Raw genomic sequence first — 144179 nt, 5'->3', positions numbered from 1 at the left:
TGACTGGAAGATCGTAAGTTCAAATCCAGACCAAGTCTTCCAATCTTATTTCTCCCTTTCAGAAACTGCACTTTTGCATGTAAATTTTGTTTTTTGCTGACATGGGTCCTGATCAGAAGTCATAAAACAGGTCTCTAAAAATGTCTGGAAATCCACAAAGAGGCTGTTACTCTTTCAGTTTCCAGCCATGTCTCTAAGCTCATTTATTTGATTATCCATTTGCTTCCACCCTTCTCGCTCATCTTCCCTCCAGCTCATACTGCCAATTAATTTCTCTGCAATTCATTTCAATCATTCATGCCTTGTGTCCAATCTTTATTCATCAGTTGTACCACATCCTGTTTGTATCTCATATGCTTTTGTCACCCTCAGATCATCCTACTGTTTATTGTAATAGCAATGTGGGCATGAATAAAAGATTCAAATGTGTGTTTATATTGATGAACACAAGTGCCAGACAGAGTTGAGTAATAATATTACTTATTGATGAGAGCAGTTGCACCAACTGCTCTGAAGGGTTTGTGCGTCTCCTACCTCATTGCCGTACATCATGAGGTGGTGGGTGGCAATAAGGGCTTTGAAGACCACCACCCAGCTGGAGTTGGCAGTGCGTTCAAAAAGCGTGTCCGCCAGCTGGGGAATGTTCACGTTCATCTCATTGGTGCAGTGGATCAGATCTGGTTCATAAAAAGACAAAAACAGTCAAACAGCAGCAAAGAACAAATAAAACAGAGCATACTCATTTCAATACTAGTTATATCCAGAAGTTAAAAAGAACAAGTTGACAGTGTATTGTGGTTAAATAACTATTGCAAGAGCTTCTCGAGGAGCTTTTCCTTAATGTTTTGACCATATCCTTTTTTTTACATTTTCTTCAAGACAAGTGAGCTTTTCAAAGGTGCTTGGTTTGGATTTACAGGTCAATTACACAGTATGTGTCGTTAGTAATACACTGCCTTACTGTTTTAATCCTTTATCTATCTCTATCTTGACCTCAAAATAATTTTATTAAAATTACCAATACATGACAATAGGACTTCCTAGAATCCTTGAATTTCATTAGGGAAAAAAATTGCCAGTGTAAAGCTTTGTTCACACCAGTCGTTAGAAGCGCTTTTCAGAACGTGCTAAATTCTTGAAGGAGTTCTTGTTCTTGAATGAGCACACTGAACAAGCAGACAGGGGCTTATTCCTGTTTTTAAAATGTTTACTATCACCAACAGTTGGTAGAGGCATGGTGCAAAATGTCAAAATGGCACATATCTCATGAATCTTCCTCCAATCTTTTTCTTTCACAGCTCTATTACAATACATAAAAGACTTTGTGTCATAATTCCAGCCGGGCACAAAAGCAATTATGTCTACTCCATGATCAATTTTTAAATGGTTAACACTTCTGTGTCAGGTGTCAAAGTTACACCTGGTTTAACTTTCAACACATGTTCAATGGCCACACGTTTTGTTCATAGGGCCTGAGCATCGTCATAGAAACCTTTGTAGCTACACGTGAACACAATAGATTTGAACGCGGAAGCCGGAAGCGCGGATTTACACACGTTTACATAATGTTCATTAAGAGTGGTCACTTGAACGCACATTGCGTTCCGGGTTAAACAGCAGGACGCGTGGCGCGCCTCTCTGCGAATACAACTATCTTCAAATTACTTAAAAAGTTGATTTTCTCCAAAAAAGAGAGCTGACCATGCCCCCGAATAAAACCCAGGAATACGAAGACCTCAAAAAGTCTCTTGACATTATTCAAGAAACACTGAAAGTTTTATGAAGCAAGTGTCCGCTAAGCTAACGCCACTTTGGGAAATGATGGAAGAGTTCCGAAGATTTCGGGCTCAAAACGAGCAACGAGAAAACCGGGTCGAGATTCTGGAGAAAAGACTTGACGATGTGGAACAGCAAGTAAGGATGAATAATGTCATTCTCACTGGAGTACCAATCAAGCCTCGAGCAAAGCTAACAGCAGGAGCTAGCACTGCTAATGCTAGCGCCAGCGTAGCTAGCAGTGCTAATACGGAGATCGGTGGAGAGTCTCTGGTACACCAAATGGAAACATTTCTCACATCTAAAGGGATTTCCCTGGATCTCAATACCATCGAGACCTGCCCCCTGCTCCCCAGGAGGAAGGAGACAGATATACTAGCGATCCTCATCAGGTTTGTGAATCACAAACACAAGCTAGTTTTGATGACCCAAAGGAAACACCTGAAAGGTTCGGCTGCTTATCTGAGCGACCATCTGACCAGAAGGAATGCTGAAATCTCAAAACATGCATGGCTTCTCAGGAAGCGTAAGCAGATTGAGAACACTTGGGTATAAAGGCTGCAGGATTTACGTCAAACCGATCGGTCCACTGGACCGGGCCAAGGTTCTGGTTGTGAACACCATGAAGGACTTTGAGAAGTGTTTGATCACGGTCTTCTGAAACAACATGGAGTAATAAACCAAAGAGCCAAATAATTTCAAGAAATATGACACGTGGATTCATCACTTTCTCCATCGTCTGACGTCACCTGAATAACAGCAGAGCTCTGACCTGCAGACAACTTGACCTCAACTTTCACCGCAGCTGATACCAGCTGAAGAAGGATATGGACCTGAATCTAATGTCTGCAGACATAACATCGAAGAGAACTATTAACTGTTTTGAACCCAGAAGATCAGCTGTCATTCAGCAGAAGAAGAAATACCAACCTTGGACAATCGACAGATTATGGACCCTTTTTATTACATTATTATAAAAAAATAAATTAAAAAAAATATAAAAAAAAGTAAAACAAATGATTAATCACTTATTGAATATTGTTAAATTGATTGACTTTTAATGATATTACTTCACTTGCTCCAAAAATTGATAAATTGATTTAAAAATCTTTCCTAACGTAGCATAATTTTGCACATGTTTTTAACATTTGATACTTGATGAAATTTTGCTATGAAAATTCCTGAAACAGTGTTGTGTTTACTTTACTGATATAGTATTATGTTTTATTCATATAAATGACTTTTATAAGTAATATAATCTGCATATATATCTGCATTTGCCATGTTTATTTCTAAAATAGTTATTTTTGGCGTAATACTTAAGTAATTCATCTTTGGCATGTGCTTTATCGATACCTTATGATTCTTAATTCTGTCCGATAAAAGCTAAGAACCGGATATTGATAAATCATGTAATAAAATGGTTACAGTATAACGGGGTGGGATTATATAAGTTCGCTTCCTTCCACTCCCTTTCAAGCAATATTTATTAATATGTCTAATTATCCTAAGTTTGATTAGTTACTGTATGAATGTATACCTGATGATTATATTGCTTTTGTGTATTATTTCTACTTAATTGCTTGAAATAAACCATTTCAAATCAAATCAAATCAATTGCTGATGGCAGTATGAAGATAACTTAAGAGTCACACATTGCATATTGTGCTGCATGTTTTATATTATATTTTGAAAAAAGTGGGCCCTCGTCCAGTCAGGACGCACAACACAATGTTCTGTGATCTGCAAGCTCCAAGGCTGCAAAAGGTCAATTGCTTTATAGCAAGGTACCACTTTATATGTTATAGTACATTGCAAAAATTCCATAAAAAGGAAATGAGAAACTGAAGTTTTTACATCACATATGTCTATACAGCTTGATTACGCTGTCGGTGAACAGAACCAGTCTATGCTCTGTGTGTCAAGTGAGTAGACATTTAGAAATCTGATTTTCCCCCACAGCATGGTGTACATATGTGAAATTAGTCAACCTACATAAAATAAGTATCTAATGTAAGTCAAACACTTCCGGTTCTGGGTTACAGCACGGACGCGTGTGGCTCATGGCGGCTATACAACTATTTTCAAGTTACTTAAAAGTTGATTTTCTCCAAAAAATAGAGAGCTGACCATGACCCCTAAGAAAAACCAAGCAACAGCCTTAAAGAATGTAAAGAATGCCTTAAAAGAATGTTTGACGAAATCCAAGCTACGTTGCATCCTTTCATGGAGCGAGTGAACGACATCCAGGCTAAGCTAACTCCTCTCTTGGAACTAGTGGAAGCGAGGATGAATAATGTCATTCTCACTGGATTACCGATCAAACCTCAGGCAAGGCTAAATGGAGCTGGAGTTAGCATTGCTAATGCTAATAGCGCTAGCTATATGCAGAATCCTGTAATAAAAATGGTTACAGTAGAACAGGGGTTGGATTATATAAATTTGCGTCCTTCCACTCCCTTTCGAGCAATTTTTAATTTTATGCTTAACTATCCCAAGTTTGATAAGTCCTTGTATGAATGTCTACCTGATGAAATAAACCATTTTAAATCAAATCAAAAATCAAACAATTACTGTACTGACAGGACGTCCCATTTCACTGAACAAATAATGACTAAAGAGACTATTCAAAGTAATGCACTTAAGATTTTTTGCAACAAATCATTTTTGATTATTTTCTATGCAAAAATCTACACCCGTGTTAAAAAGTATGTATGGTATTTGTATGATTTGTATTAATGCCTTATTTTAATGAAATAACTTATTTTAGACATTTGTACAGATCACACATGTAGACAGAAAATCTATGTAGTATCATTAGGCTTCCAAATTACCTAATGCATAAAAAACAATCCTTAATCTCAAAGGTCTTGGCCTCAAGTCACTCTTCACTGTTCTCCACATTAATGGGGATCGATATAAATCAACATGTGTCCAGGTCCCCTGGTTTTATTGAAAGAGTGTCTCCCTTCGCTGCATTCACTGCATGTAGTGAGCCTCTCGAGCACAAACATCAATACAGACACACCGCTAAACAGGTGAAGTGCAACAAATCTTTTTAATTACTCAACCAACATTTTCCATTCCTTCATCTTTACTTTCATCATCACCACTCACTGTTCATGCTTTGTTCATCAGCATAAAAAGGTCATGTGCTGCTGGTTCTCACATCTGGTAACCAAAGAGAGTAGCTTCTCGTTAGACTAACAGAAGAGTGGCATTACCCGATAAAACTGAATGAGCATGTTACACTGGTTATCAAAATAGAGTTGCACAATAATTTTTAAAAACACCTGTAATCAGTCACACAACAACCAGATTATTTTCAAAGCATTTGCTCAACATGGAAAGTTTATTTGTCATAATTTGAAGTAATATGCAATTCTCAATCAGCCATAGAGAGAAAAAACAAATAAATACAATAACAGATTATTTCTGTTTTGATTATTTTTTGACCCTGAAGGAAATTTTATTTTGAAAGAGCTCGCCACATCAGACCACACAAAGCCAAACAATAAAACATATTTAGAAAGTTTCTTTGGGGAGAAAAGAGCCAGTGTGTAAACGGAAGCAGAGACTTCGACTCCACAGAAAAATAAAGCTGCTGTTTACAGAGAAAACCATGAGCCAAAACGATGGCTATTGATAAACATGGTGCAACATAGTAAAATGGGACATTTTTCCTATGAAATGTAGTGATGTAAGGAATCATCTGAAAAGGTAACAATTACTGAGATTAAAAAAGGTCTGAATATTGATATTTGTTTCCTGTCTTTTTATCATTGTTGATAATTATTGTGAGAAATCATTAAAGTGATGAATATTTTCAAATTTATGAGATAATTAATCATTATAAAATAAATATCTTAAGGCAAACTGACCAAATTGTTATTTCAGGAGAGCCTATCAAACTGGTAGACCTTCATATGACTCAGTACCCATGAAGTAGCTCTCAGAGTTAAAAAGGTTGGTGACCCCGGGTCTAGATTTTATCCAATTAAATTGCCATATTTATTTAACATGGAGTCTGCTACCAAGGCTAAGGAACCAAACCGTTTCTATTGACCCTCAATTTTGCTCTTTGGCTGAAGAAAAATGTATTTTTAACAATTTAAAAATAAATCATACAATTTTTTTAACATTAATTTCTATCTATTCAAAATTTGTGGATTTCTGGCTTAGGATTTCCTGAAACTGTAAAATAAACTGTAAAGTTTATCTGCTGACATTAAATCAACAAGCCGGTGTTTGATCTGTGAATCCTCTGCAGCAAAATATTTTTGATTTTCTTTGAGATCTGCCATTTAAAATTTTTAAAAAAGATTTAAAGCACATCATCTTATGATGAACAACAATGTTTTGGAATAGATTACCAGGAGTAATAAGAATGATGCCTCACCAAAGTAGACTTAATGTATTTAGCAGAAGAAAATGGCATATTTAACTTTTAGTGTCAATTTTTTTATTGAGTAAATTTGCTTCAGCAGATGATCCTGTGTTGCAAAGGGTTTCTTATTTATAAGAACTTGAAAAAAATAAAATTCTCATGAACCAATGCAATTTTCTCTTTATATTGCAGCATTTTATCTATGACAAAAACTATAGTTTGGATACAAATCTTAATTGTCTGAGTCGGAGCTCAGACGTTTTTTTCTCCAGTGGACCTTTTAAACACGCTGGTCGGTACACTAACATGAAAATATAAAAAACTTTTTTTATGTGTGGCTTTGCTGCTCCTTCTGGGTTTTACTCAGATAGAAACGGGCCAGAATGGTTGAAGACTGAAGAATCCTGATTGTACAGAACCCAGTCCAAAGTCCATGTCTGCTTCAAGACACCGTCAATGCGAGACAGACAAAGTTGATTGGATAGAATCTAGACCAATCAGCAGGCTGTTTGATGGCAGATATGTCACACTAAACTGAAACTTATGAATGCAAAATCAAACATTGGGGAAAAGCTAGATGAGACAACGCACCTGAAAACATTTGTGTTGTGTTTTTTGAAAACTTTTGTTTGCAATCCTTCCGGAATGACAGCAAACGCCGAGTTCATTTCCTTCACGTGTCTTTGTGTGAGATGGAATCTAGCCACAGGGGTTGCAAGCCAGTTACTTCTGTGCCGGTCCCAAGCCCGGATAAATAGAGAGGGTTGCGTCAGGAAGGGCATCCGGCGTAAAAATTGCCAAAATAACCATGCGAATCATCCACAACACTTTAGACATACCGGATCGGTCGAGGCCCGGGTTAACAACGACCGCCACCGATGCTGTTAACCTACAGGGTGTCGGTGGAAATTTGACTACTGTTGGTCGAAGAAAGAGGGGAGGCAGAAGGGTCCGTGGCCAGAGAGAGAAGGGAAAAGGCAGGAACATAGGTTTGAGAATAGGGACTCTTAACGTTGGCACAATGACAGGGAAAGGCAGAGAGCTGGCAGACATGATGGAGAGAAGGAAGGTAGATGTACTGTGTGTGCAGGAGACAAGGTGGAAGGGCAGCAAGGCACGTAGTATTGGAGGAGGATACAAACTGTTCTATCATGGTGTTGATAGGAAGAGAAACGGGGTAGGAGTGATTCTGAAGGGGGAGTTTGTAAACAGTGTTCTAGAGGTGAAAAGAGTCTCAGACAGGATGATGAGCCTAAAGTTAGAAATTGAAGGGGTGATGGTGAATGTAGTCAGTGGGTATGCGCCACAGGTTGGCTGTGAGTTAGAAGTGAAGGAGAGATTCTGGAGTGAGTTGGATGAGGTCATAGAGAGTTTTCCCAGAGGAGAGAGAGTTGTTATTGGAGCAGACTTTAATGGGCATGTTGGTGAGGGCAACAGAGGTGATGAGGAGGTGATGGGGAGGTTTGGTGTGAAGGAAAGGAATCTGGAGGGACAGATGGTGGTGGACTTTGCAAAGAGGATGGAAATGGCTGTAGTCAACACTTACTTCCAGAAGAGAGAGGAACATAGAGTGACATACAGAAGTGGAGGTAGGAGTACTCAGGTGGACTACATCCTATGTAGACGAGGTCATTTGAGAGAGGTTAATGACTGCAAAGTGGTGGTAGGAGAGAGTGTAGCCAGACAGCACCGCATGGTGGTGTGTAAGATGACTCTGGAGGTCAGGAAGAAGAAGAGAGGGAAAACAGAAAAGAAGACCAAGTGGTGGAAGCTACAGAATGAAGAAACTTGTGAGGAATTTAGGCAGAAGTTGAGGCAGGTCCTGGGTGGTCAGGATGAGCTTCCAGATGACTGGGAAACTACAGCAGAGATTATCAGGGAAACAGGTAGGAAGGTGCTAGGTGTGTCATCTGGAAAGAGGAAAGACGGTAAAGAGACTTGGTGGTGGAATGAGGAAGTACAGGAATGCGTCCAGAGGAAGAGGTTGGCTAAAAGGAAGTGGGATGTAGAAAGGACTGAGGAAGGTAGACAGGAGTACAAGGAAGCGCAGCGTAGAGTGAAGAGAGAGGTGGCAAAGGCCAAACAGAAGGCTTACGATGAGCTATATGACAGGTTAGACACAAAGGAAGGAGAGAAGGACTTGTACAGGCTAGCCAGACAGAGAGACAGAGATGGGAAGGACGTGCAACAGATAAGGGTGATTAAGGACAGAGATGGAAAGGTGCTAACAACCCAGGAGAGTGTACAGAAAAGATGGAAGGAGTATTTTGAGGAGCTGATGAACGTGGAAAATGACAGGGAAAGAAGGGAGGAAGATGTGGTTGTTGTGGAGCAGGAAGTAGCAGAGATTGGAAAGGAGGAGGTTAGGAAGGCTCTGAAAAGGATGAAGAGCGGAAAGGCCGTTGGTCCTGATGACGTACCTGTGGAGGTATGGAAGTGCCTAGGAGAGACAGCAGTGGAATTTCTAACAAGGTTGTTCAATAGGATTTTAGAGAGTGAGAAGATGCCTGAGGAATGGAGGAGAAGCGTTCTGGTTCCAATCTTTAAGAACAAGGGTGACACGCAGAACTGCAGCAACTATAGAGGAATAAAGTTGATGAGCCACACAATGAAGCTGTGGGAAAGAGTAGTGGAAGCCAGGCTTAGGAAGAAGGTGGAGATCTGTGAGCAGCAGTATGGTTTCATGCCCCGTAAGAGCACCACTGATGCCATTTTTGCTTTGAGAATGTTGATGGAAAAGTACAGAGAAGGTCAGAAGGAGCTGCATTGTGTGTTCGTAGATTTAGAGAAGGCGTATGACAGGGTGCCGAGGGAGGAGCTGTGGTACTGTATGAGGTCGTCTGGAGTGGCAGAGAAGTATGTCAGAGTAGTTCAGGACATGTATGAGAGAAGTATGACGGTGGTGAGATGTGCTGTAGGTCAGACAGAGGAGTTCAAGGTGGAGGTGGGACTACACCAAGGATCAGCTTTGAGTCCTTTTTTGTTTGCTATGCTGATGGACAGGCTGACAGACGAGGTAAGACAGGAATCTCCCTGGACAATGATGTTTGCGGATGACATTGTAATTTGCAGTGAGAGTAGAGAGCAGGTGGAGGAACAGCTAGAGAGGTGGAGGTTTGCTCTGGAAAGAAGAGGCATGAAGGTCAGTCGTAGTAAGACAGAATACATGTGTCTGAACGAGAGGGATCAAGGTAGAAGCGTTAGGTTACAGGGGGCTGAGGTGAAGAAGGTGCAGGAGTTTAAGTACTTGGGGTCAACAGTTCAGTGTGATGGGGATTGTGGAAAAGAGGTGAAGAGGCGAGTGCAGGCAGGTTGGAGCGGGTGGAGGAAAGTGTCAGGAGTGTTGTGTGACAGAAGAGTGTCAGCAAGACTCAAAGGAAAGGTGTACAAGACAGTGGTGAGACCAGCTCTGCTCTATGGGTTAGAGACGGTAGCAGTGAGACAGAGACAAGAGGCTGAGATGGAGGTAGCGGAGATGAAGATGTTGAGGTTCTCCTTAGGAGTGACCAGGTTAGACAGGATAAGGAACGAGTACATCAGAGGGACGGCTCATGTTGCCCGTGTTAGCGACAAAGTCAGAGAAGCCAGACTGAGATGGTTTGGACATGTTCAGAGGAGGGATAGTGGATATATTGGTAGAAGGATGTTGGAGATGGAGCTGCCTGGCAGGAGGGCAAGAGGACGGCCAAAGAGGAGATACATGGATGTCTTAACAGAGGACATGAAGTTGGCTAATGTTAGGGTAGAAGATGTCCATGATAGAGTGAGGTGGAAAAGGATGATTCGCTGTGGCGACCCCTGATGGGAAAAGCCGAAAGAGAAAGAAGAGGAGTCTTTGTGTGAGATGGGTCGTTCAAATCGGTCTTCTAACTCGGGCTACCTCGCCTTATTTACACGTAAACTCAGCTGCGTCTTCTTGATGATGTGTCGATGTGAGTTCGTTTTCCAGCTTCCTCCACTTACGAAATATAGATTCATTAATCTTGAATTCTCTGGCTGCTGTTCTATTCCTACGTTCCTCAATGTAGCTGATTTGGGGTTTAAACTGGGCTTCATAAGCGTGTCGCTTTGCATGCAGCATTTTCAGGGTTTCCAATACGATGTTGTTCTGCATAATGCACATACTTGCACTTTGTACTATTAAGGGGTGTGTCGTCTTTCTCGTCCACACTTCCCTCCTTACCTTTCTCACGCTGTCTTCTCCTACGTCCTCTTTACAAAAGTCACACAACACATTGGGCGCACCGTGCTCCGGACATTTTGGAGAAAATTTAAGACTTAATTGCGCCTTATGGTTGTGAAAAAAATGGTATTAGACGTTTTTGTAAACTATGTAGAACCTTTGTGTTAGATGAAATTAGATTAACCCAATTCCGAGTCCAGAACAAAATCCTTCTCTAGCCTCTTCGTTAAGAAAAAATTGTCCTCCGATAAACACTTAATTCATTATACAAAACAACCCTTTGACTAACTTCTTTGTCAACTCCCTGACATAATTTTAGAATAAAAACAGTAAAACAATATTCTGCAACATGCGTAAAACCCAACTACTTGAAAAAACTGTAGTTATTTGCAAAATTATAAAGTGGATTTCTTTTTTTTTTTAATGTTTACATTAATGTTAAATATGTATGTATTGCCAAAAAATGAGTAAATGACTATTTAGATCCAAGAGAAATCCAAGATGTTAAGCATAACCTAATGTTTCTGCAGGCAGATTTTCAAAGACATTTCCTTTGCATTCTCTGGGGGTTCCTTGTATGAATCCCGAGCACTTATCTGTTAACCTCCCATCTTCAAAATAGCCTTGCTGCCTTAAACAATAAATTAACTGTGTGGGAGCCCACATACCCTCACATCCACACATGTGGAAGGAACTGGCTCTCAGTGAATGTGATCTTATTCTCGACAGTGACCCTCTCTGTTCTAATCTGATCTGAGGTCTATTGTTACTAGTCCACTGCTGACCCCTTGAGCTGAAACAACCGAGTGGAGTGTTGCTGGTACCAAGAGACCAGTGCGGGAGCTGCAAGAGTCACTCTTTGTATCTGATAATAAAACTGCATGTTTGCCTGCCTCTGTTTGGGGTAAAAAAAAAAAAAAAGGAAAGAAATGTACCAATATTCTGTGCTGCTGCTTCTGTTTGGGGTAAAAAAAAAGAAAGAAATGTACCAATATTCTGTGCTGGTATGGTCAATTCTCTATGGTTGTTTTGTTGGTAAGCATGAACAGCTGAACGAGGGGGGTTCGCAGTTCAAGTATGAGTCAACTTGGTGGAGGAAAAAAAGGTGATAAATCAAGTCAGAGGAAGAAAGATGTAAGAAACTAAGAGGACAAACTAGGTTTCTATTTTGTGTCATTATCAAATATACTAGCAATCATTCATCACAAATTGATGGGTTGTTTTTGGGGTCCAAAATATGCAAATACTATTTTTCGAATACATTTCTAAATACCCAATGCAAATGACAGCATAATTTTCAAACCACTAAACATTAGAGTAAATATCAAATGTTATTGAACAAACAATAACATATTATTAGAGTATTTCTTCAAAAATAAAAACCTTAAAATTCACTGTTCCATGTTATGCACAACAGAGTTCCACAACATTTGATGGATTCCAAAAATCTGAAAATGGTCATTTGTTGAATTTACTGCATTAGGAGGTCGTATTTAATGAAAATCAAATCAATCAAATCAAAAGTTATTCTAATCAAAAACATTAATAGGTCAAGTGACATTTTAATATCGGACCGTTATTTTGTACAAGCTTCACAATTCTTGCATCCGTTGAACTTGTAAGTTTGTTGAAATTGGTGGATCTCAGCTCGTGCTGCAGGAAGGTAGGGGGGAAGAACACGTCCGACGGTAATAAAGAAAGTTCCTCTTAAAGAACTGAGACTGTTTGTGGCTTAACCCACTCGGAAAGGCTCTGAGGGTTTCGAATGGGGAAGTGAACCCCGAAGGAAGATCAGCCTTCGGCCCTGGAGAAGATCTCCCCTGCGTCCTGCGTCTTCCGACCACAGTCGGAAAACAAAGCAGGAAAGGTTCAACGTTTGTATAATGGCTGTAATGCCCCCCCCCCAGGGTGGCGCACCCCACAGTTTGAGAACATACAACGTGAATGATACTTTATTTAATTTATTTATACTTTATAAAGGAACATTCACTTTGTAGATGTCTTCCCTGCGAGGATTCTTTCTCAAATTTTTCCCAGACGACAGGGCTCAATATGACTGGCTGAGAGATCCATTTAAAGCAGGGGTCGGGAACCTATGGCTCGCGAGCCATATATGACTCTTTTGATGGTCACATGTGGCTCGCAGACAAATCTTTAATTATACTTTTTTTTTCATTAGACCAGTCCTTCTCGGGCGCAATGCGATGCCAGAGGCGCGCAGTAGTAGCGGTGCTTGGAGAGAAAATCTGCGCCAGCATTGTCACTTTACTATTATCTATTATTTCACAGAGTTTGTACCAGCCGGAAACCTGTGAATTGCCGTGCCCAAAACTGCACGCTCCCGTCTCTGAGAAAGAGCGCGCAGTTGCGGGGACGGGATGTGTGAGGAAGAAACCAGAGGGTGGGGGTGAGGGGTCCAGCAGCAGGTGAAACGCGCAGGGATTGTAATAACATAAAACCCGCTGCCCGTCACTCACTGCAGCGTGTGAGTGTGTGTTTGGCTCCACGTCTGCATGTGATCAGTCTTTGTCACATCTACAGAACATTCAGACCCACGATCACGTTTGAAGTCTCAACGCCTGCATGAAGCAGAAACTCACCACGTATCAACCAGACTAGACCATCAGCAAAACTACCACGAGAAATACTCATCATTTATTAGCAAAAGCATAACAATGTTATTAAAAAGAATCCACAGACTTATTGTACTTTAAAAGTGTTGAATTTACATCAAATGCACACATTCATTTGTATATTTAGTTTTAAACATATTGTCGCGGACTGAGTTGGATGACTGTTGGGCCGCGTTAAAAGTTCTGGAGTTCATGAACGCATCAAGCAGAGATCTGATTGGCTCTCAGTTCTGTCGCTCAGCCTGTTGTTAGGTAGTTTGGACCAATGGGGTTCAGCTGTGGGCCGAATAAGGGAAATGGGAGGGCTGACGCGGCAGGAGCGAATATAAAGTTGGGAGAAGTGCTCTCGTCTCTGCGGGAGAGATTGAGGAGTTGCTGAATTAATTGTACGGCGTTTGTTGCGGTCTGCAGTAACCAGAATAAAGAACCTTAAATGAGGTTAAGTCTCCATGCCTCAGTGTGGGAAAGAGACACTACATTATTGTATGGCTCTTTCGAAATTACATTTAAAAATATGTGGCGTTTATGGCTGTCTTGGCCAAAAAGGTTCCCGACCCCTGATTTAAAGCAACAGCACCTTTTGATTTGAGCTCTGTTGTGGAGGATTGGTTCATTGAAATCATGTCAGATGCTACCCTGAGATGAGGTTTACAGCACAGACACTCCATGACTTCTGCTGGGTGTGGAGAGGGAGCATCCTCTTATGGGGCAGAATGCTGGGGGCATTCTGCTTCCATTCTACATCCTATCTTTGTGAGATCTGCTTTTCTGCTGTTGCAGTTCTTTGAAAAACAAAGAACAGAGGTAGGCTCAATAATGAGCATGACTTGAGAGTTGCAGTAACAAACCTGCAACCTTGTTTTGTACAGATGTGTCGCACAAAGCTGGCACATTGCAGCCATTAACTCAATTTTTGTTTCTTTTTGATCATAGGTTCAACCACTTAAGAGTATCCTACACCTTGATGTTCGTGGGACTCCAGACACACCAGCAGTTTCAAACATGTGCTTGCTGCTTTGTAATGGTATTTTGTGATGCTCTCTTAATCCGATACATTTGTCTAGCAGGAACATTCCTCATTCTGGCTTTATCTGCACAAACCCATGAGTGCTCTGAATCGGCTACAAATCTCTTAATAGTACGATGATCACGCTTATGTTTTCGTGAAAAATCCAAGGTTTTGTCCAAGGCATTTAGCCATTTCTCGCTTTCAGTAGCAGACAACCTTTTTTTTCCTCATGTTGCTTGAAATTGTTGGTCTTCTTAATAACGTGGAACGTCCCTCTTTAGTAGTTTTTCCTTTAATTGAACTCACCTGCCAAACTAACTATCATGTCTAAGATTGATGTCAGTAATCCAAAGAACCAAAGACACAATATCATCCATGAGTTTACTTAAAAGCATTAAAAAAAAATATCTTTTTGACACTTAAATACAATTTGCATAGTATTTTGGAACACATTGTATATTTTCTACTTTTTTTAGATAACTGATCTGCATTTGCCATGTTTATTTCCAAAATAGTTATTTTTTTATATAATAATTTAGTAATTCCTCTTTGTCATGTGCTTTTTTGATACCCAAGGATTCTTAATTATGTCTGATAAAAGTTATGAACCGGATAATGATAAATTATGTAATAAAATGGTTACGGTAGAACAGGGGTGGGATTATGTAAATTCGCTTCCTTCCACTCCTTTTCAAGCAATATTTTATGTCTTATTATCCAAAGTGTGACATGTCTTTGTATGAATGTATGACTGCTGATTGTTTTGTTTTTGTGCAGTATTTTTACTTGATTGCTTGAAATAAACCATTTCAAATCAAATCAAAAATCAAAAACAAAAGAGATAAATTATTTTAACAAGTATAGGTTGAAATGTTGGTAAATTGGCCAACTGTACATTTGAGCTGCAATGATAGACATCAGATATCTTTGCTATACACTCCAGATGAAATTTAGAATTAACTAACTGGTTAAGTAAATATTCTGAATATAGTATTTGTTTGTTGCAGTTACACTGACATTTGCATTTACAGGTTTGACAATATTCAGAATAATGGCCTCTGGACAGTGACTTCATAACACGGCGCATTGATTTCCATCAACAACTCTAATCCCAGCCAGGACTTTTGACAGCATCATTGTCCTCAACAAACAAACATGTTTTTAGTTATTTTGGAGCAATAAAGCAGAAAACTGGCGTGCATGTAAACGGTGTAATTGCCTCCATGTCATCTGGCTTCCTCCCAAAGTCCCAAAGTGGACTTGTGTGACATGTGATTATGACGAATTTAATCACAAATCTGTTTCTGTCTGCCCCGTTATCTTTTTTTTTTTTTAAACTTCCTTCAATTCCTCTTTACTGAATCTCCTCAAGTTGGTCCTCACTCCCAATACTAATTGATGCAGTGGTGTTCTAAACCAGTGTTTTTCAACCTTTTTTGAGCCACGGCACACTTTAACCTTGACAAAAATCCCGCGGCACACCAGCATCCAAAAAAAAAAAAAGAAACAGAAATTCATGGTCTGTATTGATCGACAGCCCCCCCCCGCAATCTCACAAGCATTTTTGTGATAATTGTGGCCGGAAAAGCAGGAAGTTGCGGCTGTTTTTTCTAAGAGATGAAATGAAAGTAAAATTTGAAAATTTAGAAACTGTTTGTTTGTTGTGGTTTCAAGGCGTTTCTCAAGGACAACTACTTGTGCGCTGGGACACTGGCCCTTTAAGCCAATGCATCATGGGAGATGTAGTGTGAAAACTGCCGAAAAACTTGCAGAAAGACTCGCGTCTCTGAGCTTCATTGTATTGTCCACTTGTTCCACGGTCTGACAACGGACTCTGTGGAAAGCTACACCGCTAAAGAAGAGCTTTAGCTGGTATTTTTGTTAGAACTGAGCGACTTTATCAGCAGAATTAAGAACAAGGAAGTGAAGACTTTAACCACTTCTGATTGGTCAGACTGATGACATGTGATTAAGCCTTCAAGAATGATTGGTGGAGACAGTTAAAGGGGCGGGACTTTTCCGCAAACTGTCATAGCTGCAGGTAAATTGCGGTAACATCATTCTTATCAAAATGTATTTAATAGAATTAAATAAACCCAAAGAAAAAGTAATTTTAAGATCTTTTATATTCCTAACTACTCAGTGTTTTATCAGGGCCAGTTTGGATGAACAAAGAGCTGATTTCCTGGAGATGGGAAATGTTTTTAGATCAGTTAATGATTAATGAGGGCAATTTCCCACGGCACACTTGACCATCTCCCACGGCACACTACTGTGCCGCGGCACACTGATTGAAAAACACTGTTCTAAACGTTTGGTCTTTTTGAGTACCGTATTTTCCGGACTATAACCGGGGACTTTAGTCACCAACTTTCGACCCTGCAGCTTATTCAATGATACGGCTAATTTATGCTTTTATTTAACGGCCGCCAGGAGCGCTCCGGCAGCCTCAGAGGGGAAACCGCCTGCATAATTCTGTGTCCAGCAACAAGTGCGATTGCTTTGACACACACTTAAACAGACAAACAGCATGGACCTAGCTTTAGCTCTTAGACACTTCAGTCATGGTGCAATAAAAGAAACACCCATGCTCAGCTGTATCCCAAAATCCTTTGGTGCCACTAGACCCAACGTGCACGTGACCGCCACTACAATATGACACAGCTTTCAAGTTAAAAGCAATCGTTAAAAACAGTGTGAAAAAATCCACCATCACCAACGGGTTTGGAGAAGCCGGTCTGCTGCGTGCCAGAAGTTTCTTTCACTGTTGTGGAAGGAAACTTCTGGCGCACGCGCGCGCAGCGTAGAGCGTGCATAGGCGCATGCCGCGCAATCTTATAAGTTACTGCTGCACTCTTGTACTGGTATGTTTTTTTAACCAGCCCTGTGTCACAGGCGGAAGGAGGGGAGAGCTGCTCTCGCGTTCCGCTGCAACTCCCTGCTCCCTCTTAAACACGCACGCGGTTTCAGCACATATACATCCTCTAATCTAAAACACAGTGTAGCGAACCGGGGGTTATCCCCGCCTTAAACCCCTAAGACTCATGGGAAGTAGGGAATCTGAGTGTGAATTTCCACACCATAAGTCAGGGAGCTGTGAGCTGAAGTGAGGTCCATGCTGTTTGGCAGATGTGGGTGTGTTCAAATAAATAGACTAAACTACTACTTACTCCTCCCTCTCTGAGACTACTGTGGTCTCAGTGACATGCCAATTGAATTGGCACAACATGCGGCTTGTACACAAGTGTGGCTAGTGTATGTAAATAGTGGTTAATCCTCATTAAATTGGGTGGGTGCGGCATGTAATCCGGTGCGCTCTATAACCTGGCAATTATGGCATTTCCTTAAACTTTTTTGAAATTGAAGTATGTCGTGGGTCCCTCCGGGAAATAAAGCTGAGGAGCCAAGGTGAGTGTTCTTTAATTTAATCAAGAACTTTTAACACTTAAATTGCTCCACGCAGGGCACATCAGGTCATGACACCTCAGTGGAAGAGAACAATCATTTCATTTTTGCATTTCTGACTATTTCTCCTTTTAAATTTCTATCAAACTGTCGCAAAAACACAGTTTGAATTAATGGGACCTTAAAAACGGCCCAGGAGGGTCCACATTTCAAAGTGTCCTGGAGCAATGACACTAAACCCCACATTGACAGTTGAGAGTTTCAAAGCAGAAAAAAAAATGCTGGCTGAAAATCACAATTTGTTACAAAATGTAAAAACGAGAATCCCATTGAGGTATTTAAAAAATGTAACTTTTGGATTGTGTTTGAGTGGAGATTTGAACATTAAATATCACGGTTATGTGGGAAGATTCTTTTGGAGCCTTAGACAAACTTGACAAAAATAGCTGTCTGGCATGTGGCCGTGAATATTTGAAGTGTTGGAGATGTCATGAGACTCCTCAGAGATGCTTCTTTTTTTGAACAAGTCACTTGATGGGAGTGCTCCACAATGACAGAATTCCACCTGCCTGAAAGTTTTCTAAGTTTATTTAAATGAAAAAGTTCATTTTGAGACTTTTTTGCATGACAATGTCAAAAGGCTAGCTTGCCTTCCCTTTTGCTATTAGAGAATGGTGTCACGGATTTAAGTTCATTTGGAATTCGTGTCAATGGGTCAGCTGTGGAGCAGAGGTAGGGCAGTCGACCTCTGATTAACCCTTGTGCTATCTTAGATGACTCCACCCTTGCATTGACCTGTTATTCCTTAATTGACTGAGTTATGTTGACTGAGTTATGTTGCTTAGTTCTTATGTTCACATTTGTATTCTTTTTTTAAGCTATCAAAATAATAAACAACCCATGCACTAAACAATAATACAGTTGACTGTATCATAACAATGAGTGGTGTATTGAATAAATGCCGTATTTCTTCTAGATGAAAAAGAAAAACATTAATTCATACACTATAAATGACAAGTTACTTCTTCAAACAAAATAAGATTTTGTGTTAAAACATTTTAATGAGCTGCTTATATTAGGGGTTTAATGAAGGCACATCATTTTGACCGGGAGGACACAGGGTGTAAAAAGATTATGATGACAACAGGAGAGTTAACCCTTGTGCTATCTTAAATAACCCCACCCTTACATTGACATGTTCTCCCTACAATGACAAAGGTGGATAAAGGTGGAAAGATTTCATGTAATCCATGGACACCAGTTAGGTTCACAAATCATTGAAGAAAAAAAGGTTCAGAGCACTGTCTATTGGGTTTAAATGACCCAACTCCCAATGCTAAAGTGCCTAGGATAACAAAAGGGTTACGATGTTGAAGGTTTGCCTGCCTTGCCTGCCCATATGTCAAAGTGTCCTTAACCAATGACACTAAACCCCACATTGCCTCTGGTGGTTATAGGTAGGTACCAGTTTTCAGCAGGGGAGCCGCCATCAGTGTGTGAATTTGTGTGTGCATTGGTTAATGGGACTGTAACTGTAAAGTGCTTTAGACGTTCAAGGAAGGTAGAAAAGCGCAATAAAAGTATACACCAAGTCATTAGTGAAAGTAAACAATAGCAACACTGTAAGAAATATAAAAATATAAACACCACCACAAAAAAGTCTGCCTTTGGTGTAAATATGTGGCTCTTTAACAACACAGCTCTTCGATGTAGCAGGGAGAGGAGGGGCAAGGTGTGAGCAGCAGCGAAAGAGGAGGAGGTGTGCAGTTTACACCAGGGGTGGGCAAACTACGGCCCGCGGGGTGGATCCGGCCCGCCTCCATGTTTGTTCCAGCCCACTGAAAAATATTACAGACCCCTGTTATTTTTTTTATCTGGCCATCCGATCAAGACCTGCATAGAACGTGACATATTCTTCCACTATTCTGCAGTCTGTGCTCCAACCTGAAACCCTCTAAAATCCCTGTCAAACAGAACAGAAGACAGTCTTCCCTTTCTACGCCGCAGTTCATCTTTCCCGGTTTAGCTCATTCTTTTAGAGCGACTATGCTGTTTTTTTAAACAGCGCACCCTGTTCTGTGTCCTGATTGGCTGGAGACCCTGTCAATCCATCTCCTCCGGCGTGTCTCCTGTACAGAAACGCGGAGCTCTTCAGATCTACAGAAATCTGTGATCACGATCAGATCTTTGTTTTCATTCTAAGATCCTGGACCTAATTTCTATGAAGGTTTGAGAATAAACGTGGGAACTCTGCTGCTGAAAAGGCAATTCTGATATCTGCTTAGCTGCAGCAGAAGACATGGAAATTTGCTTTTTTTCATTATTACTGAATGAGAAAGAGACGTGCTGGACACGGCTGCTCAGTTTGAGCGCAAACTGTGAAACGTTTGAGGAGCTGCAGCCCTCAAAGTCTAAGCAGGAAAATGATGGGTAGGATCCACCATTTCTTGGTTTTCTTTTTAATGTACCTAGAGCTGTGACGGTGTGGGATTTTTGATCACTTTGGTGATGAAGCAGCAGGAGTCGCCGTGTCGCAGTTAAAAAATGTTACTTTGTAACAAACACTCATTTATTTTAAATAATCTTTGTTATCAAGATTTTTTGGGTTCTTTAAATCAGTGTGTATCAACCTTTTTTGTATGGAGTCCTATACTGTTCATAATTAAACTGTCCCTATGCAATCTCACATGCATTTTTGTGATAATTGCCGGAAAAAGCTGGAAGTTGCAGCTGTTTTTTCTAAAAGTTCTAATAAAAGTTTTTTTTCCATAGTAATTTTCAACTAAATTATTTGAAATTTTATCCTGGTAGTTGTTTTTCCTTTCAGTTTATGAACATGCAATTTTATGTAACCTCACAAAAACCAAATAAATTCTTTCTGAAGTGATTTTTTTTATATATATTCATTTCAATGTTAGTGCAAAGGCAACTATAATTTTTTGAAGAATTGTATGATCAAAATATGTTTGATAAATTTTACATAAAAAGACTAACATTGTATTTATGTTTTCTGTAGCTAAACCAAAAGTGAAAATGTTGAAGTTTAATTAGTTTTTCTTTTGTCTTTATCAGAGATGAAGTTTTTGAAAACTTTAACAAAAATGTTTTATTTCTTTTTAGATGATTACATTGTTTGAATTTAGTTTAATTGTGTCTGTTGGCCACTTCACCTTAATCCTGTTTCTTCAATGTTGTTATTACGTCTTAAATTTAACATGAAATAATCCAGAAGTTATTAGAAAAGTGTTTCAGTTAGAAAGATGACTTGGACCAAACTCTGGGATGTTTGGCTGTTAATAAACACAAACCTTGAAGGAGAACTAAACTGTTGACCTCTGATTTCATCAGGAGAATTTAAAAATTGTTTGATGTGTGTTCGTTGTGTTCCAAGACGTTTAACAGGGAAGACTCATTGTACACTGAGACGCTGTCACTTTAACGATATGCATCATGGGAGATGTAGTGCCAAAACGGCCGCAGAGGGCAGACACTCGCTTCTCTGAGCATCATTGTTTTGCTCACTTGTTCCACAGTCTGACACCAGATCCCGCAGAAAGCTACATCGCTGTCATTTTTGTTGGAACTGAGCGACTTTACGAGCTAAATTGAAACAAGTGAAGACTTTAACCACTTCTGATGGTCAGACTGATGACATATGATTAAGCCTCCAAGATTGATTGGTGGAGACAGTTAAAGGGGCAGGACAGAGCTAAAGCTGTGGCTAAATTGTGTTACCGTCATTCTTATCAAACTGTCTTTAATAGAATCAAATAAACACAAAGAAAATGTATTTTACGATCTTTCATATTCCTAAGTACTCTGTGTTTTATCAGGGCCTCTTTGGATGAACACAGAGCTGATATCCTGGAGATGGTAAATGTTTTTAGATCATGAAAATGGGTAATTTCCCACGGCACACCTGACCATCTCCCACAGAAAAAACCCTGCTTTAAATCATTTTTTTTACAGAATCAAATAATTATCCGAAACAGAAGAAGCACACCTCTTGTCGATCTTTTTCTAAACATAAATGTATATTTTTTTATATCCCAGGTTTCTTTTCCTCTCTTTATTCCCAGGTGCGTATCGGCATCAATCCAATAATCCAAACAAAATGCTCACAAAAATAAACTGCTATAAAAAAAATATACATTTGGATACCAAAGAAAGAAAAAATAAAGTTTCGATCTCACCAGCTGGTCGCTTCGTTTACTTTGTTTAGAATAAACCCACTCCCGGGAGCGTGCACGTCACTCCTTTTGGTCACTTTGAAAAAATCTCCGGCTTCCTGTTCCCCAGTCACTCAACTGGATGCCAAAACAAGATTGGTGGGATAATTCCAGCCGGCAAGGAACGATGAATATTTGGAGTCTTTGTCATGGGAGAAGAGCAAGGCGGCTGCTGTCAGTGCGTCTTTCACCTTCCTTCTTTCTCCCTCTTTGCACACCTGTTCCGACCCCATTTATTAACCTTGGCGTGTGTCTATCATGAGTCAGGTAAACAGTCCATAACATACATAAATACACATGAAATACATAAAAGGACCACATCCAGCATTTTCAGTGGATAACATATTCATCACACTCAGAAACCATGTTTATCCCCCCATATAAAAAAACACAGGTAGGGCTAATGTTTGTTTTTTTTAATAGTCATAATGTGACCCTGTCACAACTTTTCACGTTTTCTTTTGCTTTCTTTAAGCGTTCCTCAGGAAAGGGGTGGGGGTCAAGAGCAGGGCAACTCAGCTCAATACCAATGGCCCATGTAGAGGAGATTTTGGAAACAGAGGCTTCAGATAAACAATTAAAAACAACACTGGGAATATTTTTTATTTTAAAAACTTGTCATGGGGGGCTAATGTTTTTGAATATTTGTCCAAGACAGCCACCTTTGTAACAATCAATTTAACTATAAAACTATTTCTAAATAAAGCCTTTTCATCACCACACTACCATTCATCTGGAGCTTTGAATAAAAAAAAAAAAAAAACTTTAAACACCAAAATAAATTTATATTGGAGATCTATTAGTAGCTGTCCAGTTATAGAAAGTAAGATTTGAAGCACTGGTTAAATCTGCTCCATCACAACTATCACTAATCATTTTTGTTTTTTGGCCTCCTCTTCCTAATGTTACATTTAACAGGTTAACAGTTCATAACATACAATGTGTGTATATATGTATATGTGTGTGTGTGTGTGTGTGTATATATATATATATATATATATATATATATATATATATATATATATATATATATATATATATATATATATATATATATATATATATATATAGACATACAGATAATTGTTTTTAACTTTCTTTCTTCCCACTTACAGGTCTCACATACTTGACAATCCACATCACATGCGTGGCCTTAGACTAGATTTGAAACACACAAGACCAGACAGCAGTCAATTGTGAACTGTTAGCAGTGCAAACTGCCTATCTCTGCATCACATGCTGGGAGGGGTTTTCCCCACAGTGTTTAGATGGCATTAGACTCACCCACAACTACTTAAGAAAGATGTCACCACTGTGCAACTAACCAGCTACACCCAGAAGAAAGTCTATGAGCACAGGAATGGCAGCAAAACTAATTAGAGGGAAATTGACTTGTCTTTTTGCATCCTTACATGGCCTGAAACTACTCTAAAAACAATTTTCTAAACTCAAAACCTATAATTGTGTTCTGTGAATGGTTATAAACTACCGGGTGTGTGTGTAATTTGTGTAATGAGAAAGCAGAAATGCAAGAGTATGGATCATACTACAGCCCCAAGTACATACCTTACAACCTTTCAAGTTTTTTTAAATCTCAAATATTTCTAAATGCATGTCATAAGGGGGAAACTGGGAATTTTGTAGCATCTAATATTACCATATTTTCACGACCATAAGGCGCACTTAAGTCTTAAATTTCCTCCAAAATGCACGGTGCGCCCTATGGTTCGGCGGGGCCTAATGTGTCGTTGCCTGATTTTGGTAAAGAGGACATTGGAGAAGACAGCATAAGAACGGTAAGGAGGGAAGTGTGGACATAAAAGAAGACACACCCCTGACAAGTACAAAAGTGCAGGTATGAGCATTATGCAGAACAACATCGTTTTGGCAACCCTGAAAATGCTGCAAAGAGACGCGCTTATGAAGCACAGTTTAAACTCCAAGCTATCAGCTACGCTGAGGAACATGGGAATTCAGCAGCTGCGAGAGAATTCAAGATTAATTAATCTATGCTTTGCAAGTCAAGGAAGCTGGAAAACGACCTCCGAGAGATCAAGAAGACACATCTGATTTTTCACGGAAACAAGGCGAGGTGGCCCAAGTTGGTAGACTGATTCGAGCGATGGATTAAGAATCAGAGAACAGCTAGGAGAAGCGTCTCTACAGTCACCATTCCACTGAAGGCAGAGGAAATGGAAATTGAACATTTTCAAGGAAGTCCGTCTTGGTGCTTTCTGGGCTAGGCCTATGGTGGGGCAGCACTGGATTACAACGCAAAGCTGTCCATTTTCTGCACAGTTTTACTAAGACTGAGCAGCGCCAGGCGAGTTATGCCACAATTTGTGAATGGATTGTAGATGCTTGGGCTAACGTGTCTGCTTGCACTGTTCTTCGAGCTTTCACAAGAGCCGGCATTCTTCAAGAGGAGCCGCACGGCAACGAGACGGACTCTGACAATGACAAAAGGGAACTTTGCGTGTTTGATAGAAATTTAGCCCCGCTGTTCATTTCACATACAGAAGATGATGACTTTGACGGATTTTTGGATGATGATTGATGACTGAAAAAATGAAAAATAAATCACAACCAACTCAGTTTTTAAAACACACTAGCATGCATGCTTTACTGTTAAGTTTTAACGTGCCTGCGCCTTAAACCCGGTGCGCCTTTCGAATGTGTTAAATACAGAAAAGGCACCCATAACTGAACCTGCGCCCTATAATCCAGTGCGCCCCATGGTCATGAAAATACGGTACACTGACTAATACTTTGCAGAGTGCCAAAGTGACAATTTCTCTATGCCAAAGTTAACAATGAGATGCACAAAAAAATGGGAGACAAAGAATAGTGACTAGGGGTGTAACAACATGCTAAAATCTCAATTCAGTTCGATTCATTTCATAGGGCTCAGTTCGGTACATATCGGTTCAGTACTTCTGTTTAACAAATCTGCCTGATATGAACTGCTATTTTACAAACTATTATATTAATGTTATTTACTGTGCGTGTTTTGCTGCCGGACACCTGAATTTCTCCCTTGGGAGATTAATAAAATTTTTATCTATCCATCTTTTTTTGGTATTTTTTTTGGTACAAATAGCTAAGGCAGAAAAAAATTACTTATAAAATGCATTTATTGGTTTTACATAATAAATAAAATTGACCTATGTAGATGATCTGCTTAATAAAATACAAAAGCCTATTAGCTGCCAGGAAATCAAAAACTTTGGATACTTTACACTGGCCTGAAAAAACATTTTAACTTGCACTTTTTTTTTTTCTTGTAGATTGTTAAAGTCGGGTGATGCCGTTTAAAGTTCGTTAACAGGTTAGATGCGTTACCTGTGGCATTCGCTATCTTTGTGTAACAATGTCACACACAGCATTTAACGTATCCAATAGTAACGTTCCTTCATGGATGCTGAAAACAATTTGTCAGCATCTGACAACAATTTGTATTTAGTCACCAACAAAAAGAAAGATTTCTGGACCCAACCCTATAACCCATAGTCGTGGTATACCTATAATAAAAATTATAGGCCTCTAATCTTTTTAAATGGGAGAAATTTCACAATTGGTGGCCGACTAAATACTTTTTTGCCCCACTGTAGCTTTTTCATTTAATATTTAGTTCTGATCATAACATAATTTCTTGAACTATTGGGATTTATCAAAATAAGTCAAATTTAAGACATGAAAGACAAACACCAAACAAATCTATTGCATAACTTCATAAACAGAGCCTGCATAAGAAGCACCGTTATTGAGTCAGTGTTTTTACTTCCACTATCAAGTAAAGTTCAAACAACAAGTCAGTTGCCAGGTTAATGAAGGGAAATTTAGAGTACAAATGTTACTTCTCTATTTGTGTTTGCAAACATGTTCAGACTGTGGCAATATAACTTTTTTTATTATACAAAGTTCCTCTTTTAATCAATGTTTTTTACACAGTCCAACACTCATCTATATAAAAACAAAACAGAGAAAACAGTGAAAGCCAAACAATCATCTATATAAAAAAAAGAAATAGAAAACAGTGAAAATCAAAGAGAATGCACACTTTTAGGAAACAATGTTCAAAGTTCTATTGTATTTATTCCTCTTTAGTTGGCAGTGGGTCTAACTGCTATTGGACTAAAGGCAACAACCAAATTAAAATCTGAAAAACACAAATTAATAGACATTTACACAACAGATATCCATAAAAAGACTAACAAGTTGTGCATTTTAGTGAAATCAAAGTTTCCCCCAATTTAAGTTTGATGTTGATATTATGAAGACATTTGTAGAATGGAGTATTAGGTCCACAAAAAAACGCAAGTTTACAACATTGTTCTCGTAAATGTTAAAATTCTTTAAAAAGATTTAAAGTCGTAACTTTATGAGATTAAAGTCAAAGTCAACCTACAGTGCAGCAAGTGAACGCCAAGGGCAGCAGTAAACCAACTAAATTTTGTCAAACTGTCTTGGATTTGAACAGATAAGTTGAATGCTTATTGATAACATTACAAATACTTGGAAGCTCCTTTGTTTGATTTATGGTTTATTCATGTTTGATTTGTTGGTGGGTGGATTGCAGGATGTCTGCAGTTGATGAATCCCGTCTTCCTCCACAAAATACAATATCTCTACAAAGTTTGTGTGATGCTTTCTTCTGAAGAGGCCCAGTTTTCTGCACTTTCATCATTCTTATGCTAATTTATCAAACTATTATCATTCCTCTTTGTTTTGCATTGAAATGAGACATTACATTTGGAGGAGGGAGCTTTCATTCCACTTTAGTGTTTGTGCCCATCACAATTACATAACATAAGGTAACATATGCTTTAAAATTAATCTAATTATGAACAGTTCTGACAATAGCTTTAATCATCATCTTACTCAGTTATCTGACGTATGCATTTTGGAGGATTGATAAAGGACAAAAGGCCTCTTAATTTAGTGTCATGTTGAGTGGTTAAAACAAGTTTATTTTATTAGTAAAGGATCACCTCATTCTCATAAGATCCCTTATTTTTACAAGTAGGTATTACATTAATAAACTATTTAAAATATAAAAACAGGCTTTCTCTGTTGCAGACAATAACGAAATCTTTGCAGTCATCAAATCACCAAACCAACATGCTGTTTCAGCAGAAACACTTGATTCTCATTTAAAAATTGTGAAAAATCAATGGACGAACAATTCTTTCGTTATAATCCAATGTACAGCAACATGTGGTAGGTTGGCCTTGTAAGGAGACAAGCAAAAAATGTTCTGCAGGTCTCACAGGTGGAGCAGTGGATATATCCAGGGCTTGTAGTGTTTTTCCTTGGAGATACCTGGGTTAGATCACTGGGTTTGGATCACTGACATCAATCACAGAAAAAATTACCCCAGAGCGTCCGTAGCGTTAGTTTCACATGGCGGTATGGCAAGCGACAAAGAAACAACATCATAGCACACACGAAACAGCAAGCGACAGCATGGCTACCGATGAGAGTGGGAAGTTTGTACCCAAGAAATGAATAAAATCATCTGTTTTTTGGAACTGGTAAGGGTTTACTGCCACAGACGTGGAGGAAGAGACCCCCACGCTGCAATATGCGTGGCACGCTCTCTATCCTCTTACACACGCAGCACCCTGACACACAAATGGTCAATTTACAACACCTATATAATTAGTTCATTAGTTGGATAGTTAGTTGTTACTGTTATTTGTTAATAAAGAATACTGCGTTGTAATTATGAATTGTACCGGTATTAGAGCTGTAACGGTGTGGGATTTTTGATCACCGCGGTTTTGCGGTTATCTTTAAGCAATGAAGTTTTTGCCAATTTGTATTAAATAACTGAAAATATACCTTCTGTGTTATTTTGTGATATATCGTTATTGTATTATGAAATAATTGTAAAAACAGTCTGCATGCCTGAGTGCTTGATTTGACAACGCTGCTGAGACCAGTCAGTGTAAGGAAAGCGAGGTCACCGATCGGATTAATATTTGGGGTGACAGCTATAGTCAACCACTACTACATTAGTTCATAACGATTTTAAACGTCATTTATGTGACAGTTATAGTTTATTGCCAGCGATGTTATAATTTAAATTTAAAGAACAATTTATGCTTTTATTCTGAAGTCAGTAACTTCCGCATGTTTTGTTTTTTGATGCAATGTGCCGCTGGTGAATTCTCAATAAGAGTTGACGGTGGAGCCATACGGTTGTTTTACTGTTGTTGGTAAAGATGCCATTGTTGACACCTCTAAAGAGCCAGTCAAACATGTAAGGCAGTCTCTTGCCATTCATTGGTTTGTTTGAATTTAAAATTGAAATAAGCAAAACAAGAAAGTTCAATGAAGAAGAAAGTTTAATAAAACTCTACAACAGGGGTCGGGAACCTATGGCTCGCGAGCCATATATGGCTCTTTTGATGGTCACATGTGGCTCGCAGACAAATCTTTAATTATACTTTTTTTTTTTCATTAGACCAGTCCTTGTCTGGCGCGATGCGATGCCAGAGGCGCGCAGTAGTAGCGGTGCTTGGAGAGAAAAATCTGCGCCAGCACTATCACTTAACTATTATCTATTATTTCACAGAGTTTGTACCAGCCGGAAACCTGTGAATTGCCGTGCCGAAAACTGCGCGCTCCCGTCTCTGAGAAAGAGCGTGCAGTTGCGGGGACGGGATGTTAGAGGAAGAAAGCAGGGGGGGGGGGGGGGGGGGGGGGGGGGGGCACGGCCAGTAAGGTGAACCGCGCAGGGATTGTAATAACGTAAAACCTGCTGCCCGTCACTCACTGCAGCGGGAGAGTGTATGTTTGACTCCAGGTCTGCATGTGATCAGTCTGTCTCACATCTACAGAACATTCAGACCTACGATCACGTTTAAAGTCTCAACGCCTGCATGAAGCAGAAACTCACCACGTATCAACCAGACTAGACAATCAGCAAAACTACCACGAGAAATACTCATCATTTATCAGCAACAGCATAACGATGTTATTAAAAAGAATCCACAGACTTATTGTACTTTAAAAGTGTTGAATTTACATCAAATGCACACATTCATTTGTATATTTAGTTTTAAACATATTGTTGCGGACTGAGTTTAACTTGGCTGTTGAGCCGCGTTAAAAGTTCTGGAGTTCATTGAACGCATCGATCAAGCAGAGATCTGATTGGCTCTCAGTTCCGTCGCTCAGGTGGTTGTTAGGTAGTTTGGACCAATGGGGTTCAGCTATGGGCCGAATAAGGGAAATGGGAGGGCTGACGCGGCAGGAGCGAATATAAAGTTGGGAGGAGCGCTCTCGTCTCGTCTCGGCGGGAGAGATTCAGGAGTTGCTGAATTAATTGTACGGCGTTCGTTGCGGTCTGCAGTAACCAGAATAAAGAACCTTAAAAGAGGTTAAGTCTATGTGCCTCAGTGTGGGAAAGGGACATTACATTATTGTATGGCTCTTTCGAAATTACATTTAAAAATATGTGGCGTTTATGGCTCTCTTGGCCAAAAAGGTTCCCGACCCCTGCTCTACAATGACACTTTTTTTGTATAGCTTTCAGTTTAGAATGTTTTTTCCCGGTATACTCAGGGCTCCAGACTGCGACCAATTGGTCGCATTTTGCGACCAAAATTTGAGAGTGTGCGACTGAATTTTACATCCAGTCGCACATGTGCTACGAGTAAATTTGCCTCCCCCACCCTCCGTATTTTTTTATACATTAAACGTGGAAGGGGCAAGTCAATGATCAATGAAATAATCAATGAGACGGGAGCGCACACGCACGCAAACACACACACAAACTCGCACACACTCATGAGACGAGAGCACACAATCGCGTAAATGGCTAAAATGCGTGGAGGGGGAGGGGCCTAGAGATAATCGAGCGCGCGTAAACATCTGTGGGAAGGAAACGGAGACAAATATCATCACAACCTGTGCGTGCATCTGAGCTATGAGCGAACCATTGATTCATTCTTCCGACCTGCGGCTGGTGTACCAGTGCCAGAGTCTACAGCAGGGGTCTCAAACTCGCGGCCCGCGGGCTACTTGTGGCCCCCACCTTGAAATGAAAGTTTAATTTTAATGCGTCCCGCCCGTTTGTATGAGTGACACCTTTTCATTGTTGTGTGCGGAGCTGACAAACCAACCAATCACAGTGGAGTAAATGACTATTGGGGGTGTGACAATGACCGGGCTTGAAAGCAGGACACCTGACAGCCCCCTCCCCAGACCACATGAAAGAGTTCCTTACTTTCCTTTCTAGAACGTACCTATTCGCTCGTAATTTTCTAAATGCATGCAGTCCGTGCTGAACTTTTCTCTGGGCCGCACAGACCCGGAGGTTACGGGGGTTACGGTTAAGCCCCCCAACCAAACGGTTTATGCACGGCTGTTACGGCAGCACACGGGGTGATGGCGAATCTGCAGCGAGACTGAAGGAGAACAGGAAGTTGAATTTCAATTCAGTTCAATTTAATTTTAATATTCCTCTCCCCCTTAGTATGATCTGTGTTATTATATATTTTATATTTATTTGAATGTTTTGTAATGGATGTCGCTTATTTTTCATCAATTGGTATTTTCAATTATTTCAATTTCTCACTTAACTACAAAAACCATCAGGACACATGTCCCATAATGCATTGTTTTGTAGTCATAGGGCAGCTTTCAGTCAGTTCAGTACTAAATTTCCAGCTGCGTTCGGTAGGTTGGGGCCTTGCTGCTCCCGCCCCTTTCTCCTGATATTTTTGTGATGACTGACAGGTGATGTAGGAGAAAAAACAAAAATATACATCTCACACCAGGTGATCTGAACAGCGTTCCGTCCACCTGGGTGATCTCAAACACGCTTATTGTGCGTCTTGGCTGCACTTATTTGGTGTCACCAAGATAAATTTCCATCAGTTTTTGAGCCTCTGTCTGATCTCAGGTATCTGTATCGATTGTTCTGATATCCAGTGAACATTGCCCGTTCTTTTACAGTTTACCTTCTTCTGTCAGTTTACCTTCTTGTTGCATCTTCAAAAGTGCAGATTAAAATGTGACACTGAATTTGAAACGTACACATAACTTACGCATTGTAATTTCTGGATCTATTATTAAAGTATTTATTCATAATACAGTGGAAATTAGTAGATTTGGTTAGAATGTTGATTTACGGTATGCGCCCCTAAATTTTCTGGTTGTGCCCCTAAAATTTTCAGTTGGGGGCCACAGTGCTCCTAGTGAAAAAAGTTAGTCTGCAGCCCTGATACTAACAGGATAGTTGGGACATCTATGTTTAATGTTTTGCAATCCTGCACAACATTGGTTGCTTACCAATTTGAAAATATAAAGTTTATTTTTGACCACCCCCCTACTGACAACAGACACAAATTAATTGATGAACAAACCATCTACCTTCACGTCTGCCTGCTGGCCACTTTTCTCCATTACACCAATGACACAAGGGAAATTACAGCCCGACAACTCGTTTACAGTAAAATTATGATGTGTACAAAGAGAACAGCAAACAGACCTTTACTTATCGTTACCTCCCTACAGCACTGAGGTTGTTGCTCTCACAAAGAAATCAATGTACATTATCAAAGCTGACAGGGTGGATTGGTAGTTAAAGACCAGCCAGATTCACAAATGGGCCAAAATGATGTACAAAAAATGTTTTAACATCAACAAGTGAGTCTTGTGAGTTAAGGTGATGAATGAGTGGCAGCCTGGCTGAGCGACCGATAAAATGTGCATCCTATTCCCACAAAGGCACAACTTCAGAGGCAGAGTTAGTTCAGTACTTTGCAACACATGGCCAGCTTTTTCAATTTACTAACTTGAAAAATGTATAATTTTTCCCCATTCTAAAATGTCTTCGTTAATTTGCTTCAATACCACCCTCACCATGACTCATGCCTAGTTTAAGACTGCTTTGTTGCAAATAGAACCTGTTAATCCATTCTCTTCAGTCGGATGAGGTTGTAGAAAATTGAAAACAATAGCAAATTCATAAACAATGGAGGGGGGGGGGTCGCAAGAGTCCCGACACCACGACTTTTCCTGCTTCATCACAGCAGTGATCAAAATCCCACACTGCCACAGCTCTACTCCAGATCAATCACCATTCTTTCATTACTGTTCTCCTTCACTCCGTAATACCAAACCTGAACGCGCGGCCCCAACACATTTGTGCGCATCTAAACACGTAGCACGCGGACACACATACACATTCTACAAAAACCTATATAGTTAGTTCATTAGTTAAACAGTTAATTAGTTGTTAATGTTATTTGTTAATAAAGAATCTTGCGTTGTAATTATGAATTGTATTCATTTGCGCTGTGTCCGCCAGGGGATTTTGAGTTCGTGGGGGTGACTGCGACACCACAACTCCTGGTGTCACTTTAAAAATCCCACACCGTCACAGCTCTAGTAAAACTACTCACAAGCCAAAAAAATTTTTTTTTAAATGCCACTTTAAATCAGACATAAAACTGAAATTGCAAATCAAAACAGCACAGCAACACTAGCTTTAACCAAAGAACAGCAGGGACGTTTACTTCCGCAGACGGAGGTCCTGTACCCTAGTTGGTATCCAAGAAATCCTAAAAACCATGATGATAGATATTCGATTTTTATTAAAAGCCAGGTTAAATCAACCAATTAACACCAAAGCTTTAGCTCCAAAGTTTCTTTTGACTACAGTGACTAAGGGTGTAAATCTTAAGGCAGGGAACGACTTTTTTAAACTTGTGCTTGACCAATAATTACCAATAAACGGAATTAAGTTTTAATGCTTGTTGGGCAGCCAGGTTTAAAGTGTGTGCAACACAACTGATGTGTGTTAAGTCTTCAAGCTGCACAGCACCCAGCATGTTTGCAGCATTATCTGTCACTATCACCATATCCGTGATTATCAAATTCCATTCATTTGCGACAGCGTGGAACATCATATTCCCGTTAGTGGCTGTGTGGCTTTCATGCATGACGCTTTGTAGGATACACCACTTGAGCTGCCAGGTTTCTGTAATATAGCGAGCAGTGAACGTGACGAGAGTAGGTTGCTCTGGAAGTCTAGGCATCACAGGTAAGAGCTACTCTGTGGGTTTCTGCAAGGGCTTCCTTAACTTTTGATGGTCTCATTAAGTTGAGGCATGGCTTTCTCTGTAAAAAACTGACTTGATGATGTACTTTGGCTCAATCGTATTCAGCATGATTTTAGAGCCTTCATTTTCCACAACACTGTAGGGTGGAAGGTCTTTTAAAATGAAACAGGAAATGGATTTTGTTATCCTTTTTGCCTGTTCGGTTTGGTGCATGTTTTGTGAAATGGTGGAGTGTGTGCTGGTCAGGAGCTTGAATCAATTGCTGCTGTGCTTCTTTAGGCTCTGGGTGATGTTTTATTTACATTTGTAAAGTGTTGCATAACAATGTAAAGCCAATATGCAAAGTCGCTTTTCTCCTGACAAAATCAGCTGATTCACATTAATTTCGTAAGGACTTCACCACTGTAAAGTGTTACATGCAAGTGCAAAGCTGCAATTCTCTTTAGAATCTGCTGGAAAATGTTAATTGCATGAACAATTGAAGAGTAACTGTATGTCAAGAAGCATTCGTTACTTAGGTGTTGTTGGCAACATCTCCAGTGTTAAAGGGTTAAACAACTTTAGCTATAAAGGCCCGTTCACACCGGGACGAATTTACGCCTCGTGACTAAACAAAGGGCACCAATGAGAGTGTGCACACCGACGAGAAAAAACGCCACGCGTCAAAGCGTCAAAAAAAAAAAACGCCTCGGGTTTGTTTGTTTTTTTCGACGCATCGCATCGAAATCTATTCAACCAATGAGAATGGCGCTTTTGCACACGTGTCTGGAGCTTCTGAAGTTACAGTAAAACACAACTTGGAGGCGCTCAAACACAAAACTGCCTTGCTGAGCACACATACCAGCGAAGAAGATAGACGCCAAGTAGCGTCTACACTGCCGCGAAGAAATAATGACAGACATTCTAAAATATCCCCGAACCAAGCACCAGTTGGAGCTACGGGTGCTTGAAATATTCATGTTTTCTTTGTATTATTCTGACAAGCGCGTAAATACTTGCTCTCTTCTTCTGAGTGAAAAGCGACTTTAAGAAGCATAAAGTTGCGCAGCGCCACCTTGTGTACAGGAGTATTTCTGTTTACATTAAGCGCCATCTAATTTCAGGGAAGGAAATTGCATGTTCGCTCGGCTCATCGTCAGCGAAAATCGCCTGGGTGTGAACACAAAAAACGTGGCGAAAAACGCTGGCGAATAACGCCTGGCGAATATTCGTCCCGGTGTGTACGGGCCTTAAGAGTAAAGTAGAAGTTTTTGCTTTTATTTGGCCTCGCAAGGAGTTCAGATACCCACTGGGAATGATCATCCAAAAAATGACATAAGTGCATCATCACAACTAATTAAGAAGCTGCCATCTCAGCAAGCCATCAAGAACAGAGACAAACACTGATAATCAGCATGAAATTCTGATTTAGAATAAATCTTTGGTTTTTGGTTTGTTGTTTTTTTTGTTGTTCTACTACACCAACTACTCAATAAGAGAAAAAGTAATTCAAAATCAATTAGAATAATACCTTGTTAACATCAAAGAAACAGTTTTCTCAAACACTAATATTTTGTCAACTCTGTCGAAGATTATTGCTTGTACTTCTCTACCAAACCATTGGGGGGAAAAACAGGCCTCACAGGAAAATTATGCTAAACCCAGGGCTCCAGACTGCGACCAAATGGTCGCATTTTGTGACCAAACTTTGAGAGTGTGCGACTGAATTTTACATCCAGTCGCACATGTCCTACCAGTAAATTTGCCCCCCCCCCCCTCCGTATTTTTTTATTCATTAAACATGGAAGGGCACGTCAATGATCAATGAAATAATCATTGAGACGGGAGCGCACACGCAGACAGACACACACACTCGCGCACATACTCATGAGACGCAAGCACACACTCGCGTTTCATTGAGTGATGCCTGTCTGTGAGGCGGCCAATGCGTGTGAGAAGAATAGGGAAAGCCACTGTAAGCGGCTAAATGCGTGGAGGGGCCTAGAGATAATCGAGCCCACGTAAAAATATGTGGGAAGGAAACGGAGACAAATACCATCGCAACCCGATATGCGCGTGCGTCTGAGCTATGAACAAGCTAACTATTGATTCGTTCTTCCGACCTGCGGCTAGTGTACCAGTGCCAGACTCTACAGCAGGGGTCTCAAACTCGCGAAGCAAACCACGGTTCTCATGCACCGCTTTTACGGCAGCACACCGCTCCAGTCCCGCGGAGATGGTCAGCTGAGGAGAATAAATAAATATCCCACACCTACATGCGTGACAGCTAATGGGGCTTGAACTTTAAACACGTGCGAACAACAACACGATTTAGTCTCAGACAGACACAGTTAAAACACGTGGGGAAAATGCAACGATAGACGTGTTTAAGATGAACCAGCGCCGCGCCTGGATCGTTGGGTAGACCAGGCCCCCGGGGGGGGGGGGGGAATTGAAGGCGAAGCTAAAGCGAGACTGAAGGAGAACAGGAAGTGGTAGTCCTTAACATTCAATTTAGTTTTAATATGCCTCTTCCCCTAAGTATTATTTTAATGTTTTGTAATGGATGTAGCCTTTTTTTAATCAGTTGGTATTTTAAATTATTTTAATTGATCACTGAACTACAAACACCCATCAGGACACATGTCCCATAATGCATTGTTTTGTGGTCTGTAGGGCAGCTTTCAGTCAGTTGAGTACTAAATTTCCAGCTGTGTTCGCTCAGGTTGGGGCCTTGCTTCCACCCTTTCTCATGATTTTTGTTTTGATTGACAGGTGATGTTAGAGCAAAAACAAAAATATACGTCTCACACCAGGTGATCTGTGCAGCGTAGCGTCCATCTGGGTGATCTCAAACACGCTTATTGTGCATCTTGGCGGCACCTATTTGGTGTCGCCAACATGAATTTCCGTCCCCTAATGTTTACATACATTTAAGTATTGTTTGTAACTGTGAAATGACCGAAAGGTTACTACGGCAATCACTTTGTTACTAAAAACTTTTTATTCTGAATGTATGGTATTTTCTTTACCATCTGTACTGACATGACAGCGATGGTGCTGTCAGTTTACCTTCTTGTTGCATCTTCAAAAGTGCAGAATAAAATGTGACACTGAATTTGAAACAGCACATTGTAATTTCTGCATCTATTATTAAAGTATTTATTCGTCATACAGTGGAAATTAGTAGATCTGGTTAGCATGTTGATTTACGGTATGTGCCCCTAAATTTTCTGGTTGTGCCCCTAAAATTTTCAGTTGGGGGCAACAGAGCTCCTAGTGAAAAAAGGTAGTCTGGAGCCTTGGCTAAACCTGTTGAAAAACAATTTTTTTCTTGATTTAATCTGCCAGATTTCAAATGAATGAGAATCATTCTGACTATAATGGAAAGATCTCAATCAAAGGACCCTGAGTATTGCAATCATTTGTTCATATTTGAAACTAAGCTGTTTTTTTTGTTTGGTTTTTTAAAGAAAAAGGGAAAAAAACAAGAATCTAGTTTTGAGACCATTGAAACTGATCACAAGTATTGTCATTTGTCTAAACTGAAACAAAAAGCTGTTGCAAACAAACTGGCATCAAGCCAGCTTTAAATGTCTCACATATAATTTGGCTTTGATGCAACCAGATAAGAATGATGGGGAAAATGCTTTGATTCTCGTGTAAACACGGTGTTTTCAGTATCCTTGATGTCAACCCACCAGTTAGATAAAGTGTAGGAATGTGTGCAGTAAAGAGAGCAGACAAGTGTGTCTGTAGCTAAAGCAAACGCACGCGGGAAGTACTCACAGTCGAGGTGTTTCTTCTTGGGTCCGCTGATTTCATGCGTGGTGGCTTTACACACAGCCTTGCTGATGGCAGAGCCAGTCATGCTATGTTGAGCTGCTGTGATCCGATCTGTGATTGATTGGCCCGACATCGCTTCACTGTCGCCCACAAATAGCCAAAAAAGCACGACGATGATACCAAGAAACCTGTTTTCGCCGTCAAGGAGAGGAACAAAATGATCTGATTTCTCAGTTTTTCTTTCCAGTTCCAAAATGTGCGATTATTTGTTTCACTTCCGAGTAATCACAACACACTAATGACAGCTGCTATTCTGTGCGAATATTTCCTTTGCAGTGCGTAAACCAGGAGGAAAGAGTCCCACTGTGGAATTCCGAAACACTTGGGATTACTCTCTGGCCACAAAAGAACATAGCGACCCGACGGCTTTTCTTCACCTGAAGGTTGGTTTACTCAATTAGGCAGGAAAAATACGAGTAATCCCTTTGAAACCAGAGCGTGAAAAGCACCAAAAATTCAGAAAAGGGAGGACAGCAGTTTTCGTCAAAGTACGCTTATTAGCTTGAGCTTTTTAAGCTATCGCTTTACGTTGTTTTGTTGTTGCTTTGTTTGTTGTTTTGTTGTTTGCAAAGTGTTCCTTAAAGTCCCGCTCGGGTAACAAAAAGTGATTCAGAACTGAATAGAACATGGTTTGAAGTATGCTCAGCCATAGCGTAAAACTGACAGCTGGAAGGACGCCGTTTTTACTGAAGGGACTGTCGGTGTTAGCCAAGAGAGCTAGCGGTGTTACTTAGCTGGCGTCCCAGCCGGCCGGAGTGCGACGGGACCGGTAAGTTGAAAAATGACAACTCCTTAAGCTCAGTCCTCCTGTCCGGGCCGTGGAGCTCAGTTAGTGCCGCCTCATACAAATTCTTTCTCTGCCCTCAGTCAAACCAGTGCGGAACTGCTTCGGTAAAGTCTCGCCGGTGGATTCCCTTTACTGACTGACTGGCTGGCTGCTGCTCTGCCGGACAAAATGGCAGCGTAAAAATCAGCTGATCTCACAACTGTGCTGCGTTCAATTCTCCTTGGTATGCTCGGAAATCTGAAAGGTCACGTTTACTTTTGAAAGCTCGTGCTTGAGTTGACGGAGACACAGCAAAAAATGTATTCGCTAATTTTTTTGATGGATTGGATTGGATGTGTTGATTATGCCAATCTTTTTTTTTAATCCGCCATTATAAGCAATAAAATATAACTGTAATTCAATAACTCGTGCATTTCTAAACTTTAATAATCGTTTATAAGAATAACAACTTTTAGTGCCTTTTTGGGCGTTTCCAGAAACATTTAAATGATGCGTTTTAAATCAACATATATTAAAATATTTACTTTGCACCCCTGGTTCAATTTATCTGGTTGGATTGAAAAGAAATGAGACACGTGTTTTTTATATAATTAATTACACTAACTATCGAGTGTGTGGGGCTTTACAGTCTATTAATTTTATCCGTATCAAACAAAGTGAAAGCACTTGGAGTATGTCTTCACCGTGTGAGTTATTTCCTACAGTACTTGAAAGCTTCATAGGTTTTTTTGGCCAAAGCTGACGAGCGATTGAAGCATTTGAATGGGGTCAAATTAGGATCAATTGATGAATTAGGATCAGAGATGAAAACCAGATTGAAAATTTGGAGAGAGAAAAATGAATATTTGAAAACAGTTTTAAAATTGGAAAGTACACATTGTCAATTTGAAATAAATATTGAAAATTAGAAAAAGAAGAAATGTAAATGTAAAACTTGAATAAAAAGAAAAACTCAAACCAAAACTGTTACCAAATAATAAAAAATGCATTTATCTGTATTTTCAACTCTTTTTGTTTCTTCCTCTTTGCTTTCAGTTCAAGTTTTTGCTGGTGAGCTGATCCTATTTGAAGTCACAGTCAATGTGTACTTTCAAGTTTCAAACTGTTTTTAAATTTCTAAGAAAATTTTTCAAATTTATGTCTAGTTTTCAAATTTACAATCTGGTTTTTCAATCACGCTAAGCTGCTTCTAATTTCACCCCATACAGTTAAAGCGTCATGCTTCAAAATTGTTACGGAATTTTTTTGGACAAACGCAGCAAATCTGTCCAACAATTCCTTTCATAATTCACTTGTTATTAAACCAAGTAAGGAAGTTTTGTTCGATTTTTCACTTTACACAAAAAACCTTTCTGCTTAAAAAAATCGAAACAAAAAAGTTTTCTTGTAAAGCTGCCCTGTCTTTATTTGACTCCAGACTACATGTGGAACAGAGTGTGCTGAAAAATCCCTGGAATCCGCTGGTGAAGCTCATGACGGTCTTATACCGGATTGGATCTGGAGGTGCTAACTGCCCTTAAACAGTCTTGAGAGAAAATGGAGAGAAATCCGGCTCATTTCCCATCCAGAATGAGCAATTCATTACAGTTGCTTTCAGTGCAGTGAAATAATGTTGGCTGATGATTGTTAGACGTGATCTGAAGGTGCATGAAGTCAGTCTGAAAGAGGAACACTGCTGTAAATGATACAGTTCAGTGTAAATGTTTTATCACTTTGCTCCTGTGGTTCAGATTTATTTTAAGATCTTAAAACAAATGATCAGGAATGACTTTCCTGTCTGAGAGCTTTTTATCAGTTTCAGACCAGCAGCTGTAGGTTGCAGTATTTCTCACTCGAGTGGGGAATATTGCAAACTGGCCCCAGCAACAGCACCAGCAGATAAATTCCTGGGATCTGCTGAACTATCAACAGCCAGTGATGTGAAACAGAAGAAATCGGCACTTGAATGCCCAGCCATTTATCTCGCTATGAACAATCACCAGCCTGACGTGCTCACAGGGTTTTTTTCTTGTAGATTTGACGGGAGTGCTGACAAATGTGAATGCTGCAGAAGAAAGGAAGCAAGACCTGCAACTGCTGCAGGCGGAAGTGGTTTGCACTGCAGAGAAACTTGAGCTCAAATTCCCAGGTTCAGCTTTGCAAACAGTCTCTCCTGATTGAATTAATTTTCTCAAGTCAATATTCGAGGGGAAGATTGAGTATTTTATTGCTACACATGCATTTCTTTCATTTTCATTTCAGGGGTTTATCTGGTAAAATGATCCATTTTCTGTCCTTCTCTGCCAACAAAAAAAATGGCTTTGCACCACAGCCACTACCTGGCAGACAGTTTCATTCTTGTTCGGCAAGGAATATAAAAAAAAAAAAAAACATAAATATACCATCCTACTCTGCGTGGTGCCAGGCATTCAGAGTGCTGTATTGCCATCTGCAGGCAGAAGACTCAAACCCCTAGTTTCCATGGCAACTGCATTTGTGGATGCCCTGCAAGAGCTCCTGTAGCCCCTGGCAACGGAGCTCTGAGCCGGTATCTGTACCCTTCAATCATGGTTAGAGCCCTAGCCTGGTGTGTTTCGAGAGATAGGAATAAATCCATTACTGGCCATGCGACACGATCACCTGCAGGTCCAGTGGCGACAACTAGAGAAAGCGTGTGACTCTGACATAGTCCATCTATGATGTGCTCTGGACCCTCGCCTGTCAGTGGGGATAGTTTGCAGTACAATTACTATGATGGCAATTATGCAGTTCTGCAACAAGAGATACATGAATCCAGATGCACTTTGTGACCTTATATCAAACACAAGCTTCAGTTACTAGTGTTTGATTTCCAGCAGAACGATTTCAATAAGGCTGATTATGTGAGAATCAAGACGTGGTTCTTCAATAAAAACTAAAGGGCCCTGTGACAATCCAGAGCTTAGAGCACGCAAAGCCGGCACTAAAAGGGTCTCCAAAGTTTCACCAGTCCTATTTGTTAGTCCATCTCTACTTACAAAACAGGCAGTCTACATGCCATCAGCTTTTTGTCCCCTTCCTTTTCTTTGTAATTAACTGTTCCCTCCTGTCCTTTGATTGTAGTGTTTTGTTTCTATGGTCAGGCACAAAAGAATATACACCTCGGTTACCACCAAAATATGGTCAGAAAATAAAATGCAATTGAGACACACAAAAAATCACTCTAATGGATTACCAATGAGGGCAAAATTACAGATTTTATTAATACCTGCAGTCATATACGGTGCCCAACTAAGCCAACTACCTCCTTCTGCAGTGTGCAGACCAAGGCATGCCTCTGTATGTGATTTATCGTCAGAGTAAAGGTTGGTATTCAAAAATACTTAGTGTCTCAGCTTTGTAAAGTTGATCTGGTCTCTTCAGTCAGTAATGATCTGCTCTGTTTTAGTTTTTGTTTGTGGACAAATATTTGTATGTGGACTGATATTTATTTTTAATAAGATTTCAAGTGAGAAATGTACCCTTCACTTAGTATTTACTTTTAACAACTTTTCAAGGGAACCATGTATTCTTTCCTGTCATAACGTCCATTCAATTTAGGTTAGAAATACTTTTTGTAAATAATAATTATAATAATAATAAAAAGATGACATTTAGTGGACGGACCAAAGAGCTCTTTAAACTGGTTTTGTGATTGGTTCCTTGTTTATCTGGAGGGTTAAGTTCTAAAATTAACCTGTGAGAGGAACACGTGTTTTTACAGTAAATAAAGTTTCCATCATTAACGCAAACGTTTTTTGTTTTGCAAATGTTTTAACAAAAGAAACATAACATCAAATGTTTCTCAGAGGGATTTTATACGGTGGCCGAGAGGTGCAAGACACGCTTACATTTAAGATACAGCAACAGCAAATCCCAGTACAAATGAACAAATCACGAAACACAACAGCAAATACTGAAACACAACAGCAAATCACGAAACACAACAGCAAATCACGAAACACAACAGCAAATACTGAAACACAACAGCAAATCATGAAACACAACAACAAATACTGAAACACAACAGCAAATACTGAAACACAACTGCAAATCACGAAACACAACAGCAAATCAAGAAACACAATAGCAAAAACTGAAACACAACAGCAAACCACGGAACAAATGACAGAGTCCTGAAACACAAAAGCAATTTTGGGTGAAAACTAACAAATACTGAATTACAAAAACAATCTCGATACAAATGAACAAATCCACAAAACACAAAAAGGAAAGCGGAGAAACGGCGTCTAACTGAAACGGAACGTCCTGAATCCCGGAAGTGACGTAATATAAAACAAATTGTGTATTATTTTTTACATTTCCTTATTACTGTCTTTTTTTAGTGGACATTTTCAATACATGAGACAGTCCAAAAGCATTTTTTTTCAATTGTATTACTACAATAAAAATTACAACAACGTTTAACAAGGTAAAGTTTTTTTTTTTCCAGTATTAAGGGTATTCCCTCTCCGTTAAGACCACTCTAGCAAGAATGCTTCAGGACTGTTTCATGTATTTAAAATGTCCACATAAAGAAAACAATTATTAATAACATTTGAAAAATCATACACGATTGATTTGCTGTTGTGTTTCAGTATTTGCTGTTGTGTTTCGTGATTTGCTGTTTTGTTTCATGATTTGCTGTTGTGTTTCAGTATTTGCTGTTGTGTTGCGTGATTTGCTGTTGTGTTTCTTGAGTTGCAGTTGTGTTTCAGTATTTGCTGTTGTTTTGTGTGATTTGCTGTTGTGTTTCGTGATTTGCAGTTGTGTTTCAGTACACTGCAAAAATTGACTGTCTAAATACAAGAAATGTAGACTTATTTTTAGATTATATTGTCTTAAAACAAGTGAAATTATCTGCCAGTGGGGTAAGATAATTTCACTTGATAAGATATCTTAAAATAAGAAAAAATATCTTGGCTTTTAGAAAGAGAGAAACAACTCAAAATTAGTAGTAAAATACTCATTTCAAGCACTATTTTTTAGGTAAAACAGTCTCAAAACTAGTTTATAAATTCTTCTTTGACAGTTGTTTATTACTCACTTTGAGTAAAAAGACCCTAAAACTAGATAACCATAAGAAGATATGCTTTTAATTCAAGAGTTATTATACTAGAATTAAGACTTATTGCTAGCTGAATTAAAGCTAGTATTGTGTAATTACTAGCTTTTGTAGCTCAAACCAAGACAAGAAAAATACAAGCATACAGGATTATACTTAACAATATTTATTTATATTGCTTTTTTCAAAATTGCTTTGAATACACTGTTAACATAGAATACTTCTGCTTCTACAAATACAAAGAACTGCTTGAAGCATTTCAACATAAAATTTAACATAGGTTTACAGCTAAATCTTAATGTACGCTGATGCAGGCCATACTAGTAAATAATCTGAGGTTAAGAGAAATAAGAAAAAGAGTGTCTCTGGTTAACATCACCAAACAAGGCATTCATTTCTCACCGTGAGAGCTCTACCACTCAGTAAAAACGTTTCACTCTGCCAAAACTTTTTTTTATGAACTTGTGGTGTCCCGCTCGTGAATATTGTCCTTCAATATTTCTGTCTGACTGACATAAAGTAGGGTTGCCACAAACTTGGGATGGGTAAGTTGGAAGGTGTAGTGGTAAGCCAACAGATAAAACAACCTATGGCCAAGATCTTCTTTGGCAAAGGTGGTGATGGGAGTTGCTCCACTTGCCACGAGACAGCAGGACCCATCAAAGAGCAACACCGGGCTGGAGAAAGATCTCTTCTCCAGGTATATGGCAGGATCATCTGTTGGCTGAAGATAAAAATAATTAGGGTAAAACAGTTTATGTTGTAACTTTTACTGAAAATATTTTGTTAGTAATAATGAAACATCACTAGGGTCGTATTTGCCATTTTGAAAATTAATATAATTTTTGTAGATGCTTGTATTTAGGCTTTTTAGGTGTCATTAACACCATTTTGCATATCTAGTGGCAGAAAAAACCCCAGAAATGCTGGGATCCTCACATTGTTCCTTCCAGTCTCTACCCACAGTTATTACAGACCATCAGAGACAAACAAAAATCAAGCACAAAATTAAAGTTTCAAATGGGAACAAAAACTCACCTCTAGAACATGCAGCAATGCTTCACTAGCATGTGCCAGTTTCTTAAGGGGTGAAGTTGGAGATGGGAAAAGTGTTGGGAGTGCTCTGAAGAGTGCAACGTTGTGTTCAACTAAAATAGAACAATATAATAGAATAACTCAGTTATTAACTTCATTTTCAGCTTAATGTTGAGTTTACATTAAATTGAATATCAGTTTGCATAATAACAACGCAATTCTGACCAACACCACTAAAAACATAATGCAAAAAAAGACAGTAAAAGGAGTTACCTCCACTTAAGCTCATGGGAGGCTTCAACACTTTTTTCCAAACTCTAAAACTGCACTAGTGACCAGAAGTCTTCCCATCTGTCCTGTACTTGACATCTGAATTTGCCGTTTCCTATATCCTGGATCCACAGCAGCTCCTCCATCACCTAAAACAAAAGTAACATAAAAAAATGCCTCCTTTGTAAAGATGGGCGGTGAGGGGAACTACCAATCAAAAACACAAGTAAATTGCTCACATGATGAAGCTCCTTAAAACATGGATATGCCTCCAGAATCCTTGTAGGTCTATCATCTTCTTTTACGACATCACTGTCAATGAAGGCTTTTCTTGACTGAAATCCGAGGTCAAGGATCTGGCAGACAGCATCTTGGTTTGGTTTTCTATACATCTATCGAGGCTATCCGTTTCTGCTAAAATGAAAAATAAAATTAGTGAAAATATCAGACATATTCTGAATTATACAATGACATGAACTGTTATACTTCCATTATTTATAAGAGCGACATAAATGAGAAAGCATCTTAAACCGGACTCGTTTCCTGGGTTTGAACTATAATGTGGCTCTATGTGTAAAAATACTTTAAAGTACTTTTAAAAGTCATGATTGATTTTTATAAATAAATAAAACAATAATAAAACAGTTGTTTTATTTATTTATTACTTTATACCACAATCCAATAGTATTTCATTAAGCTACGTTTGCTCCTTTATATTTGTAGACATTGGCTTACAGCCAATTAGTTTACTCAAAACCAGTCACATGACCTCATGTCCCAGCATTCACTTCTTGGACGGAGCCTTGCAAACGGGGGGGGGCGGGCGGGGGGGGGGGGGCAGCACCTGCTCGCTTTTGATTACTGATTAAATTTCCGGGAGGTGAAGATAACTACCATAAAAAATATTAGCCTGCATGTATAGTACGCACCGATCTAGTGACGCTCATTCATAACACGGAGAAAACACTGCAGCCTCGCGTTCCTCTAAATGGAAGAAATTCTGGTGGCTAAGCTAGGTCATACGAACATGCCTAGAAGGGGCGGAATGCCGCTCTCCTACTGGCTGCCTCGTCACACTTGACGACTAGCTTGGATACCTAGCTGTCATTAGGCTTCGGGGAACAATATTTGTTCACATTGAGTGAAGTAATAATATTTAATAATATAAAAATAGTCTCAGAAAAACTTACCATATAAAAATAGTCTCAGAAAAACTTACCGAACAGGCTATCAGAAGGGTCTGGTTCAAAGTGGCTGCTGCTTTTCCCTCTCTTTCCAACCGTCAGGACAGGCGCAACCAAATGACTTGAGGGGGGTGGGGGTGAGAGGGTTACCGCAAAACATGTACCTTTGTCCACAAAGTTGTATGATGTAATTAGAAGATATTATACACACTACTTTAAAACTCACCTCTATTATTATTGTATGGTAAAACTAAGGAAAATACATTTTGTGTTATTTATGAAACCCTGCCGTCCCCCCATTCCCTTCTTAGCTGGTATTGACCGCAGGAGGAAAAGGAGTACCGTATTCATGTTATTTCGGACTTTGAGATAGTCCAGATTGTTTTTGCACCCGTTTTACCAATGCAGAGCGTTTTAAGACTTACAAATATGATTGAACAGCATCTGAAACGATTTAAGCTATTGTTTCCTTAGAAAACTGTAATTCCTAAGCAACACTGTCTTTGCATCTCCCTGTTAAAAATCTTTATCTTGGTTGTTTAGACATATGTGTATTATGTTCGAGTCAAAGCACATTTTTTAAACAATGGTCATCTAAATTAAACTTCGAAATGTATGTTAATCACTTGTCAACCATAATCAGCTTTTTGAATGCTGTCAAAATGAAATCAGCACAGAGCATCCCATATATTTTTACATGAGAAGGAGTTGGGCCTTGTCTCAGAAATAATTAATTTGGAACACATTACAGGAAAGATTGGAGAGTTTTGTGACAGTTGTGATCTGTTACTGATTTGCACAAGGGTTATCCCTTGTTCTATCTATCTTAGATGACCCCCCCCCCCCCCCTTCCATTGACGTGTTCTACCATGACAAAGGTGGATAAAGGGGGAAAGATTTCATGTAATCCATGGACACCAGTGAAAATCACAAATCATTGAAGAAAAAAGGTTCAGAGCACTGTCTAGTGGGTCTAGATGACCCAACTCCCAATGTTAAAGTGCCTAGGGTTACAGAACAGGTATAGCAATATTACTTTTCTTTACAGCTTTGTTGCTTTTGCAGTGTTCGAGTCCACATGTTACTAGGTCTTGAAACAAGTCTTTACAGCTAAAAGTGGTCACAAAAATAAAAATTCAAGCCTCTGCGAGTAATTTATCTTGTTGTACATGTAAAATGACTAATTTTAGCCTTTATAAAACTAAGTAAGAATTAAAAGACTAATAATCTTGTAACAAGATTAATAATCTAATGAATTCTTCTCTTGCATAGTAAATTTTTCTTAAAACAAGTTTTAAAAGATTATTGGACTAAATTTAAGATTATATTTCTAGGTTAGATACTTCATTTTTGCAGTGTATTTGCTGTTGTGTTTCGTGATTTGCTGTTGTGTTTCAGTATCTGCTGTTGTGTTTCATGATTTGCTGTTGTGTTTCAGTATTTGCTGTTGTGTTTCGTGATTTGCTGTTGTGTTTCGTGATTTGCTGTTGTGTTTCAGTATTTGCTGTTGTGTTTCATGATTTGCAGTTGTGTTACGTGATTTGCTGTTGTGTTTCGTGATTTGTTCATTTGTACTGGGATTTGCTGTTGCTGTATCTTAAATGTAAGCGTGTCTTGCACCTCTCGGCCACCGTCATTTTATCATGTAGCAGAGGAAACAACAGACTGCATTAAAACTACAAACTACTTGGCGTACGAAATTGACATCACGTGGAATTCGTGATTACATTGATGAGCCTGAGTTAAAAAAAATGTTTTTTTCTGTCATATCTGTGAGGTAATATTACTCTAATATCTCTATTACAATGTCAGGAGTTACCACAAGGGTGTTTTAACTTCTGTGGTAAATAATTTATTCATAAATCTGTTTTTGTAAATACCAACATCTGAGTAATTTGCTATATCTATTTTAACATTAAGGGGCCTAAAAATAGACATACCACACCACAACTACTTAGAAATATTATAGGAAGTAAGTAATCGTAAGTATAAGGTAAAAGTAAGGAAACACACACAGTTTATTTTATTATTCATTATCGTAAATAATAAAATAAAAACATAAATATGTAGAAAAGGGGGGTTGAGGGTTTCGAGGTAGCTTAATTTTTTGTCTCTTTTTGGAATTCATTGTAGAGATCATGGTTTCCTACTGCAAGAAAAGTAAAGAAGGTTCCATCATAAAGTGATAGAAGACGATGGGCTTCCATTTGTCCACTAACAGTGCTTACAGGACCACTGTTTTTGAAATGAATAGTGTAAATTATCCTTTGTATAAAACATTTGTGAATAATTACAATATTAAATTGATTTTTCAACATATATCACAGAAGCATTTAACAGTCAATTCCAAAATGTTATCAGTATGAAAGAAAAGAAGAGTTTACAAGAGTCATTTATTTGTCATTGTCATTAAAGCATAAACGAAGAAATTGCGTTTGAAGCAGTGACAATCATCCTATGATTTTTGATATGGAGGTTGATGCTTCAAAGAGAAAACAAACGTTCACAGCCAATGCTAAAGAATATAATGCAATGTTCTTATCATTTCAATAAATATAAATATTCATCTGGTGGTGTTGTCTGCATTTCTTGACCAAATTTTACAGCAAAATGAAGCCGGTAACCATTACCATTCTGTCTGTGATGGAATAAATGCCAGGCCAGCTGACAAATATTTGGAATGAACGCCAGGGCTACTTTCGGAAGATATATGGTAGTCGGCATTTAGATGGAAACGATTTTTTAAAATATCTTTTATTAGTGGTTAAAATATGTAAATAATATAAAAACCCTTTTGATTGCGTGATATATGTTATTTTAAGTCAGAAAATTGTTATTTAAATTTACTTTTAACTGTTTGAGCTGTAAAAATAACTATCAGATGAATTTCTCTTTGTATTTTCTAATTTCTTCTTTAGAAAAACACGTGTTAAGGATAAAAAAAAAAACATTTATGTTAACAGCTGATTACAGCTGATAATAATAGTGATGTATGAAGACTACAGCCCTGAAGTGATGGAGCAGAGAAATGTGTATAAAACTGTGATGTCGGACATGTAGAAGAGAGGCTTACGGCTTTCTCTGTTCTATCCAGCACCATTACGCATCATCTAACCAGATGGCACCCATGTCATGTTCAGCTTTGTGGCCGAGGCTAAAAAGTTTGCTTAACCCTTGTGCTATCTTAGATGACCCCACCCTTACATTGACTTGTTCTCCCTACCATGACAAAGGTGGATAATGGTGGACAGATTTCATGCAATCCATGGACACCAGTGAGGTTCACAAATCATTGAAGAAAAAAGGTTCAGCCCACTTTCTAGTGGGTCTAGATGACCCAACTCCCAATGGTAAAGTGCCTAGGATAGCACAACGGTTAAGACTTTGGACGAGATTAAACTGTCTACTTGAGGTTAACCCTTGTGCTATCTTAGATGACCCCACTCTTACATTGACGTGTTCTCCCTACCATGACAAAGGTGGATAAAGGTGGAAAGATTTCATGTAATCCATGGACAGTGAGGTTCACAAATCACTAGTCCCGATTCTGCACAGACGTATGCAGCAGATTGCACCACCTCCCTCTCTCCACGCACTTCATTTAAATCAATTGTCTGTTTACAAGTCACGTCTTCAGTTTTTTTTCCAAATAGCACACAATATTTTTACACACTGAAGATACATTCGGAAAGTTCTGGGGAGGGGGGGGGGGTATCCAGTATCCTTGTAGTTGCTTGGTTTTCTCATGTTGTCAAGCTTCTGCAATATCGCTTTTTTCAATATTGTCCGTCTTTTTTTCCACGTCGTCCAGCCTCTGTGATACTGTTTCAATAGCTTCACATGAAGACTCTATTTTCCTGGAATAAAAGAGAAGGGATGGGGATTTTTTTTTTTTTTTTTTTTTAACTTGTCCTGTCCAACAGCTAGGCAGACAGATGAGAGCTGAGGGCCTCTTGGGTTGGACATATTTTACTTTAACAAGAGGGGTTATTAATCTTCAGACAAACCAAAGGTATGTCTGAATAAACCCCTTTTGTAATTGGGGCCAAACTTTATTAATTTCAAACATGTCTGAAAATCTTTGGTGTTGGACCGGACGGAAAAGGAAAGAGGGGAAGAAGAGAGAGGGACGTTAGAGAGAGGGGGGGTAGGGGGTGATAATAGGAGGGGAAGGGGGATAAGACCATGAAGCAGCATAAAGCAACAAGTTTACTGGTTGTTAATCATTATGGTAAGGTTTAAATGTAAAAAAAAAACAAAAAAAAAGGGTGGAGCCTGTCCACACACACACTCAAATGTTATAAACACACCTGTTAGTTGCAAAAATGTCCACCTGTCGACATGTACACAAAACAGATAATGTTCACACGCATACTTATGCCTTAAAACCAACTAGTGTGAAATATTTCAGTCATTCAGTCTGTTGAGCTAACACCTGTGCTCAGGTGAGTGTTTATGTTCTTCTAAAATGGATGGTGGAACGTGAAAAGAGGGAGGGAGAGTGCCCAGCCATCCCCACCCCAAGACCCCCACCGCACCAGCAGCGGTAGCCGGAATCCCCCCAACGCCACACGGGAACCGGCAGGGAACAACGACCAAGCCCGCTACCCAGGCCAGGGCCAGCAGGGCCGCCGCAAGGCCCCCAGAGAGCAGGGAGGCACGGAGGGAAAGAGGGCGCCGCCCCAGCCCAACCAGGAGAGCAGCCCCCCCGCCGCGCCGGGAGAACCCAGCGCAGGGCCCCACCGGAGAAGGACGCCCACAGCCCCAAACGAGCACCCCACCACCACCCAGGAGTTCCGGGCACCCCCCCGCCCCAACCCCAGGTACGAGCCAGGACCCCCCAAGGGAGACCCACTCCGCACTCCAGGCAGCTATCCGCCCGGCCCACGGTTGGTCCAGGGAGGAGCGAGGCAGGGGCCCGCCGCCCCCGCCCAGGAGGGGGGAACCCCGGGGAAAAAAGAGGGCCCACAAGGGGTGTTGTAAATATGGCCCGACCAGGCTCGGCCACAGTTGGAAATTTGGCGGGGCCCAGCACTCAGGAGCAAGGACCAGAACCCACCCCCCAGGGACACGAACACCCCCGGCTCAGATGTAATGTGAACCCCCCCACCGCGCGGAGAGAGCACCGCCGGGCCCAGGAAGCCGGCACCCCGGGGACACATCCGCCGTTGCAAAGGGGCCCGTACCCCTCACCAGGGAAGAGGCAGGGGACAGATGGTCCTAGGTCCCACCTTCCTTGCAAAATGTGTGTGCGTGTATGTGTGTTTGAGAGAGTGTGTGTGTGCATGTGTGTGTGTTTATGTTGGGATGTATATATTGAGGGGGGAGGGGTGTGTGTACTAAGGGGGGTGCGGTTAAAATTGGCGGGTAGGGCACTAAGGGGACATCTCCTGATTTGGGGATTATTGGGGATTATTTTTGCTATCAATGGCATGCAGAATTTGTCAAACAACCCTATTGCCTCCAACACAACTCCAACTGCGCTCACCTTGGCCGGATCGGGTCGCACCTCCCCCTCGGCAACGACAAACCCCAAAAAAGAAACACAAGACGAGTGGAAATCACACTTCTCGGCCTTGACATACAGTTTATTCTCCAACAACCGCTGGAGGACCAGCCGAACATGCCGCAGATGTTCGTCCGGGTTCCGCTAAAAAATAAGGATGTCGTCTAGATAAACAAACACAAAATGACGAAGAAAATCGCGGAGCACATCATTTATCATGCCCTGGAACACAGCCGGGGCGTTACACAGGCCAAAAGGCATCACCAAATACTCGTAGTGACCCAGCGGGGTGTTGAATGCGGTCTTCCACTCATCACCATGCCTGATACGCACCAGGTGGTAGGCGTTCCGCAAGTCCAACTTGGTGAAAATCCTAGCCTCCTGCAGGGATTCGAACGCCGAGTTCATCAGGGGAAGAGGATAATGATTTTTAACCGTAATAGCGTTCAGCCCCCTTTAGTCAATGCATGGCTGCAAGGAACCGTCCTTCTTACCCACAAAGAAAAACCCAGCTCCCAGGGGGGAAGAGGAGGGTCTGATGAGACCCGCCTTCAAAGACTCAGCCACATACCGTTCCATGGCCTCCCTCTCAGGCCTCGACAGATTGTTCAGTCTGCCCTTAGGCAGAGGGGCGCCGACCCGCAGTTCAATGGCGCAGTCATAGGGCCTGTCCGGCGGCAAGGAGAGAGACTGGAATTTAGAAACCCCCCCCCCCCCCCCCCAGGTCATGGTACTCCGGCGGAAAAGCGGAGAGGTCAGGTGAGGGCTGACAAGGCAGAACACAGGACTGGACTCAGATGCAGAGCTTAACGTTTTAATTCTTGGACAGAAGAGCTAGCTTTGACAGATGATAGCACATGACAAACAGGCACAGGACAAAGGGAAACAGGCTATAAATACATGAGGAGGGGAAGCACAGGTGGGAATGATCAGGGATGATGAGGCAGACTCAGGTGTGAGGAACAGACAAGGCAGGAAGGGGAAGGTCTGGAAAGAGAGGTAGGTTAGACTTTCAAAATAAAACAGGAAACCCCACACGAGACAACAGGAAGCTTGAAGAGACATGACAGAACCCCCCCCCCCCCCCTTAAGGACTGACTCCTGACGGTCCAGGAGCCCCAGACCTAAAGAAATCCGTCAGGAGTGACCTGTCCACAATAACGCGTTCCGGAATCCACTGCCGCTCCTCCGGACCGTGACCCTTCCAGTCCACTAGGAACTGGCGACCCCGGCCCTGCTTCCGGACAGCCAGAATTTTCTGCACCATGTACACCGGACCCCCACCCACCATTCTGGGTGGAGGGGGTGGCTCCGAAGGAGGCATCAGGGAACTGTCCACCACCGGCTTCACCTTGCTGACATGGAACGTGGGATGGACCCGGAGGGACCGGGGCAGCCGAAGGCAGACCGCTGCAGGGTTGACGACCTTGGTGACGGGAAATGGACCCACGAATCTTGGAGCCAACTTTCTGCTAGGAACGTGCAGGTTGAGGTCCTTGGTTGAGAGCCAGACCTTCTGACCGGGACGGTAAGTGGGGGCGGGACGCCTCCGGCGGTCAGCAGCCGCCTTGACCCTGTTCTGTTGCCGAACCAGAACCTGCCGGGCTGCCGCCCAGACGCAATGGCAGCGGCGGACCAGGGTGTGGACAGATGGAACCGCAACATCTGGTTCCAAGGCGGCAAACAGGGGAGGCTCGTATCCGAAGACACACTTGAAGGGCGAGATGCCGGTAGCCGAAGTGGGCAGGGTGTTGTGTGCATACTCAACCCAGATCAAGTGCCTGCTCCATGTTGAAGGGTTCTGAGAGACCAAGCACCGGAGGCCGGTTTCCAGCTGCTGATTAAGGCGTTCAGTCTGGCCATTGGATTCAGGATGGTATCCCGAGGTCAAGCTGACTGTAGCACTGATGAGCCGGCAGAACTCCTTCCAGAACCGGGATATGAACTGAGGCCCCCCGTCCGACACAATGTCCTTCGGGAAACCGTGGTACCTCACAATCTGGTTCATGATAACTTCAGCCTTGCCTTTAGCTGAAGGCAGTCTAGGCAGGGCGATGAACCGGACCATCTTGGAGAACCTGTCCACAACTGTTAGAACCGGGGTGTGTCCACGTGAGACGGGAAGGCCGGTGACTAAGTCCATGGAAATGTCCGCCCACGGTCTGGAAGGAACAAGAAGCGGTTGTAGGAGCCCCATGCGACGACTGGTGGAAGACTTGTTCCTGGCACAGACAGGCGGAAACATACTCCCGGACCTCCGGCTCCATGCGAGGCCACCAGAACCTCCGAGAGATGGCGTGCATGGTCCGCCTTACTCCCGGATGACAGGAAAGCAGAGAGGTGTGGGCCCAGTGGATCACCCTAAAGCGTAGTGTCGGGGGGGATTCCTCGGGCAACCACTGGGCATTTGCACCCCACTGTTAGCCTGCATTACCTCAGATTCTATCTGCCAAGAAACCGCTCCAACCACACAAGTCAGTAGAAGAATAGGTTCAGGTTCTGTGGCAACAGGCGCGGGGTCGAACTGACGAGACAGGGCATCCGGCTTGACGTTCTTAGACGTCAAGCTCTCTGTAAGAGAGGGAGAAAGAGAAACGATCAAAGAAGAGCCGCCATCGGGCCTGGCGAGCATTTAGTCTCTTGGCAGTCTCTGTTCAGACCATGAAGGGGTGCTCCGCCCCGTCCAGCCAGTGCCGCCACTCTTCCAGGGCCACTTTGACCGCCAACAGCTCCCGATTGCCGATGTCGTAGTTGCGCTCCGCCTGAGTGAGACGCCGGGACAGGAACGCACAGGGATGACCCTTCCCATCCAGCCCCTAACCCTTCATTGGAGGCGTCCACCTCCACGATGAACTGACGGTGAGGATCAGGCATAGTGAGCAGCGGAGCGGTTGTGAAGCAGTGCTTCAGCACCCGGAAAGCGGCCTCGGCTGCAGGCGTCCACAGGTACTGCACCCGTGGAGACGTGACGGAATGGAGGGGCGCTGCAATGGAGCTGAAACCCGGCGCCAAGGCGCAGACGCAGGGACTCGTGGTAAAATCATAAGATTTAATAATACTCACGATCGTAACAATAATCCAAAACGATCCCGTGACAGGCACATCAGTGCAGGCTAAATACCCTCCAGCTGATTCAGCAACAGGTGAGACCAATAAGGTAAAGACAGAACAAACGAGCAGAGACAAAAAATGGAAGTGTCAAAACAAAACCCAACAACCGCCCTGGCCTAGAACCTGACAGTATATGGTTTCATGATGAAAATATGTTTTGTTTCACTCATTTTATTGTCATATAAATGAGAATATCTGCAGGCTCAAATTTAGACATATGAGAGTTCAAGAATTACAATAAATTAAGATGAAAAAACATTTAATTAAATTGGAGTAATATTACATTTAGTTAGATAAATATGTAAATTTCAGTTGTAAAAAAATATTGACGTAAGAAATTAGGTTGACTACATTTAACTCAATTACTTGTTACCAATTAATGTAATTCATTTAAGCTGGATAAGTTATATGCGTCACAATGAAAATAAGATCTGAAACGCTTGCGTTTACCTTGTCCGTTCTTTTTCTCCAAGCAGAAACTCTTTCTTTTGCTGATGCAGCCGTATTACTTTTTTGACGGGCGTATAATCTTCATACGCCGTCATTAAAACCTCCGACTCTGTCTCACTGGAGTATAGTGCTCGCATTTTTTCTCCATGCGTTTCCATGGTGACTCCAGAAATCGGCGATCCATTGAGAATGTCTTTACTTGCTGTGCACGTGCATAAACCCAGGGTTACCAAGTCGAGCGTAATTACGCTAACTCATATCTGGTCATTTGGAACCGACCTACCCAGAGTAAGCAAGTTCAGGCAGATTTCAGCCAGAGTTCAGGGTTAAAGTCAGGGTAGTTTAAACGTGCCTTCTGGAATACCCCCCTGAGAGCATGGTTTTAGAGTAATGCTGATAGATGCGTGACTGGAGTCAAATACCGCTTTGGGGTTGTTTTTGAGGAACGAACATTATAACACATTTCAAAAATTGATATTGCTTGACATAGGCCCTCTAAGAAATTATGGCTGAGATGCACAACAACATAAAATAAACAATGCGTAAAATAAGTTTTACTTTATATTTTATTTATGCAAAACAAACAAACAAAAAAACCCACAGCGGTTTATTTATCATAAGTTAAAGGGGGAAGTGAGACTTTGTGGCTTCAAACAGCTCGTCATTGTAAGTTTGTCCTAAACAGGTATCATGTTTTCACTGAACACTAAACCAACTCTACCTACCTTACAGTCGTCCAAGAGTATATTACCATATTTTATACCATGGTCCAGGTTAATACTCGATTCTGATTGGCTGCTGGGTGTGCATTAAAAAGGGATATACCACAGGACAACCGCACAGTGAAAAAATAAGTTCCGGTCAAAAAAAAAAACTTTTGAAGGCTACATGCTACATGTCCCATCATGCATCACACATATCCCATAATGCATCTCGACCACAGTTACAGGGACCAACGTATTTTATCCATGTCAGGTCCCGGGCTCCTTGGTAAATAATCATCCCTTATTTATTACTTTTTAATTTGATTGAAAGTTCAACTTAAGCACATTTTTAATGATATTACATTCACCATTTTTGAGTCAGTCAGAGAAAAACATTAAATAATGTACTCCTATTGAAATTTACTAACAACCACTGATGTTCTGCCCAAATATTAAGAACAATAAAAAAAGTGGGGGGAAAAACAAAAAACCGGTATAGGAGTTCTAGTTTAAATTACCCTATCAAGAACAAAAGTGGAAACTGTTCTTATAGTTTTACTTTTTATTATTTAGATGAGCTAAAATATAAACAAATTTCTTTGTGAAACATAAGAAAGAGTCATGAATGTGTAGTAGTCTTAATTCTTCTCATGTGTAGATTGTTCAAAACTGTTCAGATTATCTCATTATACCTATTCATTTTTTGTATCAATGGAGACAATGAGCTGCTATGATAACAAGCTTCACCGGATTTGTTAAATGTAAACTTAATCATTTCTACCCTTCAGAATCTTGTGGGTAATCAGAAAGAATCTTTTTTTTTCTTTTGAGTTGAACACTTGTGTAAAAAATTCACAAAAAATCCACTCAAGACAATTTTTATTTTTATTCAAACCATTAGGAAAAACAAGAAAAGCTTCAGGATATTAAACACTGTCTCCTGAGTGAGAAAATAATAAATAACTGACACCTCTGTCCTGGTGCCCTGGGTTTCCCCTTTTTTTCCCTCTTTCATTCTCTTTTCTCCTCCGCCTGAGGTGTTTTCCTTCTTTCTGCTTACTCTGCAGTACTCCTGGGACCTACTCCGTGGGTGTGTCTACTCCTGATTGGACTCAGCTGTCGTCACTCATCTCATCAGCTCTGCTTCTCTGGGACACTATTTAGGCTGTGCCTGCTCCAGCTTTCAGCCCCAGTTTATTTGCCCTCTCTGGTGCAGTACTTGGCCTCGTACTCTCGTTAATCTGAAAGTTCATGAAGTTTTACCTCACCGACGTCAAGTTTTCTGTGTACTCACAACTACCTCCTTGTCTTCAGGATGTACTACCATATGAGCCGACCTGGGTCTAACACATCACAGTCACAGTCTGGTTCTATTTAAGGACACAACCTCCAGCCATGTCACATCTCCACGCCACGTTGCTGTTAACACCGATAAGTCACCTGCTTGTGCCGCATACTGCGCCCCTTCCTCCTCTCCTTAGTCTCGCTCTCTCCCATCCCCAAGTCACATATTATGCAAAATCCTTCTCCCAGTATCCTACAATCCAACAGCCACAGAACTTCATTCCTGTTTACTAGTTTCTCCTCCATTCTGCCGGATATTTCCAGGTTGTTAGCCACTGGGTCTGTTATGTTTCATTCCGCTAATATGACCGCATCTAGTATTCTGGTATAGTTCTACCAATAAAATTATGTTGTTTAATTACAATAGAGAGAGAGGGGATTGTAGTGTAGAAAATGTAAATATTTATTGATCAGAATTCAGAAATATTTATATTTATATTCAAATATCAATACTAAGTTAACATAAACTGATAAACTTTTTAGGTAACCTAATTTGTGTTTACATAAACAAAATAGTTTTAATCATACTGACAGAGGGAAAACATTTAAATTAAAAACCATCAACAAGAATAATTAGCACCAATAAAATATATCTCTGCTGCACTTAAGAAGTAATTTTCTATAATATTGCACCCTAACCTGAACTTTAACATTATCATTCATTCAAAAACTTTGAATAAATATAAAAGTAAAGGTTTCTAGTATAAAAAACATTACAAGTATCCTAATTAATGAAGTTTTTAGCTGCATATTACATTCTGTGTTCCTGTCATCAATGTACGTTATGAACGTATTAAAGAAGGGAAGAGAATGTTTGGTTCAGCTGGATCTTTGAATCACTCTGATTTAAAAAAAAACTGGACAGCTGGATATCTCCAATATTTTTCACCACATATGTCCATAATTATAATTAAGACCACTAGGAACGCTTTTACAACAAATCAAGAAATGATTGGAGTACGACTTCAAGATTCACAAAGTAAAAATTATTTAAATAAAATAGTTATTTCCAAAAGCAAGTCACATTTTCTTTGCAAACATGATATATTGCTGCTGCTGAGATATACTGCTTCTTGACTAAAAGCAAGTCAACCCAACTACCCTGAACAACCTGAATTTGACAAAAATGTTATGGCTGTTTGTGTCTGTTATCAAACAATAAAGCTCTGCTTTATTTTAAAGTAGTGTCATGTTTTTGAACACAAAATGTTGTGCATATGCATCATCTGGGTAAGTGTGTGCTTTCAGCAGATAAATACCTTGATTCCATCACTCCATTCCATCCATTGATAAACTTCATTGTGATTTGGAATCACTCAAATTGCATTTGTAGTAAGGCCATTGGAAGGGCATCAACCCATTTTCTGAAAGATCCCTGTAGACCCCTATAAGTAATATGCCAAACCACTGAAACACTGGAGAAAATCAGGCATGAAAAGCATGTAAAGACCACTTGGAAGTTCATCACAGTTATAGCGGACACTTGCAAGCAACACTGGCTAACTGGACCGCAAAATTGTGGTGGGGACTCAGTACAATCGATGCAATAGCCAATCGCTATGAAATATAAACTGGTCCTATAAGCTTTAGATTTAGAAATTGATCAAATGAGATCTCACATAATGTCGAAATGAATGGTTAATTATCATACCGCCTATTTATTGGTATCAAAGAAACCATAAAATCACATGGAGCCAAAACCACCCTCTCGGGTGGGGCCCGGCGTTGGGCCCTGCTGGCGCTGCGGGGGGCTGCTCTCCTGGTTGGGCCGGGGCGGCACTCTCTTTCCCCCCATGCCTCCCTGCTCTCTGGCTCTGGGGGCCTTGTGGCGGTCCTGCTGGCCCTGGCCTGGGTGGCGGGCGTGGTCACCCGGGGGGCGGTTGTTCTCTGCCTACTGCCGCATGGCGTTGGGGGCTTCTGGCTGCCGCGGCTGCTCCGGTGGGGGTCTTGGTGTGGGGGTGGCTGGTCACTCTCCCTCCTTCTTTTCACATTCCATCATCCATTTTAGAAGAACATAAACACTCAACTGAGTACAGGTGTTGGCTCACCTTTGCACTAATAGTTTGTATGATTGAATGAAATATATCACACTAGTTGGCTTGAAGGAATAAGTATGTATGTGTGAACAATATCTGTATTGTGTACATGTTGACATGTGGAAATTTTTGCAGCTAACAGGTGTGTTTATAACATTTGAGTGTGTGTGAGGACAGGCCCTGCCCTTTGAGATTTGTATTCTATCTGAACCTTACCGTAATGATAAACATCCAGTAGCTTGTTGCTTTATTCTGCTTTATGATTTTACCGCCCTCCCCCCTCCTATGATCACCCCCCTATCCCCCTTCTCTAACATCCCTCTCTCTTCTTCCCCCCTTTCCTTTTCCGTCCGGTCCAACACAAAAGATTTTCAAAAACAATTAAAATGAATAAAGTTTGGCCTCGATTACAAAAGGGGTTTATTCAGACATACCTCTGGTTTGTCAGAAGATTTCTAACCCCTGTTGTTAATGTAAAATTGTCCAACACAACAGGCCTTCAGCTCTCTTCTGTCTGCCCAGCTGTTGGACAGGACAAGCTAAAAAAATTAATAAAAATAAAAAACTAGTTTCCAGATGCTGTTCAATGAAAGCACAAAATAGACGCCCCAAAGTTTAAACCATGGCATCTTTTTTCTTTGCTATTCATTGATAAAACAAAAAAACCTTCCAAATCAGGCAGTGACAAGACTTATAACATATTAAACATTTGGTTATATAAAAGCTGAGCTCTGTAATTCACAAGTGCAGAGAAGGATATCTTGCTTCTGTGATGGTAAAGGTGGTGATGTTGCACCCCTTTAGGATCCAAAAGGTTCACACCATCACTGCCAATGCTTCTGATTCTGGGCCGACTGCAACTGGTTGGCAACATCCAACGCACACATATCTGAGGATCCATAGGTAGACACAGCCAGACAGAGTGACAGTCAAACCCAACAGCAGGAAGCTAATCAGGGTCTGAGGACTAAGCAGCACGTAGGTGGAGTTCTCATTTGATTTCTGGGCTGAAAGGAAGGAAGGGAGAGAAGAAAAATAAGAATTTAATCAAAGAAAGAGGTTTCATCATAACATTGTGATTGAGTAACAACATGCTGGTAGCCACTTTAAATTTGTAATAAAAGTTAGTCTGTGGTCAGAACATTAGAATGTTAAGTGCTTTTGAAGCATGTAAGCATTTTTTGTTTGGATCTTTGGCAAGAATGAAAAGAAAAACTCAAACACCTCCGCTATTATCCATGCAGGGTTGTGAGCAGCTTATAGTCCCTCTCAAATAAAAATATTTTGAGTTTTTGACACGTACTTATGCCATTTTTCTCATGAAAGAGAACAAACGTAGTAATTTCATTTTTGCATTTCTGAGTATTTTTCCATTCAAGTAGCTGTCAATGGAAATGTCACAAAAATGTTTAGTTTGAATAATGAGCTGTTGTGATGTCAGAGCGGCCTAGTAGCGCATTGCACAACCTCCCTGATCTGCCCCGGTCCCAAATGTGTTCTTTGCATTTGTGTTCTCTTTCTGATCAAGTTTGACGGCTTGCTCTCCCACATTAACAAGAAAGGGTAAAAATAAAAACAAGAAAAAAACAAGAGGACCTTTTTAATTATTGCCTCGATGAAAATAAGAAAAATATCCTAAAGTTCAGGAGACCCAAGCAATCTGGCTCCCCATCCTACAGCCGGTCTCTATCTGGCCGGGAGCCGACATAGTGATCAGGATTGCTCCAGTTCCGTGGGCCTTGTGACAAACTGTCCAGGGTCTACCTGCCCTGGCTACTGTTGGGCGATTAGTTCAGATGGTTAAGAATGGCTGCACGTGTTTGGCAAATTAAGTGCAAATAATCACTTTCTTCCTCAATCCTTGAGGGCAGAGCTACTCAGCTCAGCACCAATTGGCATGCCCGTGCAAAGGTTATTTAGGCAAATGAGGCTTCATATAAACATGAAATATGGCTTTTTAAGACATTTAGGTTGTGGGAAGAACTTCATAATTATAAGTAAAAAAAAACTCTTGGAAAGTTTTTATTTAAAAAAAAATGTGTTATGGGGGACTTTGAGAACTGCATCAAGCAGAAGAAAAGCCAAGATTTAAAGACAGACTCTCTGATTGGACCAACTTGTTTTTAATTCAATCCTTAAATAATAAAGAAAAAATAAGCCGGATATATTGAAAATTTGAGGGGGAAAAAGTTAATTCGAAATTAATATTTTTTAAAGAAAAAATAAAATTTCAAACTTTTCAATTTTTAAATTTAATTTGTTAATGTATTTTCAATTTTTTTTGTTTCTCTTACTATTTACTATAAGACAGGGACAGCATATATTATTCTTCAGTTCACAGCTTCAGTTCAGACTTTTCCTGTTGGGGGGGTGTCATGAGCGAGTGGTGTCATGGGGGGCTGGCTCGCCGTGACCCACTGGGGCTCACCCTCCCCATTGCAGAGTGGGTAAGGCATTAGGGGGGATACGGGATGAGGGGTTGAGGAATATGGTGAGTGAGGAGGATCGTAAAGGGGAGAGTAGTGGTGGTGGGGGGGGGCTGTGGTTGCGCGGTGATCTATGGGCTGCTTGGGTCGGGTGCCGGGGCTGGCTTGCAGAGATTCCTTGTCTGGCTGGGGAGGATCTGGTTAACCTTACGATCACACGGTTCACTTTGGCAGCATGCATGTATCTCCACCCCCACCTGCACACTGCCACACTGCTCCCTGTTTGCTTTATCCCTCCTCCTAACCCACAGTGTATTGATGGACAGACATCTTCCGCTCATCCGTCAGAATTTCACCTTTGGCTGTAATATTTTTCTTTCCAGCAGATCCGGTATAATTGTTACACAGCTTAAAATAATAACCTATTCAAATTGGCGCTTGTATCCCCCACTCTCTCCAACTCTCTCCCTTTTATTCTCTTCACCCCCCCCCCCCCCTCACATTTTCCCCCTCTCCCACCCCACACAAACTAAATGTAACAAATAAATAAAAAATAATAAAAAAAAACAAAAAGGGGTTTTTACAAATTCACACTCTTGTTTTCCGATGATATACGTATAACCTCTTTTTGTAATAGTGAAAACTGTCCAACACAAAAGGCCTTCAGCTCTAATCTGTTTGCTCAGATGTTGGACGGGACAAATTGAGGAGAAAGAAAAAAAGGAAACATTTAGGTTTACTCTTAAAATGCTTACATTTTCTTTAAATTTATAATGTGTACTTTTGAGTTTAAAACCCTTTTCAATTAGTCTTTTTTATTTTTCAAAATTACAATCTGTTTTTTAATTCACCTTACGCTCATCCTGATACACATTTTTTTCAATTTCAGGTAGGTATTGATTCCCCAACCTTTCCCAAACCCTCTCGACATGACCGCTTACTGAGGTAGAAATATAGGTCTACAAGTCAAAGAATGAAAATCTTTCTTGCTAGTTTTACAATGTCCCTGCGGAAGCTTTAAAAACAAATTTGCCAGGTGGCAGCAAAGATAAAAATAACACGCATTTTAGAAAAAACATTCAAGGACAAAAGCTACTTATCACAAAAAACACCTGATGGGGTGCAATGAAAATTTTGTAAGAATATTTGAAGTTTCCTGATGATACATTTAAAAACATTTTTGATGTTTTGAAAAGTATTTAAATCCTTGACTAGATCAATGAGGGTTAAAAAGAAAATACCAAACATGAGTGTCTATAGTTCTAGAGTAAAAAAATCTCTAAGGAAATTATATGAATCCGAAATTTTGACAAATGTTTCTTTGCTGTTGGAATAAAAACTAAAAGACATTTAAACCAAATGACTGGTTAATCTATTCACAAGAGAAACGAGATAACAGTTGTTTAAAGCCAGAGACCCTTTTAAAATATGACTCCTGTTACAAGTCTCACAATGGATGGAACAGGCAAAATAAATGGCTAAAAATGGAAAAGTTTTAAAAACAATTCAGCTAGGAGAATGTGTAGCAACTCATTAAGTGATATCAGGCGTGTAACATGATCACCAATATCAGGAATGTGTAAAAGATGTTCTCTCTCAGAAGTAAAGGTGAAATAGGCTCTCTGATTTGTAGAAAACAGATTGTGGACAAATCTCTATGTGTAAGGGGTCAAAGACTTAGGGATTTGACTGGATGTATTGTGAATGTTTCACAGACGACTTGATTGATCCAGAAAAACCTCCAGAAACCATAGTCAGCAAAAAGATAGATATCAAGAATTTCCTGAAAAAAAACATATTAAATCAATGAAATTGTAAAGAAGGGTTAAAGAAGATTAAAAAAGAGGAGCTACATGGTAAAAAAATGCCCCATCCTAATTATATTTAGACCTGTTGCAGAATTGCAATGATTTCTTAGTTTAAGCATTAGCCCGTATATTTATGTTCTGTTCTAAATAAAATACGAGACAATTTATTTAAATGTTGTTTCATTTAAAAAATCTGAAATTTTTCCGAATTTGGGTTGCCTTTTTTAGATTACAGATATGTACAGTCAGGACAGAAACTCTATTTTTTATTTTCATTAATTGTCTCAATGAGTTTTCTTAGTCACCACTTTCCTCAAATACAAACCATTTACTTGCAGATCTCGCAATGTCTTCATATGGGCCAAACAAAGCAGAACTTCTCAACAAAAATCCCTGTTTCTATTTACCAAAAAGATTTTCCATCTGTCTTAAAAGCCTCTCCCTCAGAAAACATCTTGTTCACCTTGCACTTTCAAGTTACATGATGTACTTTATGTAGCTTGTGTCTTGTTGCTTACATGCAAGTTTCTGTCTTCTTTTTGGTTGTGCAAATGCAATTAATTATGTATCACCCATATGAACTTCTTTTCATTATTAGGGAAAACAGAAACTTGAAAACCTTTCAGGAAGGGTGGATGTTTGCCAAGCCCCAACTTTGGTTACCATGGCGGCTGGGCAAACTGCTTGCTCACCTTTGGCATAGTTTACAATGAGCAGTAAGCTGATGAAGATCCTTACAGCAGCCATTTTCACAGAGGATTTACTGGAAATACAGAAGACATTTGCAAATTGAGAGAAGACATTTCTACATTTTAGATGCTGGCACGTTGAAATATTTGATTCGATAAATTAGTAATATTGTTAAATTGCAGCTGCAGATATAGGTTGGAAGAAATTCAGCCCAAAAACTATGCAATATATTTATGCATCATACTTGTAAGAAAGCCCCACAAGTATGATACTACAGACATTAACTCAACAATGGCCCTACTGTAAACAGTCATGTAAAATATGTTTTCTATCCTGCACAAAAAAGCCAAACAGTGGCTAACGTAAATGAATATGATTAGTGAGACAAGCTTTTTTGTATTACCTTCAACAGTAAGTTCCAGAAGAACATTAAATCCACAATAGAGATGTTGCACATTTAAAAAAAACGTGCAAAGCAATTGACTGGAAAAAAAAAGGAATTGTGGAGAAGAAAATCGACCGGAAAATGGTCTTCTCTTGTAGAGGATAAATGTAGGATGTATTTGCTATGGTCAGCCTTCATAGATGCAACAGGTTTCCAATCTAAACTGCAAAGAAAAATAAAAATAGAAATGCAAGTATGGAGGAAAATCACACTGTCACATTCGGCAGATCCTCCAGTCTACGACCGCCTGCCTATTTCAGAGGAATACCCGGTTAACTCTGTTTGCAATGCTCTGTGGTGATCTAAAAAGACTCATCTGGGAACAAAGAAAAGGCAGGCTATGTAAGTGAGAAAGAGGACGGAGGCAGGTGCTTTAATGGATTTTGCTCTGCCATCAGGAGGAGAGAGACTGGAAGAGGACAAGGGAGGAGGAAAGGGGAGGGATGCCAAGTAAATGACTGCAAAGCAGAGGCTATTTTAAAGAACCTGAAATATTAATCATCAGTCATTTTTTTAACAGAAAAGTTTTCAGATTTTAGCTTTTTTTCTTTGACTGTATGGATTTGTAACATCACCTCAATAATGTGGATGAGATTTCTATAAGACAAATGGATGTGACTTTGTATTTGAAGCATCAAAACTATTATAACTATATGATACTATTATAATATTTATGAACAATAAATACTTTAAATGACGAACTAAAACATTGAACGTTTATTTTTCTTTAAATCCAGCTTAACCCTTGTGCTATCTTAGATGACCCCACCCTTACATTGACATGTTTTTCCTACCATGACAAAGGTGGATAAAAGTGGAACGATTTCATGTAATCCATGGACACCAGTGAAGATCACAAATCACTGAAGAAAAAAGGTTCAGCACACTGTCTAGTGCAGGGGGCGGGAACCTTTTTGGCCAAGAGAGCGATAAACGCCACATATTTATAAATGTAATTTTGAAAGAGCCATACAATAATGTAGTGTATCTTTCCCACGCTGAGGCACGGAGACTTAACCTCTTTTAAGGTTCTTTATTCTGGTTACTGCAGACCGCAACAAACGCCGTACAATTAATTCAGCAATTCCTGAATGTCTCCCGCCGAGACGAGAGCGCTTCTCCCAACTTTATATTCCCCTGCTCCTGCTCCAGCCCTCCCATTTCACTTATTCGGCCCATAGCTGAACCCCATTGGTCCAAACTAGGGGTGTGTATTGGCAAGAGTCTGGCGATACGATACGTATCCCGATACGCGGCCTGCGATACGATACGTATCCCGATATTTTACTGAAACATGTTTTCTTTCTGCTTTTTTAAATATGACTTTGAAAAAACTCAACCTGAATTTTAATGTCTTCCACTGTAATAAAATGGTCAAATTTGGTTTAATGATAACAATGTTAAGCACTGCAATTGTATCTCATATATAAGTTGCGTTTACCAAAGCAAATTCATAGTGCTTTTATTTTGGTAAGTCAAAATGTAGAAAGGGAACAGTCAACATTGTCTGATTTAAAAAAATATATATATATATATATTTAAGTGTAAGAAAAAACAAAGAATGAATAAGCCTTAACCAATAAGTTTCTATTTGGGAAATAAAATGCTGTTTATTTTCAGCATTAATGTAGCTTCTCTAGTGCTTTTAAACAGTTCAGGAGCCTGAATGGTGCTTTGAATATAAAGGGTGGGGGACACACACTGATTCTTTCCAGAAACAATAAAGTGTGATGATGAGGCAGCATGACAGAACGAAGGAAAGTTGCTTTAATGTGACAAAGAAGGGGGCTTTGTTTACATCTGCTCTGTAGCACCTTTGCAGCCACGCTTCTCACACACGGAAGTAAACTGGTAAAGCTGATCACCACAATGTCAGCCTTTTTCAGAGCATTGTACACATCCCTCTGATCCATCAGGTCCCTAAACTAGAATCCATTGCTTTGAGGTTCTGCAGAACTTTAGCCCGCTTTGTTAGCATGTTAGCAGATGCTAAGCGCATTAGCCTATTGGCTGCTGCCGTGCTTCATTGTCTATCTGAGCCGCTAAAAAGCACAGTAATCCACGTTTTCATATCTTACTGGCAGCAACATGGCTCAGAGTTTCTGTTTGTTATCCATTCCAAGTAAAAACTAAATGGTTCATGTCTCTTTTTTTTTTTTTTTTTTTTTTTTTTTTGGGTGTAGACAATCGCTGCAGCCTTTATTCTCCTTTTCATTCACATTTTTTTTTTTTTAACTTTATTGAAGATATACAAGATACAAATTCAAGTCAATTTTAAGTACACAGACAAAACAAAGAGTAACAAAATGTGCCAGGGGAGCATAAAGAACAAAAGAGAAAAAAAAAAAAAATTATAAATAAGAGCAGAAAAAGCAGCAAGTTGCTATTCTGTACATTTAAAAAATTCCAGGGTGTCAAACGTTCTTATAGCTTTGGGGTTGGAAGAATATTTTATTGCTTTGATATATTGGTTTAACTCAATCATAAAAAGTTTGAATAAGGGCTTTTTTTCAGAAAATTTGCATTTATGTATGTGGAATTTGGCTAGTATTATCAAAAGGTTAATTAAATAGTATTCCCTTCTTAGTGAATTATTAACACTATAAAAAACAAATAATACATCCTTGTATACCAAATCAAATTTTTCATAAACTTTACATCGAACGAAGGAGGTGAAGTCTTTCCAAAAAATTGCTGTTGGGGGGCATTTCCAGAAAAGATGTATAATTGTTTCAGTGTCTAATTTACAGAAGGAGCAGTTTTTATCAATGTCTATGTGGAGTGAGGATTTGGCTGGGTAGCATCTGTGAAGAAGTTTAAAACAAACATCCCGGGGTTTATTTGAAATAAAATATTTAGAGGACAAAGTCCAAACTTTCTTCCATTCAATATCTGGGGCAAATTTTCTCCAATAGTGGGTCACATATGGTACAACTGCAATATCTTTCTGAAACAGTGATCTTATTTTTTTAATTCTTGTAGATGTTCTTGTAAAGCAGGTCTTACCAATATTTGTTTCAAATAAAGAGACTGAATGTGAGGGTAAAGGGTGAACAAGACCTTTAAATAACATTATAACGCCTTTAGGAATAGCATCCATGACTATTGCAAACTCTTTGGGGGTAACTGGAATATTATAAGTGGTCAAAAATTGATTTTATGACATTAAACACCCTCCTGAGTTAAAAAGTTGATTTACATAGAGTATATTATTTTGAAACCAGTAAGGGAAGAATAAAGATTTATTTTTGTACAAAATATTAGTATTATTCCAGATATAAAAGCTGTGAGGAGAAAATGAATGTTTATAGATTAGAGACCAGGCCAGAAGCATTTGTTTGTGAAAATTTGCTAATTTAATGGGCAACATTTGAATGTTATAGTTAGATTGGAGAAGAAAAGGGAGTCCACCGAGTTTAGAAAATAAATAGTTTGGAATAAAATTCCATAAGGAATCTGGGTTGCTAAGAAATTTCTTAATCCAATTGATTTTAAAGGTGTAGTTTAAGGTGGTGAAATCTAAGACATTAAGTCCTCCTGCGTCTATTGTGTTCAAAAGCACTTTATCTTTAATGTAGTGAGTTTTATTTTTCCAAATAAATTTGTAAAGCATTTTATCAACGGTTTTACATGTGGATGCGTTAACATTGAGGGCAAGTGCTGGATATGTTAATCTGGAGATTCCTTCAGCTTTTTAGATAAGCATAAAGCTATTCCCCACCATGATGCTTTTGGCTGTGGTAAACATTCTCCTGGGTTGATGTAATTGCTTCAAATCATAAATATTGTTACTGCTAAACACCCCTGATCTTTGTCCTTTTTTTTGTTTTTTTTTAAGAATTTTGTAAATTACCAGTATATGTTTTGGTGTTTATCACAGTTATACTGAGGTAGACATTGTAATGTGATTTTAACCCTTGTGCTATCCTAGGCACTTCAACATTGGGAGTTGGGTCATCTAGACCCACTAGACAGTGCACTGAACCTTTTTTCTTCAATGATTTGTGATCTTCACTGGTGTCCATGGATTACATGAAATCTTTCCACCTTTATCCACCTTTGTCATGGTAGAGAGAACACGTCAATGTAAGGGTGGGGTCATCTAAGATAGAACAATTAACTCTCCTGTTGTCATCATACTCTTTTTACACCCTGTGTCCTCCCGGTCAAAATGATGTGCCTTCATTAAACCCCTAATATAAGCAGCTCATTAAAATCTTTTAACACGAAATCTTATTTTGTTTGAAGAAGTAACTTGTCATTTATAGTGTGTGAATTAATGTTTTTCTTCTTCACCTAGAAGAAATACTGCATTTATTCATTACACCACTCATTGCTATGATTCAGTCAACTGTATTATTGTTTACTGCATAGGTTATTTATTATTTTGAAAGCTTAAGAAAGAATATAAATGTGAACATAAGAACTAAGCAACATAACTCAGTCAACTAATTAGTGCTTGTAGGTAGTATGCAAATCTGCTTTTGCAGATATGTTCCTATTATGTTATATGATGTGTTTCATAGTCCTTTCGCAGGAAAAACTGACATCTCTTCCTCTTACTTGGACCAGTTGGGGCAGCTGTATCCCCAGGTTGTTCAGGAGATCTGGCTACAGGTTTATCTACGTCTTGCCGGTCTGGACTCAGTGGTATTAAATTGTAGCAGTCTCGTATAGGTGTGAAAGAGATTAAGTGTCATTGTGGCATGGAAAATTGTGTTTTTTGTACTGCACTTTGGTTATTTATTTATTGGGTATTAATTTGGTGAATGGGAGCTTTTCACACTTTGTAAATAATTAGGGTGATTGTTGATGCACTTAATGCAGTTTTGTTGTTTATTAATCACAATGACAAATACATTAATCTTGAATCTTCTGCTCCCTGCATCTTATAAACTACCTCCAGCCTCACCCCAGGACCTGTATACAACTACTAAAGGTAGCAGCCCAAGTAGGCATACAGGTCAGTCTCAACCATCCTTTTCCAGATTGGTTCATATTTCCAAAAAACATTTAAATAAGTCATCTCCAGAATTACTTTTTTAATTGCTGGTGTGATAAATAGGTAAAATGTTGAGACAATGTCAATACAATAAGATAGAGCAGCTGGGGTCATCCTCATGACATTTTCTGCCACCATGCTGTGTTTTCCACATGCAGCCAAAGACCAGGTTGTTTTGCAGCTTTTTGAAATTAAATTCTTTCTTTTATCTTCAAAAATGTCTTCTTCTAAAGAGGATTTATTGTACTGTAAAATGTCTTCCTCCCTATCATCTTCCTCTGATATGAGCTCTACTTCCTCTTCTGAATCAAAGTTTTCTTGCTGGACATCTGAATAAAAACAGCTCTAGAATCTTTTCAACGTTATAACATTGCTTCTGCACTTGGAGAATTCTGGGTACTGTCATCTGCAGCACCTTCATGATCCAAATAGTATTTTCCAATATAATTTTATTTAATTTTGAAATGATTGGTATAGGTTTTAATGGTGCAGGTCGATTTGGGTAAAAACTTAGACAGATTGATCAGGTTGGATTGTTGAAATACAAATCAATTCATTGATTAATCTTTACACCCCTATTAAAACATATTTAAAAATGTATGTTATAGTTACCTCAAACTAAAACATTATATTTCTCCTTAAGGAATATCACTACCAGTAAGACTGAAGCAAATACAAAAATACAAATACAAAATTTTTTAAAATATTTGCAACACGATACATTTAAGTTTTTAGCAGGTTTTTGTGTTTTAGCTGTTTAGGTTGGATGTCTGCAGCTTATTATTTCTCATGTTCACCAAATCACAGAACCCCAAAAAGTAAAACCAAGAAAAGTATAATATTTAAATGAGTTCTGACTGAAAGTTTCCTTATTGACAAGGACTGTGTTTATCATAAAAATAGATTACAACTGCCAATTTATTAAAATTAGTGAACATTACCGTTGTATATTACTAATAGAGAGATAAAATGATCAATTTAAAATAAAAAAAAATTGATATCAATAAAGGAATCAAAGGGTCAAATTTAAAATGTGTTAATACTTAATGAAAGGCACAAAAACCTTCTTGCATCGCTTATAAGAAAAAATCCTAAACTATTTATTTGGAGTAAACGATTAATACTTTAACCATGTACATTATGTAGTTTAAATTAAACACAATAGACATGTGTCTGTGGAGGTTATTGTGCCTTCTTCTACCTACATATTGGTGTTCTTTAATTAAAAGTCATATTTAGTACATTCCTATCTTCACACCAAACTAATTGCTTGAAGTGAGCAAATTAATGATAAACTATATGAAAACAACCCAGTTTCACCGTGTTTCCTGTGGTCAAAGCCATTAACGGAAGAAACCATACTGAAACAGCACACGAACCATATTATGAAAACAAATGTTTATTATTTATATTGGTGCAGAAACAAATAAAAATCCAGTTAAAAAAATGTATTAATGGAACACGCAATATAAATTAACACAGCAACTTGACTTAAACAAAGGTGATTAAAAGTGAGAAAACAGATTAAAATACATTTTTTGTGTGTACTAAAACTGAAGCTACTTTAAAAAAAAAAAAAAAAATAGGAAAACTGAAATTCTGATGAAGGTTGCTCACCAACGTTGGTGAGTCATTACTAAAATTAAGTATATACTAGAACAGTGGTTCTCAAACTGTGGGGCGCGCTTCCCTGGAGGGGATGCACATTTTAAACACAGAAGACTGAAATTGTGCATTTATTCGTTCACATAGACTCATTGGAAGCTGGTGCTTGAAGTCATGTTCTTGAGAGCTATGTGAACAAAGCTTAGGAGTTGTTTAACCTGAGGCGCCTTCTTTGGCTGTGGTCTTGTTAAGGGCCCATATAAATACATATGTACTGAATTTAATTAAATATTATTAAAATTAGCCATATTTACTGTCTTAAAAGTTAAAACGGACAGTTTACATCTATTAAATGAGCTACATGCTTCTGTAGTCCTTTTCATCTGTGGAAGTTTGCTGTGGAACATCCAGCCTCTGTCCTTGTTCTTTTAATTTTCAATAAACATTTGCTGGAATTTCTGGTATTTTCTACCTATTTTTCTAACCAAGTAGTCTTTTTACATGTTAATATGGAAAAATTACAACAACAAAAAATCAGATAAATAGGTATGAAGAAGTTAGATTTGTGGAAAGAAACCAAATATTTAAAAAAATTGAAAACTGACGCTATAGGACAAATGATGTTGGAATATTTTGTTTACATGATCACTTGAAAAACTCAAGAAATCATATAAAAAGGGAAATTTAAGTGAGAGGAAAGGTTGTTATGTAAAGCTCATTGATGAGCTCCACTCTACATCTGTTTCAGGAAAGAAATTCTTGAAATTTTCTTAGCAATCTTGATGATTATTGATCAAAAGCAGATAATGGAGTTGGTGTTTAAGAGGGGGGTATTCATATACATATTTAAAATATTTTAAAAGAATGTGTTTAAACTCCCCCTTCTGCCTTAGTCACTGCCTTCATGTTTGGGTTTACTGGGGCAAGCTGAACATCCACTTAGACCTTTCGCCTTGGTGTTGTAGTCAAAGTGAGGCAGAACGATTACCCCTCCCTCTGCTTCCTTGTCAGCCTCGTCCTTCAACGCGTTTTCCTCCTCTACAGACATGATGTTTTTCACCAAACATGCCATGGCTGCATCGATGTTGGTGTTGTCCTATGGAGAAGGGATTAAGGGTAAAAGTATGATGAAGTTTTAACATGGAAGTTAAATTGACCCAATAGAATGTGGAGACTTTTACCCACTGGTTTACAGGCTTTTTTTCTTTTTCAGTGTGACATCATACCAACTTACAGTACATTTTTATTTAGCTGAATATTGTCGATCTGTGTGCCAACACTATAGATTCTACATTTTTTCTACATATTTTTCTATCCAATTCTATTCAATTCTATTCTATTCTATTCTAGTCAGCCTTTGAGAGTTCCTTTGCTGCCCTCTCCTGGTTCATTTTTTTATTTGTCTGCTCCTTGTGTGGTTTGTTGCTCGCCCTCTCCCTATCTCTCCTCAATAGATGAGGCAGAGCACCCTGGAACACCTACAACTCTTCATCCATTTCTGAGTTGTGTGAAACCTGGCCTCTTAACCATTCTAATCAGTGTTTAATTTTTTGTGATCTTCAGCCTGCTCTGGATGCCTTGACTGCTCTGACCACACTCCCCTTCAATTTAATTCAATTCAATTTTATTTATATAACCCAAAATCACAACAACAGTTGTCTCAACGGGCTTCATACCAGTAATTGTAAAGTAAACACAAAATCATAAGGATCATGGTTACATAGAATTCAATAGGAAAATTCTAAGATGAACTAACTAAACAGACTAAACTAAACTGGGCATCCCTGCCCTTAGACACTCAAAAACTCTTAAAAAACTGGATTCCGGAAAAAAAGAATAAACCTCAGGGGTGTCGACATGAAGGAGGGATCCTCCCCAAGGATGGACAGGCAATGTATCAGAACTCTTAGAGAAGAATTAACTTATCAAACCCTACAACTACATGTTTAAATAATCCAGCAGATTGGCTTCATCCAGATAGAGTTGGCAGAGTTCTGGGAGCGCGAGACGAGCCAGAGGCAGGATCCACATCCTAGTGCAAGAGCAGCAGCAGAGATGAGCCAGAGACTAGATACACGGTCAGGTAAAGGAGCACAGACGAGCAAACAGGAATCTGAAATCACTCCCTCAAAGTGGAGTGGGGAAAGAGGGACAATACATGAATTGCACTGCACCAAACAGAGGCATGGAGAACTAAATAATAATTAATGATCAAGAATAGAGGAGAGAAGGAGAGTAGAAGTAGACGAGAATAAAAGACAGAATCCCAGTGCACCATACTTTCCCCAGCTTCAAACTTCTAGCAGCCTACTAAGAACTCATTGTCATTGTTAAGTTTAATTTAAACATGTGTAAAAGTAAGTTAAATATTCTCTGATTACAAGCTAGTCTGGCAATAAGAACTCAAAACAGCAAAGGGACGTCTCCTTGGTACAAGGTCCTACTTAGTATTGCTCAATTCCATGACAACCTGATCACCCAGTTAAATGTGATGACCACCCAAATTAGCGCTATGTCTAACCAGCTCGCATCTGCTGCTCTTGCTCACCGTGGTTCTGCTTTTCCAAGAGACTCTTATGTCCTGGATCTAGAATCTAATTCCGGTGATCTCAGTTCCTACAGAGGTTTTCTGCTCCAGTCCTGCCATATCTTCATTCAACAACTTTCTGCTCAGATAAGTCTAAGATTATCTACGTGATTGGACTTTGCAGGGGTACAGCATTAGATTGGGCTAATAGAAGCTGAGGCTGGTTATTTAATTCACTCCCAATCATATTAGTACTTTGAAGACTATTTTAAAAGATTGTTTGTTCGCCCAGACCACACAGGCTCTGCTTAAGACTACCTAAGGGACCTGGTTCTAGAAGTGCTGCGGAATACTGTATTCTGTTGAATTTCCGGGTGGAACAATGTGGCACTCATAATTGCATATAGAAGACTAAGGCCGGCTTTACACTGCAGGTCTTGATGCCCATATCCGATTTTCTGACTATATCCGATTTTTTTGACGACCCGCTTACATCATCTTTTAAAAGTGACCCGTATCTGATTTTTGCATTTACACTATACAATGCTGAAACTGTCAAACGTAGACGTTCTGAGAACTACGTAGCAGCATTTCCGCCTTCCACGGACATCCTTTGGACTTTTGTGACTGCGGTTGTCATGGAGGCAAGGCGGCGACGGAAGGAGGCGTTGCCTTGGGCGCTCCAGACGGGATGCACGGGGGAGGAAAAGAAGGAGGGCTGGTCGGCCGTCTTATGTGCTCTCTCTGAGTTTTGAATGAGGAAGTGTTTGCAGACGTTGTGCTGTACTAACAGTTTGATCCAAGTGTTGAACCTTTCCTGAGCAATGACACACGGGAGAATTCCTCGGGGTTCTCTTTTCCGTTCTGAACCCTCAGCCTCCAGTGGGCTAAGAAAGACTCCAAAACTTTTGGGCGAGACACCTTATTTTTAATTTACGGTTCTCCGACAGTCCCCCGCTCCGCGCTCATACCCACTCTCCTCTCCTTAAGTTACACGCACACACACGCAAGCACGCGCGCGCGCACACACACACACACTGTCCCCATCATACACGCCCCCCCCAAAAAATAAACAGCTTCTAGCTTGTTCCATAGCAACGGTGTCCCGCTTGATTAGTTACCGTTTGCGTCCCGACCGGGACCGGACCGGACCGGATATAACAGCGGTTTCCAACTACGGTCTGAAGCCTGAGGCTGAAAGGTAACACGCTGACAGCAAAATCAGCGCACAAAAAGCACCTTAACAAGTCATGTGATCTCAGTTGGTGGTATCCTGAATTGACATCACTGACGTACGACTCGCATTTACTGGGGAATATCCGATTTGTCTGCTTACATGGCACACGCAAATGCACGTATCCGATTTATTTCCGATTTATTTCCACATATGAGAGAAGCCTGTATCCGATCTTAAAAAAACGGAATCCATGCGCTTTTGTCCTGCTTACACGTTCACCGGTCATATCCGATCTGTGCCACATGAGAGGAAAAAATCGGAATTGGGTCACTTGAACAATGCAGTGTAAAGGCAGCCTAAATGACCGCCTAAAGAATGAGTTGGCCTGAAGAAACCAGTATGCTGACCTGAACTCTTTAATTCTATTCTCTATTAAGATTGACAATGGTCTACGTGCGCAACAAAAAGAGAAAAAAGTCCAGTTGAGGCCTGACCACAGTTCTCCCAGGGGCGGGGGCATGGGCTTGCTCCGGGGGGGGGGGGGGGGGGGGGGCTTTTTTGGCTCCTCTCTCTTTGTGTGGGGTGGCGGGTGTGGGGGCTGAGGGGTCAGTGCATCGGGGGATGGGGCCCCATGGCTGAGGAGACCTGGGCCCAATGCTGGGGGGGCTGGGAAACGGCTTTTTCACCAACGGGGGACAGTCCCCCAGCTGTCCCAGACTTACCCCCTTCTTCATATAATCACTTATTAGGGTGATGGGAAGAGGGGGAGCAACCTGTGATGCACCTTGGGGGGAGGAGCTACTTGGCAGTGGACCCCTTCCCAGGGTTGGCGTATGGAAACAGGATCCCTCTTGGTTTTAATTGTACCTTAGACATTTAGGACCCTTGGTAGGGGGGTGCTTGGGCATCACTGCCAGCAAGCAACAGATGTCCTCTCAGTTCCCCTACCCGCCAATTTTAACTGCACCCTCTAGTACACACACTCTTTACCCCTCTTTACCCGAGGGTGGTGGATGTGATTGCCTGGCGGGCGTGTTGTTCTCTATCTGCTACCGTGCGGGTGTTGGGGGGGGGGTCCTGGCTGCCGCTGCAGCGGGGATCTTGGTGTGGAGATGACTGGGCACTCTCCCTCTTTCTTTTTACATTCCATCATCCACCTTAGAAGAACATAAACACTCACTTGAGCTCACCCTTGCAGAAATAGTTTGTGTTACTGAATGAAATGTTTCACATGTGGTGGTCTGAGGCATAAGTATGGGTATGTGAACATGAGTTGTATTATGTACATATTGACATGTCTGTATGTGAACATTTTTGGAGCCAAGGGGTATGTATCTAACTTTATTGTGTGTGTGTGTGGACAGGCCCCGGCCCTTCTAGATTTGTATTACATTTGAACCTAACCGTAATGATTACAAACATCCAGCAACTTGTTGCTTTATGCTGCTTCAAGGTTTTACCCCCCTTCTATAATCCCCCTCCTACCCCCCCTCCCCTTTGGCATCCCTCTCTTCTTCCCTCCTTTTCTTTTCCATCCGGTCCAACACAAAAATGTTACAAATATAAGTAAGAGGAATAAAGTCTAGTATAAATTACTAAAGGTGTTAATTCCAATAAACATCTCGTGTGTCAAAAGATTCATAACCCCTATTGCAGTGTTTTTCAACCAATGTGCAGCGGGAGATGGTCAGGTGTGAAGTGGGAAATTACCCAATCACTAATCTAAAAACATTTACCATCTTCAGGATATCAGCTCTTTGTTCATCCAAACAGGCCCTGATAAAACACTGAGTATTAAGGAATATGGAAAAAATAAAATCCTACGTAAACTACTTTTTTCTTTGTTTATTTGATTCTATTAAAGACACTTTGATAAGAATGACGGTACCGCGATTTAGCCGCAGCTTCGGCTCTGTTTTCGGAAAAGTCCCACCCCTTCAACTGTGTCCACCAATCATTCTTGGAGGCTTAATCATACGTCATCAGTCTGACCAATCAGAAGTAGTTAAAGTCCTCGATTCCTTGTTCTGATTCTGCTCATAAAGTCTATCAGTTCCAACAAAAATAACAGCCACAGCTCACCTTTAACGGTGTAGCTTTCCGCGGGATCCGGTGTCAGACGGTGGAACAAGTGAACAAAACAATGATGCTCAGAGAAGCAAATCTATCTGCGATCGGCTGCACTTTCGCATTACATCTCCCATGATGCATATCGTTAAAGTGACAGTGTCTCCGCGCTACAATTGTCATGGTGCCTCTGTCAGCCCCTCTCTGCTCTGGTCTGGATGATTCCCAGCTGTTGCCAATCACCTCGTCAGCCACTCCTCTCTGCTCTGGAGGATTCCCAGCTGTTGCCACTCACCTCATCAGCCCTGCTGCCTTCTTAATGAGTTTGGTGCTCCTCCATGGTGCTTGTCAGGTCTCTCATGTTTATTCCTAAGAATAATTCTTGTTTAGCAATTGTGGCCTTTTCGCCTCGCTTACAGGACTTTATCACCACGAGTGCTACCTGGGATTCCCTCCGGAACGGTCCGTTTAATCCACGCTCACCTCGCCAGCTGTTCATGCCCTCTCACCCTTCACAGAAGCCCTCCAGCCATGCCACGTTTTCCTGCTACTCACCTGCAATCTGGAACCGAAGATCCCGCTTTTGGAAAATCACCTGTAAGACAAATAAATCAAACTACTTACCATAAATCTCTCCTGTTATCCTTTCGGGTTCCAGCATCTGGGTCTGTTTCAAAGTCTCGAATACTATGACAACAATGAGTTTTCCCCGTTAAACGTCTTAAAACCACAACGAACACACATCGAACAGTTTTTAAATCTTGATGAAATCAGAGGTAAACAGGTTAGTTCTCCTTCAAGGTTTGTGTTTATTAACATCCAAACATCCCAGAGTTTGGTCCAAGTCATTTTTCTAACTGAAACACTTTTTTAATAAGGTAAGGCAAGGTAAGCCTCATGTAAGAAAGGCCGACACAGTTTCCACATTCAAAGTTAGACTGAAAACATTCTTCTTTGGACAGGCTTGTTGTCAGACTAGATAGTATGCTGAGATTATTTAACTTAATGTTAATGTGTTTAAATTAAACTTAATAACAATAACAATTAGTTGTTAGTAGGCTGCTAGAAGTTGAAGCTGGGGTAACTATGGTGCACCTGGGTTCTGTCCTCTTTTCTCATCTACTTCTACCCTCCTTCTCTCCTCAATTCTTGATCATTATTCATCATTTAGTTCCCTCTGTTTGGTGCAGTGCGATTCATGTCCCTCTTTTCCCACTCCCCTCTGGGTGAGTGGGAGTGCTTCCAGATTCCAGTTGGCTCACCTGTGCTCCTGTACCTGACCGTGTACCTCGTCTCTTGCTCGCCTCTACTACTGCTCCTACACCTAGCTGTGGATCCTGTCTCCGGCTCGACTCGCGCCCCCGACTGTCCCCCCAACTCCGTCTGGATGAAGCTCGTCTGCTGGACTTTAAATATGTAGCTGTAGCGTTTGATAAGTTAATTCTTCTCTATGAGTTCTGGTACATCACCTGTCTGTCCTGGGGGAGGATCCCTCCTTCATGTGGGCACCCCTGAGGTTTCTTCACTTTTTTTCCGGAATCCGGTTTTCTTAAGAGTTTTTCCTCACCGCTAAGGAGTGTCTAAGGGCAGGGATGTCCAGTTTAGTTTAGTCAGTTTAGTTAGTTCAATTTAGTTCTATGTAGCACAAGGGTTACTCTTGTCCCACGAACAGTCAGACAGCTGGATCCAAATGAAGCAGGTTTAGTAACCATTATATATAATATATACGTATATAATAGCCAATTATTTTGCCTGTTCCATCCATTGTGAGACTTGTAATAGGAGTCATATTTTAACCCTTGTGCTATCCTAAGCACTTTACCATTGGGAGTTGGGTCATCTAGACCCACTAAACAATGCGATGAACCTATTTTCTTTAATGATTTGTGAACCTCACTGGTGTCCATGGATTACATGAAATCTTTACACTTTTATCCATCTATGTAATAGTTTGGAGAACTTTTCAATGTAAGGGTGGGGTCATCTAAGATAGCACTCAGGTTAACTCAGCTAAAAGTCAGGCAGGAGTCGATAACAGGCATAAGATCATAAGAAGAGTGACAGGGTGGTCAAAATCCAGGCGAGAGTAGGGGCAGGCGGCAGGCAAACAGAGTCAGAAACAGGGTCAGTAGACAGAAGATCAGGTCGAAATATGACCCCTTTGTAAGGAAGGCAGAGTGGCACAAACAATATTTTGGACTCAGTGCAGAGCGTAAGTATGCTGTGGTTGATTGAATGAAAGAGAGTGGTGTGTGGCATCCAGGAAGTGTGCGCTGGGGGTTTCTGGGAGTTGTACTATGGCTAGAACTCTGGAGACGCCTCCCACCGGTGACCAGAGGATGAGACAGAGCTCTTGCTTCTGACAAATCTTTATTGATTTATTAAAAAAGTTGCCTAAGACAAACATAGAATATGCACAAAAAATAATGGAATAGATGAACTGGATCAAAGTCCCCAATGCAGGGCTTTTAATTCTTTATTTTCATATCTAATTGCATTTTAACATAAGAAAACTTTGGACATACATTAACTTAACGTTTTTAAAGCTAGCGATCTGTTTTATATTTTTGCTATGAAGTAATGTAATTGATAGTACATGCCATTTTTTTGTTTTGCTTTCCTAACTAAAATATTTTTTTATTCCGGTCATTAAATTGCTATTTTGTGTTATTAGAGTCTGAGCAACTAATATTATTTGAATAATAATTATTTTTCATGTTCTCGCCTCACAGTAAGAAGGCCCTGGTTGTTATAAAACAGTAACTAACGACTACCTGTGTAATATATTTAATCTTATTTCTTTTCCTATAATAAGTTGATTTACCTTTTTCCACTTTCCAGTTTTCACACAGAAGTGGTTAACAACCAGGCACAACTAATATTACCAATGATCAACTAATGAGCTTTTGTTAATGCGCTTTTGGATTTAGCCTTCTTTTTTCACTCTCTTTTCCTTGCATTCGCATACAGTAAATTGATTCATTATCATCAGGCTTTTATTTTCGTTTTTTTACAAGAATCTCATTGATTTGCATTGTGCAGATCTTGATTGGGTGCTTGTTAGTAGAATAAACCTAATGCTAATGGTTAGTCACATCACCTAGTGGGGGTGGGATGGTGATAGGTTGGGCCGGGTCCTGGCTGGTTGGGTGGGCCGGGGTGGGTTTGGGGGGGTGGGCTCTGCCGGGCCTGTCGTTCTCCCGGTTCGGGGCTCTGGTTGCCTGGGTGGGGAGGTGGTGGGGGCGCACACTCTGCCGGCAACTTGGCAGGGGTTCCTGGGCGGGTGCCTGCTGGGCGCAGGGTAGGCAGTGCGGCTGACCGGGAACGGCGGCCGGGTGCCGTGCTGGGTGGCTGGTCGCCGTGGCGGGGGCTGGGGGGGGGCTTGGGGCTCTGGGGCCTGGGGTCGTCTGCCCGTGGCCGGTGTTTCGCCCGTGGCCGGTAGTTGGCGCGTGGCCTGGCCCCCCGGGGGTCGGCGCCGCAGTCACAGCAGGGGTTAATGGGTTCACTTGGGTGGGTTTATTTCATTATTATTATTATTATTATTATTATATTAATTATTATTATTATTATTATTATTATTATTATTATTATTATTATTATTATTATTATTATTACTTATTTATTTTGGGGGGGGGGGGGCCTGGGGGGCAGTGTGCTAGTCCTTAGGGGGGCCAGGGTATGAATGGTGGGGCTGGACCCCCTGCCCCCCCGTTCTGGCACCGGGACCCTTCCTTGCTGGCTGTCTCTCGGCGCCGCGAGGCTCTGGCCTCCAACTGCGGCTGGCTTGGCGTTTCTGGCTGCCCGGCCGCTCTGGGAGGGGGGGCGCCTACCGCGGCCGGCTGGGGGGCCGGTCGCTCGGGGGAGCCTTCTCCCCCGGTTGTGCCCATCCGCCCGCTCCTCCCCGCTCTCACCCAAACAAATATTGCACACAGGCACATAGGGCCCCGGGATCTGGATGGGAGGGGTATGCTGGCGGGGCTCACTGGGGATGCCCCTCTCTGGGTTCTCGTTGGCACCCGCCCTCCTCCCCGCTTTTTACTTGCATATTAGACACTCTGATTCATCTAGGGCCTTGTGGAGAGGGTCTGGTGGAGGGGGGCACGGTGAAACATCCGTGCTCACCTTTCGCTGGCCCCCCCACAATTTTAACTTCCTCTGTAGACACACACACTGCATGCTAGCAGCACACACACAGCAAATACACACCACTCACAGAGGGACTCCGGAGTGGGGGGCTTTGCGGCTTGGCAGCGGTGGATCCCCCCACACTGGTGACCTCCTATTTTACCTGCAGCACACACACAGCACTCCCACACCTCCATACATGGGTGGGGTCGGGGGGGGGGCGGCCGGTCTTCACCCGCCTGGTCCTCTCAGGGCGGCCGGGCTTATGGGTGTCCTGTCGGCTGCGGGAGGGGTCGGGCATGCGGCGCTGGGGGTCGGCCGGCTGGGGGGGGGGTTGCTGCTTGGCGGCGGGGGTAGGGAGGGTAACCAGATGATTGTGAGTATGTGTGTGTGAGTGCATGGGTAGGACCGACCTGGGGGCTGGCTCGCTGGGACCCTCTGGGGCTTTCCCTCCCCATCACAGAGAGGGGAGGGCACTGAGAGGGTTGGGGAGGGGGGGTCAGATATTATGGCGGGGGGGGTGGTAGTGCGTAGGGTTTTAGGGGGGTGGCTGTGGCTGTGGGTGCGTGGCGATCCCTGGGTTGCTAAGGTCGCGGGCCTGGGCTGGCTTGCGGGGACGGGGCGCCGGTCGGGTGGTGGCCGGCTCTTGGGTTCCGGGGGCCCTGGCTTCGTCCCTGGCCTTTGTCTCGGTGTCCGGCGCCCGGTGGCCCCCATGGCTGCCGCCTGGTACGGCTAAGCGCTCCTGTCTTGTGGCCTGAGGGCCGGACACTGGGTTCGCTTGTGCCTCTGGGCATTGGGGGGGCCCCTGTAGGGGGGCCCTCTCTGTGCCTGGCTGGTGGGGTGGGCGGTCCCCTCCTCCTCCCCTCCCGGGCTGCCTGGGTCCGGATGCTGGGGGGGCTTCTGGCCTGGGGGGCTCTCCTCCCCTCTCCTGGTCTGGCTGGTCTGGCTGGGTAGGATCTGGCTCCCTTTATGAACACACGGTTCACGTCGGCAGCATGCATGTATCTCCACCCCCACGTGCACGTGCACACTCCACACTGCTCCCTGTCTGCTTCATCCCTCCTCCTTACCTACAGTGTATTGATGGACAGTTTTTTTTTCTCGCTCATCTTAGTGTCAGATTTTCACCTTTGATGTAACATTCGTCTTTCCAGCAGATCTGGTATAATTGTTACAGCTTAAATTAATAATTTATTCAAATCAGTACTTGTATCCCACACTTTTTCACCTTTCTTCCTTTTACTCTCTTCCACCCTCCCCTCACATTCTTCCCCTCTCCCTCCCCACACACACTAAATGTAACAAATAAATAAAAAATAATACGACAAAAAGGGGTTTATACAAATCTACACTCTAGTTTCTTGAAGCTATATAACCTCTTTTTGTGATAGTAAAACCTGTCCAACACAAAAAGCCTTCAGCTCTAATCTGTTTGCTCAGCTGTTGGACAGAACAAGTTAAAAAGAGTAAAAAGAGTAAAAAGAGAAAAAAAAATAAAAAAAATAAACCTAATGCAGAACACGCAAAACAAACAAAAAAACATAATAAGAAAATGCAGCAATACAAAGACTCAAACAGACATCACATCTTACCTTTGCAGAAGTTTCAAACCAGCCCACAAATCCATACTCCCTGGAGAAGTTCTCCAGTTTGGGCAGCTTGGGACACAAGCCATGCCTGCGCTGGTCACACTTATTCGCCAACAGGACGGCTGGAACCGGTCTCCCGTTAGTCAGGGCGACCTGGCAAAAATGAGACGAGATAAAAAGAAAGCAATTATAACATGGGAGGAAGGAATAAATCTGCAGCTTATCCGGAAAAGGTCATTGTTTAAGTCACAAATGTGTTCGGGTTCATTCAGCTGAATCAGGGCAAAACACAGAAACAAATTCTGTATATGAGCATAATGAATATTGATCACTTATAAAATCAGGATGCAGAACCTACAAAACTTTTGGTAAAATACTTTTTAATGATCCTTTCCTTTCTTAAATGGATTTCACCTTCATATAATCTCTGTGATCATTGCCAATTGCTTTACATTACAGGCAGATTGATTTACAAAATTCTCCAAGAGAAACTCTGTAAGACAGGCCTTCTTCTTTACAGAGTGTTTCACATTATTAAGCAAATTGCATTAAAGTTTCAAAAAGATAAAATTTGTTCTTTTTCAATCAACATACTGGATGATATTGAATCTCTGGGCTCTTTGGATCACTCACATTAAAATCAGACACCTGTGATCATTAGTCTGCCAGGCGAGTTTAATTAATAGAAAAGCTACTAAAGAAGGTCATTTCACATTACTAAGCAGACCAATGTTTTTTACGGAGCCCGTGTCCTGACATTAAGATATAAAAATATATCTTGTTCCCACAGATTATCGGCATCTTTGCTGCCAATCACTGGCCAATCATTGGTCTTGTTGTTAGACCTTGGTCACAGGGACACGGTGATTGGCCAGTGATTGGCAGCAAAGCACGCTGGGAAACGTGACGTAGTGCTATTGTTGTTATGCTACGAGCTAAAGGTAAGTGCTTTAGGCGAAGCAGCCAGCTTAATATGAAATTTTTCAGATTTTCATCGAGAAAATAACAGATCGACCATTCTTGCTTTTATTTTTACCCCTATTGAATGGTCACAGAGACACGGAAGTAGCGGCAGGAAGCGGCTTTTGCAGCAAGATGACTGAGGGCGTACCAGATCACCATGTGAATGAACGTGAATACGATGGATGCTTTTGTGCTTTTTGAAATAAATAAATCTGTTCTCTAAACTTCCTCCGTGTCTTCAATGCAATGTAATGAGACACACACAGACAGAAATGTGAAGGTATCTGCTGTAAATCTATGACGTAAATTAATAACAGGATCAATGATCGGCTAGTCAGTTAGCATGTATCCTTATAGCCTTCGAATGTAAAGCAACTGACTGCTAAAGTTAATAAAAGACAAGTCCTGAATATTATTCCTATTCGACCCTAAACTACAATATCAGCTGTCTGTCAATAGACCAGCCAGTTGCCCAAATGCCGGCATACATCAAAGAGCTCTGCGGCGGAGCTAGTAGTAGCCTAGCAGGAGCTATCGTATGACAAAGCAGCCTAGTTATCATAAATCTTTTGATATTTTTCTTATATTCATTGAGACAGTAATAAAGTGATCATTTTTGTTTTTCATGTTCCTTTTTTGAACGAATATGGGTCACAGAGACAAGGAAGTTACCGCTGAAAGCGGCTTAGTTTTGCCTGTGTACAGAGATTATATCTGCCTGAATGACTTATGACGTGAATAATTATTGCGTTCGAACGGATTAATTATTGCGTTCGAACAACATAATTATTGCGTTCGCACGAGTTAATCATTTCGAGCGAACGGAATAGTATTTTGAGGGAACGCAATAGTATCTTGTGTTAACGGAATAGTATCTTGTGGGAACGGAATAGTATTTCGTGCGAACGACATAATAACCTGTGGGAACAAGATATATTTTTATATCTTAATGTCAGGACACGGGCTCCGTAGTTTTTAAGGAATATGGGAAAGAAAAAGGATATCTGTTGCTGAAAAGCATTAATTGTCAAATACCTTGAATTGAAAAATGCCTAGCAAAGTTATCAAAAAAAAAAACATCGTATTTGTAAAGTTTCTTTTTTTTTTCTTTTCTTTTCTTAACTTGTCCTGTCCAACAGCTGGGCAAACAGATGAGAGCTGAAGGCCTCTTGTGTTGGACATATTTTACTTTAACAACAGGGGTTCTGAATTTTTTGACAAACCAAAGGTATGTCTGAATAAACCCCTTTTGTAATCGAGGCGAAACTTTATTCATTTCAATCGTATTTGAAGATTTTTTGTGTTGGACCGGACGGAAAAGGAAAGGAGGGGCAACAAGTTGCTGGATGTTTATCAATACGGTCAGGTTCAGATGTAATACAAATCTAGAAGGGGCGGGGCCTGTCCACACACACACTCACATGTTATAAACACAACTGTTGGCTGCAAAAATGTCCACATGTCAACATGTACACAATACAGAGAGTGTTCACACACGCACACTTATGCCTTCAAACCAACTAGTGTGAAATATTTCATTCAATCACGCAAAGTGTTTGTGCAAGGTGAGCTAACACCTGTGCTCTGGTGAGTGTTTATGTTCTTCTAAAATGGATGGTGGAATGTGAAAAGAAGGAGAGAGAGTTCTCAGCCATCACCACACCAAGACCCCCGCCGCAGCAGGTGCGGCAGCCAGAACACCCCCAACGCTACTCGGCAGTGAGCAGAAAACAACCGCCCCCCGGGTGACCACATCCGCCACCCAGGCCAGGGCCAGCAGGACCGCCCCGAGGCCCTAGAGCCAGAGAGCAGGGAGGCTTGGAGGGACAGAGAGCGCAGCCCCGGCCCAACCAGGAGAGCAGCCCCCCCACCTCGCCAGAAGGGCTCAGCGCCGGGCCCCACCCGAGAAGAGTGCCTGCAGCCCCAGACGAGCGCCTCATCACCACCCAGGAGGTCTGGGCATCCTCCCGCCCCACCCCAGGTACGGGCCAGGACCCCCCTAGGAAGACCCGCTGAGAGCTCCAGGGAGCCACCCACTCGGCCCACGGTGGGTCCAGGAAGTAGCAAGGCAGGGGCCGGCCGCCCCTGCCCAGGAGTAGGGCCCACAGGAGAAGAGGGGGTCCACAAGAGATGTTGTAAACATGGCCCGACCAGGCTCACCCAACCAAGGTGCCCTAAATGTCTAAGGTGCGGTTAAAATTGGCGGGTAAGGCGCTAAGAGGACATCTGCTGCTTGCTAGCAGTGATCTCCAAGCACCCCCCCACCAAGGGCCCTACATGTCTAAGGTGCAAATAAAACTGAGAGAGGGGGGGGCCCATTCCATACGACAACCATGGAAGGGGGACCACTTCCAAGTAGCTCCTCCCCCCAAGGTGCATCGCAGGCTAAACCCCCCACCCCCTCACCCTAATATGAGATTATATGAGGAAGGGGGTAAGTCGGGGACAGCTGGTACACTGTCCCCCGGGGGGTCAAACAGCTGTCCCCCAGCCCCCACCAGCAGAGGGCCCAGGTCCCCCCAGCCCAGATTTCCCATCCCCCGAGGCGCCGATACCCCAGGCCCCACACCACCCACCCCACACAGAGAGAGAGGAGCCAGAAAGCGTATTTGTAAAGTTTCTTTTTACAGAAAAGAGCCAGTGAAGAAACAGAAGAGCATTTGACTTCACGATAAAAGAAAGCAGCATTTAACAGACAAAAACCAGGACTCTTTACTCCAAATATGGATTTTTTACGACAGTTGTTCCCACACACCATAATATTAATAGTGCATCATATTCAGCAACCAGCTATCAAATGTTATGAGGAGGCTCCTGATAAAGTAGCTGTCACAATCTTCAGTTCTGTTTTGTTTTACCTGCTGTGTCTCGCGGCAAGATGGCTGTGGGTTCTCTTGGAGGGCTCCGCCCCCTCTCTTGGGGCTGTCAATGAGTGGCGCCGAGCTGGCTGCACTTTAGGTTGATTGATTGAGCTCTATTTAAGTTTGTCCGTTTCTATTCTCTGTGTCTGAGTGTTGCTTTTGTTCAGTCTGTTTGTCCTGGTTTCTTTACCTGAGTCATGCTGTTTGAGTTATGTTATGTTTGTGGAGTTTTTCCCCATCTAGTGTGTTGTTTTCTGTTATTAAAAGAACTCTGGATCTTCCCTCAACCGTAAAGTCTAGTCCTGCATTTAGGTCATTCATATACACTGTGACATTACACTCCGACAATGTCAGACCCAGCTGGGCATGATACAGCACGTGAGGTTTTGTCTACAGCTGAAGAGGAATTACCTACCTGGATCCCCCTGAGTATCATGATCTTGGAGAGGTGTTTTGTAAGACTCAGGCAAAATTTCTTTCACCACATCGGCCGCATTACTGTTCCACTGACTCGCAGGAACATAATCATCTAGAGCAGTGTTTTTCAACCAGTGTGCCGCGGCACACTAGTGTGCCGTGGGAGATGGTCAAGTGTGCCGTGGAAAATTGCCCTCATTAACTGATCTAAAAACATTTCCCATCTCCAGGATTCCTGCTCTGTGTTCATCCAAACAGGCCCTGATAAAACACTGAGGAGTTAGGAATATAAAAGATCGTAAAATACTTTTTCTTTGCGTTTATTTTATTTTATTAAAGACATTTTGATAAGAATGACCGTACCGCGATTCAGCTGCAGCTCCGGCTGTATTTGGGAAACGTCCCGTCCCTTTGACTGTCTCCACCAATCACTCTTGAGGGGCTTAATCACATGTCATCAGTCTGACCAATCAGAAGTGGTTAAAGTCTTCATTTCCTTGTCCCGATTTCGCTCGTAAAGTCGCTCAGTTCTAACAAAAATACCAGCTAAAGCTCGTCTTTTGCGCTGTAGCTTTCCACAGAATCCGGTGTCAGACCGTGGAACAAGTGAACAAAACAATGAAGCTCCGAAAACCGATCTCCGGCCGTTTTATGCACTACATCTCCCATGATGCATTGGGTTGTGAGAGTGACAGGGCACAAGGAGATCTGTCGTTAGACGTCTTGAAACCAACGAACACACATCAAACTATTTTTAAATCTTCTAACTTAACTTTTATTGAATCTTTTAGAAAAAAAAACAGCTGCAGTTTCCTGCTTTTTCTGCAACAATTATCTCAAAAATGCATGTGATATTGAGGAGGGGCTGTAGATCAATACAGACTATGAGTTTATCCTTCTTTTTTTAAATTTTTGGATGCTGGTGTGCCGCGGGATTTTTTTTAAGGTTAAAGTGTGCCGTGGCTCAGAAAAGGTTGAAAAACACTGATCTAGAGGACATATCTATCCACTGTCCTAACCTTGACTGGGAGGTCATGGAGCAGTACCTACAGGAGAGTCTCCAGACCGGCATCATCCGACCTTCATAGACTACTGAAGTTTGAACAGTATCACTATTTGCAAAACTTACCCCCACCCACTGCTGAACATTGCTTTGGATTTATTAAGGGGAGCTAGCATTTTCTCCAAGCTGGATCTCCGTAGTGCATATTATTTTGTGTGCATCCCAGATGGAGATGAGTGGAAGACAGCTTTCAACACCCCTACTGGACAGTTTGAGTACTTTTTCATGCACTTTGGTTTAACAAATGCTCCTGCAGTTTTTTAAGAGTCTGATCAATGATGTGCTGAAAGACATGATCAATAAGCTTGTTTTTGTTTATCTAGATATTATTTATTTTTTTCTCTCCAGACCCTGTTACCAATGTACAGCACGTCAGAGCCGTCTTACAGGGCCTACTGGAGAACCAGCTTTTCTATAAAGCTCAAAGCTTTTTGGGCATGTGGTCACTCCAGGCGCTGTTCAGATGGATAACTCAAAGGTTGAAGCTGTTTGGTAGGAGCCTATCCCTACTGACAGAAAATAACGTCAATGCTTCCTGGGTTTTGCCAACTTCTAGAGGCGCTTCATTAGGGGATTCAGTGGCGTGACATCTCCAAATAATTCATTGTGGATATGGATGCATCTGACTCTGGAGTGGGAGCTGTGTTTTCAGAGAGAGCGTACAGTTATAAAATCCATCCCTGCGCATACTTCTTCCACAAGCTCACTCCTGCGGAGAGAAATTACAACATAGGGAACAGAGAACTACTGGCGGTGAAGTTGGCTCTTGAGGAGTGGCGTCATTGATTGGAGGGGTCTAAACATCCCTTCCTTGTTTAGACCGACCACAAGAACCTAAAGTACACTTGTACTTCTCAAGTCTCAACTCCTGGCATGCGAGATGGAATTCTGTTTTTCAGTAGGTTCAGGTTCACCTTGTCTTACAGACGTGGCAGTAAAAACCTTGAGCCAGATGCACTTCTATACCAGGAAGAGGAGGTGGTGGACAGAGGTAGTGGCTCCATAATTCCACGATCAATGGCATTGGGCACCACACAATGGGCCCTGGAACGCAAGGTGAGAGATGACTCTGCTGTTCTTGCTGGATTTCTTGTTGGTTGTCTGTTTGTTCCCTCAAGTCTTCGTCCCCAGGTGCTGAAATGGGGACACTCTTCTCGGCTGGCGTGCCACCCTGGCGTTTCACGGACTGCATTTTTGGTGGCACAGCGATTTTGTCTCTTCAAGCCCAGTATGTGCCAGCATGAAGGTTCCACGTCGTTCGCCAGCAGGTCTCTCATCTCCTCCTTGGTCCCACGTAGCAATGGACTTCATTACCAGTCTTTTTTTTTTTTTTTTTTTTTTTTTTAACTTGTCCTGTCCAACAGCTAGGCAAACAGATGAGAGCTGAGGGCCTCTTGTGTTGGACATATTTTATTTTAACAAGAGGGGTTATTCATCTTCAGACAAACCAAAGGTATGTCTGAATAAACCCCTTTTGTAATTGAGGCCAAAATTTATTAATTTCAATCATGTTTGAAAATCTTTGGTGTTGGACCGGACGGAAAAGGAAAGAGGGGAAGAAGAGAGAGGGACGTTAGAGAGAGGGGGGGGTAGGAGGGTGATAATAGGAGGGGAAGGGGGGTAAGACCATGAAGCAGCATAGAGCAGACAGGTTTACTGGTTGTTTATCGTTACGGTACGGTTCAAATGTAGTACAAAAAGGGCGGGGCCTGTTCACACACACTCAAATATTATCAACACACCTGCTAGCCGCAAAAATGTCCACATGTCAACATGCACACAAAACAGATAGTGTTCACGAACGCATACCTATGCCTTTAAACCAACTAGTGTGAAATCTTTCATTCATTCAATCATGCAAACTATTAGTGCAAAGGTGAGCTAACACCTGTGCTCAGGTGAGTGTTTATGTTCTTCTAAAATGGATGGTGGAATGTGAAAAGAAGGAGGAGCGCCCAGCCACCCCCACACCCATACCCCCGCCGCAGCAGCAGCGGCAGCCGGAATTCCCCCAACGCCACACGGGAACAGGCAGGGAACAACCGCCCCCCGGGCGACCAAGACCGCCACCCAGGCCAGGGCCAGCCGGACCGCCGCGAGGCCCCCAGAGCCAGAGAGCAGGGAGGCGCAGAGGGAAAGAGAGCGCCGCCCCAGCCCAGCCAGGAAAGCAGCCCCCCACCGCGCCGGAAGAGCCCAACGCAGGGCCCCACCGGAGAGGGACGCCCACAGCCCCAGACGAGCACCCCACCACCACCCAGGAGTTCCGGGCATCCCCCCGCCCCGACCCCAGGTACGAGCCAGGACCCCCCAAGGGAGACCCGCTCCGCACTCCAGGCAGCCACCCACCCGGCCCACGGTTGGTCCAAGTAGGAGCAAGGCAGGGGCCCGCCGCCCCCGCCCAGGAGGGGGGAACCCCGGGGAAAAAAGGGCGGCCCACAAGGGATGTTATAAATATGGCCCGACCAGGCTCGGCCATGTTGGAAGTTTGGCGGGGCCCAGCGCCCAGGGGCAAGGACCAGGACCCACCCCCCAGGGACACGAACACCCCCGGCTCAGGTGTAATATGAACCCCCCCACCGTGCGGAGAGAGCACCGCCGGGCCCAGGGAGCCGGCACCCAAGGGACACGGCCGCCATCGCCAAGGGGCCCGCACCCCCCACCAGGGAAGGGGTAGGGGACAGATGGACCCAGGTCCCACCTTCCTTGTAAAATGTGTGTGCGTGTATGGGTGTTTGAGAGGGTGTTTGTGTGCATGTGTGTGTGTTTATGTTTGAATGTATATATTGAAGGGGGAGGGGTGTGTGTACTAAGGGGGGTGCAGTTAAAATTGGCGAGTAGGGCACTAAGGGGACATCTCCTGATTACTCACAGTGATGTCCCCTCACCCTCCACACCAAGGGGCCCTAAATGTCTAAGGTGCGGTTAAAATTGGCGGGTAGGGTGCCAGGAGGACATCTGCTGCTTGCTTGCAGTGATGTCCAAGCACCCCCCCTACCAAGGACCCTACATGTCTAAGGTGCAAATAAAACCGAAAGAGGGGGGGCCCACTCCATACGGCAACCATAGGAGGGGGGCCACTCCCAAGTAGCCCCCCCCCAAGGCGCATCGCAGGCTAGACCCCCCACCCCCTCACCCTAATATGAGGTTATATAAGGAAGGGGGTAAGTTGGGGACAGCTGGTAGACTGTCCCCCGGTGGTCAAACAGCCGTCCCCCAGCCCACCCCCAGCAAAGGGGCCAGGGCCACCCAGCCCAGGGGCCCACCCCCGGAGGCGCCGACACCCCAGCCCGGCACCACCCACCCCACACAGAGAGAGAGGAGCCAGAAAGCGTCGCCCCCCCCCGGAGCAAGCCCAGGCCCCCACCCCCAGACGCCGGCCCTAGAAGAGCTCTGGTCAGGCCTCGACGGGACCGAGGAGGCCAACCGGCCGAGGCAACCACTGATTGCCTCAGCGGAGACCCCGACCCGCTAGCCCCCCCGACCCGTACTAATAATGGGCCCCCCCTCCCCCCCAGAACGCCCCCCCACAGGACAGGGCCGACAAGCCCCCCACCCCACCCCACCCCAGACCCCGCAGCCGAAGCGGGTGACACCCAGAGCGACCGGGGGCCCCGAGAGGGTTGTCCCGTCCCGCCCCAGAGCCAGGGAAGGGCCGATCCCAGCCCCAGGTGCAGATGGGCAGCCCATCCGGCGCCGCTGGGCCCCCCCCACCCGAGCAGGGCCCCCCGCCAACCCCCCCCAGCACAGGCAAAGGGACCACCCCCCCAAGCCAAGCCAGACCACCACCCCACCCCCCCACCACGCACCCCCACACCCAAGCCCAGAGGACCACGCAGCGCCCCAGCCCGCCCCACCCAGGCACCGGACCCGACCCCCCGACCAACGGAGCCCCCCACCGCCCCCGCCAGGCACCGGAAGCCCCGACCCCCACCCCAAACCACGGCAGAAGGGCAAGGAGCAGCGACGACCAAGCCCCCCACCCCCTAAGTCATGGAGTCAACCACAGGAGACCAGAGAGACTGAATTCTTTCAAAGTTACTTGAGCTTTGGGCTGACATTTTTTCCAAGCTGATATGATCAAACAGCAGATTTCTGTGTTGACTTATGTTTATATTTTTCTTGTTTTTCCAATTTATTAAAATAGTTTTTTTGGCAATACAAAGAGTTATGAAAATGATAGATGCTAATCCTTCTTCTATATCGATGGCACTCATGTAACCAAGCACACAAAGTGACGGTGAGGCAGTGATTGAAACCTTAAGCCAGACTGATAAATCGGCACATACCTGCTGCCAGAGAGCCTGGACAGGAGTGCAGAACCACAGTGCGTGCATGTAGCTGTCGGGTAGATTATTATCACAGTGCTCGCAAATGTCTGAGTTACTGAGACCCATCTTGAACATCCTCTGTCCAGTGTAGTAAATTCTGTGAAGAGTTTTGAGATTCATTACCAGTCTTACCAACTACAGAAGGTGAACCAGTCATCCTGACCATTGTGGACAAGTTCTCCAAGTTAGTCTATGCTATTCCCTTGCAGGAACCCCAGTACATGGTCCACCCAATTCACCTGGGAGGAGTGTGCCCATGACTCTTTAGTTAACTCCTCTGGGTTCTCACCTTTCCAGGCTGCTTATGTTCAGCCACCTCTGTTCCCCCACTAGCACCACAACTGGTCCAGCGGCTTTTGTACTGCGTTGTCTACGCACCCAGAAGACATTCAAAAGTCAGCTGTTGAGAAACCCCAAGAGGCTCAGTGCTGTGGCTGATACGGTTTAAATCTCAAGAATCAAGATGCAGAGTAAGGCTTCAATGCAAAAAGGGCAAGTTGAAAACTGTTTAATAACAGTAAATAAAAAAACTAAGGAGCTGCATCTGCACACCAAATGATAACAAGACAGCACACATAACGCTCCAACAGAGAGACATAAAACAAGGTGACTTAAATAGGCAGACAACTCTACCAGCAAACAAGGTGCAGCTGTGGACTCCAGTAGGAAGCACAGGTGAGTGGGCAGAGCAGCAAGGAGAAGCCACAGCAGACCTGCACAAGATCAAAAAGTGAAAACCGAAAACAAAACAAGCAGAAGGAGAAGGAGAAGCCACAGCAGACCTGAACAAGATCAAAAAGTGAAAACCGAAAACAAAACAAGCAGAACGTGCCAGTGACAAATCGTTGACGGACCTCTCCGCCAGAGTACAAGGTGGGGGACACTGTCTGGCTGAACTCCACAGACTTCCTTCTCAAGGGTGGCTCCAAGAAACTGCATCCTTGCTTCATTGTGAAGCTGGACCTCCAGCGCACCTTAAGAGTAAAACCGGTGTTCCATCTGAGCAAGCTGAAGACTGAGAGAGTGAGTCCTCTCCATGCAGCATCGGAGGATCCCCCTCCTCCCCGTCTCATGGATGGAAGCCCAGTATACACTGTCAAAACTCTTCTCGCTTCTCGGGGGGTAGGCCGGGGCATCCAGTACCTGGGGCCTGTTGCACAAAAGTAGAATTAAGACATCCGGGATAAATGACTGAGCTGAGCTCAATGAATCCACAACATGTGCGTCCAGGCTTAATTGGTTGCACAAAGACCAAGCCAGGATGAGCAGACACGGATACATCAAGCCAGGTGTAACCAATCCTGGATAGGTGCGCGCTCACAGCTCACTCAAATAGACCCTGCCACAGATCACAGATAAACTGATTTACCATGGCAACTAGAGCCGCGTACTTTTCCCTGTCGGAAGCACAAATCCTCATGGAGGCATACGAGGAGGTTAAAGATTTAATTAAGAAGAAAGGCAACACCGCCACAGTGATAAAGCACACTCAAAAAGAATTTAAATTAAATTTCCAGCCAATTAAGTTTACGAAAATGTAACTTGTCATTTCAACCAGAAAATGTTATATTTGTAAATCTTACGTGAATGAATCATGTCGATCGTACATAAAAATAATCCATTTAAAAGTTACTAATTTCAATCATGTTGATCCAATATGATAACATTAAATTGGATACATTAGTAATCGCAAGGAATTGTGGGATTCCATTTTCTTTGTCTATCTGGGCAGATTGGGGTCTAAGTGTGAGTTTTTGTCCATGGGTTTTATTCCTAACACAACATAAATTGTGTTAGGAAGTCATACAAATTTAATTTGAATAAACTTAATTTAATGAGGTGTTACCAATTGAAGTGATTCAGTTAAGTTGGATCAACTTTTATCTTTTTAGAGTGAGCAACAATATTAATTTAAAGTTGGGTCCAACTGCAGTATTTAGATTGAATCAACTTAAATTTATTAGTTTGAACCTAAGTACATTAAGTAGGACCAATATGATTCCTTTTTGTTCAAGTAACCCTATCTAATCATGTGGAAATCATTTCCATAATTTTCTTATGTTCATTCAAAGTGAACCTTTTTTTGAGTGTAGTTTACCTGCTTTAATTTGTCCTTATTCAATAAAGGAACATAATGTTACACATTGTGTTTTAAATGGAATGTGTATTATTTTATATGACAGAGTACTAGGGCCCACTAAGGAAAAAAGGATAAAGTCATAAATTTATGAGGCTGGTTCTTTCTGCAGAAAAGCAATATATTCTTTTTACAGTTTTGATAGTGATACTTCATATTCTGGCACATCAGCATGTCTTCGTTTATGAAACCATACTGAAGCACAATTTCACAAAAATGCCCCACATCTGTCATTTTAACAACTGTCCTGTCTTACAATATTATGACTTGTCTTTTTTTCCCCTCTGTGGCCCTAATATTCTATTATTTTACATATAGCCTTATAGTCTATGGGAAACTGTAAATTATCTAATGATAGCAACATCATCTAAAACTAGTCTAGTTTTAGATATAACTAGTCTAGTTATATGTGATAACAATGTATAGTGAGCAGTGAAATAACTATTGGTTTCCATTTGTGGCGACTGGTGACTGACATTAGGGATGAGATTAAATAGATCCTGGAATTTAGCCTGGTCTGGAGCAGGCTAGCTCCACAGAATAAATCTCCATGGTAATTTATACCATAACATATCCTCCTGCCCCCTATCCAGCTTTAGTGCAACCGGATTGGGGATCAATTGAGCCAGGATCACCAAGATATCCTGGCTTAATCCCTTATCCTACTTTTGTGCAACAGGCCCCTGGTGGATTGGGAGGGTTATAGTCCGGCTGATCATCAGTGGGTTCCTGAATGACGCATCTTGGACAAGGACCAGCCGTGTCGTCCATCTGGTAGCCGGACGTAAGCAGGAGAGTTCTGTCACAATCTTCAGTTCTGTTTGTTTTACCTGTTGTGTCTTGTGTGCTACTGTTGCTCTCCATGAGTGGCGTACAGCTGTCTGCACTTTGGGTTAAGTTGTTTTGGCTCTATTTAAGTGTGTCGGTTTCCACTCTCTGTGTCTGAGTGTTGCTTTAGTTCAGTCTGTCTGTCATTGTGTTTTCAAGTCCTGTTAAGTTTGTGGAGTTTTTCCCACCTAGTGTAGTGTTCTCTGTTATTAAAAGAACTCTGGATCTTCCCTCAACCTTGTAGTCTAGTCCTGCATTTGGGTCATCCTTTTAGTGGACTTCAGACAAGCTTACTCCTGATTGGCGGCAGCAGTTGCCATAGAAACGTTGACTCAGACTGACTCGGACCAATCACTGTCATCTTGCTTCAACATGGAGACGTCTGTATCGCAAAGAAATGGAGATGGAATTTACATAATTTTGCTGTAGCCAGAATTAAGGGATTTCACACTCGCTCAGTCCAGTTCTCTTATATAGTCAATGCATAAAATCTATTATACAAATAAAGTTTAAACCAGTTGCGTATATTTTAAAGAGGATGAAATTTACCCTCAAAAGTTGACGGAAACTGGAAGTTAAAACATAAAAAGAATCTGATGCCAACTTCAACCTCGTACAGGCCAGTCCGTGAAACTTTTGTCAGACATTAATCCGGTCCATGGCCTGGAAATGGTTGGTGATTTATAGATGTGGAGGTCATAACATTTAAAAATGGGTAACATAACAGTTTGCATATTTCTGAGCCATTATTTAAAAAATGGACACACAAAAAAAATCATCAACGCGGATTTTTTCTCAACCAAAAAAAAAGCACATAAACTCAGTCGGGTTATGATAAGCTGTCCTTTTTATCTTTGAAGATGCTCATTTGGGATTTCATTCCCACTGGTACTCACACTGGAACAATTTTAACAACCAGCCTTTTCTTGTCAACATTATACTGTGGTCATTGTTTTCAGCGTCTATGTCTCTCCAGCCAATTTAGGTCACACAATTTTTTGGATAATTGAGGACAAGCAGCTGACTTGGTGAGTGGTGAATAAAACAGAAGAAAGAGCTCTCGAAAACCCTAGCAGGAAAACCAATGAGATCCACAGAGACATGCAGCTGCAAAGAAGTGTCTTTCTCTTAACTTTGTTTTCTGAATGAGGAAAAGAAGGCTCCAGGCAGGGCAGTGAGAGTTAAGAGGAAAAAAGTGGCAATGCTTGCTGGTAGCAGATGGTGTCATTCTAAACACATTACTAAGGAGCTGCTGCGAACACTCGATACTGGACTGCTGACTGTGGGTTTCCATTTAGCATAACCATGTCTCTTTGTCTGCAAAATGTATACATCTATGTTAGTCAGCAATAAACGTTTTTCCTCTTTAACTTTGCACAGCAGCTACTGAAAAGACTACATTACAACTTATCTATAGAATACACAAGTGCTTTTTATGAAGTCTTTAGTCTCATGAAAATCTTCTGTAAAACAAGTTTCAAAGAAGGCTTCAAAGAAGGTTTTGCTACAGTAAGTTGGGATACATATATTTAATAGGCCATAAGGTGAAAGCTGTTTCATATCATTTCATTCCGACATAGGGGAGCTAAAAACGTTTTTCTAAATAACAAAGATATGTATATTGGCCCTAAGCTAGAGTGTCAAAGTTCTCTATTTGTTAACCTGTAGTTTAAAAAAAATCTGTTTGAAGTCAGAACTGCTTACTTTACTCACATATTTACATTAGCAAGTGCACTGTGGTTTGGGTCACGTGTAAGCTGCTGGTCCAACAGAAGCATATCCATAATGGCAGCAAACACATCAACGACTTTGGAGGAGGAAAACACTCAAAAATGAAAATAAGCAGTTTAAAAGGAGAAAAATACTGACGCTGGTTTTCATTCAACTTGCTACAGAAGATTCAGAGATAAAAAGTGGTGTGAGTACCCCAAGCACCTCTGGAAACTTCCGTCCAACATGGGTTTAAATGTTCCTTCCTCTTGTCCTGTTCTACCTGTCCTGTGCATCATTTGCAGAATAGTGGACAAATACATATTAATAATAATTGATTAGATTTATCTGCGCTTTTCCAGACGCACAAAGCGCTTACAATGTGTCCATTATTCATTCACTCCTCATGTATACTTGGTGATGGTAGAGGCGTGGCTGCCAGTTCACACCTACGATCCCTCTGACCATCACCGGGACATTCATACGCATTCACACACCAGTGGAGCCACACTGGAGGCAAGGAGGGTGAAGTGTCTTGCCCAAGGACACAACAACAGTTGACTGGGGGGAGCAGGCATCGAACCGCTGACCCTTCAATCATTGGACGACCTGCTCAACCTCCTGAGCCACTGCCACCCATTACAGTGTTGGGCAAACACATAAAGGATCATCTTTCAGTAGTGCAAATGTTATCAGCAGGTAGTGGGGCAAATAATCTGTCTCTCAGTCTCTTAAACTTTCACACACACTGCTGAAGTATTTTGTTTAGAGTTGTGATGATTTTGAACCAAATTCGGTATGCTACATTATGCATGTTTTAATATAATGTAGAGGATGATATTTTTGTATGTTTTATTTTTGTTAAAGGGCTTATATCATGCAAAATTTTTAGCTTTTAAGTGTATTGTAATGTTTATTCCTCACTATGAACAACCCAAAAGCAGCATTTTAATCCATTCGTGCATCTCTGAGTATTCCTCTAAAAACCAGCACTCTGAACACCAGCCCATCCCAATCCATGAAAACAATTGAGTTCTCACATTGTGACGTAGATAAGTTAAGCCCCTTCCAGGATGAGCCAGCCCTGCCAACTGCGACCCCAAGCTAACACACATCCATGGATGTCAGGTTTCAGTTGAAATCAGCTAAGCTGTTACCGTCGCAGCTGGCGCAGCTACAGCCCACATCCAAGATTCCACTGCATTCTCACAGACAATCGCTACAGACGCTGAAACCAGACTCCTCTCCATCCTTGGCCTTCACACAGGTGAACGTCCCAGGATATCTAGGATTGCTTCATTACTGCTCATCTTCCACATTTGCTCCCACCTGTCCAGCCACCTGCCAACGCTGAAGAAAGAGGAACCACTTCTCAAGAATGTGTGGTTCCTTACCCAGCACTGCCAAGCACTGACCCAGTCAACCAAGCTCAACCACCATTCACTCTGTGGGCTCACACCTGGGGCTGGGCAATATGGCCTTAAAAATAAAATCTCCAATTTCATTTTTTTAATTCGATCCCCCCCCCTGCAAACACACACACTTAAGGAAAGCAATAAGAACAAACGGCAGACAACTTAAAGCAAATTTTGACTTTATTTAATCAAACGCAAGAAAAATGTAACCCCCATTTTTGGGATGAATAATAAATAAATGAACACACTCTTGGGTTTTTCTTATTCTCACTCTCTTTTGGACTTGTGTTGTTTATATAATTTTGCTGTATATAATTTTCTTGTTTTATACAATTTTTTTCTTGTTTTTGTATTATTCTACACTTGTTTTCACTTGTCCAAAATAAAAAGTCAGTTATTCCCAGCTGTGTTTTACGTCACACTTTGTAGTCTAGATTAAAAGGTAGTAGCACCATTTTCTAAAGGATCAACCATACAGCTCATGTCTGGGGTCTAAGGTTTTAATCAAATTAATAAGCCCCGTCTTCTCCATGGAGAAGATGATGAAGCACAGCAGGAGTTGCGGTCACCCCCCCTCCCCCCGCCGCCGCCTCCGAACAAAAAAATCCTCAGGCAGACAAGTAATAATTACATCACAGTATTCTTTATTAAAAGATTACAGTACCAATGCTGTTTGGCTGCTTGAGTGTGTGTCAAAGCAATCGCGCTTGTTGCTGGACATAGAATTATGGCGGTCTCCCCTCTGAGGCTGCTGGAGTGCTCCTGGCGGCCGTTAAATAAAAGCATAAAGCCGTATCATTGAATAAGCCGCAGGGTCGAAAGTTGGTGACAAAAGTAGCGGCTTATAGTCCGGAAAATACGGTAGGTGCTGTAGAATGAGTATGTGTATGTGTGCCAGGGGGCTGCGTGTGTAAAAGGACTGAGCGTGTGGTGAAACGCGAGTGCAAGCCTTTGACTGCGATGAGCTTTAGGCAAATGTTGCAGCTCTCTTCCTCCATGTCAGTAAACCCACACCAGTTCCAAACAACAGATGATTTTATTCCTTTCTTGGGAACAAACTTCCCACTCTCACCGGTAGCCATGCTGTCGCTTGGTGTGTTGTGTGTGCTATGATGTTGTTGTTTGTCGCTTTCCATACAGCCTACGCTACGGAAGCTCTGGGGAGCCAAAAATGCGACATTACACAAAAACTCGATTTAGTTATTTTTTAAATCGCCCGTAACAAAAAATTCTAATTAATTCATTCAATCAATTTTTCGCCCAGGCCTACTTACACCTAAAGCCTTTTAAATGGTGTTCAATGGAGCTTGATGCCGTAGCTCTGTCATTGCTGCTGGACACTGCAGCCTTTAGGTCTCAGCTCAGCGAACCTACAGGTAGACAGCCCGTCGACAAATCCAGGTGTGAAATGTCTTTCATCCTTAATATCCCACAGTCAACTGTCAGCTCTATCATAATCAATTTGTAAGAGTTTGGGATTACAGCTACTCGGCTGTGGTGCAGTGGAAGGGCGATCGACCTTTAATCTGAAGATTGCAGGTTAGATTACCACCTGCCCGCCCATAGACACTGAACCCCAGCTTTCCCCTGGTGGAAGGCTGGCAGGTTGGTGCCAGTGTTTAGCAGTGGAGCCGCCATTAGTGTGTGTAAATGGGTGAATAGGACTGTGACTGTAAAGCGCTTTCCCCTTCGGGAAAGGTAGATAAGTGCCATGCAAGTATGGGCCATTTACCATTTACCATGAAGGGGTTGGCCATGTAAACTGACGGAGAGGGGTCAGCAGATTGTAGCATGTATGTCTTACATGAACTTTACAAAGTTGGTTTTAATTAATTTGGGCTAGTTTGGTTCGACTCATGGAGGAATGTGAATGTTTAAAAACAACAGACAAGACTTGAGTTGCTAATGTAAATGTATTTACAATATACAGTGAATACAAAAATCACAATATATACAACAAAGGATTTTTTTTAGTCCAGAGGATGTTTTCTGTTGTTTTGTCTTTCTAGTTCTTAAGGCGTCCGTTAGGCCTTATGAAAGAGTTTTTATAGTTCTCTTTTGGAAAAACGAAAGAAAGAAACACTCCAGCTGATTTGTTGGATGAGAAGGGGGTTAGTTCCTACCGCACTGGCAGTGAAGAGGGCAGAATCCAAGTCAGGATCGGGGCTCCTTTTTAGCTCGCAATCTGCAGAGGATTTATCCTCTTTTTTCCTTCTGGGAGTGGTAAAAAACTCCCTGATAAACAATTCTGTCCAGTGCTCAGGTTGAGCATCCAGTAAATTGGTCTGCAAGACGACCAGTCTTGCGACCTGGCCTGTTAAAACAGGGTCAATAAATAAATAATAATTCCCTTTGATCAAAAGAAAGCATATTCCCACAACCTCCTTAATTAACATAATAAACAAATGCATATGCAATTCATAATCAAGAGGAAATTACAAAATTATTTTAAGTGCATAATCGATAGTTGTACAACATTTCCAAATTCTATTTCAATGTAGATGATCATCAATTTCATTTCAACGAGTACTCACAATTTATATTTCAACATTATTTATCAAGCAGAAAAATAGTTCATTTTAACCACATCCAATTATAAAAAACAATTCATTTAAACTGGCGCCCGCGCCAGCTGTCTCAATCATGGCTGCACTCACCAGTTCACTTTTTGTTCAATTGTGCAGATTTAAATCCCGGCTTCAGATGATGAACGCCGATCTGCAGCAGCGGTACACAGCCCAGCTCCCTCGTACTTGCAACCTGTCAGTGCTTTGACAGGTCTCCCAAGAACGAAAGCCACGTCACTACTGAACTTATAGTCTCGCGGTATTTGCACAGCGCAAGGGAACCGGCAAATTTAAAGTGACAGTGCAGAATTTTACTAGGAGCGACAGCGCAGTATGATTTAAAGTGATAGCGCAGAATTTCATCGGGGTTACACCCTCCCCACTTTAGTTCATGCGCGTCCGCGTCGCATATCAATACAATGCCTAAGATGAGTCTGCTGCAATGGCTTGATCCAAAGCACTCGAATAAGCTTTTGACACGTTCTGAAGTAGTGTTTGTATAACAGAAATAAGCGGATTTCCCAACACTGAATACTTAAGCCTACTTGGCTGTCGACGTTGCCGAGTAGATCGTCTGGGTGTTAAATCTTCCCCTATAGGATCACAAGGCATAACGGTAGTGTTGGGGTTAGCTACTTCTGGTGATGACTCAGATTGAACAGCATCTCCAACCTCAGACTCCAGAGACAACCCGACATCAGGTAAGGTTATGGACACGTCGGTAGGCAAGTCTTCTTCCACAGAAACTTCCGCAGGTTGTTCAGACTCGTTACTGGCAAGATTAGAGGGATCACCTTCAGGCATCAGTACGGGTTCTGCAACCTCAGGCAAGTTAGCCCCTTTTGCCCCCATAGATGAAGGAACCATGGTTGTGCTTTTGAGTTGAGGATCAGCAGAAGAGCCTACTGCTGTTGATGGGAAGATGCAGCAATCCAAGCTTCCTGGTGCAAGCTGTGGCTGCCCTGAAGGTTGTGGCACTCGGAACCTTACTGGCGACGGAACCAAACCTTCTGAAAGGACAGACTCAGCATCTTCTTCCGGAAGATCGACAGAATCAGACTGAAGTTTGGACTGACTTCGTGATTTTGGTCTGACTGGAGAGGTTTCTGCATTGGAAGATTGAACAGGACTTGATGGAAGAAACCCACAGGGTAAAAGTAAGTCTCGATGAAGTGTGCGGCTCGGCCCATCCTTTGTCTCAGGTTTTATGGTGTAGACAGGGAGGTTGCCAGCACGTTTGGTCACCACATAGACGTCATGCTCCCATTTATCTTCCAGCTTGTGCTTCCCACGTAGCCGAACATTTCGAACCAGAACTCTGTCTCCAACCTCCAAACTACAGGGTATTACCCTCTGGTCAAAGCGACGTTTGTTTTTCTCATTAGACTTGAGTGAATGCTGTGAAGCCAGCTTGTAACTCTCCTCTAGGCGTGAACGAAGATTTTTTACATATTCTGAATGGGAAACACTAGGAGGGTCACGAACAGGTAAACCAAAAGCCAAGTCAACAGGGAGTCGAGGGGAACGACCAAAAAGAAGTTCATAAGGCGTGAACCCTGTGACCTCATTCCTTGTGCAGTTATAAGCATGCACTAAAGGTTTCACGTACTCCCTCCATTTGGACTTTTGTTTAGCCTCTAATGTCCCCAACATGTTCAAGAGCGTTCGGTTAAAACGTTCCACCGGGTTACCACGAGGATGATAGGGAGTAGTTCTGGTTTTAGTTATCCCAGCAACTTCACAAAGCTCTTTAATCAACTTTGACTCAAAGTCTGGGCCTTGATCAGAGTGCAGGCGCTCTGGGATGCCATAATGGACTATGAACTCTTCCCACAGACACTTTGCAACTGTTTTGGCTTTCTGATTTGGGGTAGGTATGGCAACAGAGAACTTTGTGAAATGATCCGTGAGAACCAGGATGTCTTTAGTATTGGCACTGTCCGGTTCCAGTGACAAAAAATCCATGCACAGAAGTTCAAGAGGACGACACGTTCTTATGTTCACCAATGGAGCGGCTCTTTCAGGTAAGGCTTTCCGCCTAACACACCGGTCACAGGTTTTAATTGTCTGATCCACACCCGCTGCCATCCTGGGCCAGAAGAACCGTTGACGCACCAAATCAAGGGTGCGCTCAACGCCCATGTGCCCCATATCGTTATGCAAGGCCTTTAGCACAGCAGGACGCAAATTTGGAGGCAGAACCAACTGGAGAACATAAGTGTCCTCCTGGCGTCGCTTCCGATACAATATGCCATCATCCAGCTCCAACCGGTTCCACTCCCGTAAAAGAAAAGTCAGCTCTGGAAGCTCCTCCCTAACTAGAGGGGGGATTTTTTCACCAGTGATCAGTTGATGAATCACTTCCCGGATGGCTGCATCAGCTTGCTGCTCAGCTTTTATAGCTTCACGGGACAGGGGTGGAATAAGTGGAAACCCATAGAAATCCTCTTCATAAATGTCTGGAACAGCTCCAGTAGTCACTGATAAAGACTCAATCAGGGCGACATTGCAGAGAGGAGAATCGGATTTTGTTCTCAGCAGACAACTATTACAGATGGCATCTACAACATCAGGAGGAAGTTCTCCCACGTCGCCGGTCTGACATTGCTGCTCAGTTAGGTGCTGAACCAGCTCTGGTTCTTGGCAGGCTTGGTCCTCATCTACTGCTCCCTGATGAGCACGTCTTGACAAAGCATCAGCATCTACATTGTGACGACCAGCACGGTACTGCAGTTTGAATGAATACGTGGAAAGCGCAGCTAACCATCGATGACTGGCAGCATCAAGCTTAGCTGAGGTCAAGACGTAAGTCAGGGGGTTACTATCTGTGACGACAGTGAAGCTGGCACCATAGAGGTAATCATGGAACTTTTCTGTTACGCTCCATTTTAAAGCCAAAAACTCCAACTTATGAGCGGGGTATCTTGACTCACTCTGAGACAGACCTCGACTGGCGTACGCTATCACCCGAAGCCTTCCTTCTTGCTCCTGATATAAAACAGCCCCCAACCCTGTCGTGCTTGCATCTGTGTGCAGTATGTAAGGTTCCTTGGGGTTGGCAAATCCTAGAACAGGTGCAGAAGTGAGTTTGGCAATGAGGGATGTAAACGCATTCTGGCAATCTGGAGTCCATCTCTCACCAAATGAAAGTTTTGGGTCCAAATAATTTCCAGCTTGACCCTTTCCTTTGATCTTTGCACGGACTGGTGGATATCCTCGTGTGAGATGGTTAAGAGGTTTGGCTATGGTGGCATAATCTTTTATAAACCGTCGATAATAACCGGCGAACCCAAGAAAAGACCGTAATTCTTTAAGATTACGGGGAACTGGCCAGGATTTCAAGGTGGAAATCTTCTCTGGGTCCGTTTCCACTCCTCTCTCAGACACTACATGACCTAAATACCGCACATTTGTCTGAAAGAATTTACATTTATCTGGTGATAGTTTTAGACCAAATTCCTTTAACCTGTTTAACACACAGAGGAGGCGTCTTTCATGCTCTTCAAGGGAAGCGGAAAAAACTATCAGATCATCAATAAATACGAGAACTTCACGTAGATGTAGATCACCCATACACTTTTCCATCAGCCTCTGAAATGTGCTTGGGGCATTCGTTACTCCTTGAGGCATTCTGTTCCATTCCCAAAATCCAAGTGGAGTGACGAAAGCGGTCTTCTCCTTATCTTCTTCAGCCATCTCTATTTGATAATAACCAGACTTCAGATCTAATACACTAAACCATTTAGAACCATGCAGAGCCGCAAATGACTCCTCCAAATTGGGTAAAGCATAGGCATCTTTAATGGTCTGTATATTCAGCTTCCGGTAATCAATACAAAGCCGGACATCACCAGTCTTCTTACGGACCACCACGATTGGAGAAGAGAATGAAGACTCAGATTCTCTTATGACTCCAGCTTCAAGCAAATCCCGTAGATGGTTCCGGACTGCTTCCAGATCCTTTGGATGGATGGGACGTGCACGATGCTTGAAAGGTGTTTGGTCCAGTAACTTAATGTGATGTTTTACTTTGCTCGTACAGCCAAAATCCAGGTCATGTTGAGCGAATACCTCTGGCATGTTGTTCAACTTTGCTGTTATGCGGTCCTTCCATTCAGGGGTAATGGGTGAGTCCCCAAAGTTAAACTCCATAACAGTCTTTTCTTTGGCTGTAGGGGCAGCAACTTGCTGTGACAAAACAGTTGGCGAGTCACACACGTCACCGATGATTGATAGGGCTGGAATTAAAATGTCTTGCTTGGATTCGTTTTTTAGGATGACAGGAACTTTATAGGGTGAATGTTGCGGAAGAGTAATTAGGCAACTTTGTACACAGAGTCCACCAGGCAAAATGGAAGAAGGGTGCTCAATGATTGCCCATTTACTTGTAGATGTAGCATCCATCTTAGCAGAACCCTCTAAAACCTTTGTTTGCCCTGCCTGAATAAGCACAGGGGTTGGACTCTGCAACCGCACAACTCCAGTTTTTCTTGCTTGGGTTTGGTTATGACGAAGTTCTAAAGATTTCAGAACCACTTTGTACCCATATGCTTTAGGCTGGTAGGTATTACAGTCGCTGTCCAGATATTTATGATACAAAACTTCAAGGGTGTTCATCCCGATCAGTACAGGGCTTGAAGTATTTGCGTGTACATCTGGGACTATCAACGCTAAAGTTTGAACCTCAAACTCAGCTCCAAGAAAATCCGAAGGAAAAGTTATGGTGGTTTCTACATATCCTAAATATGGCACAGACTGTCCTGCTGCACCCTCCACTTCCAGAAGGTGGTCCAGAGACTTCACAGGTTGATTTGTCAACAGTTTATTGTAAACAGAAACAGGAATGGTGGTTACTTGAGATCCAGTGTCCAATAAACAACAACACTGTGAACCAGCAATGTTCAACATAGCAGTACACTTTGAACCGATGAGCCCTTTTGGAAACAACGTCTTCTTGGAACTGGACTGAACTGCACACTGAACATGATTTTTCTTGTTGGGACTTATATGACTTTTGGCTCCCATTTGTCCCACAACAGGCACCAATTTTAGTTTAACGGCTTGGATGAAAAAGTGCTTTGGTGCTTTTGGGCGAACTGCTTCTTCTTCTTAGCCACTAGTGCAGGGTTTGATTCATTTTCACACTGTGGTCTTATATGTCCGTCTTCGCCACACCTAAAGCAGTAACCTGGTTTGGGCTGAGACGGTGGTGGCTTCTCTGATTTTCTTGTTTGTTTTGAATACGCCTGGTTCCTGGGTCCTGCTGATGGTGATGTGGACTGATTAGCTGTTAGCAAAGCTAATTGCCGTTGGACATCAGCCAATTGTCGTGCGAGTTGTTGCGTGATATTGGTCAACTGTGCTACAGCTCCCTCCTCTTTAGTGCTGCGTGCAAACTGAGCATGGGTTGAAACTTTTTGCTTTGTTGCTCCCAGATGTTGCTTCATGCGAAGAGCTTTTACAGCTTCCCTGTCCTCTTCAGTTCGCAAAAGCAATAGCAACTCTGCGAAGCTTGGTGGTTGGGTCTTCTTGTGTTTCAGGTTGAGTTCTGAGATTAGGTTGTCATCCCAGCATCCTCGACAAAACTGATTAAGAAGATGGCGGGGAATATCAGCTTCTGCAGCTCCTCCTCTCTTCACTGCAGAGATGAGTGCCACTTGTAGTCTTTGGAGATAAGAGGATGGTTTCTCCCCAGCGTTTTGATAAGTGTCCATGAATTTTGCAAACAGTTCATCTCCGTCCTGTACGGTGGCATAGGCGGAGTCTAGAGTTTCTAGGAAAATGGCAGGCAGCATATCAGAACTCAGATGTTTAATGATGTCTACAGCAGGGGGTAGCAAACTGTCAATGATCTTTCTTGATCTTTGGAGATCAGACACAGCAGGATCTCTCAACATTACATCTACTGCCGACCTCCAAGTTTCATAGTCTGTTTCATGGGTTGGTCTAGGAGTCCTTCCTGAAAAGGGCTTGAGTCTTTGGTAGTGTGTTGACTCCTCACTTTTCACAATGTGCTCCACAACGTAACGTTGGACCTCAGGTGGATTAAGATTCAGACCGGAGGCAGATGGATGTGATGGTGTTGGCTGTGCAGGTCGACCCTGTTCCAAACTCGGAATGGCTGGGTTTTGTTCTCCAACATCTGGTGGTGGGTTATCTAGTTGCCCGCTCACTGATGATGCCATGGATTGAGTGTCCATGGGTTGCTCCTTTATCTGTGAAAGAGGCTGAAGAGCTGCAACCGAGTCACCAATCTGAGTCATCATGGCGGTTAGGACCTGAACGTAATCCTTGCCGGTTAACTGGGCTAAATCTTGTAGTTCAGACAGATACGAAGTTGTTTGTAGTTTTGCAGCTTGCGTTGCACAGACAGTTGCCAACTCAGAAATACAAAATGAAGAAGTTTGGTCTTCAGAAACCAAAGTATAAGGTAGTATGGGCCGTAAAGCTTCTAAAGCTGAACCTGAGCAATATTCAACCACAAGCGTTTCATTGAAATCTGAAGCCGTGTCAATAATTACTTTAAACTTGTTAATTTTCCCGTAAGACTTCAGAAAGTCAAACACTTCCTCATTGTCAGTAGTGACAGTGATACCTTGTACCAAAACTGCATTGGGTATTTTAATTCCAAAATTCAAAAAAACCTCCATGACAAAAAAAATTACCTCTTCTCAATGTCAGGTGATTAAACATTCAACCAGTCCTCCTAGCTAGCTCGCCAAGTTTTTACTATGTAGCATGTATGTCTTACATGAACTTTACAAAGTTGGTTTTAATTAATTTGGGCTAGTTTGGTTCGACTCATGGAGGAATGTGAATGTTTAAAAACAACAGACAAGACTTGAGTTGCTAATGTAAATGTATTTACAATATACAGTGAATACAAAAATCACAATATATACAACAAAGGATTTTTTTTAGTCCAGAGGATGTTTTCTGTTGTTTTGTCTTTCTAGTTCTTAAGGCGTCCGTTAGGCCTTATGAAAGAGTTTTTATAGTTCTCTTTTGGAAAAACGAAAGAAAGAAACACTCCAGCTGATTTGTTGGATGAGAAGGGGGTTAGTTCCTACCGCACTGGCAGTGAAGAGGGCAGAATCCAAGTCAGGATCGGGGCTCCTTTTTAGCTCGCAATCTGCAGAGGATTTATCCTCTTTTTTCCTTCTGGGAGTGGTAAAAAACTCCCTGATAAACAATTCTGTCCAGTGCTCAGGTTGAGCATCCAGTAAATTGGTCTGCAAGACGACCAGTCTTGCGACCTGGCCTGTTAAAACAGGGTCAATAAATAAATAATAATTCCCTTTGATCAAAAGAAAGCATATTCCCACAACCTCCTTAATTAACATAATAAACAAATGCATATGCAATTCATAATCAAGAGGAAATTACAAAATTATTTTAAGTGCATAATCGATAGTTGTACAACATTTCCAAATTCTATTTCAATGTAGATGATCATCAATTTCATTTCAACGAGTACTCACAATTTATATTTCAACATTATTTATCAAGCAGAAAAATAGTTCATTTTAACCACATCCAATTATAAAAAACAATTCATTTAAACTGGCGCCCGCGCCAGCTGTCTCAATCATGGCTGCACTCACCAGTTCACTTTTTGTTCAATTGTGCAGATTTAAATCCCGGCTTCAGATGATGAACGCCGATCTGCAGCAGCGGTACACAGCCCAGCTCCCTCGTACTTGCAACCTGTCAGTGCTTTGACAGGTCTCCCAAGAACGAAAGCCACGTCACTACTGAACTTATAGTCTCGCGGTATTTGCACAGCGCAAGGGAACCGGCAAATTTAAAGTGACAGTGCAGAATTTTACTAGGAGCGACAGCGCAGTATGATTTAAAGTGATAGCGCAGAATTTCATCGGGGTTACAAGATGCTTTAGCGCATAGTGCAAAGAAGTCTTTCTCCACAGTCAATTGCTACAGAGCTCTGAACTTCATGTGACCTTCAGATTAGCCCAAGTACAGAATGCAGAGAGCTTTATGGAATGGGTTTTCGTGGTTTAGCAGCTGAATTCAAGTCACACATCATCAAGTGCAATGCAAAGCGTCAGATGCAGAGATGCAAAGCACACCGCTACTGGACTCCAAAGCATTGGAGATGCGTTCTCTGGAGTGATGAATCACGTTTTTCCAACTGCTGCTAAGCAACTGCTAAGCAATTAACTTATCGTCACCTGTAATTAATTGTTCTAATTCATCTATTTTTATTCACAACTATTTTTGACCTAATAATTGCTGTCAAAAGCCACGTTTTGAGATATTTTCATTTAAATTCCTTGTGGCACAGTTAAACATCATATCGCAACTAAAAAACTGACATGATGAAGTTGTCCTACTATAACAGACTTTCAACCTTAATGTTTACACCGACAAGGTGTATTTTTGACAATCTCGGATAATTAAGAAAAAAAAACATAAACAAAAAATCAGGTCCAGAGTGCTCAAATTTAACCCAAAAAACAAAGTAGGGAACATTTTTTTTTACCAATCCAAAAAATATTGACAAACTTCTTATTAATACCATACGACGAGGCAAACAAAGACGAACATGGATCTCTGCAAGTGAATGCATCAGAATGGAGCAGGACAGGGAGATTGTGGCCGGCCCAGCATATATTCTACATCACAAATACACCCTTTTTCCAACGGAATCTTTTTATATGGTCCTGATTCTAAACAATTTGAATCAAGAAGTACTCAGAAAAGCAATTTTAAGCTTAATTTTCTTTATACCGTGATAAAAAAAACAAAAACTACAGAATATGTTAAAACACCGAAACACCATTTTCATCAGAGTGGGTCTTTGAGTCTTACTCACCTTGGAGTCAAGATCCCCTTTCCACTTTAGGACAGCCTGAAATGTGGACAGTCTGGTCATATCAAAGACGACTAGTGCCCCGACTGCCTCTTTGTAGTACACGCGGGTCATGTTTCCATAGCGCTCTTGTCCTTATAAAATGAGAAACCAGGAAAAAACAAATCTGTCCCACTTCATTGAGGCTGTTACTCACACATTATTAACAGTTAACTGTGAAAATTCAATGCATAAACTCCTGGCAAGTGTTAAACTAATTGACATAGGGCAGTGTTTTTCAAACTTTTTTGAGCCACGGCACACTTTAACCTTGACAAAAATCCGGCGGCACACCAGCATCCATAAAAAAAAAAAAAAGGAAAAGCTCATAGTCTGTATCGATCTACAGCCCATCTGCAATCTCATATAATATGATAATTGTTGCAGAAAAAGCTGGAAGCTGCAGCTGTTTTTTTTCTAAAAGATGTATTAAAAGTTAAGTTAAAAGATTCAAAAACTGTTTGATGTGTGTTCGTTGTTTTAAGACGTTAAGAGGAGAGACTCATTGTGCGCTAAGACAGTCACTTTAACCCAATGCATCATGGGAGATGTAGTGCCGAAAATCCGCTAACCGTAGACAGACAAGCGTCTCTGAGCTTCATTGTTTTGTTCACTTGTTCCACGGTCTGACACCGGATTCTGTGAAAAGCTACACCGCTAAAGACGAGCTTTAGCTGGTATTTTTGTTCGAACTGAGCGACTTTTTGAGCTAAATCGAAACTAGGAAGTGAAGACTTTAACTAATTTTGATTGGTCAGACTGATGACATGTGATTAAGCCTTCAAGAATGATTTGTGGAGACAGTTAAAGGGGCGGGACTTTTCCGCAAACAGCTTTAGATGCAGCTAAATCGTGGTACAGTCATTCTTATCAAAATGTCTTGAATAAAATCCAATAAACACAAAGAAAAAATAATTTTATGATCTTTTATATTCCTAACTACTCAGTGTTTTATCAGGGGCCTGTTTGGATGAACAAAGAGCTGATATCCTGGAGATGGGAAATGTTTTTAGATCAGTTAATGAAGGCAATTTCCCACGGCACACTTGACCATCTCCCACGGCACACTAGTGTGCCGCGGCACACTGGTTGAAAAACACTCACATAGGGTATGATTATATTAGGAATGTGGGCGTGGTTAACAGATAACCTCTGTTGTGAAGAATATCCCAAAATTTTGTTTTGCTGATTCTTCTGACACTTACTTCAATGTGTTCAAAATCCTCAGGCGACCACAACATAAAATGGTTTCTATGGAGATAAATGCAACAGAAAAGCCGCCATTTTGGAAAAACTGGATTTGACATCATCTTGTCACATGCAGCTCTGACCAGCCTGACAGAGACAAAATTGGGGAGTCACAGAGGTTTGGCTCATTAATATGTGTGTTGACAGTTATTGACCTAGGGACATTCTTTGTCAACATCACAAAAGCCCCCCCATGTTGTATTGACTGTTATCACAGCTGGCAGTGCTTCCGCGGTTAGCATCTTAACCCTTGTGCTATCTTACATGACCCCACCCCTACATTGACGTGTTATTCCTACCATGACAAAGGTGAATAAAGATGGAAAGATTTCACCCATGGACACCAGTGAAGATCACAAATCATTGAAGAAAAAAGGTTCGACACACAGTCTAGATGGTCTAGATGACCCAACTCCCAACGTTAAAGTGCCTAGGATAGCACAAGGGTTACGTAATATATTTTTCTGAGCCAGCATCTGTGCTGGCGGCATGTGTGTTAAATTCTGCAAAAATCACACGAAAAACAGGTTCTTTTTCCCATATTGTGGAAAAATGTGAAAACCACCAAATTTCAAACTTTGCCCCAAAATGACTGCCAAGCTGTATTTGATGTAGCCATCCCATAATAATTGCAATACTTTGTTTGAATATCCCCAACAGGTGCGCATTGGTTATGTTTGTGAATTCAAAAAAAATAAATCTGAAGCCTTCTAGGAAATTTTTGCTCCATTAATTTTTTTTATGGTTTTAACCACTATGATGTCATCATTACCAGGAGGGGCTCCTCCCACATGAAGTTATCAGCCCTATTTGAAAGACAGGAGCCTACAGTTTAAGCTGCTCTCAGGTCCACATTTTTTTGAGAAGATTTGTAATGCAAAAACTTCATGTATTCAAGTAGTTTGCCATATTGTTTTGTTCAGCCTGAGCCAGTGAATCATGTTGAGGACATTCCGATAAAAAATGTGCAAACTAGCTATGATCGCAACATATGTGAACTTGCCAAATGCACGCCGTTCAAAATTTAGAACTTCTAATTCAAACATTTTTTGCACAGTAGCTACCCGATTGTGTTCAAAAAGATAGGAGAAGATGGATGAAAATTCCTAGGACGAGTTTTCGTTTGTAGCTGTATCTGAAGCTGTTTTCTTTTAATTCAAGATGGCAGCCTTTTCCCGAGGTCAAGGGTCAGCAAAACTTCTGTGGTGATAGTAGACTCGAGCTGACGTCATGTGAGTCAAATTTCGTGAACATTGCTCAAACAAAAGTTTCCATTTTCCATATTGTGGAAAAAGTGAAAATCACCACTTCTCAGACCTTGTCACAAAATTGCCACCATTTGAAAACTTCCTTTGGATATCCCCGACATATGTGGTTTCCGACACAATAATTCCCCTATTATATCCTTATACTGATGTTAAATATTGTATTGAGTAGTCTGCATATTGCAATGCTATCACCTGTCAAACTTGGTTTAGGCATAAAGTTCAGGTATAATTTTATAATTTCTTGGTTTAATAAAGGCATAAAAAATGTGCAAAAATGTAGTAAGTTACAAAACCATAGACCTTTTTTAGACAACCCATTATGGACCGTGCAGTCTGATGACAATTTGTGTGGCGAGGATTTTCTAAATCCTAACTCTGAGGTTTTTTTTCAAATGTAGATTTTCGGTTTTCTTCTCTGCACAGTTCTTGGGTCATTTTGTGTATGTTTGTATGATTATTTTTGTTTCTTATCTTGTCTTTTGTTTCTGTGCAGGCTGGCTTTGACGCCACCCATTTTCCATTGTTAATCAGCCACACAATATTTAAGGAACTCTCTTTCAGCCTTCTGTGTCAGCTCATTCTGTATTGTAAATGCTCCCTTAGCCTTGGTTTTTGTCATTAAACCTTTTGGACTTGTTACATAGTGATTTGCGGTACTTCCCTGCAGCTGGGTTTCTTCCTGCTTGCCAAACTGTGACATTACGAGCCAACCGTGTCTAACCCAGAGGTAGTGATGGGCAGATGAAGCTTCATGAAGCATTGAAGCTTTTCATCCAGTTGGTTCATTCCAGTGCAATGATTCAAGAAGCTTTATTTGTGCTAGTAGAACATCTAGTGGACACAAAAAACATCCCCTCCCTGCCCTCCCCTCTGGGGGAGGGGTGACCCTATCTATAATCTTATTTGCTTGTCTTACAGTATTTTTCTTGGTGTACAGAACTTCTTTGTCACCAACTATAAAAAGTGCTATGGTAATGAAGATTGATGATTGATTAAAAAGGTGCTGGTCTGGATCAGCAGGGTGGATCAGTCACGTGGTACAGCCCAGGAGTGGATCTTCTTTCATAGTCATCATTTTCAGCTTCTCTTCTTAATTAACCAAGCCTCGATACGCTCTTCATAAAAACTCCTCCACTACTCAACAAACTCTTCAAAGCCTTTATATAGAACATCAGATCACTACCCAGCAGGAGAATCACTGCCATTAGCTGAAGAATTATCAGCCAAAATGTGGGTGGCTGTATGTCAGCCATACAGCAGCTTCGCTCAACTGGAGCACGTCTCCGTCCTGACAAGTCCAGTCGGGCACACCTGAAAGTCTGATGGGACGGTTGAGGGCTGCTGGGCGTTTCTCACTTCATGCCAGCTTCACTTTGTCTTCAGTCCAAGTCAGTTTCCCTCCGTGCAGAGCAAAGTGGCCTTTGCTCTGAGTTTCCTGATGGGATGGGCCAAGCAATGGGGTTTGGCAGAGTGGGGACAGAGGAGCCGGGCTCAAACCTCTTTTCAAGCTTTTCCCACCAGACTCTCACTTTGTGTTTTTTTATTTAAATTAGGACAGTGCATATTAATCAATGTTTTAGCATAATAAACTATAGCAAAATAGCAAAACATAAATATGCCAGAATTAGCATAAGTGGTACATTTGATCCAACTACGCCACATCGAGCAGCTGCCTCGGAGCTGCTCTGCCTCCAACAAGGAGCCTGCACCGTTGTGGACTATCCTGTGGAATTCTGGACTTTGGCTGCCAGCATCCGCAGACCAGACGAGGCACTAGTGGACATCTTTCTGTGCAGTCTCTCCAGTGCACTCAAAGATGAGCTCGTGGCAAGGGAGGTTGCGGCAGAACTGAAAGGATTTATCAATCTGGCGGAACAAGGGAACGCGTATGAGAAAAATGTAGTTCTTAAAGCTTCTCTCTTTATCGCTGCCAGAGTTTTCTCCGCTGGAGCCGTCCGTCTCTCGAGCTCCTCATTCGGATTCTTCTCCTTCCTTGGAATCAATCAATTAAGGATCAGAACATCTCTCCCCTGCTGATCGTCGGAGGTGCATGAGGTTGGGTGTTTTTTTTTTACTGGGGACAGCCAGGTAATTTCCTCCGCAACTGTTCAGGAATTTCCAGGACCAGAAGAAACCCGGTTAGTTGTGTTTTTTCTTTTTCTCCATCCTAACAGCCACCAACATGGCTCCTGGTCTCACATGAACAGCCCCAGGAGGAATTTGATACTTTAAAAGGCTATATGATGGAGATCTCATTTTCCAAGAAGCGGTAAGCAAATTCAATATTCCTGTTGAAGCATTAAATTCTTTCCTTATTGAACTGCGTGAATGGAGCCGCCATTCAGTACATTTTCCTAATCAGGGTTCTCTTCGCCCAGAGCTTTCTGATGTCAGTAAAGTTCTCACTGTCTACCATGATTTAAGCAATGTGTTCTGTAAAGCTCAGGCTCAGTCCCTCCCTGCACATTATCCACTTGTCTGTGTCATACAGATTCTTCCAGGATGCCAACCACCAAAGGGCAACATCTGTCCCCTGTGTTCTCCAGAACGTGAAGCCATTGACCAATGCCTGCAGGAGACTCTCCAGGCTGGCATCATTCTACCCTTTTCTTCACCGCAGGGGCTGTTTTTTTTTCTGTTGGCCAATGTGAGGGGGGACTGTGCCCTTGCACCGATTACGGGGGTTTGAACAATATTCCTGTGAGCAATACCTACCCCCCATCCTCTGTTACAGACGGCTTTTGATCTTGTTAAAGGCGCCATGATCTTCATCTAGCTGGACCTCCACTGCGCCTACTATTTGGTGCGCATAAGAGAGGGTGCTGAATGGAAAACTGCTTTCAACACTCCTTTTCCCTTTGGACTCAGTAATGCACCTGCTGTTTTTTTAGTGTTTAATCAATAAAATTTCCAAGGATGTGATTAACAAGTTTGTATTTGTATATCTTGTTGAAATCTTGATCTTCTCTCCAGACCCTGTGCAACACAACAGGGCTGTCCTGCAGTGTCTCCTGGAGAACCAGCTTTATTGTAAAAAGCAGCGAAATGTGAGTTTCATACCACTAAAACCACGTTCTTAGTCATGAAGTTACTCCAGAATATGTGCAAATGGACATTGCCAAGATTCAAGCTTTTCTAGACTGGCCTGTTCCCACTTTGCGTAAGCAACTCCAGTGTTTTCTTGGGTTTGGCAATTTTTTATACGCTTTATCAGGCGGGGAAAACTGAATATGCAATCCATAAGAATCTTGGTGTAAAGAAAAGAACAAGTATTAAGAAATGGAAGACATACAAGATCACTGATAATATCTCTCGATCTGGGGCTCCCTGCAAGATCTCCCCCCGTGTTGTCAAAATATCACCAATTTTCCACATCAGCAAACTTCAAAGAGCAAGGGACTGTGATCTTCAGTCTGGGTCTGGGGACCCACCTGTACCATGTTTTAAAGACAGAGGCCCAGTCTAGAAGAGTGGACGGGGTCTCCAAGACATAGTTGACTGGGAGGGTTACGGTCCAGCTGATTATCAGTGGGTACCTCAGTGCCATATACTGGAAAAAGACTTCATTGCCCAGTTTCAATGTAATCATCCTGACTAACCTTGTTATCCGCCTGGTAGCCAGACATAGAAGAGAGGGTCATGTCATGGTATGTATGTTAGTACGGTTATTTGAGGTTCTCATCTGGTCTTTAGTCTTTTTGCTGGCTGTGACTCCACCCATTCTGCTTTGCTCCTGGGGATTTGTCACAGCTGCCTACACTTTGCTAATCAACTTGACTATATTTAAAAGACAGTCTTTCCACTTTCTGTGTCAGCTCGTTCTGTATTCTAACCACACTCCTTCAGCCTTGGTTTTTGACATTCAACCTTTTGGACCTTTTATGGACTTTGTTATATTTAATTCTTTCTGCACCATGAGTAGGAGGGAGGGAGAGCATAATGAGTTTATTTAGCAGCCCTACTTCTTAGTTATGTAATGTTAAAGTTGGAGATGTGGTAAATGTTATCCTGTTTCATATTGAGAATCCATTTTGTTTCATTCATATTATTGTTATAAAATTGAGTATATCTGCAGGCTCAAACTTAGACATATGAGAGTTCAAGAAGTACAATAAATTAAGACGGAAAAACATTTAATTGAATTGGAGAAACATGACATTTAGTTAGATAAATGTGTAAATTTGAGTTTTAAAAAAATATTGAGTTGTTACCAATTGAATTAATTTAAGTTGGATACATATATATGCGTCAAAATGAAAATAGAAAGCAAAAACTCTTTCTTTTGCTGATGCAGCCGTATTACTTTTTTGATGGGCGTATAATCTTCATACGCCGTCACTAAAATTTCCGACTCTGTCTCACTAAAGTATAGCGCTCTATTTTGTTCACCACGCGTTTTCATGGTAACTCCGGAAATTGGCGATCCATTGAGAATGTCTTTATGTACGTCCCTTGCACGCGCATTATCCCGGGTTACCAAGTCGAGCGTAATTACACTAACTCATATCCGGTGTTTTGGAACCGACATACCCATAGTAAGCAGATTTCAGCCAGAGTTCAGGGTTAAAGTCAGGGTAGTTTAAACGTGCTTTCTGAAATACCCCCCTCGGATACCCCCCTGAGAGCATGGTTTTAGAGTAATGCTGATAGATGCGTGACTGGAGTCAAATAATGCTTTGGGGTTGTTTTTGAGGAACGAACATTATAACAAATTTCAAAAATTTCAATTTGCATGATATAGGCCCTCTAAGAAATATGGCTGAGATGCACAACAACATAAAATACACAATGCGTAAAATAAATTTTACTTTATATTTTATTAATGCAAAACAAACAAAAAAAAAACACAGCAGTTTATTTATCATAAGTTAAAGGGGGAAGTGAGACTTTGTGGCCTCAAACGGCTTGTCATTGAAAGTTTATCCTAAACAGCTATCATGTTTTCACTGAACACTAAACCAGCTCTGGTTTCTGAAATTACACCATTACATTTCTTCAGAGAAAAGTAAAATGTAAGCCCTACCTTACAGTCGTCCAAGAGTATATGACCATGTTTTATACCATGGTCCAGGTTAATAATCAACCCTGATTGGCTGCTTAAAAAGTGATATACCACAGGACAACCGCACAGTGAAAAAAGAAGTTCCGATCAAAAAAAAAAAACGTTTGAAGGCTACATGCTACATATCCCATCATGCATCACACATATCCCATAATGCATCTCGACCAATCAACGTGTCCCTGTAACTGTGGTGCATTTAAAGACAACAGGATAAATGAACGCATTAATTATTCAGTCTTAACGGAATATTAATTTGTGGGAACACTTTTATTATTTATTTTATCCATGTCAGGTCCCGGGCTCCTTGGTAAATAATCATCCCTTTTTTATTACTTTTTAATTTGATTGAAAGTTCAACTTAAGCACATTTTTAATGATATTACATTCACCATTTTTGAGTCAGTCAGAGAAAAACATTAAATAATGGACTCCTGCTGAAATTTACTAACAACCACTGATGTTCTGCCCAAATATTAAGAACAATAAAAAAGTGTGTGTGTGTGTGGGGGGGGGGGGGGGGGGGGGACAGTGTAGGAGTTCTAGTTTAAAGTAGCCTATCATGAACAAAACTGGAAACTCTTATATTTTTACTTTTTATTATTTAGATGAGCTCAAATATAAACAAATTTCCTTATGAAACATAAGAAAGAGTCATGAATGTGTGCACAAAGAATTGAAGTAGTCTTATTTCTTCTCATGTGTAGATTGTTCAAAACTGTTCAGATTACCTCATTATCACCTATTCATTTTTATCTATATACACTACAACAAATTTGAGTTATTTGTGTAAAACTATGAAAATTGTAAACATTTTGTAAAATGTATTGTAAAAAATCTCTGCAAAAATAATTAAAGTACTGTAATGAAACATAAATCAGCACTTTTTTGTGTGACCCAAATCGTTTAATCATGACCAAGCTTACACCTGTCAGAAGTCTGGAAAAAAAAGAGAATTCTATACTTTGTCTCCCCCTCTGGTCACTGGTAGGAGCCGTCCACAGAGTTCTAACCACACTACAGCTCCCAGCAACCCCAACTCACACTTCCTGGATGCCGCACACCTGACTCCGTCACCAACCATAGCATACTTCAGCACTGCAGTGAGTTAAGCTCAGAGCAAATTATTGTTTACAATACAGCATGCAAAACGCTGTTACATAAGGTAGAGGTCATCCAAAATCAGGCGTTGAGAATATGTAGTGGGGCTCTGAGGTAAACTTGTGCTGTGTCATTACAAGTTGAAATGGGGGATCTACCATTGAATCTCAGAATTAAAGCCTGCTCCTTAATTATTGGGTGAAAATACAGGGTTGTGTAGGTGTAGAACACATGGTTAGGAGAGCTATTTGCTCCTTGTTGGGAAAGTGGTAGTGGGACAAACGAAAGTGTTGCTTGGAAATTAGATAGATTAGCGAGGGAAGCAAACATTCATGGTAAAACCCTAGTTAAGACGTTTTTGTACCCAGCCACTCCTTCCTGGGTTTTTCCAACTGTACAAGCGGATTTTTATCTCCACATGAAAATTGAGGGTAGCAGAGGGAAGGGAAACTGGGATGAAATAACAGCAGACAGGTTAGACACGGTCCATGCTTCATTTATTCCAATATATACAGATGGATCTAAAGACCCAGACACAATGAGAACTGTTTTTCTTTCTGTATCCCTACATTGGGAAAATATGTCGGAATTAAGACGTCAAAGGATTTTTGTTTTTTGCTGTTAAAATGTTGGCAATATCATTTAGTTTACACTGGTTAGAACAGAATATAATTGGAGATGGTATAATTTGTTCAGACTCATTGTCAGCTTTGATGTCTCTGAAATCTTGTTCTTCTGATAGCAGATCAGATATATTATATGACATTAATGAGAATTTGTTCAGGTTGGAAAAATTGAAAAATTGAAAATAAGCATCAGATTTATGTGGGTACCAGCACATAGGGGAGTGGAGGAAAATTAAATGGCTGATTTTCTGGCAAAAAGGGCGTTGAAACGGGGTATAGAGATGGAAATTCCTTTAGGGAGAACGGAAATTAGTATTACTATTATGAAAAAATGGCAGACACAATGGGAAAGGGAGAGGAGAGGTCGGCATTTATTTAGTATTCAAGACAAAGTAGGGAGTGGTATGAATATCAGAGTAAACACCAGAGATCACGGCATAATATCACGATTGAGGATGGGACACACTGGTATAAATAATACATTGCATTTGATAGGGAAACACCCAACTGGTTTGTGTGAGTGTGGGAAAGGGGAAGAGTCAGTGGAGCACGTTCTGTGTCATTGTGAATTGTATGGGGAAGAAAGACGACAGCTGGAGAGAAGAGTACGGTTGATAGAGGGTGAATGGCTGAGTTTGAAGAAGCTTTTGGGAGGGGAGGAGAATTTAAATGGTGTGATTAAAGGTTTTTTTGAGCACGACCAGATTATTGAGGAGAATTTAGTTTATTTTTCTTTTTGTTTTTTTCTTTTGATTAGGTAGTCCCCACTCTGACCCATACTCCAACACAGTAGGTGGCGGTAATGCACCTTCACGTCGGTGCCTCCCGCCAATTAAACCACAAGAAGAAGAAGAAGAAGAAGAAGAGTTTGAGTTTTGAGTTTTAAAACGTCAATTTATTCAAGGATCACAGACAAGAAAAAAACACCAATCACTCACATAAAAAAGGAGCAAAGCATGTTTCACCATTTGACACACGACATAGAACATTGTCAAAGCACCAGATCTTTTTAAAACAAGACAAACGATTCGACAGTCTCAAAAAGGAGAATTCCAGCTTCAGCCTGGAACGGACATTGCAGCGCCAGATACGAACTGCATCAGCCAGAGGTTCGCCCGCTATTTTGCGCTTCCTGCTTACGTGAATCGCAAGCTTCGCTTCACCAACAATAAAATTAAGCAGTTGCCATTTTTCTTTGTCTTTCTGCTTGTACCCGGACCCATAAATAAAACAACGAACGGAAAACATCACATTAAAAAGAACAAATACAGATGTTAAAAGAGTGAAGAGACCTGAAAGCCTTTTACACTCACTAAAAACCTGAAAAACCGATCCACGCGCCTCAGCATCGACGTCATCAATCCCCCCTTCCAGACACGCCTCGTCGTCACCCACCACACACTCCCCAGACACACCCGAACCAAAACGCTCAGAGGGCTCCACCGCCCCTACATCCACACACACAGCTGAGGAAGGATCCAGCCCAGATGCCCCACCAGCGACTTCCAACGCATCCACCACCTCAGTGACATTCATGACACCCTCCACCGAAACCCCCCCTCTGCAACCTGACTCACCTGATTCTCCACCTGACCGTATCCACTTACACCTTCCCCACTCACCATGGTCCCATCAGGCTCGCCCACCGACTCAGGCCCATCCACCACGGGCTCAGGACAGGCTGCCAGTTCCTCCGGAGGACCCTCAACCACAGCGGCGCTCCGCGGCACGGGCGCGGGGCGATCAGCGCGCAACCCACGCTGACCGTCATCCGTGCTACTTGCCGCCGCCACGCCCCCCGAGGCAGAAACGGCGCGGTGTGGACAAGCTTTAACCAAATGCCCCTCATCGCCGCAACCAAAGCATTTGAACGAGGCAGAAGTAGCAAAAAGCACGTAGTCATAATCATCCACACGCACCTTAAAGACAGAATTCAAGTCCTCCTCCTTCTTGTTGAGGATCATGAACGTGAGACACGACGTGTTTCAGCAGGGGGGACTTACAACCTGACAACACTTTACGCACAGTTGACACCACCTTCCCGTGTTTGGACAGTTCTCGCACCAGAAACTCGTCACTAATGAACGGAGGGACGTTAGACAGCGTGATATTGGTCGCCGGCTGAGAGAGCGGCGTGATGGTTTCAAACACGCCATTGATGGAAATGCCCTTCTCATCCAGCGTGTTCACCTGCTCCACCCTCTCCACAAACAAAGCAACGGCTCCATTCATGCGAGCAGCAGATTTAATTGAAGCATGCCCGATAACCTCCCCCACGGCCAGAGCCACATCCTCCACGCTGTGCAGGGAGCCGGTGTGGGTACCGGATGTTCTCGGGTTGCCGGATGTTCTCGGGGTCCTTCGGGGTCCTTCCAATGAGTTATTTTACTAGAGGAGACATCACGTGGTTCCTCATGGGAGGAGAGCACCGCCATCCTGGTGAGGTCAAGTTTTGAAGACCAAACCACTTTTATAACATTTAATAAAGAGCTCTGTTTTTACTTTCAATCACTTCATTATATGAAAAAGAAGAATGGCTTGAATTTGCTTAGTTTTGTTCAGAAATACAAACTTCACGAGTACCCCTAACTTAACTAGTATTAGACTATTTAGATTTTTTCTATGTTCCTTTATTTTATTTTACTTGTGTTTTTATTTATTTGTGTGTTATGTTCATTGTTTCTTTTTTTCCCCTATATTCTTTATTTTCTATGTTAATATGTTATGTTTGGCAATGGTGACTGATTTTCGAAGCAATATTCATTACATTGTTATTGTTCGTTGTTAACGTTAATGTCATTGTTAATGTATGATACCGCAATTGTCAATAAAGTTTAAAAAAAAAAACTTAGCAATGTTAACTCATTGGTCGTGGCAACTTACAGCCAATCAAATAGTGTGACGTCATCATTGGTCGAAGGACCCCGAAGGACCCCGAGAACATCCGGTACCCACACCGGCACCTGTTTTAACGCAGTGTTTCCTGGTAAGTGAAGTGAGGGCCATGGCGTCCAGAAGAACACCACAAGCTCCACACCCACCACGGGATAAAACCCACAAAACACCAAAAAGAAACAAAATAAAAGAACTAACAATACACCTATGTCACGGTGGTGGGGCTCGAGAGCCGGTAGGACCCAGAATGCAGAGGCAGGGGCACGTGGTTCAAGGGCAAGGGGTTTAATTATAACAAAAAACGCTGCCGAGCAGGATGACAAAACCAAAAACTCACAGTGACGTGACGTGGCATGAGACAAAGAACAAGGAACATGGCACGACAAGACATGAACAACAGAACAGGAATAATGGACCAACACAGGAGGAGGGCAGAGACAAGACTTAAATACAGACAGGGCAGACAAGACACAGGTGGACACGATCAGGGCTGATGGGGACCAAAGGAAGTAAAACTCAAGAAACAAGACAAGACAGGAAACCTTTCAAAATAAAACAGGAAACAGAACCAAACAGGACAGGACAAGAACTAAAACGAAAAACAAGACACAACCAACTGAAACCATGACAACCTAACCATTAACAAATAACACCAAAGTGAAAAAGTACAGAAAAAGAACAGAAAAGGCAAATAAATAAATCACTCCTCAGCTCCTTCAATCACCCTCGTCCCACAAGAAGAAGAAGAAGAAGAAGCTCAGTGCGAGTAATTGTTTGTACCACTCTGCCTGTTATATATGGACCTGATCTTCTCTCTCCTGACCCTGTATCTGATTGTGTTTGCCTGCCGCCTGCATCCTGCCTAGGGGCGACAGACTGCAGGCGCTTACTCGCTTTGATTCTGGACTCTGGTGGCATGCACAGACTGGACTAGTAGCTTGCTGATGACGGCTTACCATGAGGGACTCACCGCAGAAATGCAGTGGGAACTAATGGGCCGCGACTAGGGATTATCCTTGGATCAACTCATAGCCCTCCATATAAAACAGGGGAAACTGCTGAAAACCCGGTGGTCACTCAACCCAACCTTAGCCATTGTCATAGCCGTCTCACCTTATTCCCCAGGGACTGCTGGCTCCGGTCGCAATCCCATCCAACTCGGGAGAACCTCTGCCTTGACTGCGGCCAGCCAGGCCACATTCACAACACCCGTCCCAATTGACATCCACGACGCTCTGCAGAACCGGTGACTGAACCCATGCTCACCTTTATACTGCAGGTTACACTACGCTTTAAAAACCATGGTGGATACTCAAGCTATGATTGACTCTGGTGTCCGCAGGGAATTTTATTGACCTGGCTTTAGCTCACTCTCATGCTGTCCCTTTGCTCACCTGCAATGCTCAAGTGGTAGTCACCACCCTAGGCGGAAGGCCCCTGGGGTCAGGCCAGATCCGGTCCCTACTCAAGACATTGCAGGCATCACATCGGAGCACCATCGTGAGTCTCTCTGCCTTTTCGTCATCAAGTCCCCTCAATGTCCCATCATCCTCAGTCTGCCTTGGCTGGAGAGGCATGATCCTAGTTTAAACTGGTCAAAACACAAACTCCTATTTAGGGCTGTGACGATAACTGCATTACCGCACTTTTTTTTTTGTCGTTTTCTTTGTGTGAAAGTTCTGCATATGGTGCGTGATTGGAACTACTGTATAATAAACACATTAAACACGTTCATCTTTGCTGATAATTTACTTTTTCTGCTAGTCCTGTGTTCAGACTTTCCTTCTTTCTTTCAGACTGTTCTCTCCTATCCCACCGCGCCTGTAACTGTCTCTAGTTGGCGCGGGCTCTGACTGCCTCTGCTGCACGTGGCACGCAGCTCCCTTTACACACACAGGCGCGCGCTTTCAGAAGCATACATCCTCATTCTACAACAGAAGTTTCAGTCTCGCGAGGAAATATGACAAATTTACTGCGTTGTAATTATTAATTTCCATTGTATTCATTTCCATTACAAGCTGCGTGCGTTCTTAAGTGCGCGCGACACGCACTAAAGAACTGTTCTCAGTCACTCTGTAACACCAAACATGAACGCGCGCTGTTAGATTGCCACGAATATCACTACATCTTTTGTTTGGTAACTATTTTGTGCAGCGCCAAGTTACTTGTCTTTATAAGTAAAGGTGGAGCTTCCTGCCCTGCGTTCTTCATGGGTGTCAGGCTTCTTGGCTACCGGAAAGGGGACAAAGTGTCTGAAGTCTGTTTATTACTGGGCAATATATAATATTCTGAGAAGATGTCTGTACCAGAGAGCATAGGTGAAGCCTGTGCTCGCATGCCGCTCCAAGCAGTCCACTGCAGAGGAATCAACATGCACCCCCAACACACGTGTGCGCACCTTCCTCCTAGTCGTACACATGACGCAGCGCGCGGACACACACAGTCACAGTCAATCTACAACACCTATATAGTTAGTTCATTAGTTAGATATGTAGTAGTTACTTGTTACTGTGATTTTTGTTAATAAAGAATTCTACGTTTTAATTGTATTTATTTCTGATGCGGGCGCCGGGGGATTTAGTGTTTTTTTTCTTTTTTTTGGGGGGGGGGGCTGCGGTTAACCCCGACACCGCGCCCCCTGGTGGTTCATCACAGCGGTGATCAAAAATCCGACACCGTCCCAGCTCTACTCCTATTCACGTCCTGTCACTGTCCTGACACTGCCTTCAGGCCGCTGAACAGTCATAAAACTGTGCTCCATTGAGGTCGATTGCAGCCACAACCCTCACAGAGATCAGTGCGACAGAACAGATGGATAGGTTGCCAGCTAAATAAGAGGACTTGCGAGAGGCCTTCAAAAAGCAGCGTGCCACACAGCTCCCTCCACACCGGTCCTACGACTGTGTCATCAACCTTCTGCCCGAAGCTATGCCCATCTGAGGACAGGTGTTCCCGCTTTCTTAACCTGAGTCTGAGGCCATGCAGGCCTCCATCCGAGAGGACTTAGCAGAGGGCTTCATCTGACCATTTACATCCCCAGCCTCAGCCGATTTTTTCTTTGTCAAAAAGAAAGATGGTGGTCTGAGGCTGTGTATTGACTTCCACAGGCTTAATGGTGTGACTGTGAAATACTGTTATCCCTGCCTCTTATTCCTGGACCCAGAGGAACCCTCTTGGGTTGCCGCTGATAACATCCCTGACCCCTCCCTGATCAGTGAGTCATTTCGTTTCCTTGGTGTCCTGCATTAATGCCCTGAATGCCTTGTTCCTCGTCAGAAGTCATAGTTCTGTCTCCCCCTCTGGTCACCAGTGGGAACCATCTCCAGGGTTCAAACCACACTACATCTCCCAGCAACCCCAGTGACACTTCCTGGATGCATCACACCTGTCTTTCATTCACCCAATCAATCACAGCATACTTAAACACTGCACTGAGCCTCACTCAGTGCAAAGTATTGTTTGTACCACTGTGCCTTCATTAATGAGTGTTATAGCTGCATGTGAGCTTCTGTTTCCTGATTTAGTTTGCCTGCCGCCCGCACCCTGCCCCAACTCTCGCCTAGATCCCGACATCTCTAGTTGTTTGTCTGATGTTTTCATGCTCGATTTTGACCCCTGCCGGCCTGACCCTGATTTAGCTTTGTGGAGCTAGGCTAAAAAACCTGCTGAAATTGGAACCAGCCGTCTGCCTGTTCTTGTGACAGTTTCATTGTGACATGTCCATGCTGAGTTAGGTAAAATTTTAGCTGAAACTTCCTGTTCATTGCACAAGGCATGTTTTGTCATGAAACTAGTTGTTGTTAGATGTTACATGTTGTGCCTCGACAGCGACAATTCATGAAGCAAAATCATTTTTATCCACTCAGACAGTTATGTGAAAAGGCAAACAGATTTTAAAAAGCAGGATAGATTCCCAAATGTAAGCAGAACATCTTGGTCTTCCATTTTTAAACAGAATAACATAGCATGAACAACTAATGTTTTGTAGGACCATAATTAACTCTGCTATCCTAGGCACTTTAACATTAGGAGATGGGTCATCTAAACCCACTAGACAGTGCGCTGGACCTTTTTTCTTCAATGATTTGTGATCTTCACTGGTGTCCATGGATTACTCAAAGTCTTTCCACCTTTATCCACCTTTGTCATGGTAGGGAGAACACGTCATCTAAGATAGCACAAGGGTTAATTATTGCTTGGTTTGTTATTGCATTCTCTGAGGACTGTCTTGAGATGACCATTACCCTAAATTTGGCATTTCAGAAATAAACTAAATTAAAAAAACAAATTGTCATCAGCTGAGGGATTTCACTTTGGTCTCTCTCTTTATTTCTGTTTACTTTAATTCATAAGGAGGTTTATTAAAATATCATGCTCTTTTAAATAGTCTTTCAGTTCACACAGTGAACAGATCCAGCAGTGGCCCCTCAGCAGCCACAACAGGAGTTATTGCCTCACATCGGGTATTAGTACATTGGGGCAAACAGTACTGGTTTAAATTTCATCTCAAGCTACACATCAAGCTATCCAAAGTGACCCTTCTCATAGAGAATTCCATGTAATTAAGCAAGTGAGTACACACATTTCAGGCTTTTGTGTTAAAAATTTTGCACTTACACATACCTACACAAGTTTCTGCAACCATTTTTGGGCTCTACATATAACACAAGTAGCCATTGAATGTGCTTGTAAGTTAAACCATGTCAAACTTTGACCAACCAGGGACTTGGAGTTGGTAGTGACAAATGGATGGATTTCTTTAAAATTGTTGTATAAAATAGCTTTTATTTTCATAATGTCAATAAGATCTTGTGCAGATTATAGTTACAATATTGCACCTAATGTTTGTTCTTGTTGTTCTTATAAGTGTTAAGTATAACACTAAATGGCTTAGTCATATGCACCGGTACGGGAGTTAATCTGTATGGGTGTTGGAGGTTTTTGGATTGTCCAAGCCTGTGAAGGGTCGTAGACAGGAGCAGCTGCAGGTTTGTCTTGCAGTTCCCTTGTGGCTCATGTAGCCACTTTACAGGACATCAGGAAAATAGAACGTGCGATTATTGTGCATGTGGTAAGTTTATTGTGATCGCGATGAAAATCTGAAAAATATCATATTAAGCTGGCTGCTTCGCCTAATGCACTTACCTTTAGCTCGTAGCATAACAACAATAGCAGTACGTCCCGTTTCCCAGCATGCTTTGCGGCCGAGACAATAACAGATCGACCATTCTTGCTTTTATTTTTACCCCTATTGAATGCTCACAGAGACACGGAAGTAGCAGCAGGAAGCGGCTTTTGCAGCAAGATGATGGAGGGCGTACCAGATGTGAATGAAGGTGTGAATATGATGGATGCTTTTGTGCTTTTTAAAATAAATAAATCTGTTCTCTAAACATCCTCCGTGTCTTCAATGCAATGTAATGAGACACAGACAGACAGAAATGTGAAGGTATCTGCTGTAAATCTATGACGTAAATTAAAAACAAGATAAATGATCGGCTAGTTAGTTAGCATGTAGCCTAATAGCCTTCGAATGTAAAGCGACTGACTGCTAAAGTTAATAAAAGACAAGTCCTGAATATTATTATTCCTATTCGACCCTAAACTACAACATCAGCTGTCTGTCTGTCAACCGACCAGCCAGTTGCCCAAATGCCGGCATACATCAAAGAGCTCTGCGGTGGAGCTAGTAGTAGCCTACCAGGAGCTATCGTATGACAAAGCAGCCTAGTTATCATAAATCTTTTGATATTTTTCTTATATTCATTGAGACAGTAATAAAGTGATCATTTTTGTTTTTTATGTTCCTTTTTTGAAGGAACATATTATTGCATATTACTCATTATTGCGTTCGCACGAGTTAATCATTTCAAGGGAACGGAATAGTATTTTGAGGGAACGGAATAGTATTTCGAGGGAACGCAATAGTATCTTGTGGGAACGGAATAGTATTTCGTGCGAACGAGATAATAATCTGTGGGAACAAGATATTAATCTGTGGGAACAAGAAATATTTTAATATCTTAATGTCAGGACACGGGCTCCGTACCAAGTGGATTTTGATATTTCGTGAAAACCACCTGTAAAGTTTTGCCAGTTTTTCGTTCGCAAACAGCCTATAATCTCCCGTAAGAGACTGAGCCTCTTGGCTCATATCTGAAGGTTTTTGATTAGTGATAAAACTGCTTTTTTATTTGAACTGATTTATTTTGTCATTTGCCTGCTTTCATGTTATATTTCTGCCATGTTTTCTTTAAGTATATGGAAGCGATTCTGTAGCGTAATTAAAAATAAAAGTCAAAACCAGTTAGGCTTTTTCCTTTTCAAAATGAAGCTGCATTTTTTGACAAAAAATTAAAATGAAAAAGCAATTCGCCAAATTGCTTTTTCATTTTCTTCATCAACATCGCTTATTTTGTCACTTAATTAAAATGATAAAGGAAATGGTATTTGACATTTCCTTTTCAAAAAGTTCTCTGTTAAATGTGTAGCAAAATTCATTTAGAAATGTCTAATTTGACAATTACAATGGATTAACAGAAAGGCTTTTTCATTTTCAAAATAAAAATAATCACAGCAATAAAAGCACATTTAGAATATTGTAGTGACGGTCAAACACCCATTCGTCTGCTGTCAGATCTGGCAGCGCAAAGGATTATGGGATGCAATTTCTTCTGCTGGTTTTGGCCTGATCTGAGTGGGTGTGTGGGTTTAATCTATGTGTTTTATGTCTGACTGTTCTTCCGTTCGGTGTTAGTTATTTTACCCTGGTGATTTATTTTGTCCTGCATCGTAAGTGAGGATGGGGGCGAGGAGAATGACCCCACTGCATGTCACACTGTTCGAGGTCAATAAAAAGAAACCAGTTCTGCAAAGTTCCTATCTCTGCCTCATTCTTCGTAGCGTTGCTACATTGGTGTCAGAAACGGGATCATGGAGCAAGACAGAATGGAAAGAGAGACCGCTCGACTGCGCAGCGAAAGAGCAGCATGGCTGGCTGAGAAGTGGAGAGAACCTGGCCTCCCCGACGGAGCAAGCTGCGGACGTCCACGCTTTGTGGAGACGACGCCGAAGAGCGACACTCCTGGCAGGTCCCGGCTCTGCAGCTCAACTGAGCAGCAACTCGCCACCGCTGCCGCTGCTGTTCCCAAATCCACTGTCAAGTTGCCGAAGTACGACGGAACTAATCAGCTGGAACTGTACCTCAAGCAAGTCCGAATTGCAGCGGCACACAACGGATGGAGGGAAGAAGAAACGGCCACTCACCTGGCGCTGGCCCTGGAAGGACGAGCACAGCAGATACTGATGGACCTGGCACCTGCGGAGGAGCGGGACCTGGGCGCCCTAACCACGGCCCTGGAACGGCGGTTCGGCCGGTGCGTCAGAGACGCACGAAAGAGAACAGCTGACCAGTCGCTGCCGTCGTGATGGAGAGAGCCTAGGCGCCCTAGCTGCAGACATTCAGCTACTTGTCCGGCGGGGTTACCCCCGATTTTCTTCAGGAGCGCAGGAAGAGTTAGCTCTCCATGCGTTCCTGCAAGGACTCACACCTGAACGGCTTCGCCAACACGTCCGCCTGCCACGCCGCAGACACTGGAGCAAGCAATCCGGGAAGGAGAACGAGCAGAGGCCATCCTCTCCACTTCACGTGTGGTGCCCGGCACTCAGCCTTGCGTGAAAATGGTCAACTATGAGAAGGAGGAGGCAGAAGATATCTTCAGCGTCCAGTCATCGACGCCACGGCCGTCTCAGCGCCATCCATTGGCCTCCCGACGTCAGCACCGTTCCTCTGATCGTTGTTACCGGTGTGGGGAGCCTGGGCACATCGCACGCAACTGCCCTGCGCCAGCACCAATGACCAGAGCAGCTTCGCCGGGAAACGGCAACGGGATGACCAGGTGAAGGGGCTGCCATCCCACCCACCAACGCCCCTTCAAGGCCGATGCACTCTGGTTGGACGTTTGGGGTATACCAGAGGATTTTATCTGAGTTGCCAGCTGGAAGATCAACGGTGTCAAGCGTTAGTGGACACCGGGTCCACCATCTCTCTTGTGCGGCGGGGGGTTCTGCCAGGCACCGCTGGTTCCCTTCTGGAATCATGGACCCCCACCGGCACCCAGCTAATGACTGTGACTGGAGAAAAAGCGGGGCTGGTGGCGAGGAAGCTGCTGCGGATCCAGGCCGGAGGACAGGACATTGTGCACGAGTTCTGGCTGGCCAACATTACGGAGCCCTGCATTATTGGCCTCGACCTCATGTCCCGCTGGAAGGCTTGCGTTGATGCTGCCCGGGCAACCATCACCATCGGAGGCGAGACTCTGATGCTCCAACGCGGAAGAAGGAAGAGCGGCGATTCCAGAACGACTCCTGCCGCCAGCAGCGCCGCACCAAGCGCTTTCATGGCTCCGGTGAGTGCAGCTTCCACCAGCAAAACATCTCCTGAGACAAAGAAAGCAGTGCAGGATCTGTTGCAACGTAGCAGCAAAGACTTAGACACCCAGCAGATCCGACACCTTCCGGATCTCCTTACAGATTTCATGGACATTTTTGCTGCCAAAGATGAAGACTGCACGCAGACGGCGCTGGTTCAGCACCACATAGACACCGGTTCGGCCCCGCCCATCCGGCTACGCCCACACAGGCTTGCGCTCGCCAAGCGCCAGGCTGCGGAGGACATGATCCGTCAGATGGCTGCAGCTGGAGTAATCGAGCCATCCAGTAGCCCGTGGGCGGCACCGGCTGTCTTAGTAAAAAAGAAAAACGGAGACTGGCGGTTCTGTGTGGATTATCGGCGCCTGAACAGTGTCACCAAGAAGGACTCCTACCCCCTCCCTCGGATCGACGACGCTCTGGACTGGATCACCGGATCCAGCTGGTTCAGCTCCCTCGATCTTAGGAGCGGGTACTGGCAGGTGGAGCTAGCCCCCGATGCTAAGCCGAAGACTGCCTTCACCATCGGACAAGGTTTGTGGCAGTTTCGGGTAATGCCGTTCGGGCTTTGCAACGCACCAGCCACGTTCGAGCGGCTGATGGAAAGGGTCCTGGCTGGCGTGCCCCGGAACCGCTGCATCGTCTACCTGGATGACCTGCTGGTGCATGCAGACAGGTTCGAGGCGGCTGTGAATAATCTGCGGGAGGTGTTTGCTGCAATTAGACAAGCCGGACTAAGACTTAACCCAGCCAAGTGCAGCCTCCTAACCAAAGAGACTGAGTTCCTGGGACATGTGGTCAGCGAGAAGGGCGTTGCAACCAACCCAGCCAAGGTGGCAGTCGTGAAGGACTGGCCCGCCCCCACCAACGTCGGTGAGTTGCGGAGCTTCCTGGGATTAGCCTCTTATTACCGGCGTTTCATCCGAGGCTTCGCCACTATTGCCAGCCCTCTTCACCAGCTAACTAACAAGGGACAGCAGTTCAGGTGGACTGATTCCTGCGCTGCCGCCTTTGACCAGCTCCGAGGGGCGCTGACAGCGGCACCGGTCCTGGCGTTTCCAGACCCCCGTCGCCCTTTTATTGTTGACACGGACGCCAGCAATACAGGGGTCGGAGCAGTCCTGTCGCAGCAGGGGGAAGAAGGAGAGCGGGTGGTGGGCTATTTTAGCCGTGCCCTGAGTCGTGTCGAGAGGAACTACTGCGTGACGTGGCGGGAGCTGCTGGCTGTGGTTCAAGCGGTGCAACACTTCCGGCCGTATCTGCAGGGCTGCCACTTCACCCTCCGGACTGACCATGCCTCCTTGACCTGGCTTCTAAATTTCAAACATCCAGAAGGACAGGTGGCCCGGTGGCTGGAGACTTTGCAAAGCTACGACTTCGACATCCAGCATCGGGCTGGGCGTTGCCACGGCAACGCCGACGCGCTCTCCAGACGGCCGTGCCTGACAGCAGAATGCCGTTACTGTCACCGCCAGGAGGAGCGGGACGGCGATGTCCAGACTGTGGCTGCTACAACGACCAAAGATGTTCCGGAGCTGTGCCCAGAGCAGCTGAGGCAGCAGCAAGAGGCCGATGCGGTGCTGGCTCAATTGAGGAGCTGGCTGCAGGCGGGGCAACGGCCGGAGTGGAATAAGGTCGCAGCGCAGAGTCCGGAGCTGAAGTCCTACTATTCCCAGTGGACTAATGTCGAGTTCCACAACGAGGTGTTGTACCGGCGGTGGCAGGTTCCGGATCGGGGGGAGGACATCCTCCAGCTGTTGGTGCCCCGAGCGACCCGCTCCCAGGTCCTTCAACTGGTTCACGGTTCCACCGGAGCAGGTCACTTTGGGAACGCCAAGATCCTGCGTCGTCTCCGGGGGCGGTTTTACTGGCCAGGCTGCCGCAGAGATGTGGAGCTGCACGTCCACTGCTGTGATGACTGCACCGCACGGAAAGGACCATCCCGGCAGTCCCGAGCACCGCTGCAGCAGTACCTGGTAGGAGCTCCGATGGAACGGGTCGGGGTGGATGTCTTGGGCCCGTTTCCAGTGACTGATGCAGGGAACCGCTATGTCATTGTGGCTGTGGATTATTTCACAAAGTGGCCTGAGGCATATGCTGTGCCGGATCAGAGCGCGGCCACCACCGCTGAAAGACTGGTGGAGGAGATGTTCACCCGCTTCGGGGCACCGGCTGAGCTCCACAGTGACCAGGGCAGGAACTTTGAGTCTCAGGTTTTCAGCGAGGTTTGCCGTCGTTTGGGGATACAAAAGACAAGAACCACCCCACTCCATCCTCAAAGCGACGGGCTGGTGGAACGCTTTAACCGAACCCTGGCCACACAACTGGCGATCTTGACCAGTCGCCACCAGCGGGACTGGGACCGTTTTCTGCCTTTGGCCCTCTGGTCGTATCGCACTGCAGTTCAGTCAAGTCAGTCAAGCCAGTGCACACCTGCTGCGATTATGTTTGGGCGGGAGCTCCGGACTCCGGTGGACTTGGTGTTTGGGGCACCACCTGAACCTGAGATTCCGGGCGGAAGAGAAATGGATTACTGTCGCAGACTCAAGGACCGCCTGCACGAAATCCACGAATTCACCCGCAGAGCACAAGCTGGTGCTGGAGTGCGGCAAAAGAGGGCCTATGACAGCTGGTGTCGGGGCCAGGAGTTCTCACCTGGGGACAGAGTGTGGGTGTACTGCCCTGAGCGGTAAAAGGGAGTTTCTCCCAAGATAAGCAGCCATTGGCGGGGGCCCGGTGAGGTGCTGCACCGACTGTCAGACGTGGTCTACAGGGTGCGTGTGCCGGACAGGAGACGAACTGTGGTGCTTCATCAGGACCGGCTGGCTCCCTACCAGCCCCTTGTTCCACAGACTATTGGAACGGCAGGTGGATCTACTAGTGGGGACTTGGACGTGCCGGAGCCGAGCACATCCTTAAATGACTGTGCACGACCAGTGCGTTCACGCCGGCGCCCCGCTTATCTTAATGACTTTGTGGTTGATAGGGTCGCCGAGGACAGCTGACCCTTCAGAAGGGGGCTATGTAGTGACGGTCACACACCCATTCGTCTGCTGTCAGATCTGGCAGCGCAAAGGATTATGGGATGCAATTTCTTCTGCTGGTTTTGGCCTGATCTGAGTGGGTGTGTGGGTTTAATCTATGTGTTTTATGTCTGACTGTTCTTCCGTTCGGTGTTAGTTATTTTACCCTGGTGATTTATTTTGTCCTGCATCGTAAGTGAGGAGGGGGGCGAGGAGAATGACCCCACTGCATGTCACACTGTTCGAGATCAATAAAAAGAAACCAGTTCTGCAAAGTTCCTATCTCTGCCTCATTCTTCATAGCGTTGCTACAATATAGATGGTTGGACCAACCAGCAAACGTTAAGCATGGGGAAATATCCTACAGCTGTTGACTGGGATCCAGCTGTCATTGAACAGCAAAATCAGCGCGAGGCTGCATGAGACTATCTTCTAAATGTGCTTTTATTACTGTTGTGATTATTATTAATGGCCTGCTCGCTCATATTTTTTTTAAATCTATGCGGTCAGTGCTATTTTCTTTACTGCAAAGAGGACCCGAAAGACAGGTTAGCATTAGGCTAATTTGTGCTAAAACATTAGCCGTGGAGGTACTTAAAACTCCGAACGGGCAATGAGCATCTTGGATGTAAATATGTGGGAATTACATCATCCTTTATTTTGTTCTGGACATCACTGAAAACACAAATTCATATCATGGTTTCTCAGATCGTAGCAGCACTTCCGCCTACGGCAATCGGGAGCTTCGGGTCGCAGGGCTTCGCGGTCCGCTATGCGAAGGCGGCTGCCGGTCCGAAGAAAAAAAGCTTGTCCGGGGGGGGGTTCCGACGAACCGCGATGCATCCGCAGAAGGCGGAAATGCTGCTACGTAGTCCTGAGAAGCTGTTTAAAATCATCAGAAGTTCACAACCATCACGAAGCACTCTTCTCTGACACTAACACAAAGCTACACTGTTCCTAGGATGTGTCTCTTAGCAGCTGGACACACTGAGATAGCACTGACGTCATCGCCCCGCCTCCCCGCTGGAAATGCTTATTCGAATTGAATAATGCGACAATGTTCACAGGGTGGATATTAAAATGAAAATGCAGTCCCCTCTTTGCATTTTCGTTTTAATCATGACACAGAATAAGTGGTTTTTAAGTAGAAATGAAAAAGCATTTTGAAGCATTAATTTTTCATTTTCATTTTATGAAAATGAAAAGGCATTTCAGTTAATCCATTTTAATTGTCAAATTAGACATTTCTAAATGAATTTTGCTACACATTTAACAGAGAACTTTTTGAAAATGAAATGTCAAATGCCATTTTCATTATCATTTTAATTAAGTGACAGAATAAGCACTGTTGAAAAAAAGCATTTTGGTGGATTGCTTTTTCATTTCAATTTTGAATTTTTAAAAATGCAGCTTCATTTTGAAAATGAAAAAGCATTTCTGGTTTTGACTTTTTTTTTTAATTATGCTACAGAATTGCTTCCATATAAGTAGACATAAAGATAGCTCAAAAGAACAGATTATAAATTATTACTGAACTATTGCTGATTTTATGGGGGCACACTGAGCTTCATCCAGTATGGGTCCTTTGGGCAAGACCCTTCGCGCAACTGCCTAACTTTGTAGCCACAAGGGGGCCCAAATGGGTCTTCCTGGTCCCCAGCCAAGATAAAATACAGGGTTATGTCAGAAAGGCATCTGGAGAAGGTGGCATGTGTCACATTCTGAGGTGACACATGCCAGAAGATCCTTTGATTATATCACTGAAGTACTGACGTTTGTATAAAAGCAAGATCCCTATGCATTCCTTTGATGATGCAGGTCCCAGAAAAGAATGTGAAAGAATATGCTGGGTCAGTCTGTTACAGAACGGTTTTAGAGTTTACTTAAAGATAATATTGAGAGAAAATAAAAAATAAAAACAATAATAAAACAGCACTTAATAAAAACAGTAAACTTTTAACTCTAATTATCTTTTATTTCTATTTATCTCGATTTCTTTTTCCTTCCAACAAATATGACTATTTCATTGTGAACAATAGTGTGAGTCTTGCAGAGAGCCTGTCTTGGTGCTAAGTTAAAAAAACAAAAACAAAAAAAAGAGTGCTACGGGCTTATTACACAACAAAGCGTGATCCAAGCACCACGACACTCACCCGCCGTGTCCCACAGCTGCAGCCGAACCACGGTGGGGAGATCCCAGGGCAGCACTTTGAGTGCGAAGTCCACCCCGATGGTGGCTCTGTAGTGCTGAGAGAAGACCTGATGCACGTAGCGCTTTATGATGGAAGTCTTCCCGACCCCCAAGTCCCCTATCACCAGAACTTTGAGCAGGCGCTCGTGCTGCATTTCTGCGGCTGAGAGCTCACGCGCAGCTCACAGCAGCAATGTCTCCAATTATTAGTTCTGCGTGAGTTTCGGGGGTGGAGTGAGGGGTGGAAACAATGTAGCTCTCAAGGAGTTTTCATTTCTTGTACAAATGCTGCTTTATAAGAGACTTGCCCCTTCAAGCCATGTAGGTCTGAGAGATCAGAGTCTGAATGGACGTAGCTTTTGATTACATGAATTTATGCAAAATAAAAATAGTGCAAAACCACCCTTTAAAAGCAAGAAGGCAAAATAAGAAGGTTGCAAAGTGTAAATGTGCAGGCGCAAAAAGGAGAAGTGCCGTTATCAGTCATCTGTTAGGTTTTCCTTTTCTACAGAAAAAGCTGTGGTAACAAGTGCAGACTATCACAATGATCACACAAGTTGTCATAATGTGGCTGTGTGTGCTACTGCAGCCCAGTGTGCATGAACTTAGTAATTTTATTTAAAATAAAGAACTGTGAATGAAAAAACTAAATAAACACAGATAAAACATAAAGTATATAACAGTTGTTTCTTTCCAAAAGAGAAAGAAAACTTCACTGTATTGGTCAGAGTGTATGGAAGATTGTATGCTCAAAATGTAACTGCATCAAATTACTCAAAATTAAAATGAAAAATCAATACTTCAAAATGCTTTTTCATTTTCTACTTTAAAACCGCTTATTCTGTGTCATACTTAAAATGAAAATGCAAAGAGGGGATTGCAATGTCATTTTCACATCCAACAATTCGACTTAGCATTTCCAGAGGGGAGGCGGGGCGATGACGTCATTCTGTAAAGGTTTGCCTTGTATTGTCCTGGTTCCATAATGGCAATTTGTTGATACTTTTTATTTATAGTTATGTCTTCTCTATGTTCTATAACGATTTCAATGGTCTAGCACCAAAATATATAATTGATCTCATGACCCAGTGCTCCAGACCTCAACTGGATCTGGTCTTTTTTTCTATTCTTAGAGTCAAAACCAAACATGGAGATTCTGCATTCAGCTTCTATGGTCTATAGACCTGGAACAGACTTCCATAAAGCTGAAACACTGTATATTTAAATCCGGGTGTAACCCTTAATGTTGGGAGTTGAGTCATCTAGACCCACTAGACAGTGTGTTGAACCTTTTTCCTTCAATGATTTGTGATCTTCACTGGTGTCCATGGATTACATGAAATCTTTCCACCTTTATCCACCTTTGTCATGGTTTGAAAAACAAGTCAATGTAAGAACGACTAATATGAGTAAACTGAACAAATGTACATTTCTATTTAAAAAAGCCTATTGTTGCTGATGGTTTTATTATTGTGCATGTTACGTGCTACTTTTATTACTATGTGCCAATTTCTATTGAGTTTTCATTTTTTACATCTTGTTGTAGCACTTAGAGGTTATGTTTAATGAAAGGTGAATTATGAATAAAATCTATTATTAGTAGTATTACATGTGTGTGCTACTAATAAATACTGAAAAGAATAAATGTATATTTTAACTCAAAGAAATATGTGCATTTATTTAAGAACAAAAAATCTGAAATAATAAAATTAAAAATGTGTGCAGTGCTGGGGGGAGGTTACCGCCATTTTGTTGTGAGTGTGGCAGGGAATGTTGCCATCACAACAGTAAACATCAATGATTTCTTAGGTAACTTTGTATCAGACATGCAGACAGGCCTGCAACAGCTCTCCCTTACTGTTTATTCTGGCTGCTGAACTGCTAGCAATCATGATTAAAAATAATGATATAGAAGACACACACACATATATATATATATATATATATATATATATATATATATATATCTATGTATATAGATACAGTGATCCCTCGCTATAACACGGTTTACTGTTCATGGTGCATTGTGTTCTGCATTCTGATTGGCTAAAAAGTCACTCTGCTTCTTCTCTACCTGTGCGTCAATAACGTTGCAGTTTAATAATTAAATGTACACGTACGTAAAACAGCTTGTAAAATTTATATTGTGTACGTGCAAATTCTATTGATGGTGGCATGTCGGTGTATAAGGATGTTTTTTCAAAGAAGAAAAAAGAGCAACAACAACTACCAATCACTATGTTCCTCTCCCGAACAAACACACCTGCACCGCGGGCTTCAAAAGAAGAAAACACTGCAGAGCGGAGTCAGGATGCAGTGGCTCAGTCTGAAGACCAGTGAAATGCACCTGAGTCACTATTTGTCCGACTGTACTTTGTATTTTTTTTAATCATTTAAAATTTCCTCCCGTTTACTCCAATTACTCGGGTCGCGGTGGGCGGGGCTAATCTCCGCGATTTGAAGCCTTCTGTTCACATCAATGATTAAAATTATTATTTGACAGTACAGAAATTATTTGTTGAAAAAAACGTTTTAAAGTACTTTAATTAGTGAAACAAATGCTTGAGCCTGTAAAATGGTTTGCTCTTTCTTTTCAATGTATAATAGAGTATTTAATTGTATAATAATTGTAAAAAAAAAATTGAGGTTTCTACTTCATGGATTTTGCCTATCGGGTGCCGACGAGGCCCCAATGAGAGTCACTCCCGGTCAACCCCACCAGCATATGTTACGGCGTCTAGACGGATCCCAGAGCAGAGTCAGACTGGATGTGTCAGATAAGTGAAGTCTATTAGCTTCACTACAGGAACAAAACCAAAGGAGGCAGACTGGCGGTGAAGGCAGGAGGCTAGGCCACAGACAGCCATCACAGGAACAAGGGCGAGGCCACATGGAAAGGAAAATAACCTGGCAGGTTGGAGGAGCCAGGGAGAGGCTTTTAAAGGACCAGTGTAGATTGGGTGCAGGTGTGCAGAAAAACCAGTATAGAAGGCCACGCCTCCTGCCCCAGGCCACTCTGCAGAAGCACAAAGCAGACAAAACATAAGTACAAAAAACACAACAACACAAAACCAAATAAAAGAAAACACCAAACCATAACAGTGCCCCCCCCTCAAGGCACGCCCCCTGGCGGGCAACCAGACCCAGCCGAACGGCTAGCATAAAAGTCAGAAATAAGGGCAGGGTCCAGGAAGAAAGAGCGGGGCACCCAAGAACGCTCCTCAGGACCATAACCCACCCAGTCCACCAAAAAGTGCAGGCAGCGACCCCGCCGCCGGACCCCCAAAAGGCGACGGACAGCAAAAGCCGGACCACCACCCACGACCAGGGCGGGAGGAGGGGGCTCGGTCAGAGGGCTAAGAGAGCTGGAGGACACAGGCTTCAGGAGAGACACATGAAAGGACGGATGGACGTTCATGGAGGGAGGCAATTTTAGGCGGACGACAGAGGGATTGATGACGCGGTCAATCTCAAAAGGGCCAATGAAGTGAGGAAAGAGTTTCCGAGACTCAAACTGCAGCGGGATGTCCCGGGTCGACAGTCAGACCTTTTGCCACCGTTTGTAGTCCGGAGCAGGAACCCTATGGCGGTCCACCAGTGAACGGTTCCTCGAAGCAGTTCGGGAGAGGGCTGCCCGAACCTCACGCCAAACCCGACGGGCTCTCCTGAGGTGGTCCTGGACAGATGGAATAGCCACCGCACTCTCCTGAGAGGGAAACAGGGGAGGCTGATAGCCAACAGAAGCCATGAAAGGAGATACAACCGTCGCAGAAGAAACCGAGGTGTTGTGGGAGTATTCGACCCAGGGCAGGAAAGTGGACCAGGATGCAGGGTGACTGGCAGTTACACAGTGTAGAACCGCCTCCAGGTCCTGGTTAGCACGCTCCGTTTGTCCATTGGTCTGAGGGTGGTAACCCAAGGAAAGATTCGCTATGGCTCCAATCGCTCTGCAGAAGGCGTTCCACACCCTGGAAGTGAACTGGGGGCCACGGTCCGACACGATGTCCTGGGGGAGTCCGTGTAACCTGAACACGTGCTGGACGAGGAGGTAGGCAGTCTCGAAGGCAGAAAGAAGCTTGGACAGAGGCACAAAGTGGACAGACTTGGAGAACCGATCAGCAATGGTCAAAATGGTTGTGTTACCTTCTGAGGGTGGAAGGGCTGTAACATAGTCCAGAGAAATATGGGACCAGGGCCGGTGCGGTACAGGAAGCAGTCGCAGGAGACCCGCAGGTGCACGGTGGGAGGCCTTTCCACAAGCACATATAGTGCAGGCCTGGACGAACTCCCGGGTGTCTGAGGCCATGGAAGGCCACCAGAAGCGCTGCCGCAGTAGAGTTAAGGTGCGGTGAATACCAGGATGGCAGGCCACCTTAGAGCAGTGACCCCACTGCAACACTGAGGAACGAGTAGATGGAGGAACAAACAGAAGTCCAGGGGGACACTCAGGGGGAGAAGGGCAGTTCACCTGGGCTCTCTGGACAGCATGCTCCACCTCCCAGACAGCGGCACCGATCACACAGGAGTGGGGTTGAATCGTGTCCTGAGGTGCCAGGTCTGAAGCCGGGTTGTCGAACTGCCTGGATAGAGCGTCTGGTTTCACGTTGCGAGATCCGGGACGGTAGGTGAGGGTGAAATTGAAGCGTCCCAGGAAAAGGGACCAACGAGCCTGGCGTGGGTTCAGTCTACGGGCAGAACGGAGGTACGACAGGTTTTTATGGTCAGTCCATACCAGGAACGGTTGAGATGCACCCTCCAACCAATGACGCCATTCGGTCAAGGCCAGCACCACCGCCAACAGCTCCCGGTTTCCCACGTCGTAATTTCTTTCTGCTGGTGAGAGCTGCCCAGAGTAGAAAGCGCAGGGGTACATCTTCTGATCAGAGGATGACCGCTGGGAAAGTACAGCGCCAACCCCAGACTTTGATGCATCCACTTCTACCACAAATTGAGCCGTACGATCAGGATGAGACACAACACAGGTGCAGAACAGAAAAGATGTTTCAGCCTTTGAAAAGCCATACGGCTTCCTTGGACCAGGAGAACTGTTCCTTTACAGAGGTGAGTCTGGTGAGGGGGGAGGCCACTGAACTAAAAGCTGGCAAATCCGAAGAACCTCTGAGTTGTTTTCTGTTAGTGGGTCTAGGCCAATCCGCCACTGCTTTAATCTTAGCAGGGTCTGGCCTGAGTTGCCCCCCCCTCTCAAAAACAAACCCAAGAAAACTGATAGTTGAGACATGAAAAACACATTTTTCACCCTTGACATAGAGCGTATTGGTTAACAACCGCTGAAGGACATGTCTGACATGTTGAACGTGCTCTGTAGGAGTCTGTGAAAAAATCAAAATGTCATCTAAATAAACAAACACAAATCTATTCAACATGTCACGCAGCACATCGTTAATGAGACACTGAAACACCGCAGGAGCATTGGTAAGTCCAAAGGGCATCACAGTGTATTCAAAATGTCCGAGGGGGGTGTTGAATGCCGTCTTCCACTCTCCTTCCTTTATCCTCACCAAGTGATGGGCACTTCGGAGGTCTATTTTAGTGAAAACTGTTGCGGTCTGGAGAGAGCTGAAAGCAGAGTCCATGAGTGGAAGAGGGTACTTGTTCTTGATAGTGATAGCATTTAAACCACTGTAATCGATGCAAGGGCGGAGGGTCTTGTCTTTTTTCTCGACAAAGAAAAACCCAGCCCCTACTGGAGAGGAAGAGGGGCGAATGAGACCAGCTGCCAGGCTCTCTGTAATATAAGTCTCCATGGCTTCCCTTTCTGGTTTGGAGAGGTTATACAACTTGCTAGAGGGAAGTGGAGCTCCAGAAATCAGCTCAATCTCACAGTCATAAGGTCTATGGGGAGGCAGACTCTTAGCATGGTCTTTTGAAAAAACCATCTTTGAGGTCATGATATTCTGGTGGAACTAAAGAAAGGTCTACAGGCTTAGGGGGCTCGTGCAAATAGGCAACAGGCGGCACAGCAGCATGCAGGCAATGAGAGTGGCAAAACAGGCTCTAATTTACAATAGATTGTGATGACCAATCTATGTGTGGGTTATGCAACTTCAACCAAGGTAGACCTAACACGAGCTGAGAGGACGTAGAGGGAACCATGTTAAAACAGATCAGTTCTCTGTGATTTCCAGAAACCAGCAGAGACACAGGGAGAGTACGATGAGTAACACAGGCAACACAACACAACACAATAGTCTACTGTCCAAAGCATAAACTCTTTTAGGCCTAGGGAGTGGTTCTCTAGGGATCTTGGACTGAGAAACAAACCAAGAGTCGATGAACTGCACCTCTGCACCTGAGTCCATTAAAGCATGGATCTCTACTGTGGTTGAATCAAAAGAAACAGTACCTTCGAGGAGGAGGCGCCGTGAGGAGGGGTCAACAGGAGTTCGGCTCACCAGTGCCCCTCCTGAGCCTGATAAGCCTGGTCTTTTGGCCGAGAAAACACCAAACCATAACAGCATATCCCACTCGTCCAATTCCCGGAGCCCTGTGTGCATGTGTGCAAAATTTGTTTGGGTGGAAGAGGCAAGGAGCAGGCAGATGGGCACAACTGGGGGAAGAAAGCACCCCCAAGCGACTGACCCCACAGCCAGCCACAGTAGGAGCCTCACCTCCCAGGGCAACCGGGAAACCAGAGGGTGACCAGCCAGCCACAGACAGAGACTGGGACAGTGCAGAGAGACAGTCAGCAAGGAAGGGGCCCAGCGCCGCACCCGAGGGGCAGGAGGTCCAGCACCACCACTCATGCCCCTGACCTTCCTGAGGAACTAGCACTATGCCCCCCCCTCCCAGGGCCTCCCCCCACAAAAAATAAGAAGAAGAAAGAGAAGTTTTTTTTTAATAAAATAAATATATAAATTTCAAGAATAATAATTATAAATAAAATAAAATAAATAAATAAAGGTAAAGTCATTAAATAAAGTGAAAACAAATAAATTAAGCCCTTTGCCCTGAGAAACCCAAAAATAAATGCAATAAATTAACCCCTTTACTCTTCTGCTGTGGATGCATCGTTGACCCCCGGGGCCATATTTTAGAAAGACATTTAATAAAAATCAGATTTGCTGATGATACAACTTTATTTCTAAAAAATTAAAACCAACTTTAAAAAGTTTTAGATTTGATCGATAAATTCTCTAAAGCAGGGGTGGCAAACTCATTTTGGTTCGGGGGCCGCATTCAAGGCGTCTGTTCCCAAGTGGGGCGGACCAGTAACATAAAAGTAAAAAACAGTTTTTTTTGTTTTTTTTTTACTCAGTAGGAAAAAATGCCTCAGCCAACCTGGTAGCCTAATCACTTATTATTACACATTCATTCACAGAGGCCAATGGATGTAAAATAAAATGCATTTCACTTAAAAAAATTGGTTGATTTAATTTTATTCAGATTGAATATTTTACATCTGACACTGAATCAATCCTTATAATAAACTCAAGAGGGGCTACTCAGAAAAATGAAAGACCTGCCTAAAATGTAAATGTGCAAATCAATGAATAATTAAACTAAATTAAACTTGCAAACATTTGTGAACATAACAAGAATTTGGAGTTAACCTCCTTTCTCTCCTTAAACTTCAGCCTGCCATCAATATCAGGATTCAATCCTATGCAGACACTGTTTACTGTCATTCAAGTGTGCAAAACACAATGAAATGTCCAAGAATCTTTTCCTGGTTTCTGCCTGAACTTTGTGGCAACACTTGCCCTTTTCCTGACCTTGATGGGCTCCATCAGTGACCAGACTGACATCACGTGATCAGTTCACTCCAACATAGTCCAGCACTGTAACAAGAGAGCTGACAATGTCATCAGCTGTTGTTGGGTCCATCAACTCAAGAAATTCCGCTATGACGGTGTCTTCAACACCTCTAAGAAATATGCACAGATGTCCAATATCTGTATCTGTGCTTTCATTAATAGTGACCGAAAATACAATAAATGACTGGATTCCTTCATTTGGCACCCAAGTCTCCTCAGAGATGTTGTATCTGCAATCATAATCCTTGACAGACTGCTTTTTGGGAACAAGACTTCTGCAGCCTTTAGCATTTTTCAATAGGTTCAGCATCTGAAAATTGTTTGGATGTTTGCTCCAACTTGTCTGCGATCAGGTGTCTGTCACTGCTCCATCACTGACATCACGCCGCAGTAAATGCAGATGTTTTTTTTTTCAGTCCAGCTTTTAGTTGGTAAATCCTCTCTTTTCTTAACTGCAAATGGTGAAACTTTCCTCATTGTCTCATTGTCTCATAGTGGTGCTGAATGTTATATTCTTTGAGCACTGCTACCTGTTGATGACATAACAAGCACGCAGGGTTTGCATTCAACTCCGTAAAAAAATAAAACTTTGTCCATTTTTCCTGGAAAGCTCAGCACTTCACTTTAACCCTTTTTTTCTTTTTGACAACATCTTGGTCATTAGTCTCACTACTGATCATTCTTATAACAATATAACAGCAGTGGGGCTTGCGGGGAACCAAACTACATCTTTTTCAGACACAGAGCCGTTAGGTTTCACTTTTGGCAGGTGCAAAGATGTGCATTTTCACCTGTTTTGGTCAGCCTTTGCTCCCCCTTGTGGCAGAATTGCGCATTTCGGTTATTTCTTTAAAAAATCACAACTCGCCACAGGAATAGACTAGAAACGTACTTATTTTAAAAAAATTCTTATAATTTTTACTCTTCATGACCGGGCCGGATTGAACCATCTGGCGGGCCGGATACCGCCCGCGGGCCGTATGTTTGACACCCCTGCCCTAAAGAATCCTATTTGAAATTAAATTCTACTTAATGTGAATTATTTGCTCTACATGACCAACCTGCATAATTTATCTGTAACATTTCGGTTAAATGAATCACAAGAATGCCCAGACATTGTGTAATTTATTTGATCTATTTAAACTTTTGTAATGGCATGTTATTTAAAAAAAAAGTTATATTTGTTTCCATATTTGTTTTTTGTCTACCTTTATCTCATCATTGATATTGATTTTATTGATAGACATGCCGGGATTGTTTGTTAAATATTTGCTTTAATAATACAAAAAAAAATTAAAAGACAATGTTTATCAGACCAGTTGTGTACCTGACATGTTTTGGTCGGAAGCACTTCCGCCTTCATCAGTGTGGTCCATCATGTACACATCAATGTTTACTTTAATTTACTCATTGAACCAATGACCAAAACCTTTTGCAATGTGAAACAAAAATCTTTGAATGTTTCAGACTATATTTTTGAATACTTTACTGATCATGTGGACTTTTCTTTTTCAATTCATTTAAAAGTTATGCACACACATTCTCTTTGCTCAGCAATTTATATCTTTTATTAATCCATTGCTTTACATCGTTCTGTATAAATAAATTAATGGTAATTTTTTTTGTTTTGTTATGTACATATTTTGTCCTTCCCTTTGTGGTCTTGCGCCTCTGCCTGCGCCTTTACGGTAGTGGTACCGATGCGGGATGAGTCAGGTTACATGATGCTGCTGCCATTACATCAGGGCCGAAAACCTGCTCAGACTTCGCGGATCAAAAAGTGATATCCCGGAATTTTTCTTCTCTGACCTACTCTTCACAGATCTCCGTGAGCCACATCCGCTTTTTCCCTCCTCACCCGCCCCGGTAGCGCAACCGTGCTCGCGGCCCAGCATCCGGGGAGGAAGCCCTTGACTTAAGGGCCTGC

The 144179-nt window shown here is 42.5% G+C and overlaps 2 protein-coding genes and 2 long non-coding RNA genes across 9 annotated transcripts in view; all 4 read right to left on the bottom strand.

The window, feature by feature from the left end:
* Window positions 1-37501, bottom strand: part of LOC101164596 (phosphatidylinositol-binding clathrin assembly protein) — a 152813-nt gene extending 115312 nt beyond the window's left edge. For 2 of the 5 annotated variants that reach the window (XM_011487631.3, XM_011487630.3), the window contains exons 1-2: window positions 36469-37501; window positions 535-677 (exon numbers count right to left, since the gene is read on the bottom strand). In XM_011487631.3, coding sequence (XP_011485933.1) covers window positions 535-677; window positions 36469-36598 — 273 coding nt within the window. In that variant the 5' untranslated portion in view covers window positions 36599-37501. The remainder of the gene's footprint in view (window positions 1-534; window positions 678-36468) is intronic. The other 3 variants (XM_011487628.3, XM_011487629.3, XM_020711723.2) reach the window with 2 other exon arrangements.
* Window positions 37502-42525: 5024 nt separating this feature from the next.
* Window positions 42526-45218, bottom strand: LOC110017064. Of its 2 annotated transcripts, none has more exons than XR_002872017.1 (5): window positions 44899-45217; window positions 43919-44090; window positions 43683-43828; window positions 43413-43522; window positions 42526-43098 (listed from the first exon to the last, which is right to left on the bottom strand). It is a non-coding gene; the product is annotated as an uncharacterized LOC110017064 (long non-coding RNA). The 2 variants fall into 2 exon arrangements; XR_002872018.1 differs by lacking the exon at window positions 42526-43098 and adding an exon at window positions 43120-43273 and having other exon boundaries at window positions 44899-45218.
* Window positions 45219-58419: 13201 nt separating this feature from the next.
* Window positions 58420-63824, bottom strand: LOC110017134. The gene is made up of 3 exons (XR_002292445.2): window positions 63342-63824; window positions 62941-63011; window positions 58420-59021 (listed from the first exon to the last, which is right to left on the bottom strand). It is a non-coding gene; the product is annotated as an uncharacterized LOC110017134 (long non-coding RNA).
* A 5942-nt stretch (window positions 63825-69766) lies between these two features.
* Window positions 69767-134688, bottom strand: LOC111949304 (ras-related protein Rab-38-like). Its single transcript, XM_023966250.1, has 4 exons — window positions 134440-134688; window positions 108601-108731; window positions 81479-81628; window positions 69767-71086 (listed from the first exon to the last, which is right to left on the bottom strand). The coding sequence occupies exons 1-4, from the start codon at window positions 134630-134632 to the stop codon at window positions 70880-70882; spliced, it is 681 nt and encodes a 226-aa protein (XP_023822018.1). The 5' UTR covers window positions 134633-134688; the 3' UTR covers window positions 69767-70879.
* Between the last annotated feature and the right edge of the window lie 9491 nt (window positions 134689-144179).

Source organism: Oryzias latipes, chromosome 18, assembly GCF_002234675.1.
Source record: "Oryzias latipes chromosome 18, ASM223467v1".
NCBI lineage: Eukaryota > Metazoa > Chordata > Actinopteri > Beloniformes > Adrianichthyidae > Oryzias > Oryzias latipes.
Note: the sequence above shows the minus strand (reverse complement) of the source record. Positions and strands in the feature narration are given on the sequence as shown.

Excerpts from the sequence above, each read along its gene's own strand:
- LOC111949304 (XM_023966250.1), bottom strand. The coding sequence starts at position 134,632 with ATGCAGCACGAGCGCCTGCTCAAAGTTCTGGTGATAGGGGACTTGGGG. Across the intron at positions 81,629-108,600 it reads AAGGGGATCTTGACTCCAAG|GTCGCCCTGACTAACGGGAG; the intron begins GTGAGTAAGACT and ends CATTTTTGCCAG. Across the intron at positions 71,087-81,478 it reads GGTTTGAAACTTCTGCAAAG|GACAACACCAACATCGATGC; the intron begins GTAAGATGTGAT and ends CCTTCTCCATAG.